The 136,291-nt window shown below is 36.1% G+C and overlaps 23 protein-coding genes and 1 long non-coding RNA gene across 38 annotated transcripts in view; 13 read left to right on the top strand and 11 right to left on the bottom strand.

The window, feature by feature from the left end:
- Window positions 1-1,817: 1,817 nt before the first annotated feature.
- On the top strand, window positions 1,818-5,550 carry LOC122318937 (G-type lectin S-receptor-like serine/threonine-protein kinase SD2-5). Its single transcript, XM_043136704.1, has one exon. The coding sequence runs from the start codon at window positions 2,853-2,855 to the stop codon at window positions 5,307-5,309; it is 2,457 nt and encodes an 818-aa protein (XP_042992638.1). The 5' UTR covers window positions 1,818-2,852; the 3' UTR covers window positions 5,310-5,550.
- Window positions 5,551-15,382: 9,832 nt separating this feature from the next.
- On the top strand, window positions 15,383-20,296 carry LOC122318841 (protein WVD2-like 5). The gene is made up of 9 exons (XM_043136528.1): window positions 15,383-15,843; window positions 16,759-17,023; window positions 17,105-17,308; window positions 17,438-17,478; window positions 17,742-17,810; window positions 17,959-18,055; window positions 18,149-18,220; window positions 18,306-18,416; window positions 19,493-20,296. The coding sequence occupies exons 2-9, from the start codon at window positions 16,772-16,774 to the stop codon at window positions 19,985-19,987; spliced, it is 1,341 nt and encodes a 446-aa protein (XP_042992462.1). The 5' UTR covers window positions 15,383-15,843; window positions 16,759-16,771; the 3' UTR covers window positions 19,988-20,296.
- A 5,295-nt stretch (window positions 20,297-25,591) lies between these two features.
- LOC122317906 (TSET complex member tstD) lies at window positions 25,592-28,435 on the top strand. Its single transcript, XM_043134982.1, has 5 exons — window positions 25,592-25,726; window positions 26,257-26,370; window positions 26,817-26,896; window positions 27,393-27,517; window positions 28,159-28,435. Exons 1-5 carry the CDS (start codon window positions 25,674-25,676, stop codon window positions 28,231-28,233), a joined length of 447 nt encoding a protein of 148 aa, XP_042990916.1. The 5' UTR covers window positions 25,592-25,673; the 3' UTR covers window positions 28,234-28,435.
- Window positions 28,436-29,945: 1,510 nt separating this feature from the next.
- Window positions 29,946-32,417, top strand: LOC122274304 (SPX domain-containing protein 2-like). The gene is made up of 3 exons (XM_043083346.1): window positions 29,946-30,461; window positions 30,957-31,083; window positions 31,724-32,417. Exons 1-3 carry the CDS (start codon window positions 29,988-29,990, stop codon window positions 32,104-32,106), a joined length of 984 nt encoding a protein of 327 aa, XP_042939280.1. The 5' UTR covers window positions 29,946-29,987; the 3' UTR covers window positions 32,107-32,417.
- A 133-nt stretch (window positions 32,418-32,550) lies between these two features.
- On the top strand, window positions 32,551-34,365 carry LOC122274305 (probable carboxylesterase 17). The gene has a single exon (XM_043083347.1). It carries the CDS (start codon window positions 33,308-33,310, stop codon window positions 34,244-34,246), a length of 939 nt encoding a protein of 312 aa, XP_042939281.1. The 5' UTR covers window positions 32,551-33,307; the 3' UTR covers window positions 34,247-34,365.
- Window positions 34,356-36,097, bottom strand: LOC122274306 (protein BUNDLE SHEATH DEFECTIVE 2, chloroplastic-like). The gene is made up of 5 exons (XM_043083348.1): window positions 36,003-36,097; window positions 35,814-35,908; window positions 35,578-35,641; window positions 35,357-35,453; window positions 34,356-34,718 (listed from the first exon to the last, which is right to left on the bottom strand). Exons 1-5 carry the CDS (start codon window positions 36,058-36,060, stop codon window positions 34,640-34,642), a joined length of 393 nt encoding a protein of 130 aa, XP_042939282.1. The 5' UTR covers window positions 36,061-36,097; the 3' UTR covers window positions 34,356-34,639.
- A 1,204-nt stretch (window positions 36,098-37,301) lies between these two features.
- On the top strand, window positions 37,302-43,952 carry LOC122319149 (DEAD-box ATP-dependent RNA helicase 15). The gene is made up of 12 exons (XM_043137089.1): window positions 37,302-37,519; window positions 37,711-37,826; window positions 38,268-38,368; window positions 39,038-39,210; window positions 39,461-39,692; window positions 39,789-39,907; window positions 40,416-40,472; window positions 40,556-40,740; window positions 41,470-41,614; window positions 41,689-41,772; window positions 42,405-42,468; window positions 43,575-43,952. The coding sequence occupies exons 2-12, from the start codon at window positions 37,714-37,716 to the stop codon at window positions 43,583-43,585; spliced, it is 1,284 nt and encodes a 427-aa protein (XP_042993023.1). The 5' UTR covers window positions 37,302-37,519; window positions 37,711-37,713; the 3' UTR covers window positions 43,586-43,952.
- A 694-nt stretch (window positions 43,953-44,646) lies between these two features.
- Window positions 44,647-45,874, top strand: LOC122318654 (probable L-type lectin-domain containing receptor kinase S.7). The gene is made up of 2 exons (XM_043136212.1): window positions 44,647-44,953; window positions 45,453-45,874. Exons 1-2 carry the CDS (start codon window positions 44,647-44,649, stop codon window positions 45,872-45,874), a joined length of 729 nt encoding a protein of 242 aa, XP_042992146.1.
- A 2,920-nt stretch (window positions 45,875-48,794) lies between these two features.
- LOC122317769 (probable sugar phosphate/phosphate translocator At5g25400) lies at window positions 48,795-50,354 on the top strand. The gene has a single exon (XM_043134762.1). It carries the CDS (start codon window positions 49,006-49,008, stop codon window positions 50,053-50,055), a length of 1,050 nt encoding a protein of 349 aa, XP_042990696.1. The 5' UTR covers window positions 48,795-49,005; the 3' UTR covers window positions 50,056-50,354.
- A 2,542-nt stretch (window positions 50,355-52,896) lies between these two features.
- On the top strand, window positions 52,897-62,642 carry LOC122318967 (putative ATPase N2B). Of its 6 annotated transcripts, none has more exons than XR_006244960.1 (17): window positions 52,898-53,166; window positions 54,024-54,160; window positions 54,272-54,414; window positions 54,689-54,834; window positions 55,100-55,179; window positions 55,336-55,593; window positions 56,153-56,263; window positions 56,610-56,732; window positions 57,886-58,007; window positions 58,087-58,156; window positions 58,229-58,321; window positions 58,523-58,650; window positions 58,947-59,088; window positions 60,848-60,973; window positions 61,056-61,149; window positions 61,871-62,046; window positions 62,128-62,642. XR_006244960.1 is itself a non-coding variant. In XM_043136770.1 (14 exons), the coding sequence occupies exons 1-14, from the start codon at window positions 53,037-53,039 to the stop codon at window positions 59,329-59,331; spliced, it is 1,806 nt and encodes a 601-aa protein (XP_042992704.1). In that variant the 5' UTR covers window positions 52,900-53,036; the 3' UTR covers window positions 59,332-59,939. The 6 variants fall into 6 exon arrangements, 1 of the variants encoding a protein (XP_042992704.1); XR_006244959.1 differs by having other exon boundaries at window positions 61,876-62,046; XR_006244962.1 differs by having other exon boundaries at window positions 52,897-53,166; window positions 58,523-58,616; window positions 61,056-62,046.
- A 1,201-nt stretch (window positions 62,643-63,843) lies between these two features.
- On the bottom strand, window positions 63,844-66,811 carry LOC122274760 (protein FAR1-RELATED SEQUENCE 5-like). Its single transcript, XM_043083782.1, has 3 exons — window positions 64,661-66,811; window positions 64,466-64,555; window positions 63,844-64,371 (listed from the first exon to the last, which is right to left on the bottom strand). Exons 1-3 carry the CDS (start codon window positions 65,864-65,866, stop codon window positions 64,285-64,287), a joined length of 1,383 nt encoding a protein of 460 aa, XP_042939716.1. The 5' UTR covers window positions 65,867-66,811; the 3' UTR covers window positions 63,844-64,284.
- LOC122318659 (protein FAR1-RELATED SEQUENCE 5-like) lies at window positions 65,975-66,808 on the bottom strand. Its single transcript, XM_043136219.1, has 2 exons — window positions 66,549-66,808; window positions 65,975-66,440 (listed from the first exon to the last, which is right to left on the bottom strand). The coding sequence occupies exons 1-2, from the start codon at window positions 66,806-66,808 to the stop codon at window positions 65,975-65,977; spliced, it is 726 nt and encodes a 241-aa protein (XP_042992153.1).
- Window positions 66,812-74,248: 7,437 nt separating the features above from the next.
- On the bottom strand, window positions 74,249-75,560 carry LOC122318700 (EG45-like domain containing protein). 2 transcript variants are annotated; one of them, XM_043136272.1, is made up of 3 exons: window positions 75,253-75,560; window positions 74,623-74,845; window positions 74,249-74,428 (listed from the first exon to the last, which is right to left on the bottom strand). In XM_043136272.1, exons 1-3 carry the CDS (start codon window positions 75,365-75,367, stop codon window positions 74,422-74,424), a joined length of 345 nt encoding a protein of 114 aa, XP_042992206.1. In that variant the 5' UTR covers window positions 75,368-75,560; the 3' UTR covers window positions 74,249-74,421. The 2 variants fall into 2 exon arrangements, with proteins under 2 accessions (XP_042992206.1, XP_042992205.1); XM_043136271.1 differs by having other exon boundaries at window positions 74,623-74,902; window positions 75,253-75,497.
- A 1,049-nt stretch (window positions 75,561-76,609) lies between these two features.
- On the top strand, window positions 76,610-79,512 carry LOC122318699 (adenine nucleotide transporter BT1, chloroplastic/mitochondrial-like). Its single transcript, XM_043136270.1, has 3 exons — window positions 76,610-77,548; window positions 78,330-78,491; window positions 78,669-79,512. The coding sequence occupies exons 1-3, from the start codon at window positions 76,994-76,996 to the stop codon at window positions 79,140-79,142; spliced, it is 1,191 nt and encodes a 396-aa protein (XP_042992204.1). The 5' UTR covers window positions 76,610-76,993; the 3' UTR covers window positions 79,143-79,512.
- Window positions 79,513-80,041: 529 nt separating this feature from the next.
- On the bottom strand, window positions 80,042-82,741 carry LOC122318701 (uncharacterized protein At2g34160-like). Its single transcript, XM_043136273.1, has 5 exons — window positions 82,461-82,741; window positions 81,805-81,853; window positions 81,286-81,348; window positions 81,135-81,199; window positions 80,042-80,375 (listed from the first exon to the last, which is right to left on the bottom strand). The coding sequence occupies exons 1-5, from the start codon at window positions 82,581-82,583 to the stop codon at window positions 80,286-80,288; spliced, it is 390 nt and encodes a 129-aa protein (XP_042992207.1). The 5' UTR covers window positions 82,584-82,741; the 3' UTR covers window positions 80,042-80,285.
- A 433-nt stretch (window positions 82,742-83,174) lies between these two features.
- LOC122318698 (cellulose synthase A catalytic subunit 1 [UDP-forming]-like) lies at window positions 83,175-90,804 on the bottom strand. The gene is made up of 14 exons (XM_043136268.1): window positions 90,557-90,804; window positions 89,333-89,528; window positions 89,074-89,255; window positions 88,678-88,798; window positions 88,385-88,571; window positions 87,637-87,903; window positions 87,198-87,543; window positions 86,539-86,676; window positions 86,325-86,450; window positions 85,827-86,039; window positions 85,464-85,728; window positions 85,159-85,355; window positions 84,714-85,064; window positions 83,175-84,219 (listed from the first exon to the last, which is right to left on the bottom strand). The coding sequence occupies exons 1-14, from the start codon at window positions 90,635-90,637 to the stop codon at window positions 83,632-83,634; spliced, it is 3,258 nt and encodes a 1,085-aa protein (XP_042992202.1). The 5' UTR covers window positions 90,638-90,804; the 3' UTR covers window positions 83,175-83,631.
- A 6,677-nt stretch (window positions 90,805-97,481) lies between these two features.
- Window positions 97,482-99,653, top strand: LOC122318702. 2 transcript variants are annotated; one of them, XR_006244901.1, is made up of 2 exons: window positions 97,482-98,670; window positions 99,316-99,653. It is a non-coding gene; the product is annotated as an uncharacterized LOC122318702 (long non-coding RNA). The 2 variants fall into 2 exon arrangements; XR_006244900.1 differs by having other exon boundaries at window positions 97,482-98,040.
- A 1,237-nt stretch (window positions 99,654-100,890) lies between these two features.
- On the bottom strand, window positions 100,891-103,544 carry LOC122318413 (transcription factor HY5-like). Its single transcript, XM_043135720.1, has 4 exons — window positions 103,374-103,544; window positions 102,837-103,017; window positions 102,569-102,725; window positions 100,891-101,420 (listed from the first exon to the last, which is right to left on the bottom strand). Exons 1-4 carry the CDS (start codon window positions 103,468-103,470, stop codon window positions 101,349-101,351), a joined length of 507 nt encoding a protein of 168 aa, XP_042991654.1. The 5' UTR covers window positions 103,471-103,544; the 3' UTR covers window positions 100,891-101,348.
- A 1,198-nt stretch (window positions 103,545-104,742) lies between these two features.
- On the bottom strand, window positions 104,743-108,161 carry LOC122318410 (protein OVEREXPRESSOR OF CATIONIC PEROXIDASE 3). Of its 2 annotated transcripts, XM_043135718.1 has the most exons (5): window positions 107,858-108,161; window positions 107,318-107,665; window positions 106,177-106,494; window positions 105,247-105,365; window positions 104,743-105,106 (listed from the first exon to the last, which is right to left on the bottom strand). In XM_043135718.1, the coding sequence occupies exons 1-5, from the start codon at window positions 108,059-108,061 to the stop codon at window positions 105,079-105,081; spliced, it is 1,017 nt and encodes a 338-aa protein (XP_042991652.1). In that variant the 5' UTR covers window positions 108,062-108,161; the 3' UTR covers window positions 104,743-105,078. The 2 variants fall into 2 exon arrangements, with proteins under 2 accessions (XP_042991652.1, XP_042991651.1); XM_043135717.1 differs by having other exon boundaries at window positions 104,743-105,365; window positions 107,858-108,160.
- A 292-nt stretch (window positions 108,162-108,453) lies between these two features.
- On the top strand, window positions 108,454-111,295 carry LOC122318412. Its single transcript, XM_043135719.1, has 3 exons — window positions 108,454-108,687; window positions 109,545-109,776; window positions 110,909-111,295. Exons 1-3 carry the CDS (start codon window positions 108,572-108,574, stop codon window positions 111,203-111,205), a joined length of 645 nt encoding a protein of 214 aa, XP_042991653.1. The 5' UTR covers window positions 108,454-108,571; the 3' UTR covers window positions 111,206-111,295.
- A 3,551-nt stretch (window positions 111,296-114,846) lies between these two features.
- Window positions 114,847-116,583, bottom strand: LOC122319257 (zinc finger Ran-binding domain-containing protein 2-like). 3 transcript variants are annotated; one of them, XM_043137244.1, is made up of 4 exons: window positions 116,457-116,583; window positions 115,649-116,046; window positions 115,367-115,487; window positions 114,847-115,238 (listed from the first exon to the last, which is right to left on the bottom strand). In XM_043137244.1, the coding sequence occupies exons 2-3, from the start codon at window positions 116,038-116,040 to the stop codon at window positions 115,388-115,390; spliced, it is 492 nt and encodes a 163-aa protein (XP_042993178.1). In that variant the 5' UTR covers window positions 116,041-116,046; window positions 116,457-116,583; the 3' UTR covers window positions 114,847-115,238; window positions 115,367-115,387. The 3 variants fall into 3 exon arrangements, with proteins under 3 accessions (XP_042993178.1, XP_042993177.1, XP_042993179.1); XM_043137243.1 differs by having other exon boundaries at window positions 116,461-116,551; XM_043137245.1 differs by having other exon boundaries at window positions 116,332-116,473.
- A 4,285-nt stretch (window positions 116,584-120,868) lies between these two features.
- LOC122318306 lies at window positions 120,869-125,379 on the top strand. 2 transcript variants are annotated; one of them, XM_043135546.1, is made up of 8 exons: window positions 120,869-121,013; window positions 122,187-122,793; window positions 122,883-122,954; window positions 123,025-123,202; window positions 123,277-123,375; window positions 123,488-123,554; window positions 123,906-124,089; window positions 124,241-125,379. In XM_043135546.1, exons 2-8 carry the CDS (start codon window positions 122,315-122,317, stop codon window positions 124,845-124,847), a joined length of 1,686 nt encoding a protein of 561 aa, XP_042991480.1. In that variant the 5' UTR covers window positions 120,869-121,013; window positions 122,187-122,314; the 3' UTR covers window positions 124,848-125,379. The 2 variants fall into 2 exon arrangements, with proteins under 2 accessions (XP_042991480.1, XP_042991481.1); XM_043135547.1 differs by lacking the exon at window positions 120,869-121,013 and adding an exon at window positions 121,576-122,003.
- Window positions 125,380-125,712: 333 nt separating this feature from the next.
- Window positions 125,713-129,610, bottom strand: LOC122318040 (acyl-protein thioesterase 1-like). The gene is made up of 10 exons (XM_043135167.1): window positions 129,441-129,610; window positions 128,761-128,853; window positions 128,508-128,622; window positions 128,261-128,297; window positions 128,084-128,153; window positions 127,751-127,855; window positions 126,949-127,099; window positions 126,759-126,841; window positions 126,083-126,176; window positions 125,713-125,994 (listed from the first exon to the last, which is right to left on the bottom strand). The coding sequence occupies exons 2-10, from the start codon at window positions 128,789-128,791 to the stop codon at window positions 125,913-125,915; spliced, it is 768 nt and encodes a 255-aa protein (XP_042991101.1). The 5' UTR covers window positions 128,792-128,853; window positions 129,441-129,610; the 3' UTR covers window positions 125,713-125,912.
- Window positions 129,611-133,671: 4,061 nt separating this feature from the next.
- Window positions 133,672-136,291, bottom strand: part of LOC122317859 (peptidyl-prolyl cis-trans isomerase CYP95-like) — an 11,486-nt gene continuing 8,866 nt past the window's right edge. For 3 of the 4 annotated variants that reach the window (XM_043134899.1, XM_043134902.1, XM_043134901.1), the window contains 4 exons: window positions 135,620-135,809; window positions 134,799-135,530; window positions 134,627-134,695; window positions 133,672-134,279 (listed from right to left, as the gene is read on the bottom strand). In XM_043134899.1, the coding sequence (XP_042990833.1) occupies window positions 133,967-134,279; window positions 134,627-134,695; window positions 134,799-135,530; window positions 135,620-135,809 (1,304 nt within the window). In that variant the 3' untranslated portion in view covers window positions 133,672-133,966. The remainder of the gene's footprint in view (window positions 134,280-134,626; window positions 134,696-134,798; window positions 135,531-135,619; window positions 135,810-136,291) is intronic. The other variant, XM_043134900.1, reaches the window with a different exon arrangement.

A 136,291-nucleotide genomic window follows, 5' to 3' on the forward strand; every position in this document is an offset into this window, starting at 1 on the left:
TGCCATGCCCGCACCACATGAAGATAAGATACATATATACATGATATAATGTAGGAGGATCATCACATGATTTGCCAAAATCAGTCTTATATATTGGGTGGTCGTCATCACGATGCATAAATTTTTTAAGTTTAAATTGGAAAATAATAAATTGTATGCCACATTCTCGTACGTACGTAGGTACATGAAAGTTAAACTTCATGTTATACATGCTAAGATCACTACTACTGATCAATAATTAGGAAAAATAAAAAGGAATTATAGGAGCAGGCCGTTACGTTAAAATTATGCGTGTAATGACCGAGAAAATAAAAAAATACAATTAGCTAGTGGCAATAAAATGAAATTATATATATATTTTTACATATATATTAGGTCAGCAGTATGTGTAACGTACGTTTGACTAATTGGGTTAAACAAGTTTTTTATAAAAATAATATATTTAAAAAATGATTAATGAATAATTTAATGTATAATGACAAAAAAGCAAACTTGTGAGATGAGATGAAACTTGACATTGATATAAGCTGTGGGAGAGAGGTTTGCGAATATCAAAAAAGCAATGTTTCGCTTTGTCAATAATTTTAATCAAGTATTTTTAAATTACAAAAACATTATGAAAGGCAAATGTGTGATAGATTGAACTTGAAATGAGTAGGTAAAGAGACAGACATTAGAAATTGGGAGAGGTTCGAGTTGATAGCGAAGAGGGAATTGAAAATGTGAGAGAGAGGTAGAAAAAAAAAATAATAATTATATATCTAAAATAAGAAAATAATGAATTTAACATAATTTAAATAAATTAAGGTGGTGTTGTTTTCACGTACGTTGGATGTGATATATATGTGTGAGACCTTTCGTGTCTCTTAAGGTAACCCTAGCTAGAGATTAATTAATTGTGTTTTAAAAAATCTTATATATGCTCCTGATGAAATCGAACCATATATATTGTTTTAGGGGATATGTTAAAGAAGTAATTAAATACAAGCATATAATAATAATTATTAATTGCAACTAGTCTATAACAGCTGTTTATTATATTTTTGTTATTCGCATAATAGCGATAGTGTGACCCAATCGGTCGTTTGGTTGACTGTATGTATGAATGGGTGATATGTTCAATATCAGGATCTCAATTTTTACATCAGTTTTCTTTCTTTCACATTGTTTTCGTTCTTCATGTGCAGTACTTCGTATCTAAAGAAAGTCAAAGACGAGGTAGCACCATATATCAAGCAAACAAATATATATACGTGATACTGTTTTAAATAAATAAATAAATAAGAATAATACTACTTATCATTTTAATTTTAATTTTTTTTTATCATCTCATAATGTATTATTAAATAATTAGATCATTTTTTTTTTCTTATACTTGGAAAGAATGCAACTTTCCGTAAATAATGATAAATATATATTTATTATTATTATATATTTATCATTATTTAAATAAAAAGTTGATAAATAAAATATAATAAATAATTTTTAATTATTTAATAATACATTATAAAATAATAAAAATTAAGATGATAAATAATCGTACTCATCAATAATACACTGCTCAGACGGCCACCACTCGTTTTGGATTGCAGAAACTTCCGAGTCCCGATCCATATCCACCCTCAACTTTATTCCAACTTGCAACTTTCAATTAATGTCTCCAAGTACTCATCAGGAAAGGGGTAAGAATTTTTAAAAAATAAAAATAAAAATAAAAAGTTATTGATTTTCTTCCAATCAAAAAAGAAAGCATGCTTTTTAAGAGATTCATCTTTATTTATTTTTATTTAAAAGTTTATTGGGCTTTTACCCTGTATTTGTGTTTTTCGGCTTGACCGAAATGATTTTGGTTGTGAACAACCTGAAAACTATTTCCTTGACGTTACTGAACCGCCTTTATAATAATGCATCAAACCTCAATCCTTGTGACCGAAGCAGAAACAGATGTAAAAGGCCTGAGAGACTCATATCTGCAAATTCATTTTTATTTTTTTCTCCGCCTTTCCTTGTTTGTGTTTCCTTCTTCTTCTATCCGCTCGCTGTTGTTGTGTGTTGGATGATTCCTCTGAATGTGGTTTCTTGGACATGATTTTCTGTGCTTTCTGCAACTTGCTCTGTTGCCGTGGTCAAATGAGTGGTACCTATTAATTGTGATTTTTCCCTTCCTTTCCTTGCCTTCAATTCAACTGGGTGGCCGTGGCTCTCTTTGAATTTATTTCTAGGTGAAGAGCACCCAGGAGTTGTCAGCATCGAATCTCCTCCTAGCCTGGGATTCAAGTGGGTAGTTCTCTTCCAATTTATCGCAAGTGAAAGAGCACCATTCGTTGACTATCTTATCTCTTTCTTTTCAGGCTTTTTGATGCTTTCTGGGCATGAAAGGTAGAGTTTTGTGTGATTGCAGTACTTGAATTTAACGTGTTTCGTCGAATTATTTCTTAAATATATGATCTTGGAGCTTTCCAAGCTGGGCGCTCAAAGTCAAGTTAGGAATCAAAGAGAACTGGGTTGATAGCAAACCTGAGGAGACTTTTAATTGGAAACAAAACCATATAGGGCGGGCAGTTGGATTATGGATTGTCTTCTTTGCACCTCATATTTTATTAAGTTTTAGCTGAACTTAGGACAATCCTGTTTGTCATGTCTTCTTGTCCATTTCCTTAGCTTGCTTTAGGTTTGGGGATTTCGATCCTGTCTTAAAATGTCAACGGTCGAAGGGTGTTGTTGCTCTTTCGACATCCGCCTTCCTCCTTTTCTACATCTAATTACGATACTTCTTTTTATTGGGTGGCCAATTCTATTCTTCTCACTGTACTTTTGATTTTCCCAAGCCTGTTAAGTTCTTAGAGTGGGCCATGGAAACTTGGGGCTTCTTTCGTTTCATAGGCCTTTTGTGGTTGTCTGTTCTCCTTTTTTCTGCAAAATGTTTGGCTAGCATTCAAAGTGTAGGAAAAATTCAGCCCGGCTTTCAAGCGTCTCAGATGAGATATATTGACAATAATGGGTTATTTCTCTTATCCGCCAAGAAGGAATTTGCTTTTGGCTTTGTCACTACCCCAGATGTGACATTGTTCCTGCTAGCAATCATTCACATGAGGAGTTTGAAAATAGTCTGGTCCGCAAATAGAGGTTCCCCAGTTACAAATTCTGATGATTTTGTGTTCAATGAAAAGGGTAATGTATTGTTGCAGAAAGGAAACGGTGTGGTTTGGTCAGTAGAAACTGGTGGCAAAGTAGTTACAGCAATGGAATTGCAAGACTCGGGGAATTTGGTATTGCTCGGGAATCAAAGTACATTAATCTGGCAGAGTTTTAGTCATCCCACGGATACCCTGTTATCGAACCAAGATTTTTCTGAAGGACTGAAACTTGTAAGCGATCCTAGCTCCAGTAACTTGACTTGTATTCTGGAGATCAAGTCAGGGGACATGATACTTTCTGCGGCTTTTCAAACCCCACAACCATATTGGTCTATGGGGAAGGACAGCAGAAAGACCATCAATAAAGACGGTGGTGTGGTCACCGTAGCATCTCTCAGTGCAAATTCATGGAGGTTCTATGATAAAAACAAGGTCTTACTGTGGCAGTTTATTTTTTCGGACGACACTGACACCAATGCCACTTGGATTGCAGTCTTAGGAAATGATGGCTTCATCTCTTTTTACAATCTCCAAGATGGACAATCGAGTGTTGCTTCACCAACAAAAATACCAAGCAACCTATGCAGCAACCCGGAACCTTGTGGTGCATACTATATATGTTTCAGCGGCAAAACGTGCCGATGCCCTTCGGTTCTTGCCTCTTCTTCAAATTGCAACAGCGGGATTGTCTCTCCATGTGGTCGCTCGAGGGTTTCTACAGAGCTCGTAAATGCTGGGGATGGGCTTAACTACTTTGCACTTGGGTTCCTTCCGCCCTCTTCTAAATCTGATTTGAACGGTTGCAAAGCGTCCTGTGCTGGTAACTGCTCATGCCTTGCTTTGTTCTTCCAGAACAGCACGGGAGATTGCTATCTGTTTGACCGGATAGGTAGCTTCCAACACTCTGATAAGGGCTCTGACTTCGTCTCATTGATTAAGGTCTTGAGTGATGGAGGGAGTGATTCAAATACTGGAAAAGATGGAAGCAGCCAAAAGCGCTTTCCATATGTTGTAATTATAGCTATTGCAACAATACTCGTCATGGTTGGCCTGCTTTATGTAGGATTTCGATTCTACAGGAAAAATAAAAGAATCCCTGAATCTCCTCGCGAGACCTCTGAGGAGGATAATTTCTTGGAGACCTTATCTGGGATGCCAATTCGTTTTAGTTACAGAGATCTTCAAACTGCAACTAATAACTTCTCAGTGAAGCTTGGGCAAGGAGGTTTTGGCTCTGTCTACCAAGGGGCTCTCCCTGACGGAACTCAACTGGCTGTGAAGAAGTTAGAAGGCATTGGACAAGGGAAGAAGGAGTTCCGAGCAGAAGTTAGCATCATTGGCAGCATCCATCATCACCACTTGGTCAGGATTAAGGGGTTCTGTGCTGAAGGAACTCATCGGCTTCTTGCTTATGAGTACATGGCAAATGGGTCTTTAGATAAATGGATATTCAGGAAAAACAGGGATGAGTTCCTGTTGGATTGGGACACCAGATTCAATATTGCGTTGGGAACAGCAAAAGGACTAGCTTACCTCCATGAAGATTGCGACAACAAGATTGTACACTGCGATATAAAACCTGAAAATGTGCTTCTTGACGATAAATACCTCGCCAAAGTCTCAGATTTTGGTTTAGCTAAGCTAATGACTCGAGAACAAAGCCACGTTTTCACAACCTTAAGGGGCACCAGGGGGTACCTTGCACCGGAGTGGATAACAAACTATGCTATATCAGAGAAGAGTGACGTGTATAGCTATGGGATGGTATTGTTGGAGATCATTGGTGGAAGAAAAAACTTCGATCCAGCAGAAACTTCGGAGAAATCTCATTTCCCATCCTATGCTTTTAAGATGCTGGAAGAAGGGAAACTGAGAGACATCCTCGATTCACAGCTGATAATTGATGAAAACGATGAGAGAGTGTTTACTGCCATTAAGGTTGCATTGTGGTGCGTACAGGAAGACATGAATCTAAGGCCATCAATGACCAAAGTCGTTCAAATGCTTGAAGGTCTCTGTGCTGTTCGTCAGCCTCCAACTTCCTCTCCACTGGGTTCTCGCCTATATTCAAATTTCTTCAGATCAATCAGCGAGGAAGGCACTTCCTCAGGACCATCTGACTGCAACAGCGATGCCTACCTTTCAGCTGTGCGGCTTTCTGGCCCAAGATAACAGTAACTGAAGTTTTTTTTTTTTTTTTTTTGGGGGGGGGGGGGGGGGGGAGGTGTTTAACAGCATCCGAGCCTTCGTGGACACCTAGAGTTTCCATGTTTTATGTTCCTGTATATTTGTCAGAACAATCAAATTTTGTAATAATAGTCATTGCTTGAGCTTTCTCACTTGTTCATGCGCTCTTCTTGTAGAAAAAGAATGATTATATTCAATAGTGCAAAATTCCAGAGATTTTATCCCATTTTCCCATTTCAAAAGTTTAAGTGCATTTGAGAAGACGTGATCTCAAGTTGTCTGATAGGGATAAAATCATATTTTTAGATTGCATTTATATCATGTCAAATTATGAATATTTGATTTTATAAATAAACTCAAACTTAACTTGTTAAATTAAACATGTCAATTTTCAAATCATAATCTAATCCATTTAGATAACGCTCATTTTGATCCATTTAATAATTAATTAGAAATATGTTAATGTGATATAACTCATTTAAACCTATTTATTTTATGTAAATGGGTTGAACTAAAGTACATAACTCATTTGACCTGAATAGCATAATTTCATATAAAAGTTAAAATATATTTATTAATAAATACAATATCTTAAAAAATTTTAAAAATATGTATCAATATTTTTCAAATTTTAACATATAATAAAACTAATATTACAAACCTTACAATAACAAATATGAGTATATGTCCAAAATTATAATCTCAATAATAAAACTAATAAAAATATAAACATATTAAGAAATACCAATATTACAACTTAACAATAATAAAAATTTAATTTTAAAATAAATTCTAAACGGATCAAAACGGATTAATTTCGTGTTAAGCAGATTGACCTATTATTGACCCGTTTATAAATCGTATCTTAACAGAACAACCTGTTTTGACCGAAACTTATTAACATTAAATTCAAACATGCTAATTTTGTATCGTGTTTATATTAAATTTACAAATCGTGTCATATATTACTATATTATTTTATATTAAATTCACAAATCGTGTCATATACTGCTATATTACCACCCCTAAGCTGCCATGTCAATCCCCCATCCACAAATTAAGTAAAAGGACCGAGAAGAATTTATGCACCGGAAATGCATTTGTGATGTACACCTCAAAGAGGTTTTAGCCACAAACCCAGTCAAAGGGAATAGAACGCATTTTCCATGTGCCATCCTTCAGGTAACTTTTGAAAAGATACATGTTCTTGGAGTTTAATAATAATTAGCTTATTTTGGTGGGTTTAACGTTGTATCAAAAGTGGACTTTTCCAAGGGGGTGGCAGAGACATAATACGATTGTGCCGACTTTCTCCCCTTTTTCAAAAACATTTCCATGCTGTCATTTTTACAATTGATATCCTAAATTTCTGTTTGAATATTAATCCACAACTTTTAGATCACACCGTTTGTAAGATTATAGCTTTAAATTGAATGGGTCAGTGCATTTTCTATACCTCTAGGAAATTTCCAGCTTCTAAAACTAGGGTTGTGCAGACTATGACCAGCAAATCCAACTTTTTTATATAAGATATTTCTCAGTCACAAGTAAGGATTATTAATAAAATTGAGAGGCTGTCATCTTCTTAAAAAAAAGCAGATCCAACATGCCCATCCGAACAGATGTGAATGGGCCGAGGATTTTCACTTCTAAATTGGCATTAATATGAATGGTATAGAGTGACGTAAATTAGCAAGTTTTGATTGTTGATCGGTTTTACCTCACTTTCTTGGATTGACCTAACTTCCGGTTGTCTCCGAGGTTGCCTGAATATGATTTTGCCAAAGAAATGATTGAAGTACTACGTACGTACCCTTTGAACAATTGGAAGTAGCTACATGCATGATTACCCGTTGATCTATGGAAAACACCGAAAAATACATGGCTGTCGATATCAACCCCTCCCCATCTAACTCGGAACCCATCCTTCAAAGAAATACCAACAAGCCGCCTGAATCAGCACAAAATCACAACGAGTCCATGAAATTTCTTCTATATATATTAAAGTGGCTTTCAGCCATTTTAGACTCGGGTTCAAAGTTTCATATCATCATGAAATGAATCCTTGAGTTAAGATATATAGATAAATAAACAAAATCATGAGGGCATTAGAGCAAGACCCTCCCTCCAACATGATCATAAGGAATATATATAGATATATATATATATATAATATATATATATATATATATATATATATAAATAGATGGTGGTGGAGAAAAATGTATGGCTAAAGATCCAACTTATGCGCCAAACCAAAGTGATTAAAGAAGGGGAAAGAATCAATACTTCACAATTAAAGGTTGCACATGGGGATCTCTGTATACGAAGTTTTAGGTTACGGAAGTACTAAAACGGGAAAATAATAAGAAAAATAATGAAGGCATAATCGTTGTAAAAGAGATGCACACATGGGTCCCTATGGTATTGGCATCTCCATCTTTTTCTAATAATATAAATTACTCACAATGCATACACGAGGAACTCCTCGTTCTTCCCCTTCTTCTTTTTTGAAAGACTGTTTCTTTTTGGGTATATTCGACCAACACTAATATATTAGCATCGTATTTTACATGCAAAAACACTTTACAATTGTATATTAATCGTTGTTGAGGTGGGTTGTTTGATGGACGGCATGGGTCCACTTCCTAGAAACAAGCCTAATCCTTTGACAAAGAACGACGATATACATTGGGCTGGAATTTTGGGCCAAGATCCTACAAAATGAACCCACAAGATTTTCATGAAATAAAAGTGATAGAGATACGATTATGTTTACAATCTTAAATATAATTATATTCTAAATAAATAGAATTTTTATAAATTAACTAATAAAAATAACATCATTTTATATAAATATTTTCGTTTTAAAATACGGTCGTATAAAAGGGCTCACACATCTTCAACAATCTCAAGACCTTCATCGTAACCCGTTGGGCTCATGGCCCACATTTGACTTTTTCGAACTTGTGGTTCGAGGGGCTCACGGCTAGGAATGCATGATTAATCGCTTTTAATGGCATGAAAAACATGTAATTACTTTGAAAGGAGAGCGCAGGGGAGGAATATACAGCAACAAGGAAATGTGTAGGAATGATAGACGAGAGTCGAGAGCCGAAAAAGCATGCCCTATGATTAAGTGGCCCTCGATCCAAACATGCCACGTGTTGAAATCCAATCAGGATCGAGTACGACCCTCTCCCGGCAGGAGACTGCAAACCCATAGGGAACATGTATTTGTCAGTTTCCATGCACCCTTTGCTTCCCCTCTGCCTCCTAATGCCCCTTTACTTCGCGGAACCACGTGACCTTGACCTAGTGGCCGAAACAGACTAATATCTTTAATTTCCAGCCTTAAAAATTAAAAATATTTATAAGCTCTGTATCTTTTATAACTTCTTTAGGATCATATGTAGGAATGATTTTAATATAGTGGTCTATCGCTACTTTTAGGCTTTTAGTACTTTGGCAATATAAATTTTGCAAGATTGTAGACTCTAATGCCAGAAGCTCCTCATTCATTTTAAAGAGAAAAAAAAAAAAAAAAAAAAAGAGCAAACTGTCTGAGCTCCCCCTCCTTCCATTCCCTTAGTTTGTTTGTGCTGTTTTCCGTTCATTAATAAGCGTGGGGTGGTAGTGATCATGGTGGCCTAAAAGTTTCACTACATAGTCAAGGACATTAAAACCGTCTACCATTTTATTTCACACGGATGTGACGAAGGCATTTTATACAATGGAGGTGGAGGGCTTTGACGTAGTTGTTTGGCTGTGAGTGCGTTTCGGTTGAAAGTATGAGCTCAAAAAGCTTTACTATATGTTCCAAGACATTGAGGCCGTCTACCGTTTTTATTTCACTCGAACGTGGTGAAGGCGTTTTACACGATGGAGGTGGAGGGCTTTCACGTTGTTGTTTGGCTGTAAGTGCGTTTCAATTCAAAGAGAGACCATCATGGAAATCCACGTAGCTGGACGTGGTGGTAAAGAGGAGGGTCTTCAGTGTGAGTAGAGCCATGGTTTTATGAGCTCAGAAACTACGGTATGCATGTAGTTTTGGGGTCTTCAGTGGGGTTCAGTGACTCTGTTTTATCCATAAAAAACAGAGGTGGCTTCGGGAGGCACGCTGGAATGGGGGTGATGCATGGTGGTGACGCACCGTTTGGAGTGAAGCTATGCGAAACTCATGGTGGTGACGCATGTGGGTTTAAGAAGATTTATGGGGTGAAGCTATGCGGAACTCATGGTGGAGATTCTCTTGGAAGGTAGTCGAAATGGGGGTGACGCACCGTTTGTTGTTTTCTATTTTTCATTTCTATGCTTGCAGGTTGTTCTTCGTTTGTTGTTTTCAGTGTTTCTTTTTCTATTTTAGACTTGTATTTTGTTTAGATAACTGTAAATAAAGCCCTCGATAGCAGTGGGTGGAGGGGAAAAGTACCATCCACCGCGGCGTCCAGAGTGGCTTGTAGCAGCATTTTCAGCGGAAAGGGAGGTGAAACGTGAAACTGGTAGTGAGTTCATCACCTCACTTGATGGGCTAGCTAGTGGGTTCAGGTTATTGCTCATAGGGCAAAACCTAGTTGTACAGATTGTGCAAAACTTTTGGTAGTGCGGGGCAAAACGTGTTTTGCTTAGAGATTGTGTAGATGAGCCGTCAGTGGATACGGGTGTCATGTGCCGTAGTTGTACGTACAATGTAATGGATGGGAAAATAGATAAAATTGATGAAAAGTCCACGGTGTGGGGGCTATTAGTGTTTTACCCGAGTGAGGTGATGAGTTACTTGATCGGTCACAATCCGAGATAAGAGCTGATCGAGAGTGGCGGGTGATGTTATGGCTGGTAGTCGTATGACCGGTCTCTATAGTAGAGGCTGCTATCCATGCATGAGTTGGGTGCTCGTGCCGTTCTGGGCTCATGCAGCCGATTGTTGCGGTAGGTGTGCTGTCAGGGCTTAGGCCGAAGCTTGGGCTTCAGTTTTATGTTTGTTTTGCATTGTAGTTTGCTATTTAGTTATTAATATCGTAGAATTAGACTATTGGACTTGGTGTCCATAGTAACAATGTGCTGTACTCCGCCTCCGTGGGAGGATGGAGGAGGTTTTTCCTCTCTGTTAATACGGAACGCTCTCTCTCTCTCTCTCTCTCTCTCTCTCTCTCTCTCGCTTAGGAGAGATTTAAAAATTAAGACAATGCCCACTACTATATGTGCGAGGATGCTTCATAGTAGATGCGTAGGTTGGTTTATAGTCTGGATTTTCCTGTATTGATAAGTCATATTTGTAATTTTAGTTTATTGAATGAATTCAATGATCTATTTTTCAAAAAGAAAAAAAAAAAGAAAAAAAAGTACGTTGGCAATATGTGTAACAGCCCGCTAGAAATTCAATTAAGGAATTTCTATTGACTTTAGGAACCTCGTGAAAACTCTGTAAGTTTACACGAATCGACTAATCGCATAAATTTTAGCCTGTCGACATAGTTAGTATTATCACTCACTATAGTGCTAGAAATGCGATTTTAATTATTTGAGATAGTTAAAAGTGTCAGAATACATTATAGTCTACACCACTAGGCTTAATTAAATATTTAGAATTTTTCAGTACTAAGTTTATTACGTTTATTTTTGGAGTGAATAGTAACCTCGGTAAATGTACTGAGCGCAGTGTTTTCAAAATCATAGTGTGAAATGTCCAAATTAGGATAGCGATATTTTATTTGGACACTTGGCAAGATCTTAACCACACATAATGAATAGTATTAGATACTTGGCACAAAGAGAAACCATTAGATGGAATTGTGAAGGAAATCAAGGTGTGAGATCATGACACCTAAGCAAAATACACATTTGGAAAATATCTTAAGAATAGAGATTTAAAATACACATAGAAAGATTTTAGCCACCTTACTCTTCCAAGTCTACTCCACATTTGGAAAATATATTGAGCTGATTTTTATAGATATTATTGGATAGAATATTTTGAAATAATATTTTATAGATATTTTGGGTAGGAGAAAACCACACTCAACTCTCAACTCCAGCCTTATCATCTCCCTTATATCTTCCATAAGCATCTCCAGCCATCACCCACGAACTTATCTTCATTTACACGTTTCTTTAAAAGAATATCAAACATTCTCTCTCGGACAGCTTTTAGGAGTTCTTTTGCATGCCCATTTCGAAGCTGTTGTAAGTGTTTTATCATAAAGTCTCCTTCATATAAGTTGTTCCTTTTTGAGTCTAGTTTACATGGATATATTATTTGCCCCATTTGAAGATCATTTGGTCAGTCAAATATTGTGTAAACTATAGAAAGGTCATTCTGGGAGATAAACTGGAGAATATGTTATAGTTTGGAGTTTTTGACCAAGCTAATGGATAGATATTGGTCCGAAATTTTTATGGAGTATTGTTAACATGTATATATGACTATTGGTTGAGGATTTTTGCATGATTGAAGGTTTTGATGAAATATTTGCTTAGATTTAGAAACTTAGAAACTGGAAGAAGAAAAACAGTTTCTATTTTGAGAAAGTTTAACTCTTTTGTGGTCTAAACCTATTCTAATGATTTTGATAATTTTATTGGAGGATCCTAAGCATCTTATATACATGTTATATTATTATTTTGAAGATATTTGATGTTAGTTTCAAAGATATAACATTTTATACAAAAAGATATTCAGATAAGCCAAAGTGTGGATGTTCTTGGCTAAATTTATGTTTTGGTTAATTTTTAACCATGTGATCTTGAATTAGAAGCTTATATATGTTTTAGGACATCTTTTTAAACCATGTGATGGTTTGGTTTGAAGATCACATATTTATAAGTCATAGATCAAAAGGTTGATCAAAACAAGTTAGAAACAAAAATCAATAGAAATAGCATATGAGAATTTCGGCCCTATGGAGTTTTAATAGTTGTGATTAGTTTTAAATTTTTCTAAATTGATATTTGAGTTGAGGATAAAATTTACATGAGGCATGTAAATTTTGGTGACTTTTGGAGTTAGTATGCAAAATCCTTAAGTTATGGGTAAAACGGTCATTTTCCTACATGTAGGAAGTAAAATGGAAATTTTACTCTTTAAGTTAGTATTTTTCATATTTCAAATTTTTAGTGATTTAGTTCTAACTTTTAGAATCACTAATTACAGTTCCTCGTGATCGCACTTGAAGTTTTATAAGAAACGCGGAGATCGAGGTAAGTTAGCTTTTAACTTACTAGCAGTCTACTGTGTATGTGTGCTAAGTAAAGGAACTACAGTGTATGTATGTATGTTATCATATGTGTCATGCCATGTCAAGTTATCATGTAATTGTCTATTATACAGAATTTATTCTGTCATCAATTTTTATCTGTTACATAATATATTCTGTTATGTATTACTGTACATTACAAGTACGTCATGCTAAGTATGTCATTTATTACATGTAAGTCAAGTCATGTAATATTTACTGTTGCAAGTATGTCATGTTAAATATGTTGTCTATTATATGTTATGCCATGTTACGAAATGTTTCCATCTCAAGTTGGTCATGTATTCTAAGTTATGTTCAAGTCACGTTATGTTATGTCAGGACTTCAGTCATTTCGTATTCTAGTCACATTTCATCTTGAGTACATTATGATGTGTAGAATACATGGGGCCACAACAACTGTGGAGTATGTATTTAACTACAATTGTGATGCGTAAAATACATGGGGCCACAACAACTGTGGAGTATGTATTTTTCATATTAAGTCAAGTTTGTGTAGAATACATGGGGCCACAACAACTGTGGAGTATGTATTTTAAATGTTAAGTCAAGTTTGTGTAGAATACATAGGGCCACAACAACTGTGGAGTATGTATTTACACGTAGAATACATGGGGCCACAACAACTGTGGAGTATGTATTTTTCATGTTAATTCAAGTTTCAGAGCAAGTTCATGATAAGTCAAGTTTCAGATCAAGTTCATGTCAAGTCAAGTTCAGTTCATGATTCAATTTAAGCTATGTCAATTATGCTATGTTGTATACTAAGTTATGCTTTAATTACTTATGAATATGATTATGCATTTATGCTTTTACTGTCATACATGCATCATTAGTCTGTATGGAAGTTTTTTGTTAACTTGCTGAGATTTGTAATCAAATCTCACTGTGGTAGTCTCAACTACCATTCCCCCCCAATGGTAGATCTTGTTACAGGACCTGAAGGAGGATCAGGAGCTGACCAACTAGACACAGTCGACTGAACGACGGTGCGTCGTTAATGTTAATATAGTAGTTAAATTACTACTTGTACGATGGAGTTGCATCTCCAGTACTTTTGGATCATAACTATTTTGGAATAGTGCTGTGATCTTAGTTATTCAATGGATCTTTATGTATGAAGTATGTTTTAAGTATTGAGATATTTTCAGTTTGGTGCATAGTATTGCTAAAGAAAAAAATTATCCGCTGCGAATATTGCATAATGTTAGATGCATGTTAGGATTATTGCATCTTATATGTCATGAACGGGGGCAGGTAACCTTGTGTTGCATGTCTCGACGCTTCAAATGTCCGTCCGATCCCAAACGGAATTTGGGGGCGTCACAATATGCATATGATTTCACCATGGAACATTAATTTGTAGGTATGCACGAGACTCCCACGTATTTATATGCATTGAATTTTGATGTTGTTTCGGAATATGGATAACTTTGTATTCTTATCCAATCACCATATAACATGACAATTTTCATTTTACAATACCTATTCTAAATTTATTTAATAATTAAAGAATGTTATATCCAAGTCTTGAATAGACAAATACCACGTAAATTCTTTATAAAATAATGAGTTTTATTATAAAATATTAATTTTTTTTTTTTTTAAAGATGTGATCCACTTTTTTACAAAATAATGTGCAAGACTTATCTATTTAGAACTTGTACAAATTTTTTTTTTTTAATAATTACTAGTATTTTCATTTATCGGCATTGATAACTAAACTTTTACTATTTAGTAGGTTTTCATATGCCTTAAAATATATTTTAAAGTGATTATACAGTATTTACATATTTTATAAGTGTAAATGGTGTTGCTCATATAATGAGTAATAGAGAGACACAGAAGAAGCTTGGCATATAGTGAGCAAAAGGGAAGTTGCCATGCGCCCATTACGGAGTTTTTATGTCTGGAGTTAGGCTTACAGTGAACAATAATACAATATTGTAGAAATGCATCGATGGAATGGTTTCCCTGGAAACAAACAGGGTGTTTTACGCAAACCTTCTCACATTCGACAACAAATAAACTTACTTTAGTCCTTTGTATTAAATTAATTTTTTTCTTAAATATTTTGGTCATAATTGCAATTTTTTTCAAAGTTAAAGCTTTGAACATTGACAGTTTTTATGTTAAGAGCAACGTCACTACAAGATTTATCAAGTAGATTTTGCAAAAATGTCACCAAGTAAAAACCAAAATCAATAGTCCCCCTCACAATCTTTAAAATAAAATTTATAAATGAATTTAACATTTTCCTTATTTTTCTATCAAAGCATTTTTCTTTATTTTAAGAAAAAAAATATAAAACCTTTTTGAAAAATTTTAAATTTTTATATAGATTATATATAATTATTTATAAAAATATCGTCATTTTATTGAAAAAAATAACATATTCCTACGTATTGAGTCGTCTAAAACTTATCACTTAAATGACCATCTTAACGTGACACTATTATATAATGTTACGTAATTTATTAAAATAAAAAAAATAAAAAAAATAATATTCAGAGTAAGAGGGCGTCCAAAAATTTGTAAAATAAACTAAAATTTTAAATTTTCTCTAACTCTTTTATATATTTTTATTTTCATTTTTTTAATAAACCTTGTCATATTACGTAAAGAAAATGTAAATTTCATATGGTCCGGTTATCTCTGTCACTACTATTTTAAACGCTCTACCTTTAGGACATCTATAGTTGGTTGTATCCGTTGCAGAAACAGTTACGAGGGAGACGGTGTCAGTTACTTGACAGTGCGTATATAACAAAAACCGTATAACTGCGCGTATTACCCTGAAAAACCGTATAACCGTATGTCCATACCTAACCGTCTTCGACCCCCCCTCTCTGTATCTCCATCCCTATCTATTTCTCTGTCCCTCACACACTCGAAGGAGTGTGACCCAACCTGATCTGACCTGACCTTGAAATGGGTTTGAAAGATCCCGATTTACACCTCCTCTGACCCTTCGATTCCTCCCTCTACATCTTTCGAACCCATTATTATTGTTCAAAAATAAATAATTAATTAAAAGGAAATTTCCAACAGTGACAAATTTTGATTCCGATAGATCCTTTCTTAGGGTTCGGATCCTTCGATCCATTGTCGCCATCTTCATTACCATCCCCTCTATCTCTTTGACACTGTGTGCGAGCGAGTGTGTTCTGCGCTGCATAGATCTTTCAAAGCTTCCAAGCGAATCTGTGGTTGAATCAAAGCAAATCGTGCTTTGATGGAGATTTGATTCTTGCACGCTTCTCGAGGTAAGAGCAAAGATTTTGAAGTATCTGAAAATGAACCGAATGGAATAAATTTTTAATCGAATGGTTTCTATGCTGCTTTCGTCTTTTTGGAAGTGAAGTCTTAAATGGGCTCAACTTAGATTCAGGATGCTGTTTCCTCTTACTTCCTCTGAAAACAAACGGATTCTTGATTCTTATGTTGAAGATTTGTTGCCTGTTGGTGTATATGGCAGATCAATGTCAAATGATAGCTTTTATCCAGAAATGTGCTTGTTTTTTTTTTTTTTTTCCTTCTTTTAAAGTGGAAAATTGATTTTTTTTTTTTTTTAATTTTTTTGGCTGTGTTTTGATTCGTTCACATCTTGCTTATGTGTCTATATTGCTTAGGTGTTGGGATTTCATCCGACATCATTGATTAGTGTCAAGTGCCTCCTTAATTGGATGTGGTTGTTTAGAAAATAAAAATAAAAATAAAAATGGCAATTATAGTTCGAAAATAGGTTTTGTCCACACAAGTCCCAAATTTTACGCATCTCTTGCCTCCTTCTATACTTCTGTAGCGGCCAAACGAGGTTAAATGGATGGCTTGTGTACTAATGTGGTGTCTTGGTTGTTCTGAAGGCCCGTCCTGTTAACTTCAATGGAGTCTTTGCACATTTGATTGTGCTTGCATGCGGGATTTGAAATTTAAATGTAATGCACGATAGTGCAGGACGCTCAAGATCACATGGTCCGTGTGAAAATGGAAGAATATGCTGGTTTCTTTATTAGGACTAGCAGATTGTAGATTTCAGAACCCACCCCCCCCCCCCCCCCCCCGCGCGCGTGCGGGGCTGGCGGGGGGATCTTCTTCTTCTTCTTTGCCTGTTTGTCATGGAGTTCTGCTTAATTCCTTAATGATTAAGCTCATAGTTCCACGCATCTTTGCTTTCGTAGTGTTCTTGGGGTGATGGAATCGGATGGTCCTGTACCTGTTGATGGGCTTGTGGCAACCCATCAAAATGGTGTTCACGAGCAACTTCCCACTTTTGGAGAGGATGGAGCTGTTTTAGATAATGCAAAAAGGATTGTCAGTAAAAGTTCAGAGCCAGCAGTGCCAAACGGGTATTTCGAGAATGTTGTCAAGTTGGATGCTGATGCAACTATTAACTCCTCTACTGGAGAAGTCAATGAGAGATCAGATGTTCCCTACACATCTAAGGTAGGATGTTTTGATTTTGTCTGAATGGTTTGTTGGATGATCCCTTACCATTTGAATTCCACCTGTGTGCCCATGTTACAGGAAGGGGAGGTGAAAAATGCAGATCATTTAAAGCAACCCAAACCTCAAAAGGCTCAAGGTAAGAGCAAGAATGAGAAGGCCCCGAGCCTGAAAAGTGCTTCAGCAGCTGGGGTGGTGAGGATCAATAATGGAAAAGATGTCGAGAGAACATCTATTTCAAATGGTTCAGATGGTTTGAATTTGCACCCAACACAGCCTATTAAGGTAAACTTTTATGGTGGCTTCCCTTTGTAGCATGGCTGAATTTTAAATTTAGCTCACCACTCCTACTATTTCATCTGGGTTGATTCTTCATAATCATGATCGTTTTTTCTCTCTATCTGCTTTTAACAGCAATCTGGAAAGTGTGTAGGAGCACCGTCTAAAGGACTTGAGTATGTATTCTTGCCCTCGTGTGTCATTTCCTTATCTAATCCCTGAGCGATAGAGCTATGTCTTTATCCAAATTTAAGCTAGTGCTAAGTTTGCGAGACAGGATGTAGGATGCTCTACCTAAACATCTATGTCTGAAATATTTGATTAATTTATTAGTTCTTTTTTTCTGCTACTACCTAATTTTACTACCAGAATTACAAATAAAGAAATTCATAAAGCTATTGTCTGCGTGTATTTGTTAAATGTGATTTCCTGGATACAGGGATAAGACAAAAATGAAGCCCTTGAAAAAAGGACCTGGTGGTAAAGCCGATGACACACAACCTTCCTCGTATCCTTTGTTTTTTAACATTATTATTTTGCCCTGCAGTTAGAAATTTGAACATTATTCTTTGCTGTGTAAGGCAATGTGACATTTATTCTGTGGCTTATGATAATATACTGATATCCATTAGTTTATCCTTAAGTGCTAATAAAAGTCCCTCGGGAGGAGATGCTAAACTTCTCAAGGTTGGTGCACTTCCAAACTATGGTTTCAGTTTTAGGTGTGATGAACGAGCTGAGAAACGGAGAGAGGTTGGTTTTGTACTTGCACCTGATTGAGAATTACTAAATGGTCTTCTCCTGCTGTATCTGCACGTAAATATAATCTATGCTTATATTGTGCAGTTCTATTCTAAACTTGAGGAAAAGATTCATGCAAAGGAAGTAGAGAAGAATAACTTGCAAGCCAAGTCCCAGGTGTTATTTTTTTCTAAATATGCACTGGGATTTTTTTTGTATATGCAATATGTCCTGACCATGAAGAATTTTCAATTGTTTGCAGGAAACACAAGAAGCTGAGATCAAGATGCTTAGAAAGCGTTTGGCCTTTAAAGCAACCCCCATGCCAAGCTTTTATCAGGAGCCTCCGCCTCCTAAAGTGGAGTTGAAGAAGGTAAGGTGTATGGACACGTGCTATCCACCATGATTCTTTTTTTGTCCACAACTTGATACATTCCAAGCATACACGTACTTGCTAGGCTGTATTGGAGTAAGGTTGTGATAGTAGCATTGCTTTGTTTTTTCAATCATCATTTAGATTATTTCCTAGTAATAAATGAAATAAATAGCACCAAATGGCATTGAAGTTTTCCTGTAAAGTGTCCTAGCCAGCATACCTATTACCTAATTTAGAGCCAGGGCTTTGTCAGCTTTTACAATATAATTGGTGCTAGTAAAGGCAATGAGGATTCCCTAGCTGTATCTTCATATGATGTTTTTTGTACTTATCAGATAGTTAACTTCTGTTGGGGAATCATTTTGATAGGCCCTCTTAGAACTGTTCTAAAGTAACTTTGGCACTCTCTTCTTTATTATATTTCTTTTCTTTTCTTTTCTTCTCTTTTCTTCTTGGCATATCATTTACATGTATTGGATATATGAACAATCTGTACTGGTATTGTATCTGGTGATTTTAAGTATCTTTTATTGCTGGCAATGTGCTATACATGTCAATTGTTCAATTCGGGACTTATTGAGGCATTCATTTCCAGTCTGATCCTATTTTAGTTTGTCATTTGGAGCCTTTGTTCCCATTAACCCATGGCCCCTTTTCATTTTTCTAGTGTAGTTATCATGCTTATGTTATATGAATGGTAATATTTTCATAGTTGGAATGTTTCTCATCACTTGTCCACCATGAAAACAGTTAATCTTGATACTGAGTTGTTTCAGGGAAGACCTTCTCAGTACTTATCATGGTTCTAGTCTTCTAGACTAATGTGGTATATGTACAAATAGCAAATTTTTATGTCATCTAGTTTGCCGCGTTACGTTCGTGATTTTCTCTGTGGAGGTTTTCAAGGTATTCACGGATACCTAATGTTCTATTTGATGATCCTGTTTACTCTCCGTCTGCTATGTGGCAGCATCAATCATTTACTGATTTTTTTTTTTTTTTTTGGGTTAGCATGTGGGATTGTTATCATATTGAAGTTTATTTGCCCTAAAACCTTTGTCACTTTGAAGCAGATACCACCAACAAGAGCTAAATCTCCCAAACTTGGCCGAAAGAAGAGCTCTGAGACTGAAGGGAATGGTTGCAGTGATAGAATAATCAGGCTAAGTCTAGATGAGAAAGTCTCCAAGGAAAACCCTGCCAAAGGTACCATCCATCCTAAGAAGCCACAACGAAAGTCTCTTCCTAGATTGCCTTCTGAAAAGACCAATATATCTAATGCAATCATTCCAGAAAAAACCACTTCAACTAAAGCTAAGCATGAGGAATATGCCACCCTATCCGATGCAACTAATAAAGAACATAATAACTTGGACAATGCAAGAAATGAAGAGAAAACTGCCATGTCCAATGCAACAGATGAAGAGAATATCAATATGTCCAGTGAAATGAATGGAACTACATCTATCATTGAAGACCCTGAGGCAGTTCCCACAGCTGAACCAAGTGAAACTCAAGCGTGTAAAGATTATGGGGCAGAGGTAGATGAGGAGCCTCAAGCCACTTGATTCAAGAAGCCACTCCATTGTAGAATTAAACAAAATGTGGCAGTAGAATGAGATGAGCACTTATGGAGCTCTCTCTATTTCCTGGAAATAAGACTTATAAGACCTGAATTATTTGACGATGAAGGCATGAAGGATTTTGCATTATGGTTTGTGATGTCGTCCTGTCCATAGTCAGCAGCAATGGTTATTTTGTGTGCTTGCTTTCAAGGTTGCTGGTATTGTCATAGGAGTTTGCATTCCGGCTTGCAGCACTGTATGTAACTATTTGTCAGGCTGTTTTAATTTATAAGTTCAAGAATTGATTAGTTACCTCGTCTTTGAAAATCTTGAGAAAATTTTGGGAGATTCTGCCATTAGATAGTTCAGGATAAAATGAATTGTTTGTTTAAGCTGCTTCTGTTGAACAAATGGGTAATGGGAATTGTTGATGAGGGCTCTGATTTTGTGCTGGGACATCCTTAATGACTATTTGAATTTTGAAATGCTTAGACATTCTGCATATTTTTTTAGACAAAATAAAAGGTGATTTTTTATTTTTTGGGTCCAGTAATCATATTATTCCTTGGATCAAGAGTTTGAGCTGCTGATCTTACCTCAGTGTTGCATGACTAGTGCGAAAGATCGTCCAAATCTCATTTCTTGCAAGTTATTTTCTTCTTCCTTGTTCGTGACATCAAGTATTGTAAAGCCACAAGCGATCTCGTGAAAGTTGAGAATCTTTGTCAAGGCATGGAACAGGATCTTGGTCCTAGGTTAATTTGATTGGGGAGTGCTTGAAACATTATCTTTGTTTGATTAGGTTTTAAGCAAAGGAAACCCAGATACTCATATAATGGTTTGATACTCTAAAAAGTGAAGATATAATAATACAATAATTTCGTTTAGCCCATCTATAAAGAACCTAAGCAGAGAAGATGAATTCAAATTGAAAATATACAGTAGTCCCTGATATTTAATCAGTACAAATAAAGATTTGAAAAGGATGAAGAAGAAGGAAAAAAAGAGAACGGTTTAGAGTTTTCCGGGTTTGCTCAATCAATCATACAAACCATCCTGCTCCCAAATACCTACCAAGAAATTTATCATTTCCTGTCATTTAAAATTCAATAAAACAGTCAAGAATGATATATTAACATTTACAAGCAATTAAAATAAAGGAAACAAGCTTAATCCATAACAACTTACAGGAAGGGGGATAGGCTGGGGGAAAGGCTTCTTGCTGGTAAGTAGATTCTCATAAGTTGGATCATTCCAACTGCAGAAGCACAAATGAAAGAGGTTAAATAGATGAAAAGCTTGACCAAGTCTTGCTAAAGCCTACTGGATTGTGACTACTGAAGTGGCGGAGTTTTCGCACAAAGGACTCAAGACCTCCAAAAAGGTGCAAGTACAAGGGCAGGAGTTAATGGTAAAATAGGAGTCAATAAAATATAAAAAGTAACTTAATCAGCTCACTAAAACCGTGCAAGTTAAATTTTCTACATGCTTGGATATAACTGTTACTTTGATTTTTTAACCTATGGTTGGAGGGAGGGGGGATGAAGAGAAAAACTTTTGTGATTCTTCACATATATTTTCATGGTGACAGATTAACAGAATACTAACAGCTGGTTATTCACCTTATTCTGGGTTCATGGACTTGTGGTTGCCTGTGCGACCCTCTGTTTCCAAGCCACTGCTGCCTTGTCTGGTTCCACAGAAGCAGACCTGCATCGATAAAAAGTTTCCACTGTAAAAAAGATTTAGCTTTGGTGGACATGTAATAGAGATTAATGTTGAGAAAATGTATTTTCTTTTAAGAGAGAAGATATTCATGAGATAGCATAAAAAACAAGCCACTACAGTGAAAATCAAAATCAAGTAAGCTACAAAAGATTCCAACTGGTAACTGCAAGAACATAAGAAATATATGGTGAAACAAATTGAACACACCAATCAGATTGTGAATAGAAGAAGTTAATGAATATGAGCTTACCATGATTAATGAATTCAGGTGGGTTGCTCATTCTGCCAACACAACCCCCAAAATCAAGGGCTTGGTTTGATGAGATGCTTATCTGGGAATGAACTGCACTGTTGTCCATTTCACAGGTGTTGGTGCTCCACAACTCCTCTAATACTCTTGATTTCTTCACAGATTGTCCTTGCCTTTGAGTTCTCCCTTTTGATGGCTCATCCACTGAAGTGGTCAGTTTAGGTTTTGGATAGCATCCAAGGCAGCCTCTGCTCTGTTACAAATCAGGGTTTGACAACAAAAAGATTAGTACCACATACACGATTAGAAATTAAAAGTAAAGAGGTTAGATTAAATTATTGCCTGTGCTAACACATGTAAGCACTGCCACAAAAGGAGGAAATTTTGGTTCTTTTTTTTTTTGGGGGGGGGGGGGGGGTGTTTGTTGAAATGAATCTACATAAAATCTTCCACATATATAATATATATGATATATATATGTTAACATAGGCAAAATGACAAAAACTGAACGAAATCCTTTCTGCTGTACTTCACATGAACAAAAAGGAGAATAAGGATTGAAATCACCGCATTATAAACTTAACTACTAAAATGGGCATCACTGGATCAACATTTTCAATTTAAGCCACGGTAACATAATTTACAGAAGTAAACCGCTTGTGTTGAAAAGAAGACATGTCACTTTCAACTGTCTTCCATTTCTACAAAACAACTAAAAAAATGTCCTCTTTCTTACAAAAAGTGCCTTCCATTTAGCTTTGACCCTTTCTCTCGTCAAAAGCATAAGAGCATGAAGATACGCTCCAGAAAACATTATAAACGAACGGCAGGGTTTCTTCTGAACGCATCTCTCTGACTGGGCTAACAAACAACACTAGAATACATAGCTCCTATGGAGTCCCCTATAGAAAAGCCAACATCCTATGTATATAGTCTAACCAACTTCCCAACACTCCAAGGAAAGAATTAAAACCAAAAAGCCGCAACATGTCTCCCTGTTCACCCAGTCTGAAAGTTCGCTTACTGAACAAGCAAACACAAACTCAAAAGATTCCATAAAGGACAAAGAAACCATAAACTACAAGAAAACTCGACACCCTCTGTTTGGTCACAAAGAAAGCTAAGGGATAGCAAAGAAATTGGAATCTCAGATCTTATATTTCTTGTTATCGCAGTATCACAAGAATTTCAACATTAATTCAACTGGGCCAATCAGAAAGCTGACCAGACATTATACACTTGTGAACCAAAACAAAATGACTGGCCTTCTGAAAAACGTTTAACTGTTTATTCTCATGTTTTCCTACATTTTTCTCGGCAAGCAAACATTTAAAATCTGCAATTTTTTTGCTCATTTCTCCCGTTTTCTCAGCAACCAAAGAGGGCCTAGATTAATGTCGATGAATAAATTAGACAAACATTGGAGAGAGAGAGAGAGAGAGAGAGAGAGAGAGAGAGAGAGAGAGAGAGAGAGAGAGAGAGAGAGAGAGAGAGAGAGAGAGAGAGAGAGAGAGAGAGAGAGAGCTCACCCCATGCATGCGAGAAGACCAGATTGCCAAGGCGGAACGTATCAATAAAGTTGCATTTAGACATGTCCAAGCAGAGATATCTCAAGCAAAGTCATAGGTCTATGAAAGATTGGCCTTATGGTCCTGTATATTCAATTGCGAAGCGGAAAACCCACTAAGAGTTCAAAGATTAAAATCAAAAGCAAACAAAAGAGAGAGATCAACATTTAGCTTTGTTTGGTTCCCGAGAAAAAAATTAAACACCATCACGAACCCTCAAAATTTCGTTCTAAAACAAAAAGATAAAGAAAAAACGAATCGAGGGGTTTGCTCAGACCAGAAATATGGCATTTCGGAGTGCGTCTCACGAATGCTTTGTCTCCTTGAAACAATTGGGCAGCCTCCAGCGAGTTAATTCAACGAAAGGGCTCTTTCGATTTTCGTAAAAAAGAGTAACGATAGATGAGTGGATTGTGAAGTGACTAAAGTCTGCCGTTTTTTAAAAATAATGAGTTTATTATTAAAATTTTATTTTTTCACGTAAATTGTCTATTTTATTTTTTTGAGAGGTGTACGTAATCAAACTTAATATAATTTTATTTTAAATTTTAAATTTTATTACTTAAATATTAAATCCTAAGTCATGTTGCATATTAATTTGACAATATAAGTGATGCCGATTTAAAAATTCGAACTCGGGAATTTTTGTCTTTAAATTTCGTTAAAATTTCTACTCCGATTCGTTTAAAAAATAAATTCGAATCGAGTAGAACCGAACTTGAATTGTATATTTTTTGGCTTTGAATAAGATTTAATAATTAATGAAATAGATAAATAAAAAATCCAAATTTAATAAAATTTTTACAAGTAACAAGTATACCTTTTATTGAATTAGAAAATTATAAATAATTAATATGTGACTAGTTTTATTTATGCATAATAACCATATATTATATACTTGCATAAATTACTAATACATATAGATAATATGATAATATATATCAACATTTCATATATGGATCCTAAAATTCATTGACTAACTATTATACAAATTATAAATAGTTATGAAGTATATTCAATACATTGACATAAATAAGTAGGTTACATGCTATATAAAATGTGTTATGCTTATATTATTAGCTAATACACAAAATACATATTTATTAATATATGAATGAGCTTTAATCAAGTCGATTCAAGCATAAACGAGTATACTTTAACGAGACTGAACCTCGTTGAGTTGAGTTTAATCGAATATGTGTTATTTATTAATTGAGCGAATATTTGCTGTCACGAACGAGTTTTTTTTTTTTTTTCCCACAAATATAATTCAATTCAAGTTTAATTAAGCGAATATCAAGCATGTTATCAAATAAACTGATTCATTTACAGCTCTAATTTGAAGCATCAACTTAATTATTATAAATGACATTTTTTTTCTTCCACGAAATCGCATACATCATTATTCCTATATTCAGTTTATAGTGTAAAGCAACATACAATTTATGTAATTCGATAACGTGCTTACGTTTAATGAATTGTAAATAATTTTATTAATATGAAAATCAAGAATACAGTATGGCAACACTACAGATGTTTGATACAATATATCAAAAATCTTAATTTACATATTGTGCCAGATTAGTAAACTCTAATCAACCAATCGAGTCATCAAACCAGACTACACACAGATAAAACCAACTCCAACTAAAGAAACCCAACAACTTATACCAAGGGAAAAAATAAAAAAAAGAGTAAAAAATCATTGTTTGAACTTTATTGTAATAATTATAAATATTAAAGAAATGAAAATATTTTAGCCACAAAATGATTATATAAAAGTAAACTCACAAACTGATATAATTTGATATGATATATCAAATTATAAAATTATTTTTATTATAAATTAAATCTAATAAATTATATAAAATCGCTTTAATTTGTAAGTTTATTTTATTTAATTTTTTTATATATGTACTAGTTCTTTTTTAAAAAATCTCATTATCGATGGGCGAATCAGATCTGAATGGGCTTAGTTTATTTATATTGAGCCCAAACAAATGGGGCCTTGGAATGTCATGGGCCTAAATTTATTTATTCCCTCACAAATATTACTGAAACAATCGGTTTACGCAAAACTTCCCCTCCCCTCCTTGAAGAACCAGGGGTACAATTTTCTCTCACTTAACGGGAAGAGGGAAAGATGTTGCTGGCGTTGCTCATCTCCAATTCCGTGGGAAACATTCTCGTCGAACGGTACTTTTCTCGATCTCCCACTTAATTCTGAACTCTAGCATCATTTTTTGATTATGATTTTATATTTGAAGGGAGTTCAAACTCATTCCATTTCTCCTTTTCTGTTCTCTCTTGAGTAATCTGGTCCAACATTTTGAATGATTAAAAGTTGTTATCATTTATTTACATGTATCTTCTTCGTGTCGATTCGAATTCGTTTGAGATTTCCGAGAAGAAGGTTGCTTAAGATCTGAATTTTTTTAGTAAGTGAATCGATGGGTAATTTTGTCTCGGGCTTAATTTCGGGAAAAATCTTTTTTTTTTCCTTGAACTTCATAATTGGCCAATTGAGATGTTTAATTCGTGTACTGAATCAATATAATTGTTATACGTTTCTCTTGTGGTTATCTTTTTGAAGAAGGGTATAAGAAGAACCAAATCCAAGTAGGCAAGTACTGTAGAATATTACAAATTAGTTGTCCCTCTTCCTTAAATTAGTTCTGAATTTTCCTTTATTATCTGATTGTCGGTTTTTTTGGGGTTAATTTCAGGTATCATGGAGTTCCCGCTGAGGAGCGATTGCATTGGAGGTCTTTTTTAGTTAAACTAGGAGCAGATAATCTTAGAGGTGCGAAAAATGAAGAGCTCCTCGTGGCTTCTCATAAGTAAGTAAAGTTTGCTTTAAGTTTCTTATCAACGAGGAATAGAGTTTGGGTGACAATAATGGATATGTATCATAATAAGTCTATTTGAAACACAATTTAGAGGATACTCTTGAAGAGTTGAGAGTAGATGCAGAAGGTGTTTATGTCCTTATCAATATCATAACTCATTCATATTTCACCCCTTTTTTTTTTTTTAATAATCTCCTCTTAGTCCAATGGGATTGACCGTATATGTCTCGGTAAAGGATTAGTTACTTCCCATAATTAGTTACCGGTTCTTTTTGTTGTAGCTTCTAGATCAATTGGAAAGTTATCTTTTGCTTCTTTTTTTTCTTCTTCTTCCCCTTTTTGTAAAATCTTTTTGAGCTAAGTTTGCTTGATAGAGATCTAGAATACTTGTGACTAATTCATATATCCTTATCTATGACTTTTGTACTTTCTTTCAGGTCTGTTTATATTGTTTACACAGTACTCGGAGATGTCTCAGTTTATGTGGTTGGAAAAGATGAGTATGATGAACTTGCTTGTAAGTGGCATGGCTCCCTTTTTCTGTAGTTTTTGAGTGGAAGCTGAGACCTGTTTAAGATCTGTTGGAAAGGATTACATAGCCAATTTTCTTTTAGTTTTTTTATATTGTCATCTTGCAGAAATGTATTGTTTTCTCATTGTCATCATGGCATTTGAAGGCACAAAATCATTTTATTTAAAACATTGACATCAGTGAAGAAATTTAGGAGTCCATGCCTCGATTTTAGTGAACTCCACTGAATAGGTGTTTCACTAATGTTGATTGATCTTGAGAAGAACGGGTGATAGAATTGCTCAAAATGATACAAATAGAAAAAGTGGGCTATTTTGTAAATGTTATGTCCGCTTTGTTACAGAAAATCCAGATGTTCTAAATGAAATGCTTTACCGTCTAAAGGAACAACCTGTACCTCTTCTTTGTTATCTCTACATGGCTTATTTTGAGTTTTTGTTTCTCCCAATTGATCCTTACTTATTTCTTGGTTTCTCTCTAGTGGCTGAAGTGATCTTTGTGATAACCTCAACAATCAAGGACGTATGTGGGAAACCTCCAACCGAACGCTTGTTTCTTGACAAATATGGAAGGATATGTTTGTGTCTTGACGAAATAGTTTGGACGGTATGATTCATTGCCCCTTTGTTTTCGTTGTTGGATTGATTAAAGCCATATTTCTGCTTGTAGCATTAGTATCCTACAGTTTTTTTTTTTTTTTAATTTTTTTTAATAATCATCCTTTTTTTGGTGCATCATTCATCATATAATGCTAGTTGAACCGACCTTTAATTAGGCTTTAATCACCAGAGTTCAATATTTAAATATTTGGAAGGGAAAGGCACAGTCCTGTTTCCAAATCTCTTACATGTAAAACGAGCTGTTGACGACCTTAGGTAACATTTTAGCGTTTGTATGTTCCTACTACTACCACGCAATTGTCACCAATGTGGAGATGTTCATCATGGTTGGGAGATTGTGGATATCTGATAAATGACTTTTGTTCTCAATTGAACTTCAGCCAAGTGACTAATGAGAAGTTATCTAGCATTACAAAATTATCCAACCTTATTTCTTGTTTAACCATTTAGAGATTTCACCAGTGTGCTTCTATCTTGCTTAAAAGTTGCATAAACAAGGCAATTACGGGTTCTCTTATCTTGATAAGAGATTTCCCCTGGCTGAGATGCTGGATTTCAAGGTGCCGGGTTTACTGCACTGTGTTTATCTTGAAAACTCTAATGCTTTATTATTCTTCTATTTTGAAGGGAATCCTGGAGAACACGGACAAAGATCGAATCAAAAGGCTGATTAGGTTAAAGCCTCCAACTGAATTTAGCTGAAGGGAGGAAGCTGCTTGCCATCTCACTTGTGCGGATGATAGTAAACCAGCCATGATTAAGGCAAATGAATCGCTGTATCTTGTTATTTGAATTGAAACAGTCTTAATTTTCAGTTTGTGCTCCATTTCTTTTTTTCTCTGTTTGGGGTCTGTAACACAAACAAAGTACAAAAAAATCATTAATAACGCTTGGGTTTTGTTTCCTTGTATTCTATTAATGATTTGATCCACCACTGGCATGCATACGTCCACAGTTTGTTGATCACTATCAGAAATAAAAAATAATCTCATCTCTAATCTTTGTGAATAATTGCACTGTGGTCCCCATATATGGGGGTAATTTATAGATCGCCTATTTAAATAAGGAATTTGCCTCCCTTATTTTTCATGAACTGGGCCGAGAATGCACATATTAATCAAATTTTGGACCTGGCTGCTATTGCTTGTTTTCTGCACAGAGCCAATAAAACATATGGCATATATAAATTATTACTTATTATTTATCTCGTAAATATGAGCATGATCCATAGCTTCCTGTGATGGATATGGGTCGACTATTAAGTAACAAGAGCATAGCTCCACTATCAACCATTTTAGTACTAAAATTTTCGAAATTTGTAGAGATTTCATAGAATTTTCAATTACGTAAGAGAATTTTCATGAAAAAAAAAATCTTTCCAAGGAAGGATTTAACACTAATGAGTTCAAATTTTTTTTTTTTCCAGACATTGGGTGTTTGAGAATGGCGTTCCGACTAATTCCGAGAGTGCATCAACCTTTGGCAAATTTTTTCACAAATACACATCGAGTAATTTAAGAGAAAAATTATTTAGTCCGATGACTTGTAAAGATTGTTTTCCACCCAAGAGGAGAGACTAAAAATGAATTTCTATATATATATATATATATATATTTTTAAATGGAGGACAGCACCTCCTGATTTTCGATGGTCTAAGAATATATACCATAGGTTCTCTTTGTTCAACTTTAGGAAACAAGGAACTTATTTTGTATGTTTTCAGGTCGATCATTGTATTGATGAGCATCTTCAAAGGAATATATCTTACATAACCACAAAACATTATATGCTTGTTTGTGCTTGTAGATGATACCAAGCTATCTACCTAGTAATTGCCAAACAAAACCTCAAAAGATTTTCTAATACAAAGGGACAAACACCTTTTATATATGGGTGTAGATGACAATGTCGCTAGTTTTAAAAAATGAATAAAGGAAACAAAAGACTCGAATAATACTCAAGTTGGTACAATCGGAAATCTTGGTGACATTTCCCTAAAAACATTAGTTTAATTTAATGGTAATGTTGACCTGCTCACACGAGAAAGAAGCCAAGAAAAGTTACTGCAAAATTCAGCATAAGCTGTGACCTTATTTGCCCAACATTCATATGATATGGATACAGAAGTTAATGTGAATCTGGCCCTTATTATGTGCACATGGGACAGCAAATAAAAGTAATTAATCCGCCGTCTAATATATAAATAATTTATATTTTTATTAATCGGTTATTTAATATGATATCAATTTTAAATTCTATTTTAAAAATTTTATTTGTAGTTACATTTATTTATTTTTTACGTATTTCTTTAATATGATTTGTTACGTCAGATCCTCGAGATGTTACTTCGCCAATTCCGAGAGAGAGAACAATAACTAACGATTTAACTGTCACGGCAGACGTGGAAGAGAAGATTACACTCGAGGACATTCCTCGAGAGGGATGTGTCGAACAAAATGGAACGAGTATATACCCGGCTCCCTATCTTCCGAATATCCAATTTAATCCGCCCAGTATTTATCTCTGTCTTTTCGCGCTCTCTCTCCCTACCTCTCTCTCTCAATCGCTTAGAAGAAACGAAGACTCAGTGTTGTTGTGAGGCGGAGGAAAAAAATCTAGTGCGCGGAGTCATGAAGTTCTGGAAGATCCTCAGCAGCCTAATCGGAGAGACCCTGCCGGAGTGGCGGGACAAGTACTTGTCTTACAAAGACCTCAAGAAGTACCTCAAGCGCTTCTACCCAAAGGACGACTCCGGCAATCCTCCTGCTAAACGGCGCCGTCTGGATTTGGATTGGTACGTCTCGTCGGACTCTCCAGATTGCCTACCCGAGTTGTCCAAGGACTATTTTGTCAGGCTCTTGGAGGGCGAGGTAGAAAAGTTCAACGGCTTCTTCGTGGAGAAGGAGGAGGATTACATTATTCGATTAAAGGTACCTTTTTTTTTTTGTTCTAATTTGTTCTTTATACTTTATAGTGCTTGTTGAATGTTTATTGTCGGAATATGGGAAATTTGAGCTTTGGGGGTCTTTTTTCATAATTTTTTATCTTCAGAATTACGAAAATGATTGTTTTCGTGTTGTAAACATGACAAGTGAGAAAGTGTGCGTTTCTTCGAAGATGGGAATTCCTCGGAATTGTTTGTTTCCTGGTTTCGTGTTTAGAATACACGATACATTTCCTAGAAATTCTACCCTGATCCAGCCAAGCATCACACTTTCTTGTTTCGCATTTAATTGTACTTGGCACGTTGTTCTTCACACGATTCATGGGGGTCTACCTTCTTGTCCATCTTCGATTCTTTATATCTTGAACACGTTAAATTGTCTTGGGGCTTGCTCGTTGGTGATGCAAGGATTTCATATGCATGGGCAAGGGTTCTACACTACTAATTTAGAATATTATATGGCCTTGTGGTTGGGATGCAGGAGCTGCAAGATATGATAACAAAAGCCAAGGATTCAAACGAGGAGTTGATGCAAGTAGGAAGAGAGTTGGTGGATTTTCATGGAGAGATGGTTTTGTTGGTGAATTACAGCGCACTTAACTACACAGGTACTTGTCTCTTAGTGTCATATTATTTGAAAGTTTAGTATTTACGAATGCATGCACGGTCATGAAAAACTTGGAATACTGGTTTTTCAAATTCTCGCGAGGAAAAATGTATTCTTGTAACGATAGTAATGAAAAATAATAATAGGTTAGAATTAACCCAGCCAGCTACTACTTACATATAAAATAGCATGTGTTCTCTGCATATTATAGTTCAGTATAGAGATAAACTTGTGAAGCATCATTGGTTACTAGCTTTTGAATCTTTGACCCATGACAATTTCTCCAATATCATTGCCTTGCCATGTGTTATTCTCCTAAAAGTTAGACAAATAGTGGGAAAGGTTGTTTAAGACTAATAGGTCAGTGAAGAATCCAAAATTAGTTTAAATGAATCCAAGATTAGTTAGTTTTAATGCATATATTTGATCAAGATTGATAAAATCTGAATTAAAAAAAAAAAATCAAAACCAGATGTCATGGAATTGAGAGAGCTTTTTTTGAGGGGAGAGGAATATGTTCCATATATGGAGGGTTAAAATTGATTGCAGGATTTATCAGCTCTCTTTACTTCTTTCTTTTTATTTGACAACATGGTGTACATTTTCCACTCGTTTTAATAACCCTGACATGCTATACACAGGACTGGTAAAGATACTAAAAAAATATGAGAAAAAAAGCGGTGCTCTCATTCGCTTGCCTTTTATCCAAAATGTCTTGCAAGAACCTTTCTCAGCAACTGATATACTTAACAAGCTTGTGAAGGAGTGTGAGAGCTTGTTGGAACAGGTTTTCTCCATGAATGACCCGTTGGCTCCACTTGAAGCAACTGATAAGGAAGAAGGGAGCAATTGCGATGCTGCGGCCAGAAGTACACAAACTATACTTAAAATTCCCAATGAACTTGAAGAAATCAAGCATATGGAGGGCATGTACATGAGGCTAACATTATCAGCACTGCATGGCTTAAAGAAGATCCGGAGTGAAAGCTCAACAGTGAGCGAGTATTCGTTGCCACCATTTTAGAACAATACAATGGAGATAAAGAAGCCATATAGTTTTTTCCTCTTTTACCATTACTTATAGACCATATAACACCACGGTTGTATGCTAAATACCATGGTCTTGATGGTACATTCAATAGAAAAATGTCATTCTCCATCTCTTAATGTGGTATCAAATGATTGAAAGATAGGTAAAAAATAACAAATAGTTTTCCAATCACTTGATACCACATTAGAGAATGATGAAAAGGTTGGAATTTAAAGAATGGGAATAGTATTTTTCATTAGATAATCCTTTGGCCCTCTATTATATAAAATCTCAAATCTTGGATCCTTGCATCTTTTCTATAGAATGATACTATCATGAGCTTTTGAGTATTAGGAATTCTCCTAAGATATAATCCACACCTGTCAAGGTGCAGCTTAGTAGCTTGGGATGAGCTGTAAATTCAGATATCCTGAGTTCGGTTATGCACTAGGAGTTATTCTAGATTACCTAATACATGGTTCTAGCATATAAGGTTGCGTATTTGGGATTTATTCTCCAGAGATATATGATATTGTCTTGCTGAGGTTTCCTGTCATTAAAAAAAAAAAATCATAATCTAACCCACAGACTACTGAGTCTTGGGTTACTAAAAGCTCTCTATAATCAGTAGTTGGGCCATGGCTGATCTTCTGTACTCTTGATTTTTCCATGTGAAATTGAGTTGAAAAGCAGCAACACAAAGAAATATGTTGACTAGCCAATTCTATTTCAATTTATACCTTTCAGCGATGCTTTTAGTTTAGACTGAGCCCAAGAAGTGACGAATAACATTTAATCAACTCATTTCCTAATTGGCGCCAAAACCCAAATATGGATCTCCAAATAATTCTCTCTCTCTCTCTCTCTCTCTCTCTCTCTCTCTCTCTCTCTCTCACACACACACACACACACACACACACACACACACACAAAGACGACTTCCTACCATCAACCGAACACTCTCAAAGCTTCCAAGTTCCTGCCTAACCTCTTAGGAACATATGCAAGAACCCAATTCACTTGACATGACCAACCAAAATACCTAACAACCATGACTCACGAATCTTTCATTATAAGAAGACTCATTTTACTTGGCATTCCCAAGTAACTATTTATTTATTATTACTTGGCTCTTCAAAACTAAACAGAACTTAGTGTTCGACTCTCCTCCCACCCCACCCTTACATAAGAAAAAATGTCCTTGGTAGAAGAAGCACCGGGTTACCTTCAAGTCTTCTCTGATGGATCTGTGGAACGCTTAGCTCCTGAGATTGTTCCAGCCTCACTAGAGTCAACTAACGGATACACGTCTAAAGATGTGATTATTGACTCATCAAAGCCAGTTACGGGAAGGTTATTTCTTCCGAGAATAGCAAGTAGTGGGTCCATAAATAAGCTTCCTGTTATTGTTTACTTTCATGGTGGTGGCTTTTGCATTGGCTCCACCACATGGGCTGGCTACCATCATTTCTTGGGAGATCTGTCCACCGCCTCCCAATCCATCGTTCTCTCTGTTGATTACCGTCTAGCTCCCGAAAATCGTCTCCCCATAGCATATGAAGATTGTTATAGCTCTCTGGATTGGCTTGCTCGCCAAGTAGGATCTGAACCATGGCTCGAGCAGGCTGACCTTTCCCGTATGTTTCTGTCTGGGGACAGTGCTGGAGGAAACATTGTGCACCATGTTGCTATCAAATCCATTCAGAACAACAGCTGTCATATTATAAAGATTAAGGGATTATTGCCAATACATCCTTATTTTGGCAGTGAGCAGAGGACTGAGAAAGAGAAGGCTGAAGGAGCAGCAGAAGAGGTTGCAAGCAATGACATGTTTTGGAGACTAAGTATTCCAGAAGGCTTGAACCGTGATTATTATGGTTGTAATTTCCAGAAGGCTGAATTATCCGCAACTGAATGGAGCCAATTTCCTGCTGTTGTGGTATTCGTGGCTGGTTTGGATTTCTTGAAGGAAAGGGGAGTAATGTATGCAGAATTTCTGCGGAAGAAAGGGGTTAAAATGGTAAGGCTGGTGGAGACTGAGGGAGAGTCGCATGTATTTCATGTGTTTTATCCCGAGTCTGAGGCAACCCGCCTGCTCCAACAACAAATGATTGAGTTTATGAAGAGCTCTTAACCTTCAAACTCGTCTGAAAAGAATTCTAGTCTTATTGTAAGTCGGTAATCGTAAGGACAATGGTCTTTGGAGTGCTGAATAAATCAAAAGGCAATTTAAGCAATGCTTGGCAAAAAAAAATTCCAGTCAATTTTGGATCCAAATCAAACTGAACAACTTTTCCAAATTTGCACTGCCTCTGCAGGTTGCAGGATCTTGATACAGATGAATGAAAGAAACTAACATAAATATATCTCTCACCTCAATAATTACTAATTAGGTTAAGTTTCACAGGCAATTCTGATTTGTATGCACAAAGATATACACACGCTCTAACTCTGAGGATGCTATGGACCAAATCTTACTTTTATGCGTGGAACAGATACTCTTCATCCAGCACACAATTTCTAATTTCTATTCATCAAAAGTGCTCAGAAAGCCACCAAGAAAACCAGCTCCATTGCAATTTCCACATAGCATCTCTTTTCTACCTCTGCATGGGTACAAAGGAATCATATTGATAATGATACAACAATAATTATCCAAACAAAAAATAGAAGATGATAATTGAATATTAATGTCAACTACAGCAGTTTCACTCCCCTTCTTTGACTCATAACTCGCTCTAATATTTTGTTTTTATCACATTCTAGCATTTAGCTGAATATGGAATATTAGTTTAATGAGAAAGAGGATTGAAGAATAAAAGAAGTTTAGCCTCTTAGAATCATTGTAAGGAATTTGAACTTTTCCTTCCCAATTAATATGGGATCTCATTCACCGCTGTACAATCTAGGGTATATAAAAACACTGCGCTAAATGCTAATACCAATTTGTTTAGAAGAAAGATGCTTGAAGAATTCACCAACAGCCTGCTAAGATACATCATGAGACACCACTTCAATCTAAAAGAATAGATTCGGATTCAACTGTGTATATCAAACTGTTCTCTCTGTTTGCTTTCCGTCCACGTGGGACTCAAGATTCACTGATATATCACAAGAGTTTTCCATGATAAAATTCGTAGCTCTAGGATAATGAATACGAAGGCAGTAAGATTAATGGTGGTGTTACCAGCGACAGCAATTGCAATAATAATGCACGAAAAGGGTACTTATTAGAAGTGATTACCCGCAAAGCCAACATGAGTCGCCAGCTTTAAACTGTCCGTTGAAAATATCAACAGAGTTCACTCCACTACCTTTGCATTGCGAGCATAGAACTGCACCTGCTCATTGGCCCAAACCAATAAAAATAAAAATAAACTGAAATTTTCCCCACTTTTATCCCTTTCCCATCTTCAAAAGAAGGGAACTTTACCACAGATCACCAAGTACTTTTAGAGTTGTTACCATTTCCATCACAGTCGGCACAAATCACGCTATTCGGTTTGGGGCTTTGATCACTTTTTTCAGCCTACTTGGACAGGAGTTCGAGGGAGGAAAGACGGCAAAAACATATAGTATTTAGGGAAATGTATGAGATTATAAAGACGATGAACTACACACCAATTCATATATGCATGAAAGTTATGTTCAATAGACAGTACACAACAATTTGATAAATAAAATGGAATGAAGGGTAGGACCTTAGCTTGTATATTGCCGAATTTAGTGGCTGCTGAACTCTGGCACAAGTCAGCTCGAAAATGATTCTTATTGTAGTGATAGCCCAAGCAATTCCCTAAGCATTTAAAGAGACAGACAACTCAATTCAAGTAAAAAATGGGACTTTCATTTGCTGAAGTAAATTCAAGGATGAAGAGAGAGAGAGAGACCTGGTTTTGGTGTGGCTTTGAAGGAAGCAACGGGTGCTGAGAACAGAGCAGAGGCCATTGGAACTTTGGTCCAGCTAAAAGTTGGTTGGATGGAACAGTACCGAGTTAGATTTTTTTTTTCCTTATTTATTTAGAGGCCACGTGGCTCAGTGTCGGCCCATGGGTTGAAGATAGGCCCGGGACCATTACGAGAAATGGGTAAGATGTTTACATAACGTCCGAAAGAGGAAAGGAACTCAAGCCCAAAGAATAAGTAGTCGTAGTGTAGGCAGGCCGGGCCTGGGTGGCATGAATCAGATTGACAAATTAGGAAATTCATAAATCCAGATTAAAAAGAAATGATATTTATAATTTTAGAAAATATAAATTTTGTATTTTTATTTTAAAAATAAAAAATAAAAAATTTTAGATCTTATATATTTTTAAATGATAGATCTTGTATTTTTTTAAAAGAAATGTATGAAATTTACATATTTTATAACTGTTTTTAGCATTACTCGTGAGACTAAATCTAATCATTACTTAACAAACAAATGTTATCTATATTTTTCAGAATTTTGTTTTAAGATAAAGTATTTTAAATTAAAGTTTAAATATATCTTATACATTTGCTACATATATTTAAGATTAACTCTTCAAAAATATTTATTATTCTTCTAACTATTCTTCGTTCATCATTATTTTAATATCATATAAAGAATGATAGCTAAAAAAATAATAGTTATTCTATTATCAAGTTAATATGTAAAGCACAAACAATATCTATATCATTTAAATTGTAATATTTTATTTGTATAATTCAAATTTTAAAATTTATTTTTTATATTAAATTATGTCATTTAAATATTTTAAGAAGTGTATTCTACAAACCAACTTAATAATAGATAATAAATAATAGTAATTAATCAATGTTCTTCATAATTCGTAATTTTATGATCTAAAAAATGATAAATAGTAATTGACTGGTGTTTTTCTAAACTTTTTAGTATATTATTTTTTAATAAATCTTATTTTTAATATGTTCTAGATTTATTATTATTTTTTAAAATACATAAAAATTACACTCTCCAAAATTATATATAGCATTATCAATTTATTAAATAGTTTGCTTATGAATTTATTGTATTTTTTTGAATAAAAAAATAATATTTATTAAAAATAAATTTTTAATATATTTGAAATTTATTATTTTTTTAAAAATTCATAAAAATTATAAATATCATTTGTATTCGTTAGAATATTAGGAACAAATTTTAAAATATATTTATTGATTTATCTTAGGGCATTCACGGCAATATGGTGTTAGTCGTGAATATATAAACCGGCACCAACACCACTCTCCGAACCCTATCAGATACTGTTGGAATCAGTAGCACTCTGAGCCATCGTCGAGTTCTCCGCTCTCTCGAAATCTCTTTCCCCCAAAGTTGATTATTTTTCCGCTAACCGTTTTCCTTTGCAGACTCTACAAACCCTAACCCTAGCCATATTTTTTCAACTTATTCACAGCTTCAGGGGTAATTACGATCTTATCCTCCTTAAACCCTAAGCTTTCATTTTCTCCTTAAAACTTCATCTTCAAATCCCTATTTCCTCTTTCAAACTCTGGATTCAATTTAATTCTGAAATACCCTATCTCATTTTCCCTTTTCCCTCTTATTTCAAGTTTCGGAACCCTAATTACTGATCTCTGTGTTTGTTTATGTAGAATATGGGAGAAACCAGGGAGAACGATGGGTACGAGGAAGAGCTTGTTGACTACGACGACGAAGAAGCCCATGCCCCAACTTCCGCGGTCAAAGTTAACGGCGAAGGCGCCAAGAAGTGAGTAGATTAGTCCTTGGAACTCTCATTTTGATTTTGGATTTTTTTTAAAGTAATAAGAAGTTTTATTAAGACAAGTAAATAGGCATAGCCTAATTACACAGGAAGTATACAAGCCGATACATCTAAATACAAGCATTTTGATTTTGGTCTATTCCAGTTTTATAGGGAAAACCGGAAACGAACGAACTACTTAGTCTAAAGATTTGATTCTTGCATATTACTATGGAGAAGTTTAAACATGAGTAGCATAAACCAAACTGTTCATTTATACATTGTTGAGTACCTGTCTAACCACTTACTTCGGCGCTTTTCATGATGGATTGATGATTTTCTCAGCATTTTTCTGGTTCTATGGATTGTACCCGTGAGATGCTCCCATTGTAATTATGTTCCATGTATGTTTATTAATACCATTATTCCGTTCTGTTTGTTGTGTAGGGGCTATGTAGGAATTCACAGTTCAGGATTCAGGGACTTCCTTTTGAAGCCAGAGCTTCTTCGAGCTATTGTGGACTCGGGATTTGAGCATCCTTCTGAAGGCAAACTATTAACTCATTTTCTTACCATTTTTATTTTTGAAGCACCTATAAAAAAAAAAAAAAACGATTTTTATTTGTGAAGCTATATCATTTTTGTAACCAGCCCACAATTTTATTTTATTTTTTTAGAAATTTGGAATGGTTAGCATTATATCTAAATATGCGTAGCTAGTTTTAATATTTTTTTAGATGTTCTTTTCCTATTGCACATTTATAAATCATATCCTTTCTTTGATGTAGAAATATGTTATGTGGTCCTTGCTATGGTCGTTTTACCCTTGTGAATTTCTTAGGTCAAAATGAAATGCGTGCCTTTATGTTTTGGCAAAAATTGTAGCTCACTGGGTCATTTTAATTTGGCGTTCAATAAAGATTGGTTTTGTGTGTATTTTATTGAATCTAAAATAATTACAAATTTCTAAAATATAATGGCTTTTGCGCTGTTTAAAAATTTTTAGCCTTTGGAACCTTCTTCTGGATAGTTTTTATTTTTATTTTTATTTTTTATTAATTTGTTGATGTCATGATATTTTCAGGTAATATTCTATTGTTATAAAGTTGATTTCGGAGAACTTATGTGAGTCTGGTAATCCTTTGGATTAAAGGATCTGAGGGATTATATTTTACTTACCAATGGTTCCTTCGATCCGATTTTCTTTGGTTCATCAGTGCAACACGAATGCATCCCTCAAGCCATCCTGGGCATGGATGTCATTTGCCAAGCTAAGTCTGGGATGGGGAAAACCGCTGTTTTTGTTCTTTCAACATTGCAGCAGATTGAACCTGTTGCAGGACAAGTTTCTGCAATTGTGCTGTGTCATACAAGGGAGTTAGCATACCAGGTATATTCAAGATCTTTCAGTGTTACTGTTCCATGGGTGAGTCCTAAGGGCTCTGCCGTGGGGTGGTTCCCCCGTCATAAAAAAGATCTTTCATTGTTACATAGCTCATAATTTTAAATATGCTGGCCTTACATTGTAAAGCTTTTTTTTTTTAAAATATTTTTACTTATCAAAAAAAAAAAAAAAAAACATTGTAAAGCTTTTTGGGTCATCGTGGTCCCTCATTTGTTTGTACCCATTTGTTCTGTAGATTTGTCACGAGTTCGAGAGATTCAGTACGTACTTACCCGATCTCAAGGTGGCTGTCTTCTATGGTGGTGTCAATATCAAAGTTCACAAGGATTTGCTGAAAAACGAATGCCCCCACATTGTTGTTGGAACACCTGGAAGAATATTGGCATTGGCAAGAGATAAGGACCTTTCTTTGAAGAATGTGAGGCATTTTATTCTTGATGAATGTGACAAGATGCTTGAATCACTTGGTATGGTTGACCCCCCTTCCTTTAATTATTAACATACTGTTTCAGTGTCAAGTTTTTGTATAGCTGTAGTCATCATATGCTTTATATGTTCTGCAGACATGAGGAGAGATGTGCAGGAGATTTTCAAGATGACTCCTCATGATAAGCAAGTTATGATGTTCTCTGCAACACTCAGCAAAGAAATCCGCCCAGTTTGCAAGAGATTTATGCAAGAAGTAATGTTCTATGGCCAGTACTACTTGAATTTAGAAGTCTATTTTATGAAAATCTGGTGCTTCCATCACTGTTAGCTTGCACTTGGGGTTGTATTTTCACTATGTATCCAGTCATTTTTTTTGGGAGGTTTAGTAGGGTGAAGCTTTTTGTCCGCCCAATAATTGTGCGAGATTGGTGTTTAACTGACCTGAACTTCTGATTTTCCTTCACTTGTTTCACTCCTTTTACTTGCTTACCTTAGGTGTTGGGTGTGTGTTTTTACTTCAAGTTAAGTTATTGAAACAAGAGAAGGGAGATGGGGAGGGTAGTTGTCTACCTGGGTTGTGCTGTCAACTGTATGATACATTTCTGTGCGATTGGCATGGCTTAAAATGTACGTGCGGGGGAGAAGCAGATGGAGCAGGATCTTGATACGGGGGATGTGCATCCATCATTAATTTCGTTCTGGATTCCAATAGCTTGAGGAAAGGCCCTAATATGATTTACTGTGCCATTTGTTCCTTTCAGCCAATGGAAATTTATGTCGACGACGAGGCAAAGTTAACCCTTCATGGTCTTGTTCAGGTATTATATCCTTCTGAGATGATTGTTAGTTTTATTTGGTAGTCTCTGTGGATTTATCTTACCTATTACAATTTAAATTGCAGCACTACATCAAATTGAGCGAGTCGGAGAAAAACCGCAAGTTGAATGACCTCCTTGATGCATTGGACTTTAATCAAGTTGTTATCTTTGTCAAAAGTGTCAACAGAGCAGCTGAGCTTAACAAGCTACTTAAGGAGTGCAATTTCCCCTCTATATGCATCCATTCTGGCATGTCCCAAGAGGAAAGGTTTGTATTGGAGGCAACTTGTATGCCTGTCAAAATACTTTTGACTTTAATTTGTTATTGGTTTTTTTATCAATTTGATTGTTTATTGTTATATGTTGTACTGTGTATATATGCCCATATGTTATACAGCTTATTCTATCTTTTTTTGACTTGTATATTTTACTTGCCAAAAAAAAATTCCGAGTTGTATATTTGAATTTATTGGTATTCTGTGTATATGAAGGGATATCATCCTGGCAAAACTATAGATGTAGTGTATATGTTGTATGCTTGTGTCTTGATATTGCATTATATCTCTATTTGGGGAGGAGTTGACTTCTATCATTATATGTTTTTAAAATCCAGCTTTCTTGACAGTAATACAAACCGCATTCAATTGTACGTGCATGATTTATAATCCTAAGTTTTGTGTTGCTTGGTTTATATGTTTTATCAAGAAAGGTAGGTAGTTATTCCACTTGATATAGTTTTTGTGCTTGAAATTGTAATCTTGGGTTCTTGTGTAGTTCCATATGCTATTCCTTCTGTTAGCTTGACATTGGTTTGGTTGGAAAATTCGTGAATCATTCAAGAATTCAGCTGGATTGATTGATTGATTGATTTATTTATTTATTTTTTAAATTTCAGTCTGTTCCAGATACTGCTACCCAATGACGAATAGTTGCAAAACACATGTTTTTATTAAAATGTGGGACACTGAAATTATTGTGATTGGTATGCAATTTGCAGGTTGACACGCTACAAGAATTTTAAGGAGGGGCAGTCGAGGATTCTTGTGGCCACAGACTTGGTTGGTAGGGGGATTGATATTGAACGTGTTAACATTGTCATTAATTATGACATGCCAGATTCTGCAGACACTTATCTCCACAGGGTATGTTCTGATTAAATTTTCCTGCATTTAATATAGGTTGTGTCGTTATTCCTGATGTTTTTGACTGCTAACAGGTTGGTAGAGCTGGTCGGTTTGGAACCAAAGGGCTTGCAATTACATTCGTTTCATCTGCTTCCGATTCGGAGGTTCTCAATAATGTATGCAATTAAGTTTTATTAAAATTTCCTTCCATTGGGTTTTCACTTGGTAAAAAAAATCTCTATCTACCAAAAAATTGGTCCGAGTTAAGGACCTTTTACCTTCTGTCAGGGTACTTTGCACGACCCTGACAGAAATGGTAATGAGGCATACCCCTGAGGCAGTGGTTGTCCGGAGGGACATCTCCCTCCCACTGCAGCACTGCTGTAGGAGAGGACCCTATCCCGCTGGTTTTCTTTTTAAATCTGGTGCATTTTTATTTAGTGATTTATATGTTTAATTTTTAACTTTTGACAAGTGGTATGCCACATGGCAACCACTGTTTCGGTGGCATCACACTGCAACATTTTGTCAATGTTGTACTTATGTAAGAAAAAAGTCATTTTGTCAATATTCTGGAAGGGAGACTGACAGAAGGACCTCTTTCATCTTTTTAGAGGTCCTTAGCTAGTGGTGCCCTTTTTACTTGTAAAAAAGTCCTTAACTTTTAAAAGAAAAAAAATTAGTTCATGGACCTTTTATTTCGAGTTAAAAAGTAAGGATCAATATTCAAATTTCCCTTTTAATTTTAATGTTTTGTTTCTCAATTTATTGGCAGTTTGATTTACTTTTGTTCTTTGCATAATTGCAGGTTCAAATGAGGTTTGAGGTGGATATAAAGGAACTTCCTGAGCAGATTGATACCTCTACATACAGTAAGTTCTCTTGAGTCCATGTGGTAGCGATGCCATCTATCCTTGAACAATTTGATTAAAACTCATATTATTTATTTGGTTAGGAGAAATTGGGACCTATTTGACCATTTGAATTGGATATATTGAAAATTATGTGTTTTGGTTTGTCAAAAGTCTTATCATGTTGTTTTTGAGTTTTCTAGATTCGGGGATTGAGATCACCTATAATTTCTGTTCGGATTCCAAGGCCTACTTATGGTGTGAGGGAGAGAAACGTAGCGAATGGGTTTACAACATTTAGTTGTTCATTCTCTCTCTCTCTTTTTTTTTTGTTTGAAATCAGAGAAAAGTCAATCATATTAATCTGAAATATGGCATTCAGCCATTACAAGAGGTTTAATACAATCAGCAATACAGTCAATATCCAAAAGTTCATGATCTAAATTCACTGCTGTCTGTGCTAGTTGATGGGCAACACCATTCAATTCTTGCTTAACATACTGTATAGTCCACTTAGCATTGCACCAAAGTCTGTTAATATCTGATACAAGACACTGAAACTTCCCAGCAGGAGGATCACGCATGTTAGTTGTTCATTCTCTTGGCAACATTAAACAATCAATAAACATTGTATTGCTCACACACTTTCTGTTTCTGATCTAAGTTTTAGAATTCGGGTAAGAATTTTAGAGGATCCAGATCAATCAGTTTTGAAAGTTTGGTGTCATATTACAGTTTTATCTTATTAATCAAAATCCCACCCTTTGTATAACATTACCTTTCACATGGCTTTCCTGTTCTCTCTAGCTATGGGTTCCAATTGTTTTCACTAACATCCTTATTTTCTGTGGATGAGTAGATATAATGTGTTCCTTTTTTTTTTTTTCTAAATGCTATTTCTAATTTTTTTTTTTTAATGCTATTTCTAATTTTATGGTAGTATTTGCGTCTTAAAAGCTTTTGGATGGGTAAAACATAATTAGCTTATTTGTTAAATGTATGTTGATTGTAGTTGAGCTCTTTACGGCTGTTAGTTCATTTGGCTTCGTGGATTTTGCAGATACTATTATATTTTGGTATGGATCATACTTTTAACAATTTGTTTTTTCTAAATTTGTTGTTTGTAGTGCCATCATAAGTGGGTGGAGGTCGCTTTGGTTGGCATATCCACAACGGCGCATCTTACTTGGAAAATGTAGGGGGCAGAACCATAATGTCGAACTAATATGAAACAATTGGGGTTTGAGAAATAGCAGTTGCTCAGATCTGGTGTACACTTGAGAAGTTAAAATGTAGCTTTTGAAGAAAAACTTGTTGCTAGTGGTTCAGCACGCGAGGAATTAGGTCTTACACTATTATTCTATTAGGACTTTGCCGTGGAGTTGCATTTTGATTTTTGGCCTTGATTTTTCGTATTATGTACTAATCAGAGCTTCTTCTTTCTTTTTAATTTGTGGAACTTGAAATAGAGGGAAACGCCTAAACCCACCGAGGGTTTGTCCCGATGGTCTGGATGGGGTGCCTTTTATATATATATATATATATATATAATTATTAAGGAGGTTTTTTTTTAATGATGTTGTAATATTTTCTAAAAAAATATTTAAAAGTATAAAAAAAATAAAAGGTAAAATGGTTTTCTCGGTAGAATTTGTAGGCTACGGTTATATAAGTACCATCTAATGGTCAATTAATATATTTAATTAGCAGACGTAAATTGTAATCAAATATGTGTGGCGTGGTTGTTGTTGTGTTCGAGAATAATTTACTTTGTCCATTTTATTGGCCGTATAGGTAAAATAAGCCACCTGTTTGCCGGCTGGCCCCTTAAAAAATACAAAGCGACAAAAGGCCTTTCAAATCTCAAATTCATCTATTGTTTCTAGAATGGACAAAATATAAGCTTCAAATAGATCTTTGAATGTTCACTGAACCCAAATTCCATTATTCGTAAGCTTTTGACAAATAAATGCCAGTTGCTGTATTTTTGCCGTATTCCCAAACTATACCTATACGTCAAAGAATGGGCTTTTTGCTTAATGCTGTGTCCATCAGCAAAGCATGCTTTTGCTTTTGCTTTTGCGCTTGTATCTCTGTACGTTTATCATTCAAGCATGTTTAGGCTACCCCGTCGAACCAGTAAGTTTCTCCTTCACTTCATTCAACCAAGAAAGTTGCAACACTGTGCAGCTTATCTGCATGGGTTCTGTGACTGCAAGCGATGGATACTTGAGCATAACGCCGGATCCACAGCAAGGCAAAGGCAGTTCAACCTCAAAACCTCTACCGCTAAACAATGTTGGTCGGGTTCTGTACTCCCACCCTTTGCTTGCTTGGCCGGCCAATATCTCAACCACCTTCACTGTAAGGATTTCCGCCTTCCGAATTCAACGGGCTCCGGTGATGGAATGGCTTTTGTGTTCGCACCAGATAATTGTCCCTCACCACCTGATAGCTATGGCTCTTATCTCGGACTCCTTGATCGATCATCCTCTTATTTGTTTAAGTATGCGATAATCCTCACAGTCTGGAATCATAACCGTTTCTCCTCTATTTTCCTTACAATCACGACTTCCTAAAACTGCAAAGAACTATACTAATAAAATATGAATCCTGATTTGCCAACCAAACTTAATTCGTGCCCCAAAGTTTCTGTAATATTCTTTCCCTATTGATTACTAAATTTTTTTCATCACCATCTTGTGCTCACCTTTCGTTCATAATAAGTTTATCACCAGTCAAATTGAAAGAAGCGCCATTTTTGTTTAAGTATGCGATAATCCTCAGATTCTGGAATCATAACCGTTTCTCCTCTATTTTCCTTAAAATCACGACTTCCAAAAACTGCAGAGAACTATACTAATAAAATATGACTCCTGAATTGCCAACCAAACTTAATTCGTGCCCCAAAGTTTCTGTAATATTCTTTCCCTATTGATTCCTAAATTTTTTTCATCACCATCTTGTGCTCACCTTTCGTTCATAATAAAAACTTTTAAATGCAGGTGAAAGGGAGTACATGGCAGAGATATGCACAATAGGGCGTCTTAGACACAAGAACTTAGTGCAACTCCAAGGTTGGTGCCATAAGCGGGAGCATCTCCTCTTAGTGTACGAGTATATGCCGAATGGTAGCCTGGACCATTTCATCGGAATAGCGTTTCTCGACTGGAAAACGAGGTACAATATATTAAAAGGGCTGGCATCGGCATTACTATACCTGCACGAAGAGTGTGGCAACCCTGTTGTTCATCGAGACGTTAAGCCAAACAATGTGATGTTGGATTCTGATTATAATGCTCATTTAGGTGATTTTGGGCTCGCAAGATTGCTTGAAAACGATGCTTCTGTAACAACCGTGTTAGCAGGAACTCCAGGATACTTGGCCCCAGAAGCAGGCTACACGGGGAAGGCTACCCCAGTATAGGACGTGTATAGCTTTGGCATGGTGGTACTAGAAGTTGTATGTGGGAGAAGATCAAAGAGTATCAGGGGCGAAACTAGTTTAGTAGATTATGTGTGGAATTCATATGGGAAAGATGAGATGCTCGAGGTTGCTGACAGAAAGCTTGAAGGTGAATTTGATGATGACGAAGTGAAGAGGACTCTAATTTTAGGGCTTGCATGTTTGCACCCAGATTCTATGTTCCGACCTAAGATGAGAAAAGTGGTGCAGATCCTTCTGAACCCAAACGAGCCCCTGATTAAGTTGCCTGAAACTCGACCTACTGGTGGAGTGTATATATCTGTATCTTCTTCTGCTGCTGCTTCCACAACCACTAGTTTTGGTTCTAAAAGTAGCTGTTCATTGCTTCACTCACCCTTGACATCCCCAAGTGAGATTGAGGTTCAGTATGACTAGTTACTGATTACATCATACATAATGAAATTGACTAGCATGAATCACATATACACTCACATTTCAATTTTTTCTTGACAATCTTTTGCATTTTGTCCTTGTCTTGTGGGTGTTTTATTCATGTATAGAACATAATTTTTCACAGGGTGGGAAAGATTAGAGTCCTGATCTGATTTTTATTTACACTCAGTCCCTTTTTGGATGCAAACTCTAGCAATTTATTTATTTACTCGTTTTATTTTTCATGTAAAAGTAGCGATTGGTGGGATGGTCGTAGTTGTTGACTTTAGCGTTTAAACTTTTTGAGCTTGATCAAATATATCCAACCCGGCCTACCAGCTCCAGTTGAGAGTGAAAGAGCTTCAAAGTGTTTTTTTTTTTTTGGTCGAAATATCATTAGAAGGTACCTCCAGGTCCACCAATATTGCAACAAAAAGGGTAATGAGACGAGGAAGATGATGGTGGCGAGAGAGACAAAAAGAGGGGGACAGCGTGAGAAACTTTATGGGACTGAGCAAGACTGTGTCTGTGTGGAGCGTTGTTCCTTGCTCCACATTAAAATTACATCATTCACTCTTCGTTCTTCATTCTCATTAACCCTTATTAGAAAATTTTCAGTGTAAACAGTTTGCATATATTTTGATTTTTTTTTTTTTTTTTTTTTTTTATATCAAGAATCCAATCAACCTTTGCTTCTTATTAACTTTTATTCTAATATGTTAATATCATGGAATTAGCTTAGAGTTTCTTAGGGATCAGCGTTGTAGGAAAATGATCGCCTGTGCCACCGACATCCTTAACAAAACAACCTAACACCTGTGGTTCGGTCCCACATCCATGACTTTCTTCTTGGAGCGCGAGATAACCCAGAACTTTACCGGAGGGTCATATGAATGGATTTAAAAAAGAAAAAAGAAAAAAACTCTTTACTTTATTGGGCTAATGAAATAGAATTGAACTATTAAGATTTTATAATTAATTTACATAAAACAATTAAAGAAAAAATCTTCTCAATTTTACTTAAAATTTATGATATTTATTTAGTGTCGAATATATGATATTTTGATTATCGTGTTTCTAAAAATGATTCGAAATTATATTTCAAAAAATTAATGCATATTTTGGGTATTTATTAAAAGGATTAGTTAAAATTTCTCGGTATTAATTCATATTACTGTAGATAAATGCATGTCGGTCGTTTTATGAGTAATAATTTAATTTTGCGTGTTCATACCAATATCCACCCTATATGCCTAAATGAATTCCCATAAAATACGTGACACAAAATGGAAAACATAGGACGAATCCTTCATTGAAAATATCTATGAAGGATTCATTGACATTTTAGAAAGAGTTTTGTTACATACAAGTACAGTCGCGCACTAATTTATATATCAATACTGATTTATTCATATTTAAAATTTAAATTAATACTGTTTTCAATAAAATTTATTTTTTAACCAATCACATTATATTAGTGTACAGATTAGTGCATAATTATGCTTGCAACTATATTTTTCTTTTTAGAAAATAAGAACAAGAATATTAAAAGAGACTCTTTTGGAAAATGAATAATTATTCATGATTTCATTTCAAAATTGCATGTATATTTACAGTGGTGTTTTCTAAACTTTGCAATGGATCCTTGTAAGGGTTTTAACTTTTTAATTTAATGCCCCATATGATTAACAAAAATAATTAAGAAATGACATTTTTCGCCTTGGATTTTATCTGCATGAAATACGAGTCATCATGACCAAAATTTATAAAAATAAAAATAAATAATAATATTACTCAAAAATATAATTAGGAATAATAATCAATAATAAATTCGGTGGTTCAAATGGACTGGTTCTCATGGTGGACCAAATAAACAGAGCTTTGAATTAAAATAAATAAATAAATACAAGATATGGATAGCTTTATAAATTAAATGGATAAACATTTTTTCGCGTCGTAACGCTACCGAACTTGCAATTACGCACCTACTGCTACTTAAAATAATAAAAAAAAAAAACAAATGGAAAATTAATCAATATATATATAATTAATATATTATTATGGTTACCAAGTCAAACTCTGTACAACACAAAACAAAGCCACGGATGCTATTAATTTATCCACAAATAATTGAAATAACAGCTCGAAATTCTCTTGGAATTTTATTATTATTATATTTTATTAAGTTATATTAATTTATAAATATGTTAATATATTTTTTATATACTTTTCACTTATTGATATAATGTATTTATGTTTGCAAAATCATAGAATTATCTTTGTTTTATAAATTTTCATTTTTGAAAAAAAAAAAAAAAAAAAAAGAAAAAAAAAGGTGAGAACTTCCCAATTGAGAAATGTTTAATAAATTATAAAATTATTTTATTATAAAATAAATATGTAAAACTACGTTAATTAGTAAATTTATTTTTACAAGATTTCTGCTACGTCACTTCTCTTCCAAATTTATACGCCAAAGGAGACATGAAAGCTTTTAGAATCTCATGCCACAACGAACTCTTCATTGGCTTCTGGTCTCTGTCTTGCACTATACCTCTTTCGCTGCAGTTTCAGTTTTTTAAACTCCCCGAGTTCCAATCCCCACCCCTCCGAACACCCAAGACCCAAACAAGTGAACAACTCTCCAATTCAACCCACCCCCCCACCACAGCGCAGCGCGAGCAAGAGTAACTGCGACAATGGGCAGGGGCGGTACTCTTAGCGACAGCGTCGTCAGGAAGGCGTTTCTGGCCTACGCATACGTCTTGATCTGGATCGCCCTCAGCTTCACGGTTATCGTCTACAACAAGTACATCCTCGACAAGAAGATGTACAACTGGCCCTACCCAATCTCCCTCACCATGATCCACATGGCCTTCTGCTCCTCCCTCGCATTCCTACTCGTCCGCGTCCTCCGCCTCGTCGAGCCTGTCACCATGTCCCGCGAGCTCTATATCTCCTCCGTTGTCCCCATCGGCGCCCTCTACGCCCTCTCCCTCTGGCTCTCCAACTCCGCCTACATCTACCTCTCCGTCTCCTTCATCCAAATGCTGAAGGCTCTCATGCCCGTCGCCGTCTACTCCATCGGCATCCTCTTCAAGAAAGATCCCTTCAAGTCCAACACCATGGCCAACATGCTCTCCATCTCCCTCGGCGTTGCCATCGCCGCCTACGGTGAAGCCAGATTCGACTCCTGGGGCGTCTTTCTCCAATTGGGTGCCGTGGCTTTCGAGGCCACCAGGCTCGTCATGATCCAAATCTTACTCGCCTCCAAAGGAATTAGCCTGAACCCCATTACCTCCTTGTACTACGTCGCGCCCTGCTGCTTTGTTTTCCTCTTCCTGCCGTGGATCTTCGTTGAGTACCCGGTGTTGAAGGAGTCCTCTAGCTTCCATTTCGATTTCGTGATCTTCGGGACCAATTCTTTGTGTGCATTCGCCCTGAATCTCGCGGTGTTTTTGCTGGTGGGAAAGACTTCGGCTTTGACCATGAATGTGGCCGGTGTGGTAAAGGACTGGTTGTTGATCGCATTTTCGTGGTCCGTCATTAAGGACACAGTGACACCCATTAATTTGTTTGGGTATTTCCTTGCGTTCTTGGGCGTTGCTTATTACAACCACTCGAAACTGCAGGCTCTGAAGGCGGCGGAGGCGCAGAAGAAGGCTGCGCTGGCCGATGAGGAGTCTGGAAGGTTGTTGGAAGAAAGGGAAGGAGACGGATTGGGAAGGAAGAACGAATCGCAGGATTAGGCTAATTAAGAGTTCTAGCAATTTTAATTGAAGGAAAAGAAAAATATGGAAATAAGAAGAAAGGAATGAATTTGGGCTTTTGGTCTGCTAGCTTGGGTTGCCTTCTTTAGCAATGTTTATGAATTTGAGATTCGATCTAAGGCTTAGGGCCATTCTTGTAGCTTAGTTGTGTAAGAATCTCAAAAGCCCTATGTTTTCAGTGTTTTTTTTCTTCTTCTTTCTGAATTATGTTTGTGTACGAGCTCGTTCTTATAATTTTTTCAGTATGCTTATTCATTCATAGTTGTTTCTTTTTGCCAGTTGATTTGTTTTTTGATGCGATTACGATTTAGCATCTGCTTGCATGTACATCGCATGAAAGCCCACATTTTAGGCTCTTATGTACAATTCGTCTGATATCATAACATTTATCTGGAAGTTTGAATGGAAGGGAGAAAAACATCTCTCTGAAATAAGAAAGAATGATCTTGGTACTATAATCTCTCTGGAATTGCAATCTTTAAGGCTTGCCTCTCTTTTTATTCAGCAATGTGCTTGACCTGTTGGTGTGACTTTGATAACCGGATGAGAGGTACTTGAATTTGATACATGCAAGCTCCTGTTCATTAGCAATGGCTAAATCCCAGCACATGCTATCACTCTCTTCCACCCATACCCTAGGTTTCTGAAAAACGAGCATTGGTCGTTTTGCCATTCTAGGTAAGCCTTTGATTTCAGTCAGGTTTTATCTCCTACCTCTGTGGCTTTTCTTCTCTGCTTGCAGTTGCAAAGTTGGAAGTGGTACTGTTAAGAGAACTAGTAAAGGACAAGTTTCCAAGAGCCTGGAAACCCGGTTCTATCTGCATGTTCTACGCTTTATTCTGCCTTTTCGTGGTTTTTCTTCTTTGCTTTTGTCATAAAGCGGTACTGTTTAGAGATCTAGGCAAGGACAAGTTTCCAAGAGACTGGAAACCCGGTACTTTCTGCATGTTCTGAAGTAAATTGATATACGAACGAATCCTTTTACAGGGTACCTGTATACAATTATCATACTGCTAAACCATGTATTATGTCAAGCTATGTACCTTTTTTTTTTCTTTTTTTCTTTTTCAGTTTACCATAAGATTAGAAGACTTCCCTCAGCTTGTTGATTTTCTGATGTTTGAACCAGTGGATGGAATTCACAGATGAATCACTTCTTTGAGTTCATTTCAGAACACCCTGTGGGGAACCACGTGAAAGTTTGCAGTCTTTCATCTTGAACACCCACAGTGTACCCTTTTCAGGAAAAAATGATCCAATCAAATCTCTCTCTCACGTGAATTCTCTGAGCCCCCTCCCACCTCTTCCCTAAGCTTTACCGAGCAGGCTATGAGGCTTTTGAAGTGCTAGAATATGTATGGTTTGGGAAGGCACGTTTGCTGACACTACGTGATTTCCAACAACTTTACGAATCAACATTCCTAAACTTCTTATTTTTTTTTTTTTTTTGTTTGGTGCCCTCCTAAGGTCCGAAACTACCACCCCAAGAACAATGATTTTCTATTGGCATGTGCATGCACTCGAACAAGTGCACCTCTTTCTCCACCCACTTCTGCAATTTAGTTTATTCTTGTTGGATGTATCATCCTGTTGTGTATTCATGAATATCTGAGCTAAGAGTTGAATTGAACTCTGTTAGCCACGTAAAAGAGATACTAGTGGCTGGCTGTTGATGAATTCAAAGTAGTGATCTCGACAAGTTGCATGAAGCTATAAAAATGAGAGACAGAGGTTTTGAATTAACACTCATATAAATGTTATCGACAATACAGCCTTTAACTTAGCACAATGTATTTAATTATACCATACCCAGCCTGCTTGCATGGTGATTTTACTACAACAATTTTACCAATTTCATGTCACTGGTGACCTATTATGGTTGACGTACTAAGAAACAATTTTTTGGGAGTCAAAGGCTAACATAAATGGCTCAAAATGATGCTGCTCTAATACGATGCTCATATGCTCACATTAAATTAAATAATAAATAAAAAGAAAGATATATAGATTTATGTGATTCAACACAAAGATCCAAGAGTATTTTGAGAACACTATGTTCAATGATTTTACACTCATAAAATTGAGTAATGCTATATATAATAATGGAGTATATAAACGTTGTGTAGTTGTTTTTTTTTAATACAATATTACACTCTAAGATTTACATCAATTTTTTTCATTTAAAGCTTGTATTTATTAATTTTTTTAAAAATAATTATATGACATTTATGTATTTACAATTGCAACTGTTATTTCTTCTATTTTTATTTGGATATTATTTTTTAAAAAAATACTAAATGTACTTAAAAAATACTTACAAAAAATTTACTTCTCCTCATGTCAGTAATTGATATATTGAAAATCATGAAATTTAAAATTTAAAATTTAAAATTTAAAATAAAACTAACTAAATGAGTCTTGCAAATAAAAGTGTAAGTATATATAACACTATTCAATTAATTCGCTGTATGTTTTCATATTTCAGTCTCACCTCTTAATTAATATTTATGTCAATAATTATATATAAAAAATTATAAATTTATTTTAGTTGGTAGATTTTATAAATTGTAATACGTACCTCTAAAATACATTACTGTCGATCATCATCCTTCTCTTATCATCGTGTCACGATCCTAGTCGTCGATAAAAATGGCGCAGTCCTCCGTGGAGTGATGGGCAACTGCGTCCGTCGGATTCAACGACGACCTCGGCATGCTCTGATCCTGCGTGATATTTTCTGTCCACGTCGTAAACTTTCAGTTCTTTCCACTTGGTCGGCTAATACATTGTCCACGTCAATGACCATCTACCTCTCGATACACTTTTTTTTTCCTTTATATTCTCACCGGCGGCCTCGCTGGGAAACCAGAAGGCATCAAACTGAGATGATTCCGAGCCGGAGTTGCTCTGTCTCCGAAATCATTGGATAACAGAGCGAGACGCTGAACGAATTGAGAAAAATGAGAAGAACCTCTTTGATCGCTTCGTCTTTTTTCTCGTTAGAGTTAGCTCCTCGAACCTTGAAGTCCCGCATCAATGCGGTTCGCCCCTCCTCTGATCCGTCCTATATATCTTCTCTTAAGCCATCAGGTCCTCTCTCTCTCTCTCTGCACACACCCACCTATGTAGGTATATATGTTTCTGTATGTATATATGTGTATAGAACATCATAGTATCAGTATGTTGTAATGTATGTCCACTTAATCTCATATCATGCCTGCTCGATTTATCTCCTTTTTACATAACATCTGATACTTTAAGAGGGATCTCATGAAGAAAAATGGAATTATATGTCTTTGCTGGTTTTGAATTTTCTGCTGCATAATTTTTTTTATTGTGTCAGGACTTAATTACTCTCTCTCTCTGTGGGTAAAATTTCTATTTCATCTTCTCTTCTTCCGTGTCTAATCGAAGTTTTCTGTGATAAAAACTTGAGGCTGAGGGTTGAAATGCGAACATTACAGCGCCGAGACCTGTTTGCTAACTACAGAATGTGGTCTTATCTGGCCTTAAAAATGAAAAATTGACTGTATATAGAAGAATGAATAATGTTATGATACATGGAAAATTTGGGTATTTCTGGCGAGTATGAGAGAAATCATTGTAGGCCCCACCCAATTGCGCCCTGACTTGGTTGAAATAGTTCATGTGGAGACGCCAAAGGCTTTTTAGATTTTTCCCAACTAGAAGCCCCAGGCTTACAAAATATGATGTGTCAAACATGAAATTGTAATTATGGCATGTGGGTTTCCTTGGTAGACTATGTGGAATATAGCATATCTAACCGTGCCTCATGCATTACAGCAGTACCCCCCCCCCCCAAAAAAAAAAAAAAAAAGATCGAATAAGAGCTAAAAAATAAAGGCAATGAGTTTCTGGTTCGTTGATTCAACTTCACCTTCTTGATGCCATCTTCCTGTTCGTACGTATGAAATCTTCTCTTTCAGGACTACTCACACAGTACCGGAATCAAGTTCAACAAGGGAAGCTACAACATGATCCTGACCAGGAAACAGTTGCGATGGAATTAGAGAAGTTACTTGGGAGGCTGGACCAGTATGAAAAGGACATGGAGGAATATCATGTATGGTTCAGAATTCTGGCATTTTAATACGTTAGACATCTCAGTTTCTCTTTGGAAACCATATGCATTTACACTCTGAATAATTCTGCATCTTCCCTGGGGAATTTACAGGTAAACCTGGCTAATTGGGAGAAGGGCAGGGAGGATGAGCGTCGAAAACTCTTGATGGAGGAAGCTGAGTTGAAGCAGCAGGGAGGCATGTGGGATTCAGTTAACAAGCATCGAAGTAAATTTGTTGAAAGATGGATGTTCAGGTGAGGCACATTTCTTGTGTGAAATTCCTATCTTGAAATGTTTTTGGACTAATTAATACTTCAGTGATTGCTCTTTCCTATGAACTTCACCTTGCACCTAATTGACCAGGCACGTCAAAATGTCTAATGGGGTGTTTGGTAAAACCGTAAACCATACAACTGGGCTAGCCACAATGAATGGTAGTGGTAGTGGGATATATTGTCTGTGCATTATTAAACGTATGCTGTTATTTTTTTATTCATCTCCGTATTTAAGAACTTTCTCTTGACTCAGGAAAAAAACTGAAAATGTAGAATCGGGAGTGGGGAAATGGGTTTCATATCTCAACCGAGAGAAGAAGCTAGATTCTCTTGTTGGTCGCCGTCCAACTGCTCCTCCTGCCCCAAAAGGACTATATATATATGGCAATGTTGGAAGCGGTATTATGCTAATAATTTTTATTCATCTTTAGAGTCAATACTTTTCTTTAAAGCCTGTACTTGCCAGCAAAAAATGCTTTTGGTTTCTCATTTGACTGCATCTCCCAATGTATTATTCCATCATTCTTCCCTGCAAAATATGTTGCTGTGGATATAAGCCTCTTGCCTTCACAGTCATTTCAAGTTTCTCTGTCCATTTAACTTGTGTCAAAGTGGTTTACTGAAAGTAATACAATTAACTGAAGTAACTATTATGTTTTTGTAGGGAAGACAATGCTTATGGATATGTTTTATAGTGCCACTGATGGAATTATTAAACATCGAAGAAGGTATCACTTTCATGAGGTGAGCTTTTGGTTATGTTTTCACTACAGCTGGTCCAAGTATGATGATCATCATTCCTGTATTCTATATGGTCTATTGAAGATATGGCATCTGACTATAGCATTCTTGAACACACATGGAGTAAGTTATATTTGATTTTTATTTTTTTATGCTCAGGCTATGCTTAAAATTAATGAACATATGCATAAGATATGGAAGAGCCAGGTGGAGGAAAAGTCTTTGCAGTCTAGCGTTTCTAGTTGGATTATGAATCTTCCGTTTGATACAAAAGTTAAGGAATGGTTGGCTGCAGAAGAAAGATACAAGCAAGACATACAGATGAAAAATATTCTCCCCGCTGTAGCAGACAAGTTTCTCATTGACCAGCGATCAGATCAAAGAGGAGCTAGCATTCTTTGCTTTGATGAAATACAGGTTTGGCATAATATAAATTGAGAGAATTTTTTCTTATTGATATCTTGGCATCACTATTTTGAATTTTCTCTACTGTTATACTTTGCTGTTAGTTTAATCTCTTGGGATTGTAATTCAAAAGGTCTATTGGGCCTTCGTTCCGTGTTCAATGGGGAGACAGGCAATTTATTTATACAATTTTGAATCTTGTGTACATTTGATGATGGTAAACTAGTCAAGGGGTGCTTTTTCCTTTTTCCCCGGAAGAGAGTAAACAAAATGCCCATTATTTTGTTGAGTGAAATGCATTTGCCCTCCTAGCAATTTTATATGATGCAGTGGATTTTTTTTTTTTTTTTCTTTTTATATGCTGGAAGGTGGACATTGAACTAGTTATCTTCATTTTTGAACGATCTAGTTGCATCTCTTTTCCACCCAACTTTCCGTATTCAGATTTAGCAATTTCTTCACATTCTGTTGATAGGAGAATACTCACAGGGGCAAGTACATGTTGATAAATGAACCAGCTCGATGACTGTTCAGCTCATTATTGACTTAGATTTCTTGCTTTGTATTTCAGACTGTTGATGTATTTGCCATTGTGGCCTTATCTGGAATTATGAGCAGATTGTTGAGCACTGGAACTGTTCTTGTGGCCACCAGTAACCGAGCACCAAATGACTTAAATCAGGTGTGGCTCTAACTTGCATCACTGAAAAAGCCGACCTATTTCCTGCCTTTTTCCTGGGTAATAACATGCATGTGAATTCATATATGTTTCTATTTATCTTCGCATTTCAGTTTCGGCCATTTCTGTGTTTTCTTGATTGAGAAGTGATGAAGGTGTTTTAAGTTTGAAATCTTTTGCTAAGATAGCTTCAAATTGTGTCATAGAACTTGCTTGACTGTTGCAGACATCACCTCCTACAGTGTGCAGAGTTTCTGGAGTTTGTTTGTTTGTTTTTCACTGTTTTATTTACCCTGGAAGGTGTTTAGTCCTAAGTTTATTTCCTTTTAACATCTTATTTTTCATGCAGGATGGTATGCAGAGGGAGATATTCCTTAAATTTGTAGCCAAATTGGAGAAGCATTGTGAGATTGTTCTGATAGGAAGTGAGATTGATTATCGCCGTCTTATAGCACAAAGATCTATTGATCAGGTGAGATATTAGTAGTCTTCGTTATTACTATTTTCTTTTTCTGAGCACAAGTATGGAGCCATGACTTGTAATATTCTGGAAGAACGAAAGCAACTAGAGTCTTCAAAGGGAAGACAGTGAGAAAAATAGATATTTCCTCGACTACAGAGAACTCTACAATAAAATTAGCAAAATTTTTGAACTTCTTATCAATGCTTTTTCTTTCATACTACCATAGGTATAGATTGGTGCTTGCAATTCCGGCATATCGAGAAGAGAAGAGAAAAAAAAAAAAAAAAACCCTATGCAATTCTAAATTTAGGACTACTGTGAATAGAGCTTGGTTTTGATATTTCTTGATGAATAAAATTGTGTTTTTAAATTTATCCAAAATCAGGGTCTCTTAACAGATTCATCACAAAATTGTTTTTATGTTGGTGCTCCAGACTCTCAAGGTTTTTTTTTTTAATCCACAAGTACTTTTCTTATTCATTATTATCTGCCATTTAGATTGTATTTCTCTTTCGATTTCTCATTAAAATACCAAAAAACTCTTACCATCTTAGTCATCTCTCCCATCTCTCGTCAACAGTTGTTGATTCCTTTTTCATTTCTCATTGGATATATTAGTTGCTAACATTGGCTCTTTTATAGCTGCTCATCTACACACAAGTCCTATATTAGTTGCTAATATTAGCTCTTGTTAATGTGCCATTATCATTGCTGTTGTTTTAGTCTGTTAAGATATATATAAATGATTAGTTTGGATACAAAAAATATTTCATCTCATCTCATCATTACAACTTTGCCAAATTCCCACACAAAATACAATAAACAATTCAACATTTTCAAATTCCAAAACAATAATAATATGAAAAAATAATATTTTAACAATATTTTATTCAACTTTCAACTTTAATCTCAACTCATCTCATCTCAAAACACTATCCAAATCTCTCCAAATCTACCACTGTTCATCAGCTTAAGCTATTGGGATAAGTAGTCATCATTTTTTTCATGAATATGTTGCATATGCACCAATAACTCATCATTATATACATTATATACTAGCAAACTTATGCCCCCAAAATAAATTTTACACGAACACAATTTGCATATTTGTGTGTTAATGTTTTGTTCTGATGGTTGAAAATTGAATTGCATGAACATGCAGGCTCATTACTTCTGGCCCCTAAATAGCATTGCTGTAAATAAGTTTGAGAAAATATGGTGTGAAGTCACCAACCATTTGGGAGGACAAATTTATACAGATACTATTCCTGTGATGTTTGGCAGGTACTCATTAGTCTAGTATTATTACTTGGAAATTTTTTTGTTATGCAGTTTAAAGACATGCATGTTTTTTAGATCACAGAACATTGGAGGTTCCTAATTGCTGTGAGGGAGTGGCAAGGTTCACATTTGAATATCTCTGTGGTCAGCCGGTATTATTCTTTCCCATGTCTGAGCTCTCTTCAGCTTGAGATTTATGTCTTGACCTTGTTAATTGTCTTCAGGTAGGTGCAGCAGATTATATTGCAGTAGCAGAGAATTATCATACCGTCTTCATATCTGATATTCCGAATATGAGCATGCAAATCCGTGACAAGGTACTGTCAGTTCTGTTAGGATTATTTGTGTCTCTGTGACATGTTCACCTTGATTGATTTTAACCAGCCAAAAGTTATGAAAAGAAATTTTTTCTGTAGACAGAATAATGTTCGCCTGAGGTATATTGAAAGATGGTGAAATTTCCACGCTTCACATATATTTTTTCCTCATTTAAAGAACATTGATTGTACACTTTACAGGCACGGCGGTTTATCACACTCATTGATGAGTTATACAATCATCACTGCTGCCTATTTTGTTTAGCAGCTTCTTCAATTGATGAATTATTTCAAGGTACTGAAGAGGGTACACTTTTTGATTTGGAGAGGTGAGCGTTGTTCTTATATTAATTGAAGGTTTGATTCATTTTCTTTTCTTCTTTCTTTCTTTCCTTCGTTGCAAAATGAAATGTGATCCAAACTGGCATGCCATCACTAGGAAAGATTCTGTTTCTCAATGGACCATTGAATACTAGAAGAACTAATTCGTTTTCAATGTTTGTAATCCTTGTCATTTACAAATGAATTTATAGTGCTTGGCTCAGAAAATAAAATTCTATAGGTAATTGGTGGTCTGAGCTGTATTATGTCTCTGTGATTCTGAGTTAGTGTACTATGCTTCCAGTTTCCAGTTTGAAACAGAGATAGAAGGCGGGAAACTTCGCAGAGATGTTTTAGCAGAAGGCAATGTGAGCTCAGGAGGTACCCCGTCTGGTATTATATCAATGCAATCCGGCCAAGAAGAGATGTTTGCTTTTCGCCGAGCAGTAAGTGGTGCTTCCTCCCATTTAGATCTATCTCTATCTCTGGGTCATTATGAAAGCTTAAATACCTAGCTAGTACTGTTACTGGTAATAATACATATAACATAGGAGATGCCTGTGTAGGTCTCTCGCTTGATCGAAATGCAGACGCCTTTATATTTGGAGGGAGTCCCTACTCTTCATCCATATTACCGGAGACCACACCAAGAATATGAAAATAACTGCACAAACAGTAGTACGTTATAGTAATCAGTCTCTGGCCTTCATCATCCGGATCAGTATCTTTATTTCAACTTAGCTAGCCTGGACTTTCCTATTTTCTCATAAACATAAATATATATATATATATATATATATATAAAATAAAGAAGGAAAACCCTTTCTTCCAAAAGAAAGGAAATTAGAATAATAATGGAAAGGATGGTGTAAGATTATGGCACATGTGCCCTGTTCTTGGCCCTTGAAGCCAGCGTGCATTCAAGCATGGATCAGTGAGTCAATCTTTTTGTTCGTTCCTGAGCATCATTAGTTGTTTGTGTCATTTTCTTGAGCATGCATTACAAGACGTTGAGAAAGAGATGTCATTTGGTCAAAACGTCACAAGTGGATGAAGGGGTGGGGTACGTGGAGGCCAACCCACTTGGATCAGTGGATTACTCGCCTTGCCACTTTATAAGTAGTTCTATTTTGTATTTTTCTAGAATTCCGCTTGCAGAACAGCAGTGAGCAGTAGTACTGGTCAGCTATATTTTACTAGAACTCCCTATAAGAAGACATGACTGTATTTATAAGTAGTGCATTTTTTTTTTTCAAAAAACAAAAGGTTAAAACCTTGTGGGACATACATGACTGTATTTACATGCTTGGATTTCAAGATAACTTTAATCTATTTCAAACCAATATGACTTATTATTTTTTTAACTTTTTATAAAAAAATTAATTAATTTATTTCAACTTACTTTATATATTAAAATACATATCTCAATTTGTTTACATTTACAAACATTTTTAATGATATTTACAAAATATTATTAATTAATTTGGATGATCTGAGATGACCTTACATGTAAACGTAGTCTTATTAACTCTTCGTTTTCTTACTCCCTCAAACTAAATCCTAAAATTATGTAAAAAATTTACACAATCTCTTATTATTTATACAATTTTTACACTATATTAATTTTAATTTTAATTTTTTTTTCTTATATTAAATATTTGATATATGAATCATGAATAGAAAAATTGAATTAATTTAAAAATAAATAAATTTAAAAAAAAATATTAAAAATTAAAAAAAAAATAATGTGCGGAGATTGGGAGGTTGCTTAAATTATGATAAGCAGCTCTACTGAAATTTCTTCCTCCCACTGGCCTGATTTTGTTTTTTCTACTGTTTAATAAATTCGCAACCGTCGTGCATGCATGCCTGATAAATAATGAGTTATCAAGTGATCCAGAGTGTACTTAAGTAATACCTAGTCTATTGAGAGATAGAGAGATAGAGAGAAGAATCTTCTATCTTCGTTGAATGAATAGCAGATAGATGTCAGGACGTACTGGAACACGGACTCAAGACTCAATAGTACTAGCGGCTACCTATCATTTCGGTCTTAATTGCATAGTATTTACTATTTTCGGGAAGTGACTTACAATAGATTTACTAATTTTCTACTGATAGTTAAAAAAAAATACTGCACACGCCGTTGGGGACACGGCGCTTACACGGGTCCCACGTGGATATTAATAAAATGGTGCGCAGCAGGTCTTCAATAGGCGTTCGTAAAATCGGCAACCGAATGCCTTCAGAATTGGCTCTAAAGTTCTTTCCCCCTTCAAATGAGATTAGGGCTTCAGAGTAAGAAGATAGCAACCAGCATTTCTCCTGCAGGTAAGAACCAAATCATCTCCTTCTTATCTCTTCTAAAACCGGCATTTCTCTTTGTTTTAAAATTTCTGGGTCAAACCTGCAGCACTCACCTTCGGCAGCCACGGAACAGATTCGACACTCACCTTCGGCAGCTACGGAACAGATTCGACACTCACTTTCGGCAGCCACGAAGAGAGGTTACTCTTCCCTTGAGTTTTTCTCATATTCGAACTCTTTTGAAATAGTTCTCTTATTTTTGTAGTGAATCAGTTACAATAGATTTGGAAATGCCGAATGCCCAAAATATACATGCATAGAAATTGTAACCGATTTTGGAAATTGAAAACCCTAAGCCGAAAATGAAAATGCCCAAATTGGAAATTGGAAACCCTAAGCCGAAAATGGAAATGCCCAAATTCCAAATTGGAAACCCTAACCCGAAAATGGAAATGCCCAAATTGGAAATCTGAAACCCTAACCTGAAAATGGAAATGCCCAAATTGGAAATTGAAAACCCTAACCCGAAAATGGAAATGCCCAAATTACAATAGTTCTCTTTTCACTCGTTCATTGTGATGTTCCAGAGAAATACCACTGATTCATTTGAATGTCCTATTTAGTTCATTTTAACTGTTAAGACGGTTAAGAATACTAAGATAGTGAATTTCAGCTAATATATAAGAAGCTTATATACGGACCTGATTGACATTGTGAACTAAATAGGACATTCAAATGAATGCCCTGAAAACTTGTAAACTTGAAACCGAATGACCAAAATGAGCACATATTCATCTATTTTTGACATACATAGGTATGATTACTCTTTTGAGGGGGAGTCATTCCTTTCTCAATTAATCAGTGTTTCATTCCTTTCTCAATTAATCAGTGTTGTATTTTTTTGCCCAAATTTTTCTGAAGCTTAGAATTAATATAAGAATATGTCATCATCCACAACGACGTCCTCTACCTCTTTTGGCAAACGAACTCCGGGTCATCCATTATGCTTTTGTGAGATTGAAGCCCCAATGAGATACTCAAATACAAAAAAAAATCCAGGTCGAGCCTTCCTAAGTTGTGCAAAGTACAACAAAGAGGTAACTATATTCATTTTTAGTTAAATTCAATAATATTACATGCATATAACTTTTTTGCAAAAAATCTATATTCATTCACAGGGAATTTCATATTGTAAGTATTTCAAGTGGGTAGAGGATGATGAATACATGGCATTGGATCGTGAAGAAACTCACAATGAAGTATTAAGTAAGGAGAAAGAGCTGAAGAAACTAATCAACGACTTTGAAAACATCATTATTGAGTTGCGTAGAAGAGCAGATGAGATAAATTTAGTACTGTCCAATAGAAATGAGGAGTTACTGAAGGAGTTGGTTGCTGTTGTACGTGAAGCTGAAATAAGACGTTCACGCACATTACTCTGTGTGTTTTGGACTTTTGCTTTTGTTGTAGCATATTACTTGATAGTACATAGGTGAATTTCATATCATATTAGTGTTAGAAACCTCTTTTGGCTGCTGTGGTTATGTAATGTTATTTACTACTTAGTTTTAATTTTCAACTATGTAACTAGCAGCTACTTAACAGGACTGGAACCATCCTAATTTTCTCATTTTGTATTGTACCCATTTCTGAATTGCTTTTGACTTCCTCAATCCGGTCATTTCTTGTTTAAGCAAAGGTTTGCTCTATCATTGCCTTAGTTTTTTCCTTGATGAGTAGGTGAAAACGTTTTTAATAATACATCCATGGTTTTATCCCATGGATTTTATTTACATAGCAGATGCAACTAGCTTCGCAGCATGCACATGCCTCCATAAAGATCCATCAAAACTTAGGACAGCTTCAATATTGCTTTAGTACTTTGTCTGAAATTATGAATTTAATGTACACGAACCTCTTTAACTTTGTGTCAATGCCCAGTACGTACACGTATTCAATCATTGGCCTAGCTTTATTATCGGGATCATATTTATTTATTGTTAATTAATTCATGTGCCTAGCTTAAGCCCCACCATATATAAGTGAAAAGACTTATATATATTAAGCCCCACCATATTAAGCCCCACCAGATTTTTTTATTGTTAATTAATTCATGTGCCAATCATGCCCAGTACGTACATGTATTCATGTGCCAATTCATGTGCCTAGCTTTATTATCCATCATATTTCCTTGATGCAGCATTTCACTGCAAATCTGTGAACCCGATGCATGTGGCACCCAAATTACTAAGCAGTCAAAAGACGAGTAGTGGTACTGCCACAAGGATTCAACTGACATATTGCATGCATGCATGCGCTTTTTTGGATTGGCATGAATATCACATGCATATGTTTGAATTCCAATCTCATCTGATCAATGTTGGATACAGCATCAATGTTCTGCCCGTACACCTGCGCAAGCATTTCGTTCGCACTATCCTGCAGCTAGAGATCATGCATATGTCTCAACCAGTTGGGCAAAATTATGGACATGGCGCTGATAGCCTAGACGTAAAAAAAACTTCACAAACTCAATAATAAAACAGTGCACATGCCTGCATAAAGACACGTCAAAAGATTAAAAAAATTTTCATCTCCCACAAGACAAATGTCCATCAATACAGCCAATATATGTCAATATACACCAATATGTTCCTGCTATAATGACTTGACCTTCTAGCACCAGCGAAAACATCACAAACAGAGGCAAAGGTTTCCTGATTTCTTGGAACGTGCCTGTATTTCTCAATTTGTCCAACTGATTTCCACCAAGGTCCATTTTGGTGGCCAATCCTGCTTATAATCACTAAGCAAAAAATTACCAAAAATATTCCCTGAATTTACGTAATATCATAAACATTCCTGCATACACTCATCACTATATAACTCCATCATTTACTTAAGACTAATTGAAACCTTCCAATTAATTTGCTCCCTAACAAAACATACAAATATATGGCTGCACCATATATTCAACATCATTTAGTTAGTATCAATAACTTTAAACAAATAAATTCCCAAGTTGTATTGCACTGTCATTAAATACACTCATGCCACAAACTAAATCATTGCTTCGACCCTACATGGGCAAGCTGACCAACGTCAATAGATGAAATAGAACATTGGAACCGTACCTACAAAAAAATATCCGTTATTGAAGGTAATTAGTCTTAAGAGAAATAATACGTTATTTAATTACTTTCTCACCCCAATCCGTGGTTGTGATTCATCTACTGCAACCAGTTGTGATCCATCCAACCCAAAGTGCATCTGCAAGGAGTAGTATCTGTCTTAGTGTAATGTCAATATTAAACAGAGGCAAAATTTTTGTTATTTCATACGCTTTCTTGACTGGCGATTATTGATTCTTGGCGCTGGGTTCCACTAATGTCAACAACTAGACTGTCTTCAAGAGGGTGGCTCTGAAACATGACAAACATAATAATTCTTTTCGATTACATACTCTTTCAAAAATAACCACACATAACAATAGGTAGGCTTACGAAATTTTGTTACCTCCATCAATCCAACATTGGATATATCTTCCTCTGAAGGGCCAAATAAATTCCTGCACGTGTTCGGCATAGGTGTATCTCCTCCAGCTCTCTAACATACAAATGTTACACAACACGTTGAATCAAGTATGCATTAATAACATGTTATTACTGCAAAATATACTGAAATTTTTTGTTAACTAGCTTATAGAATTACCTGTTTACGTTTTTTCTTGACTGTTGCATTGTTCGCTTTCGATTTAACTTTCCGCATCTCTTTTTCCATAACTGATGCTTTCCTCAGAGATGGTGGTCTGCCTTTCCCTCTTACTACTAGCGAACTGAGTACTTTTTGTGAACCCACACATGTTTTTGTCTCCGGTATCGAAGGAATAACATTGGAACCCGTGCATGTTCTAGATGGAGCTTCTTGGTTCTCACTATATAACGTAATCATTGCATGCAACTTCTGTAATGCATCCTCAGTATGTTTTTTTGAACCAGCTGCGTGAGTAATCATCTTATAACAGATATTCAATAGAGTAGAATATCTGTTAGCATCTGCTCGCTGACCCCCTGCGTCATAACTGCAGTCGATTAACGTGTACCTCCTCCTAATGTCCTTCCTCCATCTATCCAAAATATATTGATTCGGCAAAACTTTCAAACCATTGCATTTAAATACAGCCAATATATGCCTGCACAATATACCCCTCATCTGAAATAGCCCACATGAACACTTTGCGGCTGTATCCACATCACTAACGTCCACTGAATATCTGACAGTCTTAGTGAATTCTTCCACATGAACCTCATCCTCTACAAGGTACATCTTTACACCACCATCTCTCTTAAACAACTCTGGAGACAAATCTATAAGACATTGAAGTTCTCGCTGAACTTCCCTGAATTTTGCATTCGTGTAACATTCTTGAAACTTCTTTTCAATCAGAGATCTAGATATACAGGGAATGGTGACGCTGAAGGAGTGAAAGTTAGAGGTATTTTCATTCTGAATCTTTTTCTTCAATGCGTTGTCAAACTGATCGACAAACTCTTTCAAGTTTGTCTTAGCGTGAACATAACAATAAAAAAAAACATTCATGCTCTCGCTCCGCTGCGTTGTACTCATCCCCGCCCAAAATGTATCTTTCAAGAATGCCGGTACCCAATGCGCACGCTCAGTGTATAAAGTTTGCAGCCAAGCATTCTCCTCCAAGTTGTAAGTGGTGATTAACTGCTCCCAAGAGCTTTCAAATTCCTCAACATTTTGGGAATCATACACACATTTCATCAAGGCACTCTTCATCCCACTTTTATAGGCAGAATAGGAGGAAAGCTTCTCAGGAACTTTTTTCAGTATATGCCACAAACAAAATCGATGTCGACTTTTTGGGAAAACAATAGCAATAGCATTCTTCATTGCTCTGTCCTAATCTGTGATAATAGCTCTAGGAGCTATACCATCCATACACTGTAACCAAGTCTTGAATAACTACACAAACGTTGCCGTATCCTCATTGGATATCAATCATGCTCCCAAAAGAATTGACTGGCCGTGGTGGTTTACACCAACAAATGGTGCAAAAGGCATCCCATATCTGTTCGTCAGATATGTGGTGTCGAATGTAACCACGTCACCGAAATCTTCATAGGCTGCCCTACTACAAGGGTCTGCCCAGAAAACATTCTTTAACCTCTCGTCGTCATCTAGATCCATCGACGCAAAGAACCCAGGATTCTTGTATTGCATCCGTAAAAAATATTCCTGAAGCGCTCCAGCACCACCAGCGCCAAGCCTTAGATGTCTTGCCTTATCGATGTAATTCCGACAATCATTTTCCAAAAACGGGAGGTTTTCGAAACCTCCCGCGCCAACGACAAGAGATCTGAAACTCTTATTCATTCGGATACCAGCCAGATCATTTGTATCTAAGACTCTTTTTACGGAATCACTAACTTCTCGATTACATCGAAAGAATCGGGATTTTTTTGGACTGAGGCCGTGGTTATGAATGTTATTAACCGTTGTCAACTGAAACTTTCCGTCTACTTTTAAGACATTAATCTTCGTCTTACACTCCGTCTTTCCTGTCGGACGTCACCTGGCGACATTCAACGTCCTATTACGGGCCTTTCCACCCCGGGCACAACTGAGGGTGGCATATCTGACAGTCCCATCATCACCCTTCTCAGTCCTTCTTGTCATCACTCCAAACCCAATACTCTTAGCATACTGCTTATAATAAGTCATTACTTCTTCAAAGGAATTAAACTCCATCTTCGACTTGGGCTCTAAAATCGTGTCACCACCAATTTCATTATCTAACTGAGATGTCTCGCCAATTCCATCCTCAGTTTCCATAGAATCTGGTGTGACGCCCCCAAATTCCGTTTGGGATCGGACGGACATTTGAAGCATCGAGACATGCAACACAAGGTTACCTGCCCCCGTTCATGACATATAAGATGCAATGTTCCTAACATGCATCTAACATTATACAATATTCGCAGCGGATAATTTTTTTCTTTAGCAATACTATGCACCAAATTGAAAATATCCCAAATGCTTAAAACATACTTCATACATAAAGACCCATTGAATAGATCACAACACTAGTCCAAAATGGTTATGATCCAAAAAGTACTAAAGATGCAACTCCATTGTACAAGTAGTAATTTACGTTAACTACTATATTAACATTGACGTCGCACCGTCGCTTAACCAACTGTGTCTAGTTGATCAGTTCTTGATTCTTCTTCAGGTCCTGTAACAAGATCTACCGTTCGGGGGGAATGGTAGTTGGGACTTCCAAAGTGAGATTTGATTACAAATCTCAGTAAGTTAACAAAAAACTTCCACACAAGCTAATGATGCATGCATGACAGTAAAAGCATAAATGCATAATCAAATTCATAAGTAATTAAAGCATAACTTGGCGTACAACATAGCATAATTGACATAACTTAAATTGAAACATGAACTAAACTTGACTTGACATAAACTTAATCTGAAACTTGACTTAGCATGAACTTGCTTTGAAACTTGAATTAACATGAAAAATACATACTCCACAGTTGTTGTGACCCCATGTATTCTACGTGTAAATACATACTCCACAGTTGTTGTGGCCCCATGTATTCTACACAAATTTGACTTAACATGAAAAATACATACTCCACAGTTGTTGTGGCCCCATGTATTTTACGTGTAAATACATACTCCACAGTTGTTGTGGCCCCATGTATTCTACACAAACTTGACTTAACATGAAAAATACATACTCCACAGTTGTTGTGGCCCCATGTATTCTACGTGTCACAATTGCTGTGTCTCACATAGTGTATGCGTCACAATTGCTATGACCCCATACATAAGTAATCAAGATGAAACATGACTGGAATACGAAATGACTGAAACCCTGACGTAACATAACGTGACTTGAATATAACTTGAAATACATGACCAACTTGAGATAGAAATATTTCGTAACATTGCATAATATATAATAGACAACATATTTAACATGACATACTTGCAATAGTGAATATTACATGACTTGACATACATGTAATAGATGGCATACTTAGCATGACGTACTTGTTAGGTACAGTAATACATGACAGAATATATTATGTAACAGATAAAAATTGACGACAGAATAAATTCTATATAATAGACAATTACGTGATAACTTGGCATGGCATGACATATATGATAACACACATACATACACTGTAGTTCCTTTACTTAGCACACATACACAGTAGACTGCTAGTAAGTTAAAAACTAACTTACCTCGATCTCCGCGTTTCTTATAAAACTTCAAGTGCGACCACGAGGAACTGTAATTAGTGATTCTAAAAGTTAGAACTAAATCACTAATAATTTGAAATATGGAAAATACTAACTTAAAGAGTAAAATTTTCATTTTACTCTCTACATGTGGGAAAATGCTTGTTTTACCCATAACTTAAGGATTTTGCATACTAACTCCAAAAGTTTCCAAAATTTACATTCCTATTGTAAATTTTGTCCTAAACTTAAATATCAACTCAGAAAAATTTAAAACAAAACACAACTATGAAGAACACACTATGGGTGAAACATCTATAGGCCATTTCCCTTGATTTTTGTTGCAATTCCTTCTAACTTCAAAACTCATACTTAAACCAAAATTTTGCAACAAACATCTTCCAATCCTAAGTTCAAAACCATACTTAAAACATCCATTTAGAAAAAGCTAATAATTAACACCAAACTTTTTTTTTTTTTTTTTGTAAAAAGATCCAAGCACTTGAATCACAAGTTTTGACCTTAAATCAAAACATCTCCAAGAATTTCAAAAATCAAATCTTACTTCTAACATATTCATAATATCATCCTAACATTAACCATGCTTTAAATCATCAAACTAAATTCACCAAAATCACAAAATAACATTTGGAGTTTTTTTTTTGGTTTTACACTTAGTCCAAAAACAGAAACTTTTTCCTCAACTAGTTTTGATAAATCTCTTGATCTATGACTTATAAATATATGATCTTCAAACCAAACCATCACATGGTTTAAAAAGATGTCCTAAAACATATATAAGCTTCTAATTCAAGATCACATGATTAGAAATTAACCAAAACATAAATTTAGCCAAGAATATCCACACTTTGGCTTATTTGAATATCTCTTTGCATAAAATTTCATATCTTTGAAACTAACACCAAATATCTTCAAAATAATAATATAACATGTATATAAGATGCTTAGGATCCTCCAATAAAATTATCAAAGTCATTGGAATAGGTTTAGACCACCAAAGAGTTAAACTTTCTCAAAACAGAAACTGTTTTTCTTCTTCCAGTTTCTAAGTTTCTAAATTTAAGAAAATCTTTCATCAAAACCTTTAATCATGCAAAAATCCTCAACCAATAGTCACATATACATGTTAACAATACTCCATAAAAATTTCGGACCAATATCTATCCATTAGCTTGGTCAAAAACTCCAAACTATAACATATTCTCCAGTTTATCTCCCAGAATGACCTTTCTATAGTTTACATAATATTTTACTGACCAAATGATTTTCAAATGGGGCAAATAAGATATCCATGTAAACTAGACTCAAAAAGGAACAACTTATATGAAGGAGACTTTATGATAAAACACTTACAAAAGCTTCGAAATGGGTGTGCAAAAGACCTCCTAAAAGCTGTCCGAGAGAGAGTGTTTGATATTCTTTCAATGGAAAGTGCAAATGAAGATAATTTCGTGGGGAGAGGTGGCTAGAGATACTTATGGATGAGATATGGAAGAGATGAGGCTGGAGTTGAGAGTTGAGTGTAGTTTCCTCCTACCCAAAATATCTATAAAAGATTATCTCATAATATTATATCCAATAGTATCTACAAAAAATCAACTTAAGATATTTTTATCTAATAATATCTATAAAAATCAACTCAAAATATTTTTACCCAATAATATTCATGAAAATTACCTCAAGATATTTCTTTTTATCCAATAATATCTACAGTTTTGAACAGACGTTTTGTCCGAAAATATGAAAAAATGTTATTGCGCCATAAGACTTTAAATAACCCTCCGAGTCTAATGGCACAAACCATAATACATTTTGACACTTCTAACTATCTCCAATAATCAAAAACACACTTCTGATACCATAGTAAATAATAACACTAACTATGTAGTTAGACAAAAACCTATACGATTAATGGATTCGTGAAAACTTATGGAGTTTTCACGAGGTTCCTAAAGTTAATAGAAATTTCACAACTGAATTTCTAGCGGGCTGTTACATCTGGTCTATCATAATTGGGTTCTTCAACTCTAGCGGAGGTAGATGGGAACTCAGTTTCCCTACAATTGGGTGTTTCTGCTACATCACCCCTTTGGCTCGCGGCAGATCCAGTAGTCATAATAGGAGTTGGGTAACCATCATTGCCCTAGCAGAACCAGAAAAATATTTAAAACACATGAAAATAATCTTAAAAGGATAACCTTGAATTTATAAAAATTCAATAATACAATTGTATCACCTCTTGAATTCCACATGGATATTGGTAGCCATCTGGCTGTTGCATTAGGGCTGGTGACCACATAGGAAATTCTCCATAGAAACCGTGCATGTGCATGTAATTTCTGAAGCTTAGAGAGGTTGATGGTATGCCCTGCACATGTTATTACAATGTGTTATTCATGTGGAAATCCATGGATATCAAGCCAACATAGTCCAACAAACTTTTATAAAATATAACACACCGTGGTTGGGCGATTTGGGCTAGATGGTATTAGCCGAGATGAATGGTCTTTCCCTTTTTCCATGATGAGAAGATATGAACTGTATAATTCAACAAAAGTATATAAACCTTGCCTTACAAGTACTACCTCTTGAAGGAAAACTCTAAAATAAACACAACTGAACTATAGAAGGGCAAATTAGTCATACTTAAAAGCACACAAATAATACCAATTAATTGATCTACTCCCACAAAAGTAATAAAATTTTACAAATAAATGGTGTCACGTTGGCCACGTAAATCTTGGAGAGAAATAGAGAAATCATTTTATTACTTATTATTTTTAGACATTATACTTTACAAAATTTTTAAATTAGTCACATAAAATTTTTATTCATCATGAGGTAACTATATTCATTATTTAAAAATAAAAAAATATGTATAATTTGTAGTATAAAAGTAACTACTAGAATTTGTATGCGAAGGAAAAAAAAAATAACCTACTAGAATTTGTATAGACAAAAACTAAAATCAAAACAAAAAACCAATCATTGGAAATACAGAGTAACAGCTCTGTTAGCCTTGAATGCTTCCTAAAACTAGTTGGGAGTTTTAGATATGCACGCCGCCTAATACGATGACATTGTTCAGAGTAACAGCTCTGAAGCCAAGACATTGGTGTCGAGAGCTGTTTACATAACCAATGTCGGAAGCAACGATTACGTAGCCCCTTATATTGCAAACTCGAGCTTGTTTCAATCCTACTCTCCAGAAGATATACATTGGTATGAACACTATCATCAATAAACCAAAAGACCAATAGGAAAAAAAAAAAAAGGGAATCTAAAATAAGAAGATAATAGACCTTCATGTTTTCACGCAGCAGCTTATACACACAAAGACAAAAGCGTTTATACGTTTATACATTCAAAAGCGTTTATACGGATGGGGAAAGGAAATGCCGATCTTGAGAGGAGGAGGAACAAATCTGATAGAAGACCCAACATTCAAAAGCGTTTATACACACATTTCATCTAGGATTTGAAGAAAGAAATAAGAAGAGGAAGAATAAACACTACCTAATAAACACTACCTACACAATGTAGTGGCTTCGGATTCGACGCCGACAGGAGTGTGGTTGCCGGGCAGGAGAACTGGATTCGACGCCGACCAGAGTGTGGTTGCTGGGCAGGAGAACTGGTTTGTTCGGAATCGTTTTCTACCGAGTTGGGTTACGAAATGGGTTTCACGTCTTGCCGCTGAAATGCTGAAATGGGTTTCGTTCAAACGCTGTTTGAAATGGGTTTTGGCTTCATCGACTTCTGTTCGCCTTTTTTTTTTTTTTTTTTAATAATATATCGGCTGACGTCAGTGATTCCGCAACAGGTACCCAACGCCGGGTACCTGTAGCAGTTCTCTATATAATATAGAACAGGTGACACGTACACATGAAAAGTGATCAGAAAAAATATATTTATAATCGTAAATTATGTAATCATCATGTAATCGTTTTAAAAATATATAAAATATGATATTTATATAAAAGAAATTAATTTTTTAATAGTAAATTTTACTATTTTTTATAATATTTACACACTTCACTATTGTATATAGAATTATTCGAATGATAAACATATATTATTTTTCACAATATATTACACAATTATATTTTAAAATGAATGATGTTTTAGTAAAATATTTTATAAAACTAAGATTACTTTATAAAAATATCATCATTATGAAATATGTTGCGTTAATCTTACACGTATATACAGTAACTTTGCCTAATTCGTACATATTTGTCGGTAAATTTTTTTTTTTCTCAAAAAGTACGACACTTATATATAAACTATCGGATAAAAAATACAAGTTTGATGGAGTGGCAGTCTCTTACAATTTTTTCAAAATCTTTTTCCAAAACCAACACATATTACAAAACAAAAAGAAAAAACAAAGAGGGTGATCGGAACTAAACAAATGGTTTACATCTAATTCCCACAAGGGGAAGACCGCTTAGTGACGGTTTAACATAGTTTGATAACCAGATTAAACAACTCCAGCTGTAATACAGAAGGGTGTGCTGCAGCGTGTTGATTTGAATTGGCTGGAATGAACTATTATATTCACTTTCACTCGATCTTGAATTAGGAAAAGCTGAAACTTAACTTAACAATTAATCACTGTGTTAAATCATGGACGAAGGGCCAAAATTGACAATGAGGGCACGTGCAAGTCATGCATCACATCTGGAAAGTGAGAATAATCAGATCTAGAAAATCCAATTGTGCTAATCTAGAAATTATCGTGAGTAACGATAAAAGACTCTCTAAAACATAGAGACGCGTGAATCTCACTCTCAGCATAGGCCACGCATAAGCCATCCGCGCCACACGAAAATAGCTTATTTCTGCCGGTACATTTGATAGATGAAAGTAGTGTTTTCCGATTATAAATGGGCGGGCGTTAATCATAGCCCATTACTCATGAGTCAAAAAAAGATATAGAGTGAGAAATAATCATGAGTTGAGTTAGGGGGTTGAGATTGAATTCAACCAACTGTTTAATCATCGTACGTACGTAATACTGTTTAATTCTTAGTGGGATGATCTGCGCACGCGTGCTTAAAATCGAGTTGACCACCACTACTTTATATATATATATATATATAATATTTCAAAGAATCAGTAATTAATTAGTAAACGTGTACTACTTGTAGTACTATGGTTGGATTTGAATGATCACAAGAGGTTGACTCGTCAGAGAAACATGGACATGGACACTAAACTATAATTGCTCATATTCATTGTGCACGTTCTCCTCAATTGCTTAGCTAGATAAATGTCATTATAAATAGAGTATTGCTAGGCTGCTGCTCAACAACCATAGCTGGCGTGCCGCGCGCATAGTATAAATTTATATATATATTTTTATTTTCTTGTCATTTATTTCATATTTTTTTAACATATTTAAATATTTTAAAAAATATATCAATATACTGAAAGTTACTTTTTTAATTATTAAATAAAAATAAAATAAAATACATGAGTGACTAAAGTGAAGAGGTCGGTCATCCCGTTTGTTTACCTAAACTTAAACTATCTCTTATATTATTATTATTATAATTTTTTAAATTTTTATATAAAATATAATAAATAATTTAAGCTTTTTAAATTTTAAAATAAAATTAATATTAAAAAATTATTTTATAATAATATTTTATTTAACTTTTAATAAAATATCTCATTTCATCTCATTCGAACGTGTAATTAAATGAGGGACGGCATACTAACAGTTTTCTAATAAAAAAGCAAGCAAGCCAGCCCTAATTAAATATCACTTCCACCCAGCAACTAGCTCTCAAGTTTATTATTTTGTTATATCAATGACCATGATTATATAAATAATATATGGAGAAACCCTTAATTTCCATGGAAATTCAGAAGATCAGTACTTACGAAATAATTAATTTAAAGGGAATTGATTAATTAAGGTGTACTTACGCCATAACTGAGATCTAGAGTTCGAATATCATCCGTATTTTATGTTTATCATTTGCAGAATTAATTATATATATGATTGAGCAAGAGATCAATATCTATAAATTACATATCAAATTAACGCAAATTAAACAATCTATATATAGGACATGACAAGCGCGCTTCTCTTGCAACGTACTGACGATGCTTGCTCGGATACTGCATGCACTCCCATCAATTAATCACGATTAAACCCTGCAAATGCAAAACGGTCGAACGTTGTATATCTCAGCATGCATGCACGATAAATTATCATGTAGTATTATATGGTATATTTTGTGTATATATCGTGTGATCGAGATGATGTGTAACTAGTTCTATATCATCATGTGGATGATCAGGATCTAATAAGATGAAAAGATCTTAAAATTAAGAAGAAAAGAAATTACTGCATAAATTCGATGTTGATTTGGACGGTGGTAAATCTGGAAAGGGCCCTAAAGGCTTTAATGGAGAGGGCCATTGATGCTGGGCATGAGGTGCCACGACAATGATCAACAACCTGCACCACTATGTTTCCACCTTTGCAAGGATGGCTCGGTCCACTTATGCACCTTACTCTGTATTGCCTACCGCATGCACCTCCGTTGTCCCAAAGCCCCTCCGACACCGCTGCAAAATATCCGTTCGACGGTAATTGATTCTCGTCGTTACCGCTGCATCTCGTTGCTTCATCATCAACCAAATAATATATATATTTAAACGCAGATCGAGAGATCTAGCAGATAGATCAAGATTATCATATCATTTTTCAGGTAATTATATATATATATATATATATAATTTTTAGGTTTAGGATCGAAATTTGAAATTCCAATTAGATGATGATCAGCAAACTCTTTCTTGTTCCAACTAGAATCATCCTAAATATATAAATCTATCGGTTTATATATATTGAAATAAAGACCGACCGGATTCCATCATGAATGTTGAACATTCAAAAACAGTGAAAGGCCTGCAGGTTTTTGAAGATCATCATGAATATTTTATATAATATGTATGTATGATTTAGTACTTACGTAGGTATGGAGAAGGATAAGCCTTTGCCGTCCCAACATCCGCCAGAGCTGGAAGAATAATAACATCAGTACAGCATAAGCAAACAAGAAACAATATTTTTAAGAATGTCTGCATCTTGTTTTCCTGGCTAGCTTCAATCTAATAATTTGTTCCTCGTTCCAGTATTGATTTCTTTGTTTGCAACCTTATTTATACTCGCGAAATTCATGACCGGGAAAAAACAAACGGCCGTCGATAAATTCTCTCTCTTTTTTTTGGCGGTATATCGGATTTATTTCGGTCTTTGACCAAAGATAGAAGCGTGCGTTTTTGCTGGCGGCTGAGATTAACTATTCTGGGGGTACACTGTACAGCACCGGCCCATTTCAAGTTCGGCTTCTTTAGTGATCAAGTCAATTGGGTTTGACGAGATGATGATCAAAGTGCTCAGTGGAGGAAATGAATGTCAATGGCTACAATAACCGAATGTGATAAATAGGTTCATCGTGTTGGCTCCGACCCAAACTGCACGTGCTAAACGTGTTAGTTTTTTTTTTTTTTTAATAAATATATACCAAAAGCTCTATAAGCAAATACATACTCTTTACGCATTTTACTATATGATTAGTTAAATTATTTTTTTAATATAAAATAATTAATTTGACTAATCATATCAATTGAGTGCATAAAGAATACGTAAAAGTGATTGTAAATTATATAACTTTATATATATATAATTGTGTAAAGTATTGTAAAAAGTATTATAAGTTTACAATTTCTTTATAATATTTTTCTCTTCGTTTTTGGAAGAAAATCTCGATAGATATAGATTCCAAATCTTGTCTGTTTATCTACTCTTAAAAAAGAAATTTTAAGGGAAATGGAAAATATTTAATCGTTGGTCTGTTTTTTCTTTTCTTTTCTTCTTTTTTTTAATATTTTCCTTGCAAAAGTATCCATGGTGTCATGATAAGACTCAAAAGGAAATAAATCGATGTTGTCAATATCTTTTTGTAATATCAAATAATTAAAAATAATAATATAAAAAAAATTTAAGTTTGCAAAAATTGAAATTTTCGAAAAGAGAAAATCTATTTAACATAGCCTTTTAACACACCCAACACATTATTGCTCATGTGTAAGCTTTCCTTTCTACATCAGCGATGCAAAAGCCAGCCTTCTTCATTTCAAGACAATTTACAATCATTTAAAAACAAAAAAAAGTGATACATATACATACAACTTTATGCATAATATTATAAATTTATAATTTCTTTTAAACATATTCAATATTATTCCACCAGAGAGCGAGAGAGATACGTTGGACTCTCACCCAAGTTCCCAACACCCACCCCCACCCACCGAGAGACAGCAAGCAAACCAAAGCCGAAGGCAAACCTAACAAATAGCAACACCTAATATTTAAAGGTTTAACAGTAGCAGAACGAGAGAGAGAGAGAGAGCGAGGGGAGAGAGAGCAGAGATCACCTAACCCTCTTTCCTCTTTCTCTCCTTTTTTGTTAGGTTTTGCCCTAAGATTTTCCTTTCCCTTCACAGCATTTTTCTCTCCTTGTCACTACCTCCACTCTCGGCATCGCCAACCTTTACACGGATTCTCTCTCATTCTTATTTCCTCAAACCGCGTATTGCCCTCCCGAACGCTCTGAACTCGCTTAAAACCCATCAAAGCAAAATATTCGGCTTTTCACTAGAACACCAAGAAAGATAGCATATTTCAGGGTTCTTTTGAATCTTTGATTGATGGGTAGGAGAGACGGACTCCAATTGTTCGATGATAAACGGGATGGACTTTTCTCCGTGTGTGATTTGGGCTCCCAGTGGAGCCTTCAAGAGGGGTTCTTTCACCCCGGAGGCTTATTCGCCAGTGTCGGTCAGGTTGGAATGGGGTTCGGCGTTTCGCCTAATCCTCCAGACTCCAGAGACAATAGGGGCGTGAAAGTACCGTACACCGATTTGTACGCCAAGTACACGTCGTCCCCGGAGGGGGTTCGGATAGTTGGTGTGCGGGAAGAGGAGGGGATTGTGAAGAAGAAGAAGACGAAGAACGGTCTTAAGTTGAAAATTAAGGTTTCGAATCCGTTGCTTAGGAGGTTGATAAGCGGCGCAATAGCCGGGGCGATATCGCGGACGGCAGTGGCACCTCTGGAGACTATACGGACGCACTTGATGGTTGGGAGTAGTGGGCATTCTACTACTGAGGTTTTCCAAAATATCATGAAGACTGAGGGGTGGAAGGGACTGTTTAGGGGTAATTTGGTCAATGTGATTCGGGTTGCGCCGAGCAAGGCGATAGAGGTATTCGTACACTTCAGAGCAATATTTTCATTTTTATTTTTGACTTTCTTTGACTACAATGGTTATTGTGTTGTGGATAATTAATGCTTACTGGAGGGAGGGAGGGAGGGAGGGTTTTGGCATGACATCACATAGTCCTCAAGAATAGTCTTGGATCACCCGCTGGAAAGTGTTAATTTTCTGGTGTGGTAAACATCAATTTTTGGAACTTTTGTTGCCTTGTCAAGAATATGAACCTATATACAAATCGAAAAAAGTTATATCGTGCATTTTTGTGGGCGGTGGCGTTGCACACTTACACTGTCTATTCTTCACTTTGAAATACAAAATGCATCTTGTTTCACCAAGAATAAGAGATATCATCTCTGAAGACACGTTGTTGGAGTTCTAATTATTTGTAATAAAAAATATAATAAATGAAATAAAATATAGCAATTGGTTACGTTAAGTTTTCTACATTGGATCTGATAACTATTGAGTTAATTTACAATTACAAATAGGTTCTCAATTATTTCCTAGTCTGTTGTTGTCCCCTTTTCTTTATAATCTGAATTGGATGTGTCCATGGGCCAATTTTCATGTATTTAAGTTTTGGACAGAAAAAGAGAGGCAGTTATATATAGTGCATTCTATTGTGGTACTCTCCATAGAGATGTGTGGCAAAGGAAATTTAATCTTTACAACTCACCTCTATACATCGGGGTATAGTCAACTTTCAAGACATTAGATTTAATAAATGTTTGGTTCTGTATCTAAATATTTGTGTTACTTTCTATTCCAGCTATTTGCTTATGATACAGTCAACAAGCAATTGTCACCCAAACCTGGGGAACAGCCTAAACTCCCAATTCCTGCTTCACTAGTTGCTGGGGCCTGTGCTGGAGTTAGTTCAACTTTGTGCACATACCCTCTTGAATTAGTCAAGACCCGACTAACCGTAGAGGTAAACGTTCATGTTCTATATTTTATACTTCCTATGTACTTGGGTTGTGCCTTTTGCACTCATTAATTAATTTTACTTGTAAGAAAAGGTTTCTATCTCGAGTATGAATTTGTTAGTTAATTTCACCTAAAAAAAAAAAAAAGAATTTGGTAGTTAATTTGATGGTGGCTGTTGCAGAGAGGTGTTTACAAGGGACTCTTTGATGCATTTTTAAAAATACTGAAAGAAGAGGGACCTGCTGAACTCTACAGAGGCCTTACCCCTAGTCTTATTGGTGTTATTCCATATGCTGCCGCTAATTACTTTGCCTATGACACATTAAGGAAAACCTATCGTAAAATTTATAGGCAAGAGAAGATTGGCAACATTGAAACCCTTCTAATTGGGTCAGTGGCTGGAGCTATTTCAAGTAGTGCGACTTTTCCTCTTGAGGTGGCTCGCAAGCACATGCAGGTGGGGGCTCTCAGTGGAAGGCAGGTATACAAGAATGTGATCCATGCACTTTTAAGCATAGTTGAACAAGAAGGGATTCAGGGTTTATATAGGGGGCTTGGCCCTAGCTGCATGAAGTTGGTCCCTGCCGCCGGGATTTCTTTCATGTGCTACGAAGCATGCAAGAGGATACTGGTAGAGAATAATGAGGAAGCATGAAAGAGTTTTTTTAAAGTACCAAAAGATCTCACGAAATGCGGGGGAATATTTTTTTCATTGCTGCGTAGCTTGCAAGAGTATGCTGGTAGAGAATAATGAGGAAGCATAAAATAGTTTTTTGAAATCACCAAAATGCCGGGGTATCTTCCATTTGCCAAGGGGGATACTGGTAGAGACTGAGGAAGCATGAGTTTTTTTGAAAGGAAAGAGATCTCACAAAATGCCCCTCTCGGAGCAATGAGGGAAGAATTGGGGCATTTTTTTTTTTATCAGAGCTTTCTGGGTTAAGTTATTGTGTTCTTTTATCGTTTACTCACCTCTGGATTACTATTGTTATCATCGTTTTCAATGAGCCTTGTTTATGAGGTTAGATCTGATGCTTTTTCGGAAAATATGAAGACCAGTTTAAAGAATGTTAGAAAGATGGCCGGGTACACTGGTAGGAGTATAAGCTTCTCGAGCTAGACCAAAGGTTTAGCTCGTATTTGAACCCTACCCCCTATTTCATGCATTGGCTGCTATAAGACAAACTTCGTGAATTTTGGGAAACTTCTCCAAACAAGCAAATGTTTTAGACCATAGCTTTTAGGTTCAGACATTTGTTGGTTTGTCGTTCAGCCATACAACGTTATCAGAGCATAAAAATTTCCAAACGGTTCCCATTTTCAAAGGATAAAAATTTCCAATTGCTTTTCTCGGCTTTTCCCGACGCAAAGGTTAAGACGATCGTTCAGTATTGGTGGTACCTCCATTGTCAAGGAGATGAGTCCTGAAACCACTTCCACGGGCTTATTTGGAAATCAATAACTTAAGTGACACAATCAAGTACAGCGTGGTGACATTGTTTTAAGCATGTCACCAAATGTGATAAAGCAAACAAAGCCAGATCAACAACCGCATTAAAATGGCCACTCTACAGCAAAAGAGTGAGATCAATTGAGTTAGATGCTGAACCAGTACAGGGCACAAATATCCACACATCTAGGAACAAGGAGGTGACAACAATTAACTAAGAAACGAATTTGAATTTTGAATAGCCAGGATATAGTTTACAAAATTCCTAAAAGAAATATGATGACAACTAGTTAACTTTGCTAAACAAAACCCATCTAAGAAAGACATAGTTGCAAGCTACAATTCACTTCAGTTCTGCTCCTCGTAATCTAAGGCTTCCTCTTGAGCAGCAGCGATCAACTCATCAAATTTCTCCGACTTCCCTAGCAATATTTCAATCTAGCAAATAAGACAACACAAAATCAGCCTAGAAATAAAATCAAAGTTGCAATCATTTGGTAAGTCATAGGCTTAAAATTACATGAATGAACAAAGAGTAATTTGGTTAAGACATGCTAAAGTTTAAACCCAAACCTTTGCCCTCGAGACACAAATAGCTGCTGGTTTAATGGGACAGTCAACACTATAGCAGATGCAGCTATAGATAAGAATCAACAAGTTATGAACACCCTTTTTGAAATCATACACGCTAGTACTTGGAATGTGACTGAATCATCATCTACCAGAGGACAGTCAATAGTCAACAGACTGAAGGGCCTGAAAACCTAAAGTTCTCAAACACAAGCACCTAATTCATGGAAATTACTAGCTCTTCTAAGGGGTTGGACACACCCACTTCTATAGAAGCAGATCACACACCATGTAGACAAGTGATTACATTGGATGAGTGGGAATTCATTAAAAGTACAGTCATCTTATATTTGAAACAAAGTGGCACATCCTCAAGGAGCTCCTAAAAGAAGAACAATATTCACATAACACTTCAATCAGAAAGGATTGCCCAGATGTCATCCAATATATAAAATCATATGTGCTAGCAATAAGGAAATGGATGATCATGCACCAACTTACCAGTATTGATGGTCCACCAATCAATAAAATATCAAAACCAAAATGCAAATGTTATCAACATAACCAGATGGTGCCTGGTTATATATTCTCTTTAGATTTCCAACATATATTATGTTCACACTTTACCTTTGCCTTTTGAATGGGCCGCCCTCCTGCATCCTCTCTCATGTCAACAGTGGAAGTCATGATCCCTGTATGCATTGTTTTTCACCAAAGCTAAGTTTTCAGTGTAAGATTCAGAGAAAAATGGAATTTGGAAAAGGAGCAAGAATCTCACTCTTCTCAACAGCCAGTTCATTGTTCTTCAAAATCTCAGCAATAGTAACCACCGTGGCAATAGCTGGAGATACAACAAAAGAGTCCATCCTTTAAGAAATACAAGAAAACCTCTCAACAGTATAACTTATATCAGTCCAAAAAATGTATTGTTCCCCACTTCATACTATACACGTATTGTGCACAATCATTCCTTCTACAAGGATGATGGCAGTCCATCTTGCATGTGAACATATCAAAGACAGTATATAGTTACACAAGAATTTATCAGATGTTCACAGTTCAACAGACATGGTAAATATAAAAATCAAATTCCTAAGTTGCAATCAGCAAACTTAGCAACCCATCACCAAACGCTAGTGATCGGCAAGAGAAGGGTTGAATTGAAAAATATTAAATGCATTTCCAGCATCCAAAAGATATCAATAACAAAAAAATATATGTATATGCAACGACATTAATATTGAGATACTAGAACTACATGGTGCACAAGGAGACGAACAGAGGGTCAAAAAACTACCCATTCCAAGCGCAGACAGTTCCACCTCGTTGTGTTGCTGCATGTACCTCTGGAAAAAAAAAAATTAAAATCACATAATTACTAAAAGAAGGGGCAAAGAGATATAAAGGGACATGCACAACTAAGTCGGCCTAATCGGACTGTCGGAGCCCATTAACTTTCCTGATCCCAGGAAAAAAAATCCCTTCATTTATTATTTTACGCTCTACATAAGCTCAATTATGCCCGCAACAAAGAGCATGACCCTGAACCCTAACCGGAAAAAGGACTAACTAGAGAGTCTCATAAAACAGAGCACACTGTTCTTTTTTCTCAAAGGGTAAAAACAGAGCAGAGTGTGCAAACTAGCATTACGATTAAAAAAAATCTTCTCAGCAATCAAACGCAGGTAATATGAAACGAAATCCTAGCGTGAGAGCCCAGTTCGTAGAAGCGACGAACGAAAGGGAGATAAGATTAAATAACGGTAAATAACACTAGACAGTTAGGTCGTGAGTGAAAAGAGTTCGAAGCAAAAACCAAAGAATAAACTCTTCCATTTCCTCGAGTTTTCTTAGCAAACGAAAGAGGAAGAGAACGTCGCTAAGAAATGTTGAGAAAGTGAAATTATATAAAAATAAAATAAATAAATAATAATAATAAAGAAAAAGGAAAACCTTGGCGAGATTGACGTAGAAAAAGAGGGGCTTTTTGGTGTTAGAGACTTGGATGCGATTCCGCTTGATGGACGAAGAATCCGTGAAGTTGATATTGTTAACCCCCTCAGTGATGCCCTCCATTCTCTACCTGTTTCCTAATCCCACAGTTATCTTCTCTCTCTTGTTTCTCTCTGAAGCAGATTGGGACGATGGAGGGCTTTAGAGCAGAAAAACCCTTCTTTCGACCAGCACTGGAGTCGAGGGTTTTTGTTTAACAAATTGGGTTAACAGGTTTAGAACATCGCTGTTCATGTCGTGGGCTTTTGGGCTTTCACAGAACAATACACTGACCCAAAGCCAACAAAATCACGCTGGGAATTCTTGTGCATGTCCTCAAACGTGACACGTCCACCACGATCCCGAATGATATTCTCGGAGAGTTAACGATAGATATAAAATGAAGGGTAGTTATGTAAAATTAAAATTAATTTTTAATAAAGTGTGACAAGTACTTTGATATAAAATGAATTATATAATAATTATAAAGGAATTGCGAATCACTAAGAATAATAAGTTAGTAAGATATGTCAAAAGTCTTGATTGACATAACCCAAGCTTTCAAAATGGAAGTCTGGAACCCACAATCCATATGTATCAAAAAGTCAGTAAGATGAAATAAAGTAAACCTTGCCATCAGATATCTTTAGTAGGGAAGGGATCTGAGATCTGAGATGGATGATACATGATAAAATTCTTATTCCACCATCACACCAAATGATAACATATCTACGCATCAAAGAATAAAGAGCGTGCTTCTTTCAAAGTATTTTAAGCACTCGCATATATCGTTTCGATATGCTCATATTCCTTGACAAAAATTATCACAGAACTGCACAAACGATAACTTTAAGACAAGTTGCAGACAGACCTTACGAGGGACCAACATACATACTTTTAGAGAGATGGAACAAAAAAATCCATATGGGGTTCTGTTCTCTCCCGTTTTCATCCATCTAACTCCTTTTCACACATAAGAGTACGTGACATAGATCCAGCAGACAACTTTCCTTTCTGTTGGGGACGGCAGCGGCAGAGATTCTCCAGAAAACTCGATTTCTTGTTATTTACACAGCAAGCTTCAATGAAAGGGATGACATATCCCACAACAAAATAATGACGAGATAATTAACTAACAGTTAATGCCACATTGGCCTCTCGCTGCAGCTTTAGCAGAATCCGAGGTGAAGGGATCAATCCGTACCCATAACAAGGAGAAAATTGAAGCAAGAAGAATGGACCATACAATGACAATAGTCGGGGTACGATTTTGCCGACCTAACAAACCCTTCAGGAACGGATACAGATGGGCAATGACCCATATAGCAAAGAACAGCTTGCCGAAGAGAGGACCCCAAGACTGGTATCCACTGTTTACGGCATATGAAACACCAGCCACGATACCTACTAAGTTCACAATAAGAACTGTGGTTGGAGGGATGAGAAGTGATGTCCATTTGAACACATAAAGCTCTGCAAAGTCTCCATCTTCATCATTTGCCTTTGAAGTGACGGTAAAGTTGGTATCAATCCCAGCAAGCACTTTCAAGAGCCCTTGAAAGACTGCAAAGAGATGAGCAGATGTACCACCAATGACCCAGAATTGCTCATTCCTCCACCAGTCCTCAATACTGACCCCACTCCACCTAAGCTCAAGGATTCCAGTAGCAGCAATGGAGACAAAAAGGAGAATAAACCACATGCTGGCAAAATTACTTATCTGCATAAAAGTTTTTGATAAGTTACAAAAATATATATATTTTTTTATAAGTCATAAGTTACAAAAAGATTAAGCATGTATTATAGAAAGAAGGAAGGATCCATGTCAAATATGATCCCTTCAAGTACCCGAACTTGAGGGCCTCGAATGGGGGAGAGATAGACATGAATTGAGCCTACAAAATTTATTAAACAATTAATGCTGCTCAACAAATCCACACGGGCAGCAAGAAATATTGTAGGGTCCATTTCATATGTATATCTCTCTCCCATTTTTTGATTAGTCTATCTCTCTCCCACTTAAGGCACTCAAGTTCTTGTTAAAACTTGAGGGGATCTTTTTCCCTCTTTTATAACATACTGTGTTGCACATTTCTAGCCAAAAGCTTCCCCCTCACCAATTTAATGACATACAAATGCCAGAAGATAAGAAAATGAAAAATTCAAGCAGGCTAGAGAGATTCATCTGATTAATTGTAATTAAGGATCACATACCTCAGGAATGATAAATTTTCCAGTGAGAAGGCAAAAGGCAGGAAGCATACAGTAGGCAATCAGTGGGATTGATGTCAGTGGGTACACGATAGTATTTATGTAAGCCAGTCTCTCCAAAAGCTTCAGTCTCCCATTGTAGCCATACCACAAGGGGCAATGCCTACTCAGCAAAATCTCAATTGATCCCAAGGCCCATCGAAGAACCTGGTTCAATCGATCAGAAAGATTGATTGGAGCAGACCCCTTAAATGCTGGGCGAGCGGGCATACAATAGATTGAGATCCAACCACGAGCATGCATCTTGAACCCAGTTAAAATATCTTCTGTGACAGAGCCATAAATCCAACCAATCTGGTGGTAATAAAAAAGTATAGTTAATGTTTCAGCACAACATCATCAAATCAGTATTCTATGTGCCAGGTCCTCTATTGCTATACTAACTGACCTCTTTTCCCCATTCAGTTTTGTCTTCATATCCACAGCTGATAACATGGATCGCTTCCTTCAAAAGAGTTGCAGGGTTGGTCGTTGGTGGAATGCCACCTTGTTCCATGAAGGTGGCTGCAATAAAAACAGGAGACTGACCAAAACGCTTCTCTAAGCTCTTTTGAGACATAAGAAGCAATCTCTCATCATCATATCCTGTGGAAGAAGGCAAATGGAGTTCACATTACAAAGCATAGATGCACCAAACCATCATTTAGTTTGAAAAATGATTCTTATTTAACCTTTGGGAAACAGAAAACCAACCTTCAACACCCTCCTCAATGTCTTCCATATTGAAGATGGGAATGGTGGATTCAGTTCTTTTCATTGCCCTCTTCTTGTCAGTGTACTTCTTATTGCCACCCTTTCCCTTCTTTCTTGAACCACAACAACTCTTGACAATAATATTCGGTTCCAAATCTTCCTCAGTTAACACTGGATCATACCCATATAGAGCTTGCCTATTGAAACAGCAACCAGTTCCCACATAGACAGGACCCTGAATCCCGTCCAGCCCTTTTAAGTTGATCTGAAAAACACAACAAATACAAGATTGTACTTAAGTCCAACCGCAATAAAATGTAACATGGAAAAAGATTTTCCAGTGAAAAATCCAGTGGAACCTACATCAAAGAAGACAATATTGCGGTTAGCATATCGATCATGCAAGTCAATGCCATCAAAACGTTGTGGGAACTGTACATAACAAGTTTTTTTTCCAAGACCAGGGTCCATCATGAAACACATGGCTTCTTTAAGAGCTTTACTGTTATTAAAGTAGTGATCACAGTCAACGTTCAGAAGATATGCACCATTGGTTAAGACAGCAGAAACTCGGATCTGCAGAATAGAAGATGAAACCGAGTCAGAAAACATGGCTTAAACAACCTACTCGTATGATGATCCACCACCCCAATCCATCAGGCAACCAATATAAACTCAGGTCATTTCCAAACCATGGTACAAAGAATTGTGATGTCCTTCTATTGAAGAAGAAAGGGGTTATTTTTCAAAAAACTCATTGACTGGCACTACCTCGAGTTGTGGACAATGGTAACTATTATGTTTGTAAATGACTAAGATAGCTATCGTATTATAATAATAGAAGGCCTTCAGTAGACAAACCAATGCGTTCATTGCTCCAGCCTTCTTGTGATGCTGGAAGCCAGGCCGCTTCTCACGAGAAACATAAACAAGTCGAGGTAGCTCATTTCCATCTGTATCAAGCCCCCCACTATGTCCTAAGAACACCTGTTCTTCCACCCAATTTAAAATATTGTGAGAAGAATATCATGGAAGCAGTGAAATTCCAAAAGCCACTTGGAAAAAAAGATGAAACCTGAATCATTCCTGGATGATCTCTAGGATTATTTCCAGGCCATGGAGTGCCATCCTGCATTGTCCAACCTTCTTCCGGCGTCTTCTGCGCTTTGGCAACAAGTGCATTGATCCGTACCTTGAATTCTTCATATTCTCTCTGAGAAACAAAATGGTTTCAAAGTTCCGCTGACACACAATTTAAATCTTGTATCTACCTATAAAATTCTTATGTTAATACTTATCAAATTCTCCAGAATACCGTTGCCAGAATAATATGCTTTTAAAATTAATCTTCTTAAATGATTGAAATGTTATAGTTCTTAGTCAATAACATTCCATCTTAAAGCATAAAAGCTGTTCTTCGTTTCAATAGTTGCTCCAAGATCCATAAAAAGAACAACATACATAATTACATAATACATGCTACTTTATTATCGCAACCATGACAAATGAGACAAGAGTAGACAGCTTTAAAAGAACTAAACCACAGCAATCATTTACATTTCCACCATGCACCACATAATACAAGAAAGAGAATGATGCTATACAAACTACCACAAACACAATAAACATATTGATCCATCTGTTTTTTCTATAAGATCATTTTATTAGCAAGTAGAAGGTGCTACCGTGTACACCAGAGAAACATATTAATTCATCATGGCAATGCTAACTGACCTTCATTGCCCGCCGCTCTTTCACAAATGAAGGTTGTATTTTGTCTTTCAAGTAATCAATTTTCTGGGCAAAGTAAAACTCAGGGGCCCTAGGCTCGATGTTGTGCTTCTTGCAAAAGGGCACCCACTTCCTAGCAAACTCTGCAGTTTCAGAAAGGGCTTCAAAAGTCAACATTGCTGACCCATCATCTGATACATAGCACGAGACCTTGTCAACAGGGTAATCCACAGCAAGTATGGACAAAACGGTGTTTGCTGTAATGAGAGGGGGCTCTTTTAGGGGATCCACAGTACTAACAAAAACGTCTACAGGAGCCAGCTGTGATGGTTCTCCTTCCCTATCGTATCTGCAGAGTTTGAAAATGTCACCAAGAAAACTCCTCATGTTCAAAATACACATAAAATGAAGCACTGTCACAAATAGAATGAAATAAACTTACCTCAATACAAGCCTCTCAAGGTAGGTCTCACGGTTGATTGGAGACCATTTTGGGAACTGATCCAGAAGCCAAGATAAAGCAAACCAGATCTCACAAATAACTGATGTTAGCCACAATGGGTATGCATCTTTGACTGGGTGAGTTACACGGTATTGTAAGAAAAATCCCAAAATAATAAGCCGTAGTATGATAACAACACGGTAAGGTGTCAGATGCGAAGAAGAAATGGGAACCACACGACTCAAAGGTTGCCGAGCATCATCAGCCCTGTGACAAAAAAGATTTTCAATTCACCAATAAAACATGCACAAAAGAATGCTTAATACACCGAGTGAGCAAGGAAAAGAATCCATTCCAGTGTCAATCTAAAGAATATAAAAGGCACCAATGCATGCTACGACATTATACCATTGCCATATTGAACGTTAAAGGTATGTTATCATATAAAACACATGAAGTCATAGATGGAGACATAAATTGAGGGGGTGCAGGTTATCCTAAAAAATGATAAGAAAGATCATTACAGAATCCCTTTTTTATATGTAGATCATTACAGAATGTCAAAATGTACACATTCCAGGAGATATAAAGTATTCAGATGCCATTCGAGCCAAAAAAAATTGCCATTAATTACAATGTGGCATGAGAAATTATCATCAAATCCATTTATCAAGGAAACAATGATAATTAATAAAACTCAACCAACAAAAGTGCAAGGTGATAAATATTTTATATTTGGGATGCTCACATTTGGAGTTCTTCTCCATTGGAACCGGTGCCTTCCATATCTCCCTTCCCTTCAGTGTATCGACCGGACACCTGCGTCATATTTTTCTCCTGTTTGAGTTTCCAACCTTCAACCCTTTCCTTCCAGTCAACATTTCCAAGGCCATAAGAATTCAAGTCCTTTGATGGGTCAATGATTCTCACTGGAACTATAGAAATAAATGACATGATCAACCGACAGTTGATGAAGTCAATACAAGTGATACAAAAGCGTGCGAGGATTTCTAAATGAACAAATTCAAGTTACTTGACTACCTGGAAGCTTCGGATCGATATAAGGAAGGGAGTGGGCATGCTTTTCTGAAGGGCCCAAAGGACCTGATGTGCTTCGTACAGATTGGTTGTCAGATGTAGCACATGGAAAATCACCAGAGACCTGAAAATTTGTTGTCATATTAGTAGAGAAAAAGGTAGGAAAACATCAAAAAGAACATCAATTGGAAAAATCATGCACATAAGACACGATAGTTTTAATTATCGCTTGCAAAGTTGGTAAGAAAAAGTTACTGGAAACGGCAAAAAAAGCTGGAACTTATAAAATTTCTGAAAGAATGCAAATCAAATCAATCACCCAAACTTTGGTTTCTGGTACAGTAGCGCCACAAAGATGTGAAAAGAAAACAAGTCCAAGGGATTTCTCTAATTGCATACCGGCTGCCCATTTGTGAGAAGGGGAATTGGTTGTTGAGATTCATGTCTAGAGGAAGAAGAGAGTTCAGCATCTTCACCCTGCCACTGGCGTCTTGTCTTGCTATTTCCTTGGGTGTAATTGAACTCATTCTCTAGATCATCAACATCATCCTCATCATCATCTCCATCCACTCGAGGACTCCCTGAAGTACATAGATCACGTTAATTAGATTCCTAAACGTAAAACTGCAAATTAACAATGGACTCAGGGCAAACTAACCTTTGTGCCTCTTATATCTAGTCTTGCACTGAGGACAAGCCTGGTTCCCATCTTTCCGCTCATACTCATAACAAGGCCGACAAACAGGGAATGCACACTCATTGCAAGCAACAAAGACATCACCGCTTGCTGTAAGTCCAACAGTATCACCACAGATCTGACATATTTGGCCATTCAAATGCTTCAAGGGCTTGGGCTGCATTTTACAGAGATAATGTAAGAACCAAGAGTACGGAAAAGATAAATAATCCAAAACAGCGTAATATATACTTAAATAAGTAACTATCGCAACTTTACAAATATGAATTTAATTATGCCTATTACCCCCATTTTAAATAAAAGTTTCTAACTATGAAAATGCAATGGCACATTATTTGGCATTTCAGAAACCAGGATCGCGTTCCTTATTATAGAATACATTTCAGAATGACAGATACAATAGACAAATTATTTACAGCTGAATAATTACATAACTCTCTCACAGAAAGAATTCAGGAAAACCAGGTAACCAACACAGCTAGAGCAGATCTCGTGTATGTATGCTGATTGAGACCAAAGTCTGGCCTAGTAGTCTTGTATGGGGGGCAACGGCTTATATCATCCACGTTCACGAAAAAGAGTTAAATTCCACGGAACTTAACTTTGGAGATCTCAGCAGAACTATCCAAATCAAAGCCTAAATACTCCCAAATAAAGTACGATCAGTTTTTTTTTTTTTAAAACCAAGTCTTGCTAGTAAATATAAAAACGAGCAATTAATAGGACATATTTCACCCAAAAAAATATGTCAAAATCAAATAACCATCCGGGCCCCGGGGCATCGAAATCAAATATTCTCCTCAAAGGAACAATGAAAATATAGATGGATACAATAATTCACAAGATCAGGACTGCAAAAGGTTAAAACTGATAGATTCAAATGAAAAATCTCCAAACCGACTGAAACAACCCCTACCTACCATCCAGTTCCAGAATAAACAGTATGGACTTTGAGTTGACACTCACTCACTCCCACAGAATTGAAAACTGGATCCAAGCACCACAATGCAAACAAAGAAAAACATGTAACGATCGCCATACCGAGCGACCAGAATATACAAATCCTCAACTATGAAGACCACTAGAAAGAGAGATCTTAATAGACTACATTTGAGAGAGAGAGAGAGAGAATATTTATGGGACTGAAAAGAAAAGATCCCAAATGGGCATATCGATAATACTAACCCCATTGTCGGAGTCGTGGCGAATCTGAACCAGCTCGTTCCTCTTGTACGACCCAGCCACCATTCCCGCATTTGCTTCCATGTTTTCTCAATTCTCCAACACCCTCAGATTGAAATTTTCTCGCTGTCAAAACTCAGAAAGATCTGATGGAAGTGTCGTGGGAGTATGGGAGAGGAGGGGCCAAAGAGAATGGTGCAAAGGCTGTGAATTCTTCGCCCTTTCAATTCGCCCTGTGTCTGAATCCTCTGCTCCTGCTATGACTGTACATTACTAGTGATGCAATGTTGCTACCGGCTGGACCGGTAGCTCCTTCCTAAACGCAGCTCGGCTCCGCAGACAGTACTCCCAAGTATAGGCTACAGCTAGTGGGAAACTACATTATATATATATATATATATATATATATTATGCAAAATATTTTTTGTGAAGCTTCAAATTAAATGACATGTTTCTTTACCATTTAATTCATTCAATAAATCACACATTGAAATTGAGTGAAATTCTAAAATAGAAATTAAATTTAAAATACAAGATTTTGTAATTAATTAATAATAAGAAATTCTACTTATAAGCTGGCGTAGATAATACATATAGTAAAATATTTACGTAACATAATTTAAGTTGAAAGATAAACTTAAAAGTACGAATCTTATAAATTAAATATTATTATTTAAATTATATGAACGACGTGTTCTAGACATCAGATTAAAAATATAATAACACATTAAATGTTTATAAATATTATAATTTAATATTTTATAACTATTATTTAAAATCAAAGTTGAAATATAAGATATAAGTTATCTGTCAATTTTAAATACGTTAATATTTATTTTAAAAAGAATTTGTGATAAATATTATATTTTATTATTTTAAATGATACGAATAATGCAAAAGAAAATTGATTGGATTAGATAAACATAAACAAATATTTGTCTATTAGCATTTGAGATTGAGTAGTAGCATCTAAGATTGATTTCATCTTGAGAGTAATGCTTATTTCTTAAAATGAGAGTATGAATATTATTTATTTAATAAATATAAGAGATATTTAAATTATTTTACCAATTGTGAGCCGGGGTACAGTACGGCTCACTCCAACTTAAAGCCACTTTGCATATACGGTTGAAACTTCACAGTTCACACGCGTTGACTCGTAGAAAAATATAAATTCGTTTGAGACGTGTCAATATCAGATTGGTTTTAAACATAGAGAAAATTCACGTTCATTCGGTTTGCCCAATAACATTGCGACACGAGTGCAGTAGTTCCCGCTAGGCTGTCTCTATCGAAGTGGGTTCGGAAGGGCAGGTATCGTATAATGTCAATAGGTTTTTTCCCGATTTTAACAATACTTGTTGTCTACTGTTAACAGCCTGTCCCGTGGGTTGACCGGTAAATGTCGGTAGCTTCAGGTTCCGAACTCATAGTGGCTGTCGGTGGACTCGATTTTAATGCATTATTTCTAACCTATTTATAAAGGACAATGTTAGGTGACAGGTATCTTATTATAATGTATTTATTTATTTATTTATTTAAACATTTTTATATATTTTAAAAAAATACTAATTTATTAAATATCACTTTTTTAATTATTAATTTTTTTTTTAACATGGAGTTTTATTGATAAAGATTCTCCATTCAAATAACATTTTTTATTTATAAATGAGTAATGATTTCCGCAATACATTTTATTAACGTTTTGTTTTATAATTCTGTGTTTGGAATGTAGATATTTTTATAATTTAAAGTTATTTTTTATAAAATATTTTATAAAAATATCCTTTATTTTAAGACATAATTACGTAGAATGATATGATAAAAAAAATGATTGTGATACGAAACGTCGAAAACTACAAGTTACACGCTGCTTCCTTCTGTACTGTTTGGCGACATGCACAATCCCCCCAGCATCTCGTTTATGACGGTTCATCCATGCTGGACCGGAATTCGAAAAATCAAATTCTGGTTATGAATTTTTGGTTCAGATTTGATCCGGACCGAAATCTGCATTACATAATCCGGACCTATACGGTCTGGGTTCCAATTTAAATCCGGGTTCCGAATTTCTAATTATATATAAAAAAAAATCTTAAGCAACACAGTACTCACCCAAGTAACCCAGCCATAGATGTTTCACCGTCCGAGTCCTTCTATACGTCCGCCTACACCGCACACCTGACGTGTAATATCTTTTTTTTTTTAGTTTGTTACTCGAACGTGCGTTTTGGTGTTATTTGGCAAATGTCCTCCATCCCCCCATTTGAAATCTTCTCCCGCCCCTGCCATTCGACATCTTCTCCAGCCCACCCCCCTTCCGGCGCGCTCCAGCATCCTTCATATGTGCTCCACTGCATCGGCGTACTCGTCCGTGTTCTCTTTGAACCGCCGAAGAAAGCTTCATCCCTGCCGACGATCTGTTCAGAGCATTCTCTTTCTCAAGGTAAATCTCTCAAATTGTGTGGCCCAGCTCTCTCTCTCTCTCTCTCTCTCAAGGTAAATCTCTTTTCATTAGCTTTTGCTTCAAATATTTGTTCTTTTTTGAAAACTATGCCCCCAAAGATAATGTCTTTGCTTTAAGCTCTCTTTCAATGGCTTTCGTTGCATTTGTAATGGTCCTCAATGGGTAAAACTAAGATCTTTATGTCTTATTTGGGATTTCGAGCAAGTCATTGTGAAAACTAGAGCTTCTTTTCTGTTTCTACAAATTATTATTTGGTACATACTGAAGCTTAGGGTAGTTACGAGTGTTGATGTTGTTATTTTGAATATCGAAGCTTGAGATGTTTCTCTACAGTTGAAGCTTATGAGGTATTTTTTGTGTCACGAGGTGTTATTTTGGAACGTTAGGATTGCTAGTTGTTCTTTTAGGGTGGGGGAGAGGTTCCAGATTTTTTGTAGGCAGAACCATTGCCGTGACTTATCATTGTAAAATTTCCAATACACGAGTATAGGTAGAATCCATTCGTGAGCTGTGCTGTGGTTAGGATTCTAGATGGATTGCCTTCAGGGACCAAGTAGTGCTTGGAGTCTTATGTAAAATCCCATCCAGGTTTGTAATATGTATGAGCATTCATCTTCTTTTTATCCGGTGGGAACATAGAACAGACTCTATTTTCTTACATCTTCAACAAACAGAGTTTCCACATGGGTTAGATTCTATGATTTTCCATACAAGTAGATTGATTGTCCTTTTCTGCATCAATTTTCTAATTTTTAACTAAAGTTATAAGCTACAGAGTGTGGTAATCATTCTCTTCCCAACATTTTCACCTCAGGACTTGAGGTTTGGATAAACCAAATACTCATATATTCTCTCATATAGTATAAAAAGGTACCACTTTAACAAGCAGGGTCGGTATACAAGTTTACAAACAGTCCAAAAGTAATTCTCTTTGCACAACAAAACTCACATTTAAATAGGTATGCAACCAACTCATTAACAAATGCTACTTCAAGGTATTTATATATTTAGGGGTGAAGCTGGTTATTCAGGGGTGAAGCTACTTTATATATTTATAAATCCATCAAACCTACAAAATATATTTGACTAATTACAAGCTGACAATATATCTTCAAGGTATTATGTAACATGTTGATTCTCTACCTCTCTTTATGTGCCCTCTCAATTTTAACTTTTACAGATTGCATAATTTGTTTGATTTTGACATGATCATCATGAGATTTGCCTTTACTTGTCATGCATTTACTTGGGGTCTCTCTCTCTCTCTCTCTCTCTCTCTCTCTCTCTCTCTCTCTCTCTCTCTCTCTCTCTCTCTCTCTCTCTCTCTCTCACATAGACATGAAAGATGGCTAGACGATGGGTGTTTGTTTCTTTTGCCAAATGGTCATGGTCTTCCATCTTTGATGCATGACAGCAGCAGCAACAACACACTACCTTTCCTTTCAGGTAATCATCCTCTTGCCCTTATTTTCTACCCATATCTCTCACATGACTCACCTGTGTAATTCCATGGAGATTTTGAAAATATAAACAATGTACGGACTAGTTTAATTGTTAATGTGCTAGTCAGTTATTACTAAATTACTCGACATAATTATTAACTGTTAATCTGTTTGTGCTGTTTTCAGAGATGTGCTGGTAATGATCATTTGTAACTTAGGATCCGGTAGGTGCAAGAACTTGGTGATTGTTTTTGGCAGAATCGTGTGACTGGACTTGGAAGAGTTTTTGGCAGTTTGGTTTTTGCCCAATTGTGCAGCTTGTGGATTATGTATGACGGTTTTGTGTGCAGTAGCTTGTTGTGTTGTGGAGATGCTGTTGTGCAACTTGTGTAGATTATGTATGATGGTTGTGTCCAGTTGTGGAGATGCTGTTTGTGTAGATTATGTATGACAGTTTTGTTTGCAGCAGCTTGTGCTGTGGAGATGCTATAGTGTAGTTTGTGTAGATGATGTATAGCATGTGTGCATCCACATGGGAGTGTTGTGGAGACCCTGCTTTGTAGCTTGTGTAGATTATGTATTTCCACTGTAGTGAAGAAGGTTACAGATTATGTATATGAACTTAATTAAGAGAATCTCATTGTTATTTATAAAAATAATTAATGCACAATTTCTGGTGGGATTTGGCCTGTGAGATTGGCTATGTAGATCATGAGCATCGTCTGGAGATTCTAAAGCTATACCAAGCTGCTTGGAATCTGTCCTAAAATACCTAGGTGCATCTAAGCTATAACTCTCTTCCTGAGCATTTATTGTCATCTCTTTTGAAGTAAAAACAAGATATTAAAGATACCCTGGTGTTTCTGCATGGAAGAAGCTCTGCATCATAGTCCCCATTACCAGTAAACCAAAGAAAAATCGAGTAGAAAGATTAAATGCAATCTTATCTTAATTAAAAACACAGAACATATCATTCCATTATTAAAAGCTCGGTTCTACTCTAAAGCTTTTCCATCCCTGCAGAACAGCTTTTGATTGTTCCCATCCTCTCCAATATTTCACCCCAAGCTACTTGGAATATGTTTTTTCTTAGGCTTTTTCTTTTTTTGGTTTGCTAGTTTGTGGTGAATATAAACCATAAAGAACAAAAAACCAACTTAACCATAACTGAAACGTTCACTATACCTTTTGTACATCAAAACCACAACAGCCTGCAAATTCACACCTAATCAGGCTTAACGCAATTCAGTTATGCATAAAATAATGACCACCTCAATGGCCAAGTGCTTTGCAGAAAACAAAGGGGGAGTAACATTACAGTTGATCCATACAAAAACTATCGAGAAAATACCCAGCTATTTACATGTGCCCTATATCTTATTCAAACCAAGTAGAAACTATTACAATGGATTCAACCCAGTACAAATACAATAATATTCATGCATTTCTATTCTTGAACCTCCGCAAATTTTACTCGACCTCAACCTTCTAAACATTTGTCTCTTTCTCTCTCTTAGTTTATCTTCCCTTTCTAAGCTTCATACTCGCGCAATAATACGCCATCCTCCCTCTCCAAACTGCATTCTCTCTTCTCAGAATGTTATCCTCTATCAATTGAAGTATCCGCTCAAAATTCACATCTTACTTCTCCCTGCATACTGTACGAGCATTTCACATGAGAAAGTAGACCCCGGAAATTGAGAAGCAATACAAAATATTATTTTTTTGTTAAAAAAATGCACTGAGGGGCTAATTTTAATGAGCCCAAGTATGAATAAGATTTTATTATTTTTCTTTTTATAAGTTTATAAATGAATCGGAATTAAGGAGTTTATGATCAGTGTATCACCTATACAATATACTAGGAACACCTGTTACTTGTATCAAAGGAAAAGAAGAGGAAAAGCTAACTCTCTGATGGTCTTAATTGTATAGGTCATGCCCTTCCATTTGATGCTAGTTATTAACTAAAGCGATTAAAGAGTACTCTTATTCCTTTGATTTTAGTGTAGATGGTTCAAATCGTTAGCATCATCTGGGCATTGGTTTATGATTAATGAGCAATTCCCAGCACAAAAAACAAAAGAAAAAAAGGATGAAAAGATTGGTTTATGGTTCGTAACAATTAAATATATCAACTGGCTAATGGGGCTCATTAAAATGAAATGAAAAACATGTGAAACAAACAAAGTCACAAACCCAACATGACCCATAAATGTTTGATGACCAGTGCTTTGAAGTCTCAAGTAGGTGCACTGGTAGTTATGGTTCTGGGCATTGTAAGTCTGCGATTTTATCGAAACAGATCCACCTCAACTTCATCAAACTCTCTCCAGCACCACTTTAACTAACTTGTGTATATCCCCCACCAAAAACTTTTCAAAGAATAAAACCATAAAACCCAGTCTGATTCTTATACGGGCTACACAATGTCCATTTAGCTTGGTAATTCCATCAAACAGCTGAAGGGCACAAGAAAAATTCAAAAATTCATGCCAAAGTTTACAGAAAACAACCTGCATATAAAAATTACATACAATCACATACTCCAATCACGCCTCACCAACAAAAAATCAGTGTATACCATATAAACTAGTTTACCCCGTCACTTTACTGGAGAACCAAAAACCAAGTTTCGGTCGAAAACTTACCGTGGCGTGGCCACAGATCTGGTCCCTGGATGCAGGCACGGTCTCTCTTCGACGTCGACTTGAATTTACAAGGGACAACTTTGCCTTAGAATCACAGAGAGGAGCACGGGAGAAAGTGAGAGAGGAATACGAGAGAGAGTGAGAGAGAGAGAGAGAGAAGCACGAGAGAGAGGGGCATAGGAGAGGAAGGGTTTCAGTGATGAAATCGAGCATGAGGAGAGGCTATAGCTTGTTTCAATGGAGGATATCGGAATCGGGATCGAGGATTTCCTGCAAAGCTAAGAACCGTGATGTGGCGCCAGACCGGGTTCACCACATCACGTGTGCGGTGTAGCAATTTTAAACCGGATGCTAAGTAGAGTTTCTCTTCGCGGTCCTCTCTCTCTCTCTCTCTCTCCAAGCCCAAACCTTCGAACAATTCATTCGACTAGCACGGCTTCTCTGCTGCCATCTCTTCCTGTGACTTCGAAGACAGCTGACCACAAGACTGCTCCTTCAGTCAAAGAAAGCGAGTGACTTCTCTCTCTCTCTCTCTTTCTCTTTATGTTTGGTTCCTGAGAAAACGGAGCGAGAAAGTGGAAGTTTTAACAAATATTTTTGTTTTATACTAAGTTGGGTGCAGGGTTTTCGTTTTCTCAGATTCGCATTTTGTGGAAAAATGCATTTGAGTTTTGAGTTTCTTTCTTATATCTCTACTTGTTTGTAGCGAAATGGAGCCCTAGTGTTAGTCATCAGTTCTTATTTGGTTACCGTACAATAAGTCACTTGATTTTCTTTTTCCTTCTAATTTACTCGATTCCTTGGCCACGTTTTTTGTATAATGAAGACATTTTGTCTCTAAATCCCAATATTGTGTTGTGCGAGTTTATAAATCAGAAGTTGCAGATCCTCCTGCTGAGAAAAGTTTGGGAGGTTTGGTTGACAAAGGTAAATACCTCATTTTTTTGATTTAATGATATTTTTTTACTTTTATTGATTTGGGTCTATTTTGATGATAATGTTTAAATGAATGAATATTTGAGGAATATATTTGTGGGTTAGATCTGGATTTATAGAATATTTGAGGAGTAGTTTTATAGGTTAGATTTGGGTTTATAGAATCTTTGAGGAGTATATATATATATATGTTTTCTGGAATATGGATCCATGGGTTTGGTAGTTTGCTTTGCAGGGGTGTATAGAGAATGCACCCTCATGTATGTAGTATGTGTATAGGCTCTTTGTTTCTTTTACTTGCATTGTTGTATCTGTCTTTGTGGTTATTTTTATTTCTTGGTGTGGATTGGCCGTTTCTGGAGCAAATTATACTTACCCACAAGAGATATTGGTGACATTCAGTGTTTGTTTAGATAGATGTTGTGTGCTTGCTTCTCATTCTCTGTGCCCAGACTGTAGATGGGGCTTATATAATAGTTTTGAAAAGTTAAGCATAGAAAGGAAAGAGAGAGAGGTTAGTTTTTGAATTTTTACTGATGTTCTGAGGTCTGGAGTGGTGGAATCAAGAGCTTTTCTAAAGAAATCCTCCTTCTGCTTTTGGTGAGGTCTGCGTAATCTGAGGTTAGTAAGATATAATCCTTAAACTAAATTCACAGTTAGTTATAGATAGCAAGATTGACCACATTGTCAGGCTTCAGCTCATGCTTTAGAGCTGAAGGCATTTTTAACTTATACCTTACCTTTTTTGTTTCCTCAATTCTCTTGGGCAAAACCTGTCAACAGGCACATATGTTTGGGAGATAGCCTTTTATTGTTTTCATAGCCATCTCTTGATTGGTCTTGTTCTTGTTACTTATTGGTAATATGCAGATTGTTCTTTGGTCCTCAGGATTCTCTTAGCAAGCTACTATCGTAACATCTTGAGATGATTATGTTCAAATATTTTGAATTTTGTGCATATGCACCTCATCTAGACCTTCTAACTAACAGGCTTATTGAAAATCAGACCACCTTCTATTCATCACATGTCAAACATGCATTATACTTCTTTGGTATCCAATTAATACCTCTCAGGCATGTTTATTCTCAACAATTCTACAGTTCTATTTTAACCTGCTAACTGACATATTGCCAATAGAAACTTGAATTAGGTTTGTTCTTCACAATTCCATCCACTCACTCGGCTGGAAATTTTTTTCAGAACCCACAATAGTTTTAGAATGGAATAAGCTGCTATATGATCAATTTTTCTTGTGCTGCTTATAGAAATATCTGCAATCCACAACAATGAAAGTATAAGAAATGAGAGTGAGAAGGACTGATGCAGAATAGTAGATGTCCCAACGTATGCTCCCTAATAACTTAAGGGACCGGGTCAAACGATATGAATAATACAAATGGCAGGAAACCAGAGGGGTCAGACGATATGAACAATACAGTCCTACCATTAGATATGTAATTTTCATATATTATAATTTTGTGTTTTGTAATATAATGTATAAATACCAAATAATGTAATATGTAGGGAATTGTATTATGTGTTGCATGCATTTTACATGATAAATATCGGTTTTTTTTAATGCATGGTAATTCGTTGTTTCTAACTTTAGTTATTTTTTACATAAAATTTAGTTTTCCATTTTGATATATTTTTATTATTATGGACAATGTTCAACATGACTTTAACAAAATTTAATTATATTTTGGCTTTATATATTAAAAAAATTATGCCTTTCAATATTTTTTTTGAAAAAATTATGGTAGAATATTGGCTTTTAGATTAAAATATATATATATATATATATATATATATAAAACTGGGTTGAATCCGGAACCCGAATTTATGGGTTGTAAAAATCCGGATTCACCCGGATTTCGGTCTGAATCATAATTCGAACTAATCTGGTCCAAAACCCTATCTAAATCCGAGCCGGGTCGGGTATACCCATGTTCCCGATCCGGTACCGGATTGAACACCTCTAATCTTGTTAACTTGGCCAAATAGGATATAATTATGTTAAAAATATTCTATATTAGATTAGACATATCTAAAATAATTTAAATTTCTACTAGAATAATTGACTAAATATAGAAGATCACTTTTATTCAATAAAAATTAAAATATTAATTTCTCACTCTTACAATTTCATTTATACTTTCATTTCACCAATTAAAATATTCTACACTTTCATTTCAAATTATTAAATGACTTTTGAAAATATGTTTTTTTAATATTAATTTAATTATAATATAATTATTAATAATATCAAATTGATAGAATTATAAAATGTGATAAAAATAATTTTTTTTAAAAAAATATTAATTTAATTATATTTTATTACTATACAGAGAATGAATAGCTAATCCAATATAGAGATTGAATTTAGATGAAATAGACAAATATAAAAAAATGTTGATATTAATTAAATTTAAAGATAAATTTGACCAAATCAATGAGAATGCTCTTACAACTTCAGGAATGAGATTATTTTACACTAATTCAAGAGATATTTATAACTCACCAACTTTTCATTTTAAATTTTATTGAATTATTATAATTTATATATATTACATAATTTATATATATATATATTACATTTTAAACAATTTTTTTATTAACCACTTAAAAATAAAACTACCTTAAAATATACTACAACTTGGTTTTTACTCAAGTACATCTCAAATTGTTTTGAGGCCATAATGAATTCAAGAATTAAAAAGAGAAAAACTTGGAAACCTTAGGCCCCATTTGATAAAGACTACAAATTTCAAGAAACCGATTGATATGCTAAGACTTTAGTCTCGACACAACCATCTTAACTAAATGCGTTCTAGCGAGGATTTGCAGGGGACAGAATTTCTTCAATTGACACAACCATCTTAACCATATGGATTCCAAGGATAATACAATAATCTCCTAAGATGCTTACATAAGTAAACTATTTGTCCACAAGGCGGTACGAGCCCTGACAGAACCTATTGCACAGCCTCCATCAACACTCCACCGTCACCACCCTTCCGCCATTGGCACCATAACCATAGTCACTGATCAGCCACCACTGTTACTGGCATAGCAAGTAGCCAGATATGATCATCACAATCCTCGCAACCGGCATTACGCATTGATATCAGAAAGTGGTATGAGAACGAAATATAAGATGAAGAAATCCTTGGGAAACACTAATCTAGGATTAAGCATGTCAAGATTCTGTCCCGATACTTCCCTATGTACCTAAAATTATTAGTACTCTCACATCCTATATATATATTAATCTTACAAACCCTGCTCTCGTTCTGTCTCATAAAGACCCATCATTGGCATTAGCACCATTACTTCCTCCTTTCCTGCTTGCTGTTGTGTTCTTCAATATCTGCAAATCAAAATTGATAAATTGCAAGTAATTAGATGTCACGCGATGTGCAGTTTGAGATAAGACGCAGGTAGATCATATATGCCAAATCCTCCAATAACTTGACAAGCTTCATATACCAACAACCCAAACAAGTTTTTATTAATAAAGCGAAAAAATCGAGAATACTAAGCTACAAAACAGGAACAGCCTTATCCTAAGAAAGGATGCTGTTGAACATGGTTAACAATCTCTGGGAAAAATATAACTTGCTTGTGGCTGAGACCACATTGGCCTTTCATATTTTCTGTTTTCTCTCCGGCATGGATCTGCCATGTTTCCTGGCCGGGGAGGGGGGATTCAAAGGATGCCCCCAACTCAGCCAAAAAGAAAAATGGATGCCAATGCATATGGTGGTTCACAACCGTCATGGACATGAGACAGTGGATTATGAGCATCACTCTAACACTCTATTTTTTGTGGGGAAGGGGGGAACCATATTTAGAGTTATGCTATATGCTATACTCACATCCCACTCCAATCACATTGCGCTGATTAGGTACTGCCCAACAATAATTAGATCGGCTCTAGTTTTTTTACAAAGGTCAATGTTCGATGCCACGACAACATAACTGAATAAGAATGGAATAAGCGTGTAGCATACAACATAACTCTTTAGGACACTTCATACCATCCGTTTTGTATTGCCCCATGCCCATGCTTATATAGCTATCAAATCAAATATGCTTTGATCATGTAGACCCTAACATGGAGCTGTGGTCACGTGGACCCTCACCCACTCGGTCAGATCATTATCAACAAGCTCATGGCCATTCCATCATCGATGGAAAAGTGATAATACTGCAGATCTAATTACAATGGCCCACAAACATCGTATATGATGACCACTCCCATGTTCATTTTCTAATTGACAGATTGCACACATAGGCACGCAATGGTAGTTGGCAATAAAAATACTTAATTTTGATGCAGGGATCACAAAAATGCAATAGATATAAATACCGACCATGCCCTCCCAAAGAGCAATTGTGTTGACATCATGATGGTAATGATGCTACCATTGTATAATCATTAAAAAAATGATGCTACGATAGTATACACATAAGAAATGATGCTACTATGGTATGATGTAATGGTGAAATACACACATGTCTAAGCATCTGATTCTCGTTCTGCAAGGTGGACAGCCTCTCTTCAAGCTCAGAGTTCTTCTTCTCCAACTCTTTCACCCTCGTTTCCAGGTCAGTCAAGTATGCCTTCTTCCTTTCCCTTGCTTGCTGAGCCGAAACTCTGTTCCTCAGCAACCTTTTCTCCATTTATTGCAGCACAAAATATAAAATATTACTATAATGCATCTGACCTCACCCAAACAAAACGGATAGATCGAAAAGGGGCAGAACCGTAATAAGCTAATACCTCTTTAGACGCTTGCTTTCTTTGTCAGCTGGACTTCGGCCTCTTTTCCTCTGACCTTCCCCTGCCACTTGAAGCCGGTCTGGACCTGCCCCTGAACCGCTGTCTCGTCTCGAGGCTGAGGTCCCCGCAGATTCACCACCTATCTCTGGTACTCTCCTGATCTCCTCATCACTCTCCAAACCTAAGATATGAAAGACAGAAATATTAAAATGGGCGTAATGTTAGAAGCGAGAATTTCCCCGGGAAAACACGGAGAGACCCTGTTTGAAGCTTCAACTTTGTGACTCGGATCGGAAATTCTTTTTTGGCACTAAGAAGAAAACTACCGCACATGGGAATGAAAAAGAAACGAAAAGAAAAGAAGGAAAGCTACAAAATTTGTGAACATAACTTCAGCTCTAGAAATTTTTCATCATTTCCCAAAACCAATAATGGAAAATAGAAATAATCGTGGAATCAAAGAGGACAAAAAATCACCAAATGGATAACCCGATTGACTAAACTTTTTTTTTTTTTTCGAAGTTAGGAAGTTTCGACCTTCTTTGACTTCGAGTTGAAGAGCGGAGCTCGAAGATCTTTCGCTGCTGGAAGGCAGAGAATTCGCCGCAATGGAACTCGTTGCTTGCTCTTGCATTGCGTCTACAAGCAATTGAGAGAGAGAGAGACAGGCACAGCAAATTTCTTCGGCTTTCAGAGGGAGAAAAGAGCGGGACAATTATGTTACAGCGAGTAAATAAGTCGACGTCTGTTTGGAGAGATCTTAGCCGAGAGATTTGTCCAAATCTGACGGATGTGTAAGTGGGAGCGTGGAGGGTTATGAGCCATGAGGAGTGGCATAAATCAAAGGTTTGCAGGGGCGAGCCGTGGAAGTTGACAGGCCGTTGGATGGAGAATGGATCCGACGGATAGGAAAGAAGTTGGAAGCGTAATGTGTAACGAATCGGGACCACAAAATGCGCTGGCGTACAATGCTGGTCTCGATTTTGGGGAAGCGCTTGCAATTTCGAGAGATTACCATGAACGTCGTCCGTTGCGGTGACCGCACGTACCAAACACGTGCAATTAGGTAATTACTTTTGTACAAACTTACCAGCGTACGTATAATCCGTTTGGAAACGTAATTATTTTTAAATATTTTAAGATTATTTTGAATATTTTATTTTAAAACTTCATCCAAATATAAAATATTTTTTAATTTTAAATCTTTAATATTTTTAATTTCATAAAAGAAAAAAAATTTAAAATTTAAAAGTGTTATTTTGAAAAGAATAATACTTTATCCACATAAAAAGGTCACCGATGGTGACCACATATATTTTTTTATTTAATGATTAAATAAATATTTTTAAATAAAATTATGGTTTTTAAAATATTTAAAAATATAAAAAATGTATGAAAAAAAAAACCCTTCTTCGATGGCCTATCTCTATGGTTGTAGCATGGTATTTTGGAAATTATTTTGAAAGAAAATATTTGAGAATAATTTAGAACAGTCACGTTGCCAAACAAATCTAAAAGTGCCATAAAAGTTATATTTTATACCCTTCTTTCTTATTCAAAACAGATTAGAACAAGATCCATCCTCATGTGATGTGAACTTGAGTTGACATAATCCAAACCGATATAATCATCTCATATAATTATTATAACTTTCTCATCTCATCTCATGTAATTATAACTTTTTCAAACTCGTATATAAAATATAATAAACAATTTAACTTTTTTAAAGTCTAAAACAAAATAATATTAAAAATATATATTATAATAATATTTTATTCAACTTTAAACTCGTTCCATCTCATCCATCTCATTTCATCCATATAACCAAATGAAGACTTTTGTCACACCTTCCGACCCTAACACGAAGTCAACACGAAATTAACAAATTATAAATGAAAGGTTTGACTTAATTAAATAGGTTGGATTAGCATTTGCACATATATAATTGACTTGACACAAAATGTTCTTACAAGGAATTACGATCGCCTGACTTAAATGATTCAACCAGGACGGTAGAGTATTCTACAAAGCTTTTACAAAATGTATTTCAAAATCAGCTATTAAGACAGGTATCCAAAACAGGTGGCAAAATCCTAACCCACCCTGCGTAAAAGGGATGAAAAACCTTAATCTAAGACATGTTTCTTCAATGAAGTCCTAAGGAAGCCAAGGAAAAGAAGGTGTTTTGTGGAGGAAACGTTTGAGCGGAACCTCTAGCAGAAAGAGTGCCAAAAAAGTAGTGTCATGGTACAGTAGCCTTATGGAATAACCTATGTATGGTAATTTCCTGTTAGATTTTCTAATTATCTCACCAGAAAAGTAAAAAGCATAATATACTCTTATCAGAAATCATTACAGACAAAATCTCATCACACGCATTTAAAGGGACTTCACAGTTTCAGGATCAGACCGTTGGTATGGAATGCGATGGTCAGGGACTCCATCTTCAGCACGTTTGTCTTCAAACCATTTCACAACCCTTTTTTTGGGTAGATTTGTCACATGCACAATGCTACTAATCATTGAGTTCTGCATTGTTTGTCAAAGTACAGAGTAAGAACATACAATTCGAGTTTTTAGAGAAAATACCCAAGAAGCATGCTCTTAGGAGGAAATCAGTTATAACAGGAAGCACAATCAGTACCAGCATTACAAAAACTAGAAACTTTTTTTTTTAATCAATAAAACAACTAGAAACTTACACAGGTCAACCTTTCAAAATGTCAAAAACATAGCATTGGACAATACCAACAGAAAGCACTATGGGGGGCCTAAAAGTAGAAGTCGATAATCCGACTTGATGCAGAATAAATTCTAATTTTGAGAGTTTTGCATTTCCCAGTAAATCCTGTGTAGGTACAGTGATTTGGACCAAACGTATATAGATTTTTTAACCTTAGATTTCCTTCTTAGTTCTAATAAAACTGACCTAAAAGCATCCATGATGAAAGAATGAACGAGATGATATTATTACTGTTTTTTTTTTCTTTATTATTGCTGTTTTTTTTTTCTTGAACCTACAATCTCACTTCTACCCCATTCCTATGAGTGACAAAGCTTTAAGTGGCATCTAGAAAATCCTTAAAGAATCATCATATCAAAATGGTTTTATTTAAAGTTTTAACAGCTGATATATTTGTTTGATAAGAAGTTTTAAAAGCTGATATACATGAACAGAAAGACATTTTCCATTAAAATCAACCAATAAAGTAGATTAAATCAGTTGCATCCTTGCTCAGTTAACAATTGGCATATGTTACTTACTGGTCATGAGGACAAAATTCCCCAGCACCCCCAACAGTGCAAGTTTGCAATATTGAAAAAGAAACAGACTACTTACAGTAGGGCGTTTTGTTCTCCTATAAACTCTTTCAAGGGTTTCAACTTGCACTTTTTTCAGTCTCTTTTGAGCATTCCATGTCTGTTGCATGACATGGACAGGCAGTTGCCCCTTGGTCTTAGGTTCTGCTGCATCCGCACTTGTTTCGCTAGGAATTTCTGTGGGTGCGGGCTTACTTTCAGGCACTGATACTGATACTATTGGTGCCGGTTTATCAGGTAAAGCGGCACTCATCATTAAAAGATTTGGAGGAGGGTCACGAAGCAATTCAAGAACAACAGCCCTATCAAGACAAAGCTCTGCAGCAAGAGTTTTTATCTGCAAAAGGAAGAAATTGGGTATGATAAGAAAAAATTTGTTTAGCAAAGCAAAGCAAAGAAATACTATAGATATCTAATATCAATAGAAAAAACGCTTCACAGGCAGAGCAAGAAGCATTTATTATGCTGAACGTGCATGTCAGATAGGGTTCCGCCTTGCCCAACCCACCCCCCCCCCCCCCCCCCCCCCCCCCCCAAAACAAACACACACACACAAACAAAGGAAGACAGATTTAATCATTACCTTCAAATTAATATATTACTTTCAAGCAAAATGTAAAATCATTTTATCGAACTACAAACTAATTTGCAGCTAATGAGATGATTGAAAATGAACATAGATAATGTGGAGAAAACTAAGGATCTCCAAAAAACTCAGAAAATTAGCCTAGATGGGTTCATTCAGACAGCCCATCTGGCAGAAACAATTCCAATGCGGTTTTTTTTATAGCATGTATATTTTACCTATAAAAAAAAAATGTATATTTGACAGTGCAGTAAACTGAATTTTTTCATTATACAAAATTGTGGCAATTGGCTAAAATGGTCAGGCATAGCAAGCCGCAAAGCCCAAAGTCAGGAACATGTCACTTGACGAGGTTCCCCTGTGATAACACGATTCCCAAATGAATAACCCAATCATCTCTTCGATCAGAATTCGGAAAAATGCATACTAGCGGACAGGTATGGGTAGCAGGAATGCATATGCATCAATCATACATCTATGAATTATAGCAAATCAAAAACCCGGCCCGACTTCCAAAAGGTTAAGATTTTCCATATATTCCAGATAACAACACGGGGGATATAAAGATACGTACGCTAGTTTTTCGGCGGCCAGCTTTCAAAGCTGCAGCCAATCTTCGAAGTTGCCAATTTTTAAGCTTCACCGGCCTTTCGTATTCTTCATCGTCATCTTCTTCAGCATCATTCTCACTTTCAGTGTCATCTGCAGCTGAAATCGCCATTTCTATATCATCATCTCCTAGTACCTCCGCTAATTCTTGTTCAAACCTGGCAAGGTCTTCTTCACTTATCTCATCATCCTCGTCATCTAGGGATAGCCCATCATTCTTTAAATCCTCTTCCAGTTGGCTAAAGAGTGCGTCAAAGGCATCCTCGTCTATATCAACGTCGTCTTCTAAAGCATCATTGCGACGCAAGACTTTCTATAAAATAGAAAGGCATAGAATTAGAATTATCCTTTACGAAGCAGAACATTCAGAATCATAAAACCAACAATTAAAAGGATTTTTCATTTTAGTAAGAAGTAGACACTAGCCAATTTCCAAGCCAAATAAAGATAAATAGAAATAAAGAATCTTCATTTTTTCGAACCAAACAAGCTCAAGCTATCAGACCTTATTTCTCTTCGAAGAGGAAGACGCAGAGTTGGAAGAGCTGGGGTTTCGACGGCGCGAGAGAGCCAGTACGGAGCGGTGGGGAGGGTGAAGTGGCAGAAACAAATGGCTGGGCCGGGATTGGCCCACGAGGAGGCGGTCAAAGAGAGAGAATGATAAGCGCTGAACCGCCATGGAAGTGTGAACCGACGAAGCAAAAGCCATTATAGCTTATTCTCAATTCTCCAGTCCTTGGATTTGGAGATAGAAAGAACCGAAGGAAGAGGAAGGGACTTGTCACTTCAAAGACTCGCCTCGAAGCGGTTTTCAAAACCTCATTTGTCCGGAAACAAAACGGCACAGTTTTCATAGAAGCTCTTGGATTGAGACGGCGCCGTTTGATGATAATAGGTATCGTCCGATTCGTTGGCACAATAGGGTCCAGATATAGGGACAGCCCAGATAGGCCCAGACCATAAACTTTACCCCACTAAAAAGTTTTCCTGATCTGCAAAATAAAAACATATTTTGGGCCCGGCAAAGAAAATTAATTTCGGGCCCAGCACTAGATTACATACGTTTTATACGGTTGCAGTGTTTACAATTTTTTTTGAACAAGTTGCAGTATTTACAATTAAATTAAGCATCTGGGGACTTCAGAATTCAGATTAGGCTGGCTCGGGCGGATCAAGAGGCATTACAGTCAATCTCTCTTTCGCTCTGTGCGCGGCAATAATGGCAACTTCTTCTTCTTCATTATCGTCGTCATCAAAGGGATGGGCGAGCAATCTGTCAACAATAGCAGCTCGCATCTACTTCTTCCTAATCATCCTTCAGATCCCTCTTTTCAGGTACCAAGTTCTTTAGCTCTCCCACTATTACTTGTCGTTTATATTTCATATTCTCGTGACCTAGAGAGACAGAGAGAAAGGAAAAACTCTGCAGACTGCACCTTCCGTTTTCTTTCATTTGTCCTAGATCCGATCCCTTTAGTAGTTCGCTGCCCAACTAGTTTTTTCACTCTGGCTCTTCCTCGAACCTTTTCTTGTGATTTTCTGGTATAGGTGTATAAATTGTCAAATTAAGACTTCTAACTGTATTGATCTCTATTTGTAGAAGATGTATCTATCGAAATTGCGGCTTGATGGTCTGAAATATGTTTGGGTATATGAATAAATAGTTCTCGAAATACACCGCAATTCATCGCAACACTGCCTGTGATGCCATTTTTTCTTATCATGCAAAATTTTCCCTGGACGGACGGTATCTCAGAAACACTTCAATTGGCGGAGTGAGAAAATCTACCAATTTGCCTCCAGCATGTTATGTTTAAGAAAACAAGATCTTGCTACTTTTGGCACCTGGCTGCTGTTCTGATACACTTCTATACTCTGGGATTCCACTCCCCATACTTTGCAACTGACTACATCCCATTAAGCTTGCTTTCAGCTGCGTGTCTCAGTTGTCTATTTGGTTTGCCATTTAACATCTCCCCGTAACTTCTGTTTGCATTTTCTGGATGTTATTTTAATTGAGTTTTCTATCCATTGGTTTGCCTTGGTTATGTCCTCCCCCCCCCCCCCCCCCCCCCCCCCCCCCCTCGCTCCCTCCCTCAGATGATTCCAAGGTCAATTTGAAATAAGTTAATTATGCAACAACATGTAGTACTTAGTTGCTGTATTTGAGTTGTATATTTTTACTTTGACAGGGTCCCATGTAGATCTGGAATGTGTACAACACCATTGCACGTCACATCCTCCCAATTGATTGCAAGTGAGATCTTTCCTGTTGCTGTTATGAAGACCCTTTTGTACCCTGGGGCTGTTGCAAATGGCCTTGTCAAGAACTTTGCTGTTCCAAGCTGGAATAATCTGTTAGACATCTATAACTTAACCAGTGTGAAGGAAGCTTCTGCAGTAACAGATCTCCAACGCTTAGAGGTTCTGTTTAATAGTTGATCATTGCCCTTTTCAATTGTTTTCTGCATAGTTGTTTGTTTTGAGGAAGTTTACAGTTTTTTTGGGGGGAACAGAGGCACCTAACGCGATATTAATGGTCCCTCAATAAATAATCTCTGCTTAGTCTAAAATAGCAATCAATTATGACACATACTCTAGACATTTAATTGATCATGAATTAATTTTCCTTTGGTGTAATTCATTCGACACATCCACCCTGTTTATGCATATCATTGGTATTATTCCACATAATTTTAAAGAATTATTTTTTTTTTTTTTTTATAAGTACATAATTTTAAAGAATTATCAATTATAGAGAATAAAATAAACGAGGCAGCCTATTTTCCTTTTGCTACTTCCAAGCTGGCTTGACACTAGCACGTGCATTTGCAAGCATACAGACACATCGAGTCTGTAGCATATGTATGTTGATTCTTTGGTGGAAATCTTGGCTGATTGAATTAGTATGACTGGTTCTAAATTTCCCCAAATATTTTCACATAAATTTCTGAAGCTTGAATAATTTTCCAGTTCACAACACCTTGACCAAGCCCATTTCCGCTTATCACAATAAATTTTCTCATAAAAAAACTAGCCCTTTTCTGATTCATTGGAGTAGACTATATGAATCCTCTCTGTCAGAAGCAACCTCCTCTCATTTTCTTCAGTGGCGACTTCTCTATATTCTCCCCATATGATTAGCTTCCTCGTTGGATGTTTGGTTATTTTAATGCTTAATAAGTAGTTGAGGTTCCTCTAGCAACTGAAAATCTCCAATAGCCTGTTTTCTTTAAAACATTGTTCTCAGGGGTGGGGGCTATTGTTTGTAACGGACTAAATGTCCATGACTTTTGACTATCAGTTGTAAACTCTAGTTAGGTATTTCTCATGTATACTCCCTGTATGCTTGGGCTTTGCCTATTATTATGAATAAAATACCTTGATTACCGATAAAAAAAAAAAAAAAAATCTCCAATAGCCTGAATGTGTAATATTGAGTAGGTCTTATATATTTTAAGCTCCAGAATTACTGCAACTTCATTTCTCCATGACTCCTTTAGGATTCTTGATTTAAGCTGTCAATTTTCTCGGCCAATCTTTTGGTTTGTTCCAGGTTCTTGCAGGAAGCTACTTCTCCGTGGCAGGAGCGCTTGTGGGTATTCTAAGACCAGGGAGGATGAGCATGTTTGGGACACTTCTAGTAATTTGGGGCCTTGTCAAGGAGGGGATTTTAGGAAAGCCAGTAAATACAGATCCAACACAAGCCGTCTATGTCTACCCAACAATGTTGATTGCTGTGATCTGTGCTTTCTCGTCTGTAAAGTATGATGTGAAGAAGGTTGTTAGGAGTGCTCCAGCCCGACCCGTGGCAAAGCCTCTTCAGAGCTCCTCAAAATCTAAGCTGAAATGAATCGTCGAATGCTGTACTTCGGATTACTTGTGAACACTTTCATGTTAATGAGTTTAAACTGGATTCATTTCCACCAAATCATTCTGAAAATTTTGTTGCGTTTCAAAATATTTCAGTTGTTTCCCCGACATATCCAAGTCATTTAAAGAGGGCACTGATTTAGGAATTGAAATTTCAGGGAAAGGGTGATTCTTGCCAATGCTGTCTGGTTCCATTAGCTTCTTTTAATTGAAGTGATGGTTTCCCTCGAGCCTTTCGCAGTTCGAAGAAACAGAGATGGTCATGTAGGTGGCCATTTGCATTTTATTGATGTCGGTAACGATTTTGGCTGGCATGCATGTTTACGGAGCAGCACTACTTAACAAGTAAAGCCACGTACCAAAAATAAATAAAAATAAAAAGGGAAAGCCCAACAGCCCGAGTGTTCCATTCAAATAAATTTGGTTACTAAGACGGAGCACAAGGAGGACTTCATGGATTAAGCCCATAGACAAAGTTCCATATCGCTCCTTTGCAAAACCCCACTGATCCAACACAACTCTGTATTTGAGTCCAAATTCCAATGCCTTTCCGCATCTATTATCAAGTGGCTTTCTGCAAAGAATAATGTTAATATTTCCTTTTATTTTATCTCTTTATTTTAACTGTTTATGTATTTAATTTTTTTTAAAAAAATTCTTAATAATTAAAAAAGTGACTATTAGTGTATTAATATTTAAAAAAAAATTAAAATGTTGAAATAAAGAGTAAAAAAAAAAAAAATAGAAAAGTGCAATTTACACTAGGAGGCACACCAAATGAAAAAGTTGAGGAGGTATAGTAGTACTACCTTTCTATGAAATAGTGCTGCTAGGGTGCCGCCCCGTAGTGACTGCTAGGGTGCCCCCAGGCAAAATTCTCCTTTTTTAATTTTGTTATTCATATTTTTTTAATATTTTTAAATATTTTTAAAAAATACTAATATATTAATAGTCACTTCTTTATTATTAAGTAAAAAAAAATTTAAATACATAAGTGGTTAAAATGAAGAGACAAAATAGGGAGAGTATAGTAGCATTATTCTTTGTGAAAACATCTATCTCTCAAGCTATATCTATCCTTTTTTTTATTATTAAAAAAAAAATCTCCTTTTTTCACGTTACTAGCTTGTGCCTACCTTTCATCAAACCCTTGGTGCATGCACAAAGGTTTACTTTGATGCTTTAAAGATGCGTGTTTGGTTCGACTCGGAAAGAATAGGGAAAAACTTAGAAAGTGAAAAATAAAAATAAAAATACCCCACTTTATAAAGAAAGAAAAGTGAAAAGGAAAACTTTAAAAAAAGCAAGCTTTTTAGTCCTTTTTTTGGTGCCTTGAGTTGGATAAAAAGGTGCCCTTGTTTTTGCTACCATTGACTATCACAGTCATGTTGATTATTTTTCAACTCTCGTACTTGGTCCATTGAATTGTCTATTTTTGTTATCTTTCGGGGCCCGACTGAAATCTAAATCATCATTAAAGATGCTCATTTTGCTCTTTAATCATCAAGACTCTGTCACACGTCTTGTCTCTGTTAGATTGAGATCATGTACTAAAAAAATATACAACCAATAATCATATTTTATTTTTATATTTGTAAACTCTAAAAAAATTTTATAATCCTGTAAATTCAATTGTTTTTTTTTTTTAAATTAGTTTGCAAGTATATACAAAGTCATTATAAGAAAAATGACCACTTATGACGAATTATATGCGATAAAAATGATAATTTGAAATAAAAATAAACCAATTTTAATAAAAAATAATCATTTTCATAAAAAATAACTAACCATAACTGAGCAGTTTTAATATTATAGCGAGTATTTGTTAAAGAAAATGTGGAAGCTCTAAGAGATCATGAATGAAAACTATAACATAGAAAAAGGGGCATGAAAATGGCACAGTTAAAAACCTCAACCATGCAAGTGATGATTGAAGAAGAGGGGTACTTGCATGCATGCGACCTTCACTAACACCAACAAAGCAAGCTGCATTAAATGAAGTATAGTAGTAACATAAGGTTATAAGCTTAAAGTGGAACAAAGATTCTTTGCTGAAAGCTAAATAATGGAGTGTAGTAGCAGACAACTCATGGATGTGTGGTTACTTTTTGACCAATTAAATTCGCATGCATTACTTAAACATATAGATACCCATGAGTAGTAGTACTTGAATGTCAATGAGGGATCAGCACATTAAAAGGCATAGCTTTGAAATGGAATCCAATGTGCATCACATGACTTTAATTTTAAATATGTTCAACAATATCTTCTTAGACGTTGAAAGTTCATTCAAATCATCGGTCAAAGTTAAACAAACCATGCACTAGGTAGAATAGATTCCTCAATGAAGGTGATGATATTTAATGAGAGTTTGTGACAGTTCACCATCCTCTCTTTCTTATAATTTATGTTCGCTCTAATGAGATAGCTAGAATATTACTTTAACGAGTGTGTTTATATATATATATATATATAAAGTTTTATTATATAAAATTATTTTTACGTATTATTTATGCATTTTATTAATATAATTGATCAAAATAATTATTTTATATTAAAAAAATGACGCTTCCAATCACATTAATAAAATATATAAGGAGTATATAAAAATAACTATCTATAAAATTTATATATATATATATTATAATTTTCTCTTTACCTCACGAGTACGTACGTCCATGAATGCCTCAAGTACATATATATAAGAATCTTGAATTAATAGACGTACAACTTTATTGCAGTGAGGACAAACGTACAACATATACAAAATGATCTGCTTCCATCAATCCTCAAATCATATCATAGCTGGCAACATCGAAACAACATTAACGGAGTTGGCATGCATGTACGTACGTACGTAGTAGTACTGTGGATTAGAATACGAAGCCGAGGTACGTACGTACTATGATCACCATGATCGAAATAATTAATTATATATCCCTTTTTTCTAGCAATTATACATCCCATTTTAGTTGCATATATATATATATATATACTATATATGTTGGCTTTATATATAATATTTAAGAACAACATAATCATGAGATAGATCAGAACCATGATATATATAAAAAAATCATGCCGGCCATGAATATATTTTTTTAATATATGGTACTAAAATGTGTATATACGTACACATTTATATATATAATATAGAAATATACCTTGAAAACTAGCTACTTGAAGTGCACATGATACGTACATGATGACTCATATTTTTAGATGAAGAGCGATCGATCGAAGAAATTAAAGGGAAAATGAAGATCATGATGGAGTTTGAATAGCATTAATAAACCTGGCACGTGATTTTTGTTATTTAAATTTTTATTATTTGATTGTATATATGCATGCATGATCTGATTCTCGTCTAATAATCCGGCGTTGTATATTACCAAAGGATTCTGATGTGGTCCACGAACAGTCCTTCAATTTATTTCTTTATATATCATCATGTGAGCATTATTGCTTTTTTTCCCCATTAAAATTCAAATATTCCATATTAATTCCATGGAACAGCCCCATGGGTACGTAAAAAGGAAGAGATCAGGCTGATCTGGAAATTAATATATATATATTAATTCTCTACATAATTAGCTAGCTATATGGAGGATTGAGGCAAGCTTTGAAACACAAGAACGGACACATGGATTAATTAATATATGAAACGTACGTACGTACACCAGAACTACATAGTACTTTTTATAATATTCTAAATTAATTAAAATAAGAAAATAATTAAAGTTGATGACAGAACGCTGAATGATCATCATGTAGCTCTGCATTAACCCTAGCTAGCTACCTGATTCTTCAAGAGCTACGTACCTAGCTACCCAGTACTGGTAACTAGATCAAGGAGATGATCATAAATATGAAAAAAAAAAAGAAAAAAGTACACAAAACAAAAAATAATAGATCAGGTACGTAGGCCAAAATGAGTAACTTCCGATATCTCTATCGATCGTACATAGGGACGACCATGATCCGCGATATCTCCTCCAACAACGTCAGCATGACTGTAAATTAATAAATGAAAGTAATGAAAATTAGTATATAGGGAATTAAGAAGCTGCCATGCATTAATTAATGTTTAAAATCTGGGTGGATCGATATATATGAAAGAAGCCAAATCGATTAATCTTACCCAGAAAGGGAGGGACATCGTCTAGGATGAATATGGAGACCTGCCGGCGCTCGAGTCCCTCGGCGCATTGCATCGGAAACACTCCATCCTGCTCGCGAAATTGTGCTCGTTGCACCCCATCCTATATATATTTGAAATATTCACTCAACTTTATAAACTACTTTAGATTCACCCAAAGACACATGTACGCATGCAGCCATGTGAACTGTGTATGTGATTAATGTGACTGATGATGCATATATGATATATGCATGGAATATTATGCCGATTAATTGAACTCACCTAGAGCATATCCAATCACCAGATTTCCAGCCAGAGCGGCTGGAGCTGCCAGTACTGCTGCCACTGCCAAACCCCCCAAAACCTCTCGTTCTTAGTTTGTCATCATAATATCCCCCACCAGAAGATTCATCCTTGGAGGCACCGCACTTGAAGCAGCTTGATCGGCTAGCAAAGTTATGGGTCCCACAGTTCCCAATGGTGCAATACCAATCACCAGGGCGGACATCTGGGCCTGTAGTATTATTATTGAACCTAAATGATGATGAGCCACCAAAGCTTCCATAGTCACCTCTCTCCGCTGCTCTTGGCTCTCCACATCGTTGGCACGAGTCCCTCCTTTGAAAGTTGAGATGGTTGCATGATCTACAATTCCAATCTCCTGGCCTGCTCATTTTCCCCTTTAATTCGAAGAGATAAAACATCATTAGTCCATTAATATTACATCATGATACAGAAAGCTGCTAGATTATACATGACTAGCCAATTACTTCTATGATTTGAGCCAAACTAGCAAGCAATTACACTGTATTATTGAAGTCTAGCTGTTATTCGTGGATAGTAACTCGTGAACAGTGATATGCACTATTAATAATTAAATCTAGCTAGGAACTCAAGGCCGGCACAGTAAAAAAGGAAAAAAAAAGAAGAAGCTATAAATTAACATTCATGAGCTTGAAACGAACCCACGAACGTCAGACAATCAGCCTACGAGAGTCGAAAATAATCAGCAGCCTGGCTAGCAAGGATGTAGTATTATCAGAAACACGTATATATATGCATGCATCATGGTAATCTAAGCCGTACTCACCTACCTAATTCAGAAGCGCCTAGACAGATATATATTAGATCAGCACTACTACTGACTACTACTGTCTGAACTGGAATTTGTGATTGTGGTGTGAGGGTTGGAGTGGCTTTATATACTTCCTTAGGACATCGGGAACCGTGAAGATTGAGGTAGCCAGTGGAGGGTTAGGTTGTTCTTTTTCATATTCAAGTCACTTTGCTTCCTTGAACAATGGAATCACAAAACACTAAACTTAGGAAAAGAGATAAAAGAAAATTCGAAATTGGGATTCCAAAACCAAATTAAAGCAAAAGAAGTAATAATATTAATAATACTAAAATTTTTTAATCAAAGCTAGCTAGCTCGATCTGAGTACAGCCTCTTTTAGGGTTTTTGGAGCTGGCGGCCTTAATTTTAAACTGCATGAACGTACTGCTAGCCCTCAAATCTTACAATATTATTAATGAAGTTCCATATAATTAATAAGTAGTACTACTACTTACCCAAATTAAGATCATGGAGTTCCACAACTGACAGTTTGCAGCATGTTCTCCAATATTCGAGCATATATGTTGAATGCAGACCAGTTCCTTGTTTAGGCAATGTCAAACCGCATTAGCCTTAGACGTTTCTTAAACATTCATGTTTCTTCCCCAAGTTATATTAAGAGCCATATTTCACAATGGTGCGAAGAGTACTGGCATCCTCGTAATCATGCTTCAAGAAAAAGTTCATACACATGTTTCTTACTTATAATTAAATTACGGAAATGGAAATCAAAGTAACACTTCTTAATGTACAACATGACCACCGTACCAAATTGTCACTTAAATTTTCCGTACATCTTAATGGTCAATTAATATTAACGATCGAATGGCCAATGGGTAATTTGCAGCTTATGTTTTTAAATTAATTTGGAGGCTAAGTGAAAACATTGATATATTTTTGGTGCTCAAATTACAAAAATAGTACTGTTAGTTTGAGGGAGTGAAGTGTTCTTTTCCGGCCTTGAAAGATCGATTTAGCTTATCGTGTTCAACTTTGTCAAGCTAACCTCTCAGTCTCAGCTTGCCTCTACATATAAAGCAAATTAGCCTATTAAACTGACATTCTAATTAACCTCAAAACACAACATAGTACTCCCGGCCTCCAACATCCTTTATATCTATTATTTCCTGATCAACACTTTAAAACACTTTTGACTATTGCATTTACGACCCTCATCCGTCAAGTTGGGGAAAAAAAGTATATTATATGGTCCTCCAAATTAACACCATATGGTCCGAGTGCATGCTTTCTTGTCGAGTCAGGATTAGATAAGGAGTAACAAAATCCTCTATTTCTTACCAGACAACATGAATATTCCTCACACGGGAAAAACAAAACACCCTTGAGAAGATCATGAAGGACCCATTTCCTTATATATATTCTTATCTCAAAATATATGACCAAGGCGAGTTCATGTGTCCTTCCGATCATATACTTTGAGGGCCCACGAGGAAACAGTCAATATCTAGGAAAAATGGTGGGTACTTTTCCATTTTGAGTATTCCTTTTATTTTACTAATGGAAACCCAAATTTTGCAAATAAGTCAAAAAGATCACAACCCTAATTAATAATTTTCAAGTGACTGAAGCTAGCATACATTTATATATATATATATATATATATATGTAGTACTATCATTTTGGCATCCATGAATATAAATATTAATGGCCTCTTCAGTACTCCTGCTAATGCCAGAACCCGTTTGGTAAATATAATGAAATAAATCAGTGATACACAGTAATAATTCTTCTCTGATCCTGGAAACAACCAGCACCACTTGGTAACTAGTGCCAGGTCACTCGTGCGTGTCAGAATCGACTGTCTAGAGGCAGTACTCGAAGCTAAAGCAAAAGTTGCATTCATGTCATGTGGCCATGAGTTCAATGAGGTTTTCAGAATCAATTTTTTACTTTTACATGATTAATTTGGTGAAAGAGAAAGAATTCTCTTTTTATGACCAAATTTTGATGGAGAAGGGGTATATATAATCGAATGATGAGATATATGGTTCAAAATCAAGGATAGGAAAATGGCAGAGTTTCGATAAAGACAGTCGAAGTTGATCATGATGCAGGAAGAGAATTCTTCGAGGTTTCAAATTTTGACCATCTTTTTTGTTTTTGTTTTTTTTCCTTTTTCCTCTTCTTCTTCTTCGATCGCTTACTTGCTATGGCTTTTTCGCTGTCATTTTCTTTTGCCACCTCTCTCAAGAGAAGGAAGAGAGGATCAATACAGACATGCAGTGAGTGAAAGAGAGAGAACAAAAAAAAGAATTGAAAGTTTAAAAACTACAAGATCTCACGTACCCACCATTATTCTGGGGAAATGGTAAAGAAGTCTGTAGCAAACTGTGAAAAAGCAAAAAAGGAAGAAGGGTCGCCGAACTGATTCGGATTCTCTAGCTCATTGGGAAATGCCTCCATGCATGCATGAGTACCATGACCCAACCCAATATGCCTAATCCTGTATACATCCTTCCACTTTTCCTTTTAGGATAAACAATTCAACCTACGTACAGATCTTAATAACAAATCTTTCTGAAATATATAACGTAAAAAACTGTAGTAGCTTAGTACAAAATAATTTAAAATTATATTTTATATGTAAATTCGTTGGCACATTCTCCAGCTTGGGAGTGACCTTTATATATTACTTAACAAAGAATAAAATACTAGTCATCCAAAGTAGGGCCCTCGAGAGAAGTACGTACTCATGACCTTTTTCAAAGGGATGTTACAAAATAAAATTTATAAAATAATATAATTTAATTTCATATTTATATATCAATTCGCCTCAGCTTGTAACATCTTTCTATGGTCTAGTATTTATCTTCTTTTCATGTGAAATATTCTTTTTTGAGTTCTGTTATATATAATTATTTTTTTATATTTTTTATACATTCTATTTATATGATTAATCAATTAATTATTTTATATTAAAAAAATAATTAAATCAATTATATTAATAAAATACGTAAAAGTAACTACATATAAATTTTTTATTCTTTTTCACTTATATCATGTGTTTAGTTTCCAGCTCGTTAACTAGGCTTTCCAATTCATCAGAAGGCCGCATGAATATATTGGTAATTTGAATAAATCAACTTGATTATTTAAAATTTTCAAATAAAGATAATTTCTGTTAATCCTTGTAGATATCGGTACGATTAATTAGTTTTAATTTTTTGAAAATTCGGTATTATTATGATGATCATTTGCTGAAAATTCTTATTAATTATTAACTCCCGATCTAGTCTTTCTCTTTGTGATCTTATCAGGATTATATCAAATAAGAGTATTGTTATTTGAAAGCCTTTATATTGTATTAATATATGGTCATCTATATTCATTAAATTTAAATATTAAAATTTATTTTTTAAATAAAAATTTTTCCATAAGAATAGTATAGTGTAAAGATTTTAAATAGAATTATTCATCAAATAATTTTGAGAAATGTTTTACGTAATTCGTGCTAATTAATTGGGTTAAGTGCATGCACGTGAGGTGTAGAGAGTTGTGTTGAGTGTCGGCACAGTGATAAAAAGTTGTCTATTTTCTTTTACTTTTTAGACCTCCGATATCTTTTGTTATGCTCTTGATGAGAGTCCCCAAATATCCATGCACCTCTTTGATTCTCCACAAATATCCAGCCAAAACCTAAAGATATATATAGAATCATGTTAAATATATTCCTAAAGTGCGTAAGTATCATACAGTCGTTTTAAAAAAACTATGAGGTTTATTATTAAAATATTAATTTATTTTAACGTAAATCTCGTATTTATTCACTTTTTTTAAATAATTACACGACACTTACGTACTCATAACCGCAACAAGCATTTCTCGTATAGAAATTGGTAAAGAAGCTTCATAATAATAACTTCCTATAATTTCCTCCAGTAGTGATTTCACTACACATGCTACAACACTACACAACATCTAGTATTAAAGAAAGAAATGCGAGCAATGCTACTCAACTTTTTAACCTTCACATACCATATTTTTTTTTATTTTTTTTAAGTTTATTTTTCTTAAACTAATTAAATTCTTTTATTCATTATTCATATATTAAATATTTGATCAAATAAAATAATTTAAAAAAGTGTGGTGTTTAGAGGTTATATGAATAGTAGGAAATTGTATTTCTTTTTTCATTTTTTCTTAGCCTACGGGCCTGAACAAGGAAAAAGTGCAACGTGACTCCACGTACGGCGCGCGAGAGGTTAATAGGCCAAGGCCCTTTGGACTTTGCCTTTGTTCGGGCTAGGCCCAGATGTCCGCAGCGCCAACGCTGCTCTGCATTCCCGCCTCGCGTGTTTGTTCAAATGCCCGCCCTTATAGGCTACGTCTCTCTCTAGTTTTTATCTTTCACGTTGAGATTAACATAAAAACAACTGAAAAAGCTGTTTGGCGCAATTTTATTCTTATCAGTTTCAGCTATATATAGAGAGTGTGGGAGAGGAGAGATCATAAAGATCACGGGTTCTCCAAAATCAGATCATCACCACCTCAGATTCTCTTCCAGTTCAAGTAAGCCAGTCCCTTCAATTCCTACCATTTGCTTATTTATTTTTAGAATATCTCCTGGAAAACTGGTTTCTTTTATCTCATTGATGTGTTCCATTCAAAACTGCGCGGTAGAGTTCCGGACCTCTAAATGTGGCGTTTATTATCGTTTTATTGGAGTGGTTCCATCTGAAAGAAGGATTTTCAATGAATACAAGGATTCAGGGTGTGCAATTTGATAACTTTTTCGAGTAATGGTGATTAATTTCAAACGTAATGGTTAATTGATTCATAAATTTTTGCTTTATGAGGAAATGATACCTGGATATCACAAGTAGTAACAAGGCAGCCATGCGTTAGCCTTGTTGGAGTATAGCCGCCTCACACACTGAGAATATGGAGTTAAAGTCCAAAGAAGAGCAAGTAAAAATAAAGAAAGCAGAGAAGAGGAACTAGTTTTCTGTTAATTCTTTTATTAAGTTTGTTATCCTATAAATACAGTGTGATACTTTGTAAATATTTCAGACTATTCAATCCAATTGTTTTCACGCAAGTTTTTCTTCACTTTTCTCCTCTGTTTCAATTCCCTTTCCTTTCATCAAGTTCCCAACTAAGCTTTTATCAAGTTCTTGACATGGTATCAGATTGAAAATCAATCTTGCTTCCGCAAACTCAATTCTTTTCTTCATTGCAATACAATACAGCCCTTATATTCTGTTTCTTGCATTCTTTCTTTGAATTCTACACAGATCACTCCCAATTCTCAAAATCAAAATCAAACTCAAAATCTTTCAGATGATTCTTCTAGCCCATTTTATCTTCATCCCAGTGATAATCCTGGTGCCTTAGTCTCAGAAATTTTCGTTGGAGACAACTATGTTGCTTGGAGTCGCTCGATCGCCATAGCCTTGACTGTCAAGAACAAGGTTGCCTTCATTGATGGTTCGATTACTGTTCCCTCTGCTGATCAACGTGTTGCTCATACGGCCTCACATGGTTGCCGTTTTCCGAAAGGTGTTCTGAATTTTAAATGAGGCATTTGATTTTGGAAAACGATGGTGGTATTTTGTGCATTAGAAGAGAAAGCCATCAACTCAAGAAAAAGAAACAACTATTCTATTGTTTTTTTTTTTCAAACAGAAATCTTTTTAGAAATTTCTTCTTTTGCGGTACAATAATTGCAGCAGTTTATTATAGGTCAGTGAAAGAAATTATGGCGTATGGAGACGTTGCATTCAGTTTGAAGAGGCTCCACTGAATATTATTGGAAACAGTCCCATTCCTTTGATCCTTCTGATAAAGTCACCAATTCAAGGTCACCCACTATGAATGCAGAATCGGAGAGTTTGGAATCATCTCCTGCTGATTTAAATGCAACTTCCAGCAATAGAAAAATGGACCAACTGTCCCAATTCAGGCCTAATTCGTTTCCACTTCAATACAGTGGAACCTCTTCCTTGTCAGTTTCCAGGCCGTCAGCTATTGGCTTTCATTTGAACAGCATTTTCAATACCGTGCCAATAACCTGTGGTGCCACTGCAAACACGAAACTAGAAGAGGATTATATGAGTGTACAAGGGATGGAGTCAGCATCTGCCTGTTGCCCGATTTCATCAAATGCGGTGGATAAATTTTCGTTTATTCCTAAAAATGTGGGGGACAAAAGTAAGGCTTTAATAGCTGCAAATTTTGCCTCTTCTGAGTCTCTCCATATTACAGCACCTCCAAATGATAAGAGTAAAATTATTTCTGAACAAACTGACAATTTTGAGTACAGCCGAAGAACGAGCCCCAAAACGAAAAGGCAAGTTGCATTTTATTTTTTCTCGTATGATATTCTATCTCTTCTAAGTGATTGTTGGGTTGACCATTAAACTGTATATATTTCTCCAGGACGAAAACTCCAAGCACCAATGATGGTGATGACAGGCGTTGCAACTGCAAGAAGACCAAATGCTTGAAACTGTAAGTATATTTATCTCTACAAATGAGGTTTAAAATTTTTTGTAATATATGGGTGATTGATTCCTTTTAGTTATTGTGACTGCTTTGCTGCTGGATTCTATTGTGCTGAGCCTTGTGCTTGCCAAGGGTGCTTTAACAGACCTGACTATGAAGACACAGTTCTTGATACAAGAGAACAAATTGAATCACGAAACCCACTTGCATTTGCTCCCAGAATCGTACAGCGTGTCAACGAGTTCAATAGTATGGTATGAAACGCTTTCAGTTCAATTTTGTTTTCATTCTTAATTAGCAACTTGATTCACGGATTTTCCACATACAGGAAAATGGAAATCGTGCAACACCATCCTCAGGGAGACACAAAAGAGGCTGCAATTGCAAGAAGTCAATGTGTCTTAAGAAATATTGTGAATGCTATCAGGTTTGATTATTTTTCCTACTACATAATATGCCTTAATGCTTGTAACCATTGTTTTTTTTTTTTTTTTTTCAATTACTCTAATTGAACTTTTTATCTGCTGTCTTTACAAAAGGCTAACATTGGATGCTCCAGTGGATGCCGGTGTGATGGATGTAAAAATGTCTATGGCAGGAAGGAAGGTAGGAACATACCTTAAGAACCTGTGCTTCTTAATATGACCACTAAATGTCTATTGTATTAGCTTTTGTTAATACGATCACTAAATAGTCCTTGTACAATTTTTTCCCCCAAGAAGTTGCCACTGGTTTATGTACTACAACTGTCTAAGACGGGAATGTCATAGGGGAAAGTCTGGAAATTTGGTATTTTTGTTTAAAGGATTATACAGGTATTCCCGGAATACCACAGGTAACATGTTTGCACTTATCAGAGAAAAAATTACTGGTAATATATTTGCATGGCCAAAGAAAATGGTGTGAAATCATTTTGCATGGTGTCTGCTTTAATAAATTTTGTTGCCGGCTTTCCAGAATGTGCTGCTACTGTGCTTGGTATGAACAAAGAAATGGTTAGTGATGAAATTGGCAAGGAAAGATTTGACGGCATATTTGGTAAAAACCTGGAAGGGATGGCAAACAAGGCAGATTTGTTGCATGCGGAGTTGTATGATCCACATAACATCACCCCATTGACGCCAGCATTTCAGTACCCAGAGTAAGATTCCATTACTGATGACATTCTTTTAACTCAGCACAAAGGAATATAGAAATTTATCTTACTCTATTTTGAAACTAATCTGGATCTTAATTTTGAACTACTTATTTGCTAATTGCCGTTTGTTCCTCTAATCATGTGGTCATGGAAGGTCTGAATCTAAGTCCCAAATTGTTTCAAGAAGCTACCTACCATCACCTGAATTTGATTCTCCTTTATCATCTTATGTGGATTCTTCAAAAACCTCGAGAACTTCAAATAGCATTGACTTGCTTCTGCCAGCAAATAAAGAATCACTAAGCCTAGGTTCTTACGATTGGCGATTGGATTACACTAATATGGAAATGATGGATCAATTCTCGCCAGAAAGTGATACAATTGCTCTGTCCCATTTAACTTCACTTTCAGATCCACCCTTCATGGCCATGGCTTCTTCAACTTCATCCAAAACAAGGGACTCGGCGAATAGTTCACACTTTCAACTTTCTCCAGGAACTGGTTATGTCTCATCTGCTGGTTTCCATCATTGGTGTAGTTCCCCAATTACTCCAATGACTAGTTTAGAAGGAACCAAATCACACCAAGGACTTGATCCTGACAGTGAGTTTTGTGACATTCTGGATTATGGCGCTCCTGACATACCGAGGGATAGGGCTACACCAAGTATAAATCAGTTAAAGTTCGTTCCCCAAATCAGAAGAGGGTCTCCTCCACCGAGCCATTTGAATAAGCTTGGGTCAAGCTCTTCAGGGGCCTGAGAACTGGCGGTAAGTTCATATTGAGGGCTGTCCCTTCTTTCCCACCTCTTAGCCCTTGGATTGATATCGAAGGCAGTACCAATAAAAAACATACAAATCTTGAGGAGAATCATAGTAGCATATGATAGATGGATGTCTCGAGATTTAGGCGAGTCGTTAGTTTTCAGCTTTCCATATTTCATATGGTTTCTAAGCTGCTGCGTTGAACCTTTTACACAGGCTCATAAGAACTTGCCGTAAGTCGTATGGGTTAATAAGTGGCAGGTTTGGATAAGGAGAAGACTTCTTGGACTTCTGTTATTCTCTTTCTATGTAAATAGATAATTTTCAAAACCATTTCATGGTAAAAGGAACACAAGTGGCACTGTGTTTTTAGCAAGTGCTACTGCACTATCGTTTCTGGTCGTCTTTCTCGTCTTTATTCTCATTATTCTTGTCTTTAGCATCTCTGTTCAATAAATTGTTTTAAGTTGTTGACACAAGTTGATTTGAGTACTTAATACATCCTACAGCCCAATGATGTGCTTGGATTCTCCTGTTTTCAAATGATTTCCAATGTGCAATAGCCAAACGGGGTTATGCTTTTTATACAATGCCCCAGATTGTGCATATATTTTAGAGAAATGATATGTGTAGATACTGTACAATCATTTTGAAAAAAGTAAATAAATATGAGATCCACATAAAAAAAATAATTAAATTTTAATATTAGAACTCACTATTTTTCGAAATGATTGTACGGCGTTTACACACTTCTCAATTGTATGTAGTTTTACTCTATTTTATTTAATGTATTCCACCGAGTTTCTATGTCCTACGGGAAAAAGGGAAGAAGGGAGGGGGTTGTGGGGGAAGAGAAAGGAGAAGCCAGCAATGCAAATTCCTTGATGACCAGCCAAAAACAGATAAGAGAACCTCAGTTAAAACGCTTATATAGAAATTTATAAAAAAAAAAAAAGAGGACCAACCGTGCCCCCAACTATATAACCAACTGCATCGATTATTGAGTGCCACTTCGAACCCTTATTTTATATGTTTCACCTCCAACTTGTCCCACTAGTATGATCAGGATCCCTGGAGCCCCAAATTTGCAGTCAGCCAATTACAAACTTCATCGGTCTCTTCAGGGATTGTGTAGTGACCCAGCCTGCATGGCAACATTGCTCGTGAGAAACTAACTCTTGAGAATTACAAACATATATAGTTCTTACTCCATAGTAAAGGTAGTTAAATACCCATCATAAGTTCTAAATGTAAGATTTTGAAATCCGGCTGAGCTTAATGTCTGAGCAGATCTCTTTCCGTGTTCATATGCAACCACATCATCACCTGCAGCAATGAAATAAAATGTATCCCCATTTTAGAGAGCAATCCGTTTAATTTATTTTTTTGTTTTTTGTTCTTCATAGGGGCTTCGTGGCTCAGAAAATATAGAGAATTAGATGTCTCCTATACAGAGTTGTCTTTTCCAAACAAACTAGCAACAGCTCATGATAGTTTCAGAAGATTTATCTGAATTCTGCAGTTTAGATAATGAAAGTACTGGAAATTTGTTTTTTTTTTTTTTTTTGTTATAGGTAGAAAAGTACTGAAAGTTTCTTCAATGTAAATGTTAGAATTGTTTCTGATGCACATATTCTATAAGAAACTTAATGGTAGCCCATTGCTAGAAAGAAACATTCTATAGAGCCAGTAAAGCAAAGTACACTGAGTTCTTATGAAGATGAAATTAACATTTTGCCCTATCTTGCTGGGTGGATGGGTGGACTTAAGTAGGCGAAAGCGCTGTGATTGTGAAACTTTCTTTTTGGTCTTGCCTCTTGACATGATTATGAAGAGGAAAAACATGATGTTAAACAATTCTCTTTAAAACTGACAAAAAGCCACACTATATAAGTTGAACATGGATACCCAGCCCATGACACAGAAATATGGGTAAGGATGCTGCACGCCTTGCTGCCTCATGTGACCCTTCCACTCGGTTCCTTAGGATCCTACAAAAAAAATTATAGATGACACGCTGAATATGTTCCTTAATAACAAAGTGGATATGGATGTTCATGTTTACAAGCTGGTATGTTGGCGTTTTATGAATTTGTACCTTGAACATGGGAGCCAACCGCTAAGACCAACAATTGCACTTAGATTGACAAGATAAGGGTTTCCATTTGCATACTTTCCTGAAACAAGGCACATAACCGAGTGGAGAGCAGTTGCAGCACCCATACTGAAGCCCCCAACACCAAGTTTGACTGTAAAGTATGAGTAAAATAACATAATGAGCAATAGGGTCGTCATGGCACCCCATAAAACACCAAATTTGGTGTGATCGGATGACTACAATCTCCAAGAGTTACATGTCCACAACAGTTAAATGAAAATACTCAGCTGTATTCTACACGCTTCCAGGAGAAGAGAAGTCAGCACCTCCACCTCCCCCACCCCCCAAAAAAAAAAAAATCCTTGTCCCTGGCTCTTCCTTCCACCCACCCAGCTGAAAGATCTATGAACTATTTTGTTCCCAATTTAATTGATACATTAAACTAGAGTAACAAACAAGGTTTTTTATTTCCTTCTAGGTTTTTTTCATCCTCTAATTTATAGGTAAGAGACCGGAAAAAAATAACACTGATCCCATGTCATCCTTCTAATCTTGAAAACATTCACAGATCAGGTGCTGTAGTATCTTAAGATTAAAGTCTAATTATAAATTTTAGCAGAAAAATTATCTGGGAGAAAAAGAATCAATATATCAGAAGCAAATGAATTAGACCAGGTGTAAATTGAATGTAGCCTCATGCATGTACTACCTTTATCCTAAGTTCCTCGGCTGTTATATTTTTTTCATATAACTAAAAAGAGAGAGCACTCAAAGCGATCAAGAATTTAAAGGAGAATCCTACCATCAGCAGGCTCTGTTGACAATAGGTTGGCTACATGTGCTGCTGAAGCATCTAATCCCTCCAAATCATCAGGTTCTTCTTCTGAAAAATCTCCCACATCGAACCCTGATATAAATCATCAAAGCACTTTAAACTATGTTATTCAGAGTTCCAAAAACAAAAAGGTAATATGGAATTGGACACAAACTCTTGGGATGGAACCAGCTAAAATGACTGGATAACTTATATTTTGCACATACACTGCCAGAATCTTAAAATTTGCAGTCATCGTAATTTAACAGTGTCTTTGGTCAGTGAAGAAAAAGTTGATATTTTTAAATCAGCATATCTTACATGCAGTACAAGGAAATCCACCAAATATTTTTACCGGCCGAGTTGGAGCTGTGGGGCAAATCCATTTTATCTGAAAAACATTCTCAAGAGAAACAGATATTAGGGATGTGGCAATGCATGTAGCATGTGCATAAGTTTAGAAGCTATTAAAAATGGAAAAGGCATGCTTATTCTTACATTTGGAAGAGGAAGAGTTTCCAGGAGCTGGGACCAGCTGCGAAGCAGAGCAAAGACAGAACAGTTTATCTTAGTCACAATTGGCTACCTTCATATCAAATTTTCAACTGATAACATGCTTGCTAAAATGACAAAACCATAGAATCGAATTGCTAAGACAGGTTGCGAGAAACCATTAAAGAGAAGAACCATATCAAAACCATTACCTTGGGCAAGGGTAGATAAAGTAAAGAACTAGCATTAGTACCTTGAGCCCTTGTCACCAAGGCCGTGCAGCCAAACAATAGTGGCCTGGTGTATCCCTTTGGGCCTGACCACATTAGTCCTTCCGAACTCGATTGTCCTTGTGGCAGTTCCACTGCCTGAAACATTGGAGAAAAAAATTACTTAGAAGGCTTAGATATGAATCAACTAGCTAGAAACTACCAGCATTAACTCTTCACTGACAAACTTACTAGCTTCATAAGTATACAGAAACGATGGTAGGGATAAAAACTAACCAGAACCTATATCTGAGCTACCGTAACTCATTCTTTCTCACCCTAGTGTTTGCACGGTGCAGGTCATTTGTTGCAAATGATAAAGATGAGCTCCTGCAATGAAGAAATAAACATTGACTATCCCTACTACTTATACCCATATGGCGGGGTGAAATTGGAAATGCAACCATGAACGACATCAGCTATTGCTGCTTACACCAGCTATGAACGGCCAGAAACTTCCTAAAAAAACACATAGAAAGTGAGAGGCGCCCCAAAAAAGGGAGAGAAAAGGCAGGAACTCTTTATGAGTAACGAGTTCACAAACACATCAATACAGACAATGAACAAACAGAGTTCTAGTTTGTAAAGTAAAGCACCAACTACAGCAACCCCAGAATACTAACCCCATACAAAAGGAGAAAAAAAAAAAAAAATTCCCCCTACCATCAACCTGTCATAAACACAAAAGCATTTCCTTTATATATATATACGTACATACATACATATATATATATATATATATTATGAATGACAGCGAAGCATTAGCAAACAAAACGAGAAATTTAATATCACAAGGCCAATGAGGAAATGAAAGCGGCATGAACTTGCAGGGATAGACAAGACTTAATAAAACAAAGAATCAATATTGAATATATGGAGGTGAAAAGGTGAAGTGGGGTTAAGGTTTTTGTACCAACCTGGTGTGGAACAAACCAAAAAGCAAAGGGATTTTATCTTTCCTCTTTCATTTGCCTTTTCTGGTTTCCCACGACTTTTTTCTCACCTCCTTTACTTCTGTCTGTTCATACTTCTGATAAAACCCCTACAGCCTACAGGGGCACATACAGTGATACAGAAGCCAACTCCAAGTCTCTCCAACACTCGGTCATTTTCAATTTTTCTTACATTTACTGTTTATATGACCAAATTACCCTTCCATTTTCCTACAACTTGCATTTGTATGACTAAACTGCCCTTCAGACACGTGAGCATGGATCGATCCCTCTAATTTCTAATCATTACTCTTTCTAATCGAACCACGTTGAATTTAATTCGGTTATGCCCCCGTTTGGATAAGAAGGTGGTCTAATCTCTTTCTATCATATCTTAATATTTAAATATTATTTAAATATAAATATTTTTTAAATTCTCTTTTATAACTTTTTATTTAATCATTACAATCTTATCAAACTTCTATATAAAATATAAAAAATAATTCAATTATTTTAAATCTCAAAATAAAATAATATAAAAAATTATATTCTAATAATATTTTAACTTTCTAATATTTTTATTTAACTTTTTTTTTATCCTTTTATGAAATTCAATAAAAATTTTAATTCAAATTATTTCATTATTGAAGCTGCTACAGCCACTACTCCATACTGTTAATCACTTTAGTATTTTTTATTTTGTTTTTTTACATGTATTTTTTAACACTTTTAAATATTTATTTTTAAAAAAATTATAATATCATTAAAAATATATTTTCTTAATCACGAAGTAAAAATAAAATAAAATGACCAATGATAGCTCCTGACAGGATATGGGTGCAGTAGCCCCATAATTATTCTTTCATTATTATTTACAAACATCATATTTGTGACGCTCTCAAATTTCACGTATGGACACGGGAAAGTCGAGACGTCCAGATAATGACAACACGGGTCACCACCCTATCGCTAAGTGCCAAGTGTGTACATGCAACAAGTGTGCAAAAGAAAACACGCAGCAGATAAACAAAGTCATATAACTAAGTAGCAAAATTTTTTTCTTAGTTTAATACAAACCCGTTCAAAACATACATAATAAAATATTACAAGCTACAAACATAGTTTCAAACCAACTACAAAGCATAAACTCCCAAATCAATACTCCGGCGGAGCCGCATCCTTGGGCTCAGCATCCTTCTCCTCCTCGATCTCTGTATCAAAATCTACGGTATAAAAAATGGTGCCGCAGGTAAGTAAGATCCAAACGCCACTAGATAAAAGCATATTAAAACTCAAACAATATGCATAAAATAATGCAAATGCACATGACACGTAAATCACATTTTTTCCACGCACGCCAAAAATCTCATTTGGCCCCAAAAACATATTACTTTCCAATTTACTCCAAAAGTCTCATTTGGCCCAAATCCAACTCATATCAATAACCAATTAATCAGAATGCACCACGACCTCCCTGGGGTCATCCGCACACCCTGACTCCTGTGCCACACCGCAGGTAACGATCACGCGTGTGACACCTAAACGAGCGATGCCCAGTTCTGCGCCCCGCGCGTACGTAGCTAAGCATCCTCTAACCCTCGCCAGCGAAGAGTCACGGAGTCGATACGAGAGCGTTACCATCCCGTCCGCTCCCCTTGTCGCCCAGCGACAACTCAAGGGACGTCACTCAATATATTACGCTCCCAAGTAACCAGAGGAGTTCCACCGAGATAATACCTCATCCCAGCTTGGGGTCGTGATACACACGCACCCGAAAATTCATTTGTGCAAATAAAACATGATTTTCTCAATTTAAATAAAATGCACATGTATGCTACATGTAATGCACACCTCAAGGCACAAATAACCAACCAATCACAAATCAACAAAACCAATCAACTCCGTCTTCAATCTATCCGACCCCCGAACTCCTCAGATTAAGTCCAGAATCAACCAACCAATCCAACAAATAATTATTGTAAGAGCAAAATATATTTAAATCTAAAAGTAGAGTTTGAAAAATATTTACAGCGCTATAAGGTATTTTTTGAAAGCTTACGACGTTGCAAACGGCGGAGAAAAAATAACGTAACAGTGTATTTTACATTGTGGCTGTAGGTAGTAAATTACCCACTTTCGAACGGGGACAAACCAAGACACGGAATTGATAGAGAATGGTCTAGAGATATTTATGAAGTTAAAGGAAGTGAGCTTTGGCTGTGGGTGCCGGTGGAAGCGGTGGTGGAAGTGCAAAAAGGGACTGAACGGAGTTGAGCTTGTGGGAGTTACTCTAGCAACAGATCGGGGCCGAAAATGGGTGGGTTAGGACAGCAAGAGGTAGGAGAAGAGATGGTGGCCGGAGGTGAAGCGACGGCGCCGGAAATGGCAAAAAGCCGTGCGGCTTAGATGGATTGTAGGGGGTGATTGACGGCTCGGATGGAGGTGATTTTTGGTGGGGGTGTTCACCGGCTGGAGGGGAGTCGAACGGTGGTGGCTGTGTCGGCCACGTTGGCCGACGGCGGTGGTTTTGGGCGGGGGATGCTGGATGGAGTTGGTGAGAAAGAGAGAGGGGTCAGGCGTGCAGGAAGAGAAGGAAAAAAAAAAATAGGAAAAAGAAAAAGGAAAAAGGGAAAAAAAATAAGAAAATAAAAGACGGAGAAAGAAAATGAAGCCCAATCCTCACTTCCAGAAACTAAAAACCGAACCGACGAAAACGATTTTAAAAATCATAAAACGACTAAAATAAATTAAACACTACATCAAATAAAATAAAACTAATTTAAAATACAATAATTTAAAATAAAAGAACTATTATATTAATTAAATTAAAAACACTCATTTAGTGAAAATACATTAAAAACGGGATATCACAATATTACTATTCACAAGTTTCTTATCTCATTTTATCAAAACGAGTCTTATGTACCAATTTAGTTGCAAGTCAACGATGTAAACACTTTGTGCCAGATTTGTGTAGTATTTGTGAAGTCACTATTTTCTTAATTTTATAGCAAGAGGTAGATTTTAATAATTTTTATTTTTATTTTTTAACATTCTCATCCACGTTTGAGTCATTCTCATTTAATTAATGGCCTAATACATAGAATATTTAATTAAATAAATAAAAAATAGAGTCAAGATTCAAGTTTAAGACTTCTGTTATAACACCATGTGAATACACATTTAACAAAAGTTTAAATTGAAAAAAAGGGAAATATTTTTATCATTTAATTTATCTCTAACCAGCATCATGCAACAACAAAGACCACAAGGTATTAAATTGAGCATGACTTCTTCAACTAGGCATTCCTCAATGCATTATTATGAACTAGACTGAATAAGATGCTACACTATATTGCGACATGTGTTATGATGCGACCAAATTATCAAAAATGTGCAGCATGGAAGGGACTGAATTGAATGGAGATACTCAAATGAACTGATGAATCCATTTAAGTGAAGTGGTGAGTTGGGGAGAAAAGGTGAACTCTTCGGAGGTGACGAAGCCAAGAGGCAGCGGCCTCAACCAGCAACTGGATTTTACCGGCTACCCAAAATCAAGCCTTGTTCTTATCTTGTCAAACTGCCAACAAATGAGGAAGCCAAAACTGGTTGGGTCGAAGAGAGGTTGAAGGATAGACTATGAGAGAATTCCAATGATGGAGGAAGATCTGGAGAGAGAGAGAGAGAGAGAGAGAGAGAGAGAGAGAGAGATGTCACCATTATTTGTGCGATCAAGCTCAACCTTGGTGATGGCGCGCTTTTTGCCTATTTACCGGGGCAGCATGTCGATGATTTCAGTGTCAATGGCATTGGAAGGAACTTTCAATTTAAGCAAAACAGAGAAGCTGAACTTGTAGCACAGGAATGACAAAAGGACAAACAAAAGAGAGGTCTATAGATAGGCATTCATCTCAGTTATTAAGATTTGCTCCATCTTAGAACCTTGTAGGGTCATGCAGATATATAGCCGAGTGAAATCTCGATGCTTGCTCTCCCAACTCAAAGGAACCTTCTTACTTCTAGCTATTGACCGAATCATTTACATTAAAGATTGAAAACATAACAGATATGTGTAGAACAATGCTACTTCTCAATCTCCATCCTTATTTTATCAGTCTTTGAGAACTAAATATAGACAGTTCAGGTAGTTTCTATGTTAATTATTTAAAATAATTCACATTGATGAGTATCATAAGAGATAAGAAAACATGTATTTTAAGCAACAATCCCTAACCTATATCTCTGAATGCAATAACACATCATTTTTCAAGTGTCTCAAAAATCCAAGGTCTACATATTATTCTCAATTTAACAAAACACGTCCTCAAATACATTCCAGCAACGATAAATTTCTACATGGAAACATCACAGCTAAATATTTAACTAGCAACTCTAATCTCTAGCGACACTGAAAAACATAAGTTCAAGGTCCAGCTTTAAAACGCAAGCCTCCAATACATAAAAGATAACACGAGTTCCTCCAGAACAACGCTATCAATGGCATGATTTCACCTTTGGGCGGAGTCAGGAGAACCATCTCCATAAGAGACTAGGCCCTTCTTGCCATCCAGGCTTCCGGACGATGACCTTGACCTGTCTTTGCTTGCCCGCTTAGGAGATTGAGAGTCCAATGAGGACTTTGATTCCGATGGGCTTCTGCTCCTAGAGAGTGATCTCCTCTCAGCCCTTGGAGACACACGAGATCTATAGGTCACAACTGGTGAACGGCTGCGGATGGGGCTACGGCTACGGCTGTAGCGCCGATTACGGTAGGGTGGGCTTCGTGATACAGATCGTGTCCTACTTCTTCTGCTTCTGTATCTGCAAACAGTTCATGTAAAACCACACTGTAAAAGATATCGAGAATGCACAGAAAAGCATGGTAGTGGCCAAATGCTCAGCATAAGAATGAGACAAACAGATAAAAGGGAGAGAGTTGGACAAGCTTGACTTCATTTGTCAACATCTCCAAGGAATCCAACTAAATCACGAACAATTTTCTTTTTTGATCAGAACTAAATCACAAGCAAAATACAACATAAAAAAATCTGCCTCGAAATTGGAAAGAAAGGTAAAAACCTACTTGAAGAGGAATACAAGTGATTTCAAAAGTAGTCAGCATTTGTGTGAAACACAAGAAGAAATTATAAAAGGGTCGGACCACAGACCTTGGAGGACTTCTCACTCTTGGTGGGCTTCGGTATCGTCTAGGAGAATACCTTCTGTAACTTGAATATCTAGGCAAGCAGGCATGCACTTTTAATCATTCATACTTATATAGAAAACAACATGAAATCATACTTTTGACAGTCAAAGAAGTAAGAACTCGTTGCCACTCACCTGTCGCGATCACTTCTACCACCATAACGATAAGACCTCACAGGAGATGTAGACGGGGTTCTGTATCGCCGTGCATAAGAGTACCGCTGACTAAAACCACGCCCCCTTCTGATACGCTTGGGAGACCCATCTGGGGAAACACTTCTTGACAAACTCCTTCCTCGGTCAGGTGGTGACTTGGCCCTGCGTGCAGGGCTAGGGCTCCTGGAATAACTGCGTCGATTATTCCGGATTGGCAGCCTAAATGGACTTCGGCTAATCCTCCTTGAAGGGGCCCTACCTGAGCTTCTGCTCGTGCTTCTTGGAGATCTGATTGGGCTTCTGCTTAAGCTTCTTCTAGAAACTTTTATAGGGCTTCTGCTAATTGATTTTCTTGATAAGGTTCTCAGTGGAACCCTGCTTTGGCTTCTTCCCGGTGGGGACCTAACAGGACTCTCAGAAACATTTCTTCGAGGCCGAGCTCCCAATGAGCTCCTACTGATATTTCTCCCTTTCCTGCCACTTGCTGGACTTCTGCTGACACTTCTGACTGGACTCCTACTGCTATCACTTCTAACAGGACTCCTAGTAGGACTTCTGCTGATGCTCCTTGCTCGTCCAATATAGGGGCTTCTACTAAGATTACGAGGACTTCTGCTCAGACTCTGTCTTGGACTAACACTTGGGCTTCTGCCCAGACTCCTGGGACTAATACTCGTACTTCTATGCCTCTTAGGACTTGTGCTTTGGCTCCTGCTCATCAACTTTGAATAAAATGCCAGATCGAAAACAATCAATAAGCACAAAGAATAACTTAAAAGTGACAAGAATGGGAAGTAGACCTAGATTTTTCTCGGTGATCATCTACTATGTCAGGTTTTCTATCTCCGCTCCTATCGGATTTAGCATCGGCTTCTCTGCCATTGCTTCTGTGCTCTCCATTCTCATTGGGGGATTTGTGCACTTCCTCCCACTTTTTATGATGGACAGGAATAGCTTCTTCCATTACCACCACCGCAGGCTGTTCTACAGTTGCATCATATTACAAAAAGCAGCAACACATGTTCAAAGGTGAGAAAAAGGATACACAACTTGAAAAGAGAGAAACAAAGACATATCCCTTGTAGAATAGGCAATCTTATTCCCTCAACTTTTTGCAGTGACATTAAGTACCCTTCAATTCAAAGAACGAGATCAAATATCCAACCTAATAGAGGATTCCCAAACACCAGTGGATTCTACAGACATTAAGCAGAGAATATAAAGTTAAAAAAAAATGCATATTTTTTTACTGAGGTGGTAGCAGTTTTCTCCAGAAGGAAATCCATGCATCCATCAAAAAGAGAATACAAAGAGAACATATTCACTGCTGTGCATGGACTTCAGTACAATATTAAATCCACATTTAATACAAAGGATAAAACGTAGGTGCTGGGGAAAAGGTAGAAAGTATCTCAGGAAGGATTTCCACGCATCCAATAAAAGAAAATAGTTCCAAAATTTTCAAGTTCATT

This window comes from Carya illinoinensis, chromosome 8 (genome assembly GCF_018687715.1).
Source record: "Carya illinoinensis cultivar Pawnee chromosome 8, C.illinoinensisPawnee_v1, whole genome shotgun sequence".
In the NCBI taxonomy this organism is placed as follows: Eukaryota; Viridiplantae; Streptophyta; class Magnoliopsida; order Fagales; family Juglandaceae; genus Carya; species Carya illinoinensis.

Excerpts from the sequence above, each read along its gene's own strand:
- LOC122274760 (XM_043083782.1), bottom strand. The coding sequence starts at position 65,866 with ATGAAGAATGCTATTGCTATTGTTTTCCCAAAAAGTCGACATCGATTT. Across the intron at positions 64,556-64,660 it reads TCAAGAAAAAACGTAAACAG|AGAGCTGGAGGAGATACACC; the intron begins GTAATTCTATAA and ends TTTGTATGTTAG. Across the intron at positions 64,372-64,465 it reads CCAATGTTGGATTGATGGAG|AGCCACCCTCTTGAAGACAG; the intron begins GTAACAAAATTT and ends GTCATGTTTCAG.
- LOC122318040 (XM_043135167.1), bottom strand. The coding sequence starts at position 128,791 with ATGAGTTACGGTAGCTCAGATATAGGTTCTG. Across the intron at positions 128,623-128,760 it reads TAGCTCAGATATAGGTTCTG|GCAGTGGAACTGCCACAAGG; the intron begins GTTAGTTTTTAT and ends CCAATGTTTCAG. Across the intron at positions 128,298-128,507 it reads CTTGGTGACAAGGGCTCAAG|CTGGTCCCAGCTCCTGGAAA; the intron begins GTACTAATGCTA and ends TCTGCTTCGCAG.
- LOC122318698 (XM_043136268.1), bottom strand. The coding sequence starts at position 90,637 with ATGGAAGCAAATGCGGGAATGGTGGCTGGGTCGTACAAGAGGAACGAG. Across the intron at positions 89,256-89,332 it reads TAGATATAAGAGGCACAAAG|GGAGTCCTCGAGTGGATGGA; the intron begins GTTAGTTTGCCC and ends TATGTACTTCAG. Across the intron at positions 87,904-88,384 it reads AATGGAGAAGAACTCCAAAT|GGCTGATGATGCTCGGCAAC; the intron begins GTGAGCATCCCA and ends TTTTTGTCACAG.
- LOC122318701 (XM_043136273.1), bottom strand. The coding sequence starts at position 82,583 with ATGGAGGGCATCACTGAGGGGGTTAACAATATCAACTTCACGGATTCT. Across the intron at positions 81,349-81,804 it reads ACTGTCTGCGCTTGGAATGG|CTATTGCCACGGTGGTTACT; the intron begins GTAGTTTTTTGA and ends TTGTATCTCCAG. Across the intron at positions 81,200-81,285 it reads TGAACTGGCTGTTGAGAAGA|GGATCATGACTTCCACTGTT; the intron begins GTGAGATTCTTG and ends CAATGCATACAG.
- LOC122319257 (XM_043137244.1), bottom strand. The coding sequence starts at position 116,040 with ATGAGCAGGCCAGGAGATTGGAATTGTAGATCATGCAACCATCTCAAC. Across the intron at positions 115,488-115,648 it reads GGTGATTGGATATGCTCTAG|GATGGGGTGCAACGAGCACA; the intron begins GTGAGTTCAATT and ends AAATATATATAG.
- LOC122274306 (XM_043083348.1), bottom strand. The coding sequence starts at position 36,060 with ATGGCCTCTGCTCTGTTCTCAGCACCCGTTGCTTCCTTCAAAGCCACA. Across the intron at positions 35,909-36,002 it reads CAAAGCCACACCAAAACCAG|GGAATTGCTTGGGCTATCAC; the intron begins GTCTCTCTCTCT and ends TTAAATGCTTAG. Across the intron at positions 35,454-35,577 it reads TGCCGACTGTGATGGAAATG|GTGCAGTTCTATGCTCGCAA; the intron begins GTAACAACTCTA and ends GCCAATGAGCAG.
- LOC122318700 (XM_043136271.1), bottom strand. The coding sequence starts at position 75,367 with ATGCAGACATTCTTAAAAATATTGTTTCTTGTTTGCTTATGCTGTACT. Across the intron at positions 74,903-75,252 it reads TTATCCTTCTCCATACCTAC|CAACGAGATGCAGCGGTAAC; the intron begins GTAAGTACTAAA and ends TTGATGATGAAG.
- LOC122318654 (XM_043136212.1), top strand. The coding sequence starts at position 44,647 with ATGGGTTCTGTGACTGCAAGCGATGGATACTTGAGCATAACGCCGGAT. Across the intron at positions 44,954-45,452 it reads TCATCCTCTTATTTGTTTAA|GTGAAAGGGAGTACATGGCA; the intron begins GTATGCGATAAT and ends TTTTAAATGCAG.
- LOC122318699 (XM_043136270.1), top strand. The coding sequence starts at position 76,994 with ATGGGTAGGAGAGACGGACTCCAATTGTTCGATGATAAACGGGATGGA. Across the intron at positions 77,549-78,329 it reads CGCCGAGCAAGGCGATAGAG|CTATTTGCTTATGATACAGT; the intron begins GTATTCGTACAC and ends TTTCTATTCCAG. Across the intron at positions 78,492-78,668 it reads AGACCCGACTAACCGTAGAG|AGAGGTGTTTACAAGGGACT; the intron begins GTAAACGTTCAT and ends TGGCTGTTGCAG.
- LOC122318413 (XM_043135720.1), bottom strand. The coding sequence starts at position 103,470 with ATGCAAGAGCAAGCAACGAGTTCCATTGCGGCGAATTCTCTGCCTTCC. Across the intron at positions 103,018-103,373 it reads TCAACTCGAAGTCAAAGAAG|GTTTGGAGAGTGATGAGGAG; the intron begins GTCGAAACTTCC and ends TTCATATCTTAG. Across the intron at positions 102,726-102,836 it reads GAAAGCAAGCGTCTAAAGAG|GTTGCTGAGGAACAGAGTTT; the intron begins GTATTAGCTTAT and ends AATGGAGAAAAG.
- LOC122318659 (XM_043136219.1), bottom strand. The coding sequence starts at position 66,808 with ATGGAAACTGAGGATGGAATTGGCGAGACATCTCAGTTAGATAATGAA. Across the intron at positions 66,441-66,548 it reads AGGACGTTGAATGTCGCCAG|TCCAAAAAAATCCCGATTCT; the intron begins GTGACGTCCGAC and ends CCACGGCCTCAG.
- LOC122318306 (XM_043135546.1), top strand. The coding sequence starts at position 122,315 with ATGAATGCAGAATCGGAGAGTTTGGAATCATCTCCTGCTGATTTAAAT. Across the intron at positions 122,794-122,882 it reads ACGAGCCCCAAAACGAAAAG|GACGAAAACTCCAAGCACCA; the intron begins GCAAGTTGCATT and ends ATATTTCTCCAG. Across the intron at positions 123,203-123,276 it reads TCAACGAGTTCAATAGTATG|GAAAATGGAAATCGTGCAAC; the intron begins GTATGAAACGCT and ends TTCCACATACAG.
- LOC122317769 (XM_043134762.1), top strand. The coding sequence starts at position 49,006 with ATGGGCAGGGGCGGTACTCTTAGCGACAGCGTCGTCAGGAAGGCGTTT.
- LOC122318841 (XM_043136528.1), top strand. The coding sequence starts at position 16,772 with ATGGAATCGGATGGTCCTGTACCTGTTGATGGGCTTGTGGCAACCCAT. Across the intron at positions 17,024-17,104 it reads ATGTTCCCTACACATCTAAG|GAAGGGGAGGTGAAAAATGC; the intron begins GTAGGATGTTTT and ends CCCATGTTACAG. Across the intron at positions 17,309-17,437 it reads ACCCAACACAGCCTATTAAG|CAATCTGGAAAGTGTGTAGG; the intron begins GTAAACTTTTAT and ends TGCTTTTAACAG.
- LOC122318410 (XM_043135717.1), bottom strand. The coding sequence starts at position 108,061 with ATGGCTTTTGCTTCGTCGGTTCACACTTCCATGGCGGTTCAGCGCTTA. Across the intron at positions 107,666-107,857 it reads CCTCTTCGAAGAGAAATAAG|AAAGTCTTGCGTCGCAATGA; the intron begins GTCTGATAGCTT and ends TCTATTTTATAG. Across the intron at positions 106,495-107,317 it reads CTGGCCGCCGAAAAACTAGC|ATAAAAACTCTTGCTGCAGA; the intron begins GTACGTATCTTT and ends TTCCTTTTGCAG.
- LOC122317906 (XM_043134982.1), top strand. The coding sequence starts at position 25,674 with ATGTTGCTGGCGTTGCTCATCTCCAATTCCGTGGGAAACATTCTCGTC. Across the intron at positions 26,371-26,816 it reads CTCCTCGTGGCTTCTCATAA|GTCTGTTTATATTGTTTACA; the intron begins GTAAGTAAAGTT and ends ACTTTCTTTCAG. Across the intron at positions 27,518-28,158 it reads TTGACGAAATAGTTTGGACG|GGAATCCTGGAGAACACGGA; the intron begins GTATGATTCATT and ends TCTATTTTGAAG.
- LOC122319149 (XM_043137089.1), top strand. The coding sequence starts at position 37,714 with ATGGGAGAAACCAGGGAGAACGATGGGTACGAGGAAGAGCTTGTTGAC. Across the intron at positions 40,473-40,555 it reads CCCTTCATGGTCTTGTTCAG|CACTACATCAAATTGAGCGA; the intron begins GTATTATATCCT and ends TTTAAATTGCAG. Across the intron at positions 41,773-42,404 it reads ATTCGGAGGTTCTCAATAAT|GTTCAAATGAGGTTTGAGGT; the intron begins GTATGCAATTAA and ends GCATAATTGCAG.
- LOC122274305 (XM_043083347.1), top strand. The coding sequence starts at position 33,308 with ATGTCCTTGGTAGAAGAAGCACCGGGTTACCTTCAAGTCTTCTCTGAT.
- LOC122318937 (XM_043136704.1), top strand. The coding sequence starts at position 2,853 with ATGGAAACTTGGGGCTTCTTTCGTTTCATAGGCCTTTTGTGGTTGTCT.
- LOC122274304 (XM_043083346.1), top strand. The coding sequence starts at position 29,988 with ATGGAACGAGTATATACCCGGCTCCCTATCTTCCGAATATCCAATTTA. Across the intron at positions 30,462-30,956 it reads ATTACATTATTCGATTAAAG|GAGCTGCAAGATATGATAAC; the intron begins GTACCTTTTTTT and ends GTTGGGATGCAG. Across the intron at positions 31,084-31,723 it reads CAGCGCACTTAACTACACAG|GACTGGTAAAGATACTAAAA; the intron begins GTACTTGTCTCT and ends TGCTATACACAG.
- LOC122318967 (XM_043136770.1), top strand. The coding sequence starts at position 53,037 with ATGAGAAGAACCTCTTTGATCGCTTCGTCTTTTTTCTCGTTAGAGTTA. Across the intron at positions 54,835-55,099 it reads ATATGGCAATGTTGGAAGCG|GGAAGACAATGCTTATGGAT; the intron begins GTATTATGCTAA and ends ATGTTTTTGTAG. Across the intron at positions 58,322-58,522 it reads GCATGCAAATCCGTGACAAG|GCACGGCGGTTTATCACACT; the intron begins GTACTGTCAGTT and ends TACACTTTACAG.
- LOC122318412 (XM_043135719.1), top strand. The coding sequence starts at position 108,572 with ATGGCAACTTCTTCTTCTTCATTATCGTCGTCATCAAAGGGATGGGCG. Across the intron at positions 108,688-109,544 it reads CTTCAGATCCCTCTTTTCAG|GGTCCCATGTAGATCTGGAA; the intron begins GTACCAAGTTCT and ends TTACTTTGACAG. Across the intron at positions 109,777-110,908 it reads CAGATCTCCAACGCTTAGAG|GTTCTTGCAGGAAGCTACTT; the intron begins GTTCTGTTTAAT and ends GGTTTGTTCCAG.